The 132,474-nt window shown below is 40.7% G+C and overlaps 11 protein-coding genes, 1 long non-coding RNA gene and 2 pseudogenes across 17 annotated transcripts; 9 read left to right on the forward strand and 5 right to left on the reverse strand.

The window, feature by feature from the left end:
* Positions 1–5,658: 5,658 nt before the first annotated feature.
* Positions 5,659–8,651, forward strand: LOC115682823 (wall-associated receptor kinase-like 1; annotated as a pseudogene).
* Positions 8,652–12,515: 3,864 nt separating this feature from the next.
* Positions 12,516–15,775, forward strand: LOC115682691 (wall-associated receptor kinase-like 8). Its single transcript, XM_056302428.1, has 3 exons — positions 12,516–12,981; positions 15,117–15,521; positions 15,612–15,775. Exons 1-3 carry the CDS (start codon positions 12,516–12,518, stop codon positions 15,773–15,775), a joined length of 1,035 nt encoding a protein of 344 aa, XP_056158403.1.
* A 359-nt stretch (positions 15,776–16,134) lies between these two features.
* LOC130134762 (wall-associated receptor kinase-like 2) lies at positions 16,135–17,247 on the forward strand. Its single transcript, XM_056302429.1, has one exon. The coding sequence runs from the start codon at positions 16,150–16,152 to the stop codon at positions 17,245–17,247; it is 1,098 nt and encodes a 365-aa protein (XP_056158404.1). The 5' UTR covers positions 16,135–16,149.
* Positions 17,248–19,482: 2,235 nt separating this feature from the next.
* On the forward strand, positions 19,483–21,707 carry LOC115682693 (wall-associated receptor kinase-like 1; annotated as a pseudogene).
* A 10,978-nt stretch (positions 21,708–32,685) lies between these two features.
* On the forward strand, positions 32,686–35,769 carry LOC115682804 (protein DETOXIFICATION 41-like). The gene is made up of 8 exons (XM_030607141.2): positions 32,686–33,155; positions 33,738–34,282; positions 34,361–34,447; positions 34,533–34,589; positions 34,752–34,990; positions 35,090–35,208; positions 35,307–35,393; positions 35,476–35,769. The coding sequence occupies exons 1-8, from the start codon at positions 32,847–32,849 to the stop codon at positions 35,545–35,547; spliced, it is 1,515 nt and encodes a 504-aa protein (XP_030463001.1). The 5' UTR covers positions 32,686–32,846; the 3' UTR covers positions 35,548–35,769.
* Positions 35,770–39,624: 3,855 nt separating this feature from the next.
* On the forward strand, positions 39,625–43,936 carry LOC115682802 (protein DETOXIFICATION 41-like). Its single transcript, XM_030607140.2, has 8 exons — positions 39,625–40,023; positions 40,282–40,826; positions 41,439–41,525; positions 41,604–41,660; positions 42,315–42,553; positions 42,874–42,992; positions 43,111–43,197; positions 43,276–43,936. The coding sequence occupies exons 1-8, from the start codon at positions 39,712–39,714 to the stop codon at positions 43,315–43,317; spliced, it is 1,488 nt and encodes a 495-aa protein (XP_030463000.1). The 5' UTR covers positions 39,625–39,711; the 3' UTR covers positions 43,318–43,936.
* Positions 43,937–45,139: 1,203 nt separating this feature from the next.
* LOC115682746 (protein NPG1) lies at positions 45,140–52,383 on the forward strand. The gene is made up of 7 exons (XM_030607063.2): positions 45,140–45,565; positions 46,538–46,798; positions 48,092–48,344; positions 48,467–49,677; positions 50,189–50,336; positions 51,538–51,875; positions 51,955–52,383. The coding sequence occupies exons 2-6, from the start codon at positions 46,622–46,624 to the stop codon at positions 51,855–51,857; spliced, it is 2,109 nt and encodes a 702-aa protein (XP_030462923.2). The 5' UTR covers positions 45,140–45,565; positions 46,538–46,621; the 3' UTR covers positions 51,858–51,875; positions 51,955–52,383.
* A 593-nt stretch (positions 52,384–52,976) lies between these two features.
* On the reverse strand, positions 52,977–58,699 carry LOC115682763 (polyamine oxidase 2). The gene is made up of 10 exons (XM_030607092.2): positions 58,080–58,699; positions 56,753–56,871; positions 55,696–55,784; positions 55,509–55,622; positions 54,896–54,983; positions 54,642–54,727; positions 54,461–54,563; positions 54,213–54,310; positions 53,697–54,126; positions 52,977–53,514 (listed from the first exon to the last, which is right to left on the reverse strand). The coding sequence occupies exons 1-10, from the start codon at positions 58,117–58,119 to the stop codon at positions 53,206–53,208; spliced, it is 1,476 nt and encodes a 491-aa protein (XP_030462952.1). The 5' UTR covers positions 58,120–58,699; the 3' UTR covers positions 52,977–53,205.
* Positions 58,700–75,191: 16,492 nt separating this feature from the next.
* Positions 75,192–76,467, forward strand: LOC130134725 (uncharacterized). Its single transcript, XR_008814255.1, has 2 exons — positions 75,192–75,481; positions 76,177–76,467. It is a non-coding gene; the product is annotated as an uncharacterized LOC130134725 (long non-coding RNA).
* A 3,028-nt stretch (positions 76,468–79,495) lies between these two features.
* Positions 79,496–83,573, reverse strand: LOC115682778 (transcription factor PIF4). 2 transcript variants are annotated; one of them, XM_030607112.2, is made up of 9 exons: positions 83,396–83,573; positions 82,631–82,727; positions 81,625–82,495; positions 81,457–81,555; positions 81,301–81,366; positions 80,936–81,001; positions 80,361–80,660; positions 80,149–80,272; positions 79,496–79,966 (listed from the first exon to the last, which is right to left on the reverse strand). In XM_030607112.2, the coding sequence occupies exons 2-9, from the start codon at positions 82,699–82,701 to the stop codon at positions 79,962–79,964; spliced, it is 1,602 nt and encodes a 533-aa protein (XP_030462972.1). In that variant the 5' UTR covers positions 82,702–82,727; positions 83,396–83,573; the 3' UTR covers positions 79,496–79,961. The 2 variants fall into 2 exon arrangements, with proteins under 2 accessions (XP_030462972.1, XP_030462970.1); XM_030607110.2 differs by having other exon boundaries at positions 83,391–83,571.
* A 2,794-nt stretch (positions 83,574–86,367) lies between these two features.
* LOC115682815 (uncharacterized oxidoreductase At1g06690, chloroplastic) lies at positions 86,368–90,727 on the reverse strand. Its single transcript, XM_030607164.2, has 10 exons — positions 90,275–90,727; positions 88,951–89,042; positions 88,814–88,854; positions 88,566–88,730; positions 88,447–88,469; positions 88,294–88,365; positions 87,956–88,123; positions 87,258–87,340; positions 87,115–87,177; positions 86,368–86,817 (listed from the first exon to the last, which is right to left on the reverse strand). Exons 1-10 carry the CDS (start codon positions 90,504–90,506, stop codon positions 86,632–86,634), a joined length of 1,125 nt encoding a protein of 374 aa, XP_030463024.1. The 5' UTR covers positions 90,507–90,727; the 3' UTR covers positions 86,368–86,631.
* A 20,908-nt stretch (positions 90,728–111,635) lies between these two features.
* LOC115682759 (reticulon-like protein B8) lies at positions 111,636–115,654 on the reverse strand. 2 transcript variants are annotated; one of them, XM_030607088.2, is made up of 6 exons: positions 115,442–115,654; positions 114,115–114,303; positions 113,856–114,036; positions 113,616–113,760; positions 112,626–112,695; positions 111,636–111,992 (listed from the first exon to the last, which is right to left on the reverse strand). In XM_030607088.2, the coding sequence occupies exons 2-6, from the start codon at positions 114,296–114,298 to the stop codon at positions 111,823–111,825; spliced, it is 750 nt and encodes a 249-aa protein (XP_030462948.1). In that variant the 5' UTR covers positions 114,299–114,303; positions 115,442–115,654; the 3' UTR covers positions 111,636–111,822. The 2 variants fall into 2 exon arrangements, with proteins under 2 accessions (XP_030462948.1, XP_030462950.1); XM_030607090.2 differs by having other exon boundaries at positions 113,616–113,757; positions 115,442–115,653.
* A 3,148-nt stretch (positions 115,655–118,802) lies between these two features.
* Positions 118,803–120,850, forward strand: LOC115682758 (oxygen-evolving enhancer protein 2, chloroplastic). Its single transcript, XM_030607087.2, has 4 exons — positions 118,803–119,165; positions 119,727–119,959; positions 120,055–120,105; positions 120,432–120,850. Exons 1-4 carry the CDS (start codon positions 118,907–118,909, stop codon positions 120,690–120,692), a joined length of 804 nt encoding a protein of 267 aa, XP_030462947.1. The 5' UTR covers positions 118,803–118,906; the 3' UTR covers positions 120,693–120,850.
* Positions 120,851–123,448: 2,598 nt separating this feature from the next.
* LOC115682757 (WD repeat-containing protein 26 homolog) lies at positions 123,449–130,366 on the reverse strand. Of its 4 annotated transcripts, none has more exons than XM_056321538.1 (5): positions 130,269–130,366; positions 126,485–127,387; positions 126,235–126,336; positions 124,872–125,501; positions 123,449–123,918 (listed from the first exon to the last, which is right to left on the reverse strand). In XM_056321538.1, exons 2-5 carry the CDS (start codon positions 127,283–127,285, stop codon positions 123,697–123,699), a joined length of 1,755 nt encoding a protein of 584 aa, XP_056177513.1. In that variant the 5' UTR covers positions 127,286–127,387; positions 130,269–130,366; the 3' UTR covers positions 123,449–123,696. The 4 variants fall into 4 exon arrangements, with proteins under 4 accessions (XP_056177513.1, XP_056177512.1, XP_056177511.1 ...); XM_056321537.1 differs by lacking the exon at positions 130,269–130,366 and adding an exon at positions 129,502–129,658; XM_056321536.1 differs by lacking the exon at positions 130,269–130,366 and adding an exon at positions 128,290–129,657.
* Positions 130,367–132,474: the final 2,108 nt, after the last annotated feature.

Here is a 132,474-nt window from a genome sequence, read left to right on the forward strand (position 1 = left end):
TTTTGGGCTACTGTGAGAAAACGGCATGATGTGAGCTACACATTCTTAAAGGAGTGGACCCCATGACGATTTATAATTATCTGTTATTTATTTTTTTATGGTTCAAAGCAGACTATTATTCTCGTAATAAATATTGTAATATGGACTGGGTCAAAGTGTGGGCAAAAAAAGAAAAGAAAGAGATAGTTTGGAGAAAGTGGACATCCCACCTCACGTGAGAAGGCACGCGTGAAAGAGAAAGTGGACGTGCATTTTCTTCTTTTCCTTAAAAAAAAGAGGGATAAAGGTAATTAAATCTTAAAATTTATCATGAAAGTACAATTGAGTCCTAAAATTTATAAAAAGTGCGACAAAATCCTAAAACTTGTTAATTAGGTACAATCGAATCATTTCATTAACTTCATCCATTTAGATTAACGGAAAATGCCGATATTATTTTTTTAAATATTTTATCTCCCCTAAGTGGCTAAAACATGAAATATAAGATTCAAAACGAGGTTATTTTAGTCGAAATTCTAATTTTTTTACCAAAATCTTAATTCAAATAAAAAATAAAAGCCCCTTGCCGCGGCCAGAAAGCGAAAAGTGGACGTACCACCTCAGACGTGCCCTCCCATATTAGCTGAGGTGGGACGTCCACTTTCTCTAAACTTTCTCTTTCTTTCTTTTATTTTTTTTCCCCACACTTTGACCCGGTCAATATTACAGATACTTATCAGGTCCAGTACTTCTACTGTAACATCTATTCTATTGTGGAAAAATTATTCCAAAATAGCTAAATTTATTGCTCTTTTGTCAATTTATTCCTAATCTTTTTAATTTGTCAATTAAATCACGAACTTTTTTACGTTTTACCAATTGACCTATCCGGCTAATTTTGACAGAAATTGACGGTGACTCAAACCGTCCTACATGGCACGATCGTCCTTGACGTGGATAATTTTTAATAAATTTTAATATTTTTTTGTATTTTTTTTAATTAAATTTTGTTATTTTATCTTTTCTTTTCTTCTCTTTTCCTTCTTTACTTGTTTCTTAATGTGGCCAGCGAGGACTGGGATGACCTCGTCGGCTGCGAGCAAGGGTTGCGGCCTTTGCTGCTCTCGCCAGCCACAATAAAAATAAAAAGAAAAGAATGAAAAGAGAAAAAAGGAAAAAGAAAGAAAAAAATTATCCACGTTAGCGCCAGCTGTGCCACGTGGGACGGCCAACTTCCATATTAACAATTCCTGTCAAAATTGGCCAAATAGACTCAATTGACAAAATATGAAATGGTCAAAGACTCAATTGGCAAAATAAAAATATTTATAACTAAATTGGCAAAAGTGTAACAGGTTAAAAGACTTTCTGAATAATTTTCCCATTCTATCTTATGCCTCAAAAACCACCACAACCCCATCCTCAAAAAAGGTAAACTAGACCGAGAGCCCTGTGCATCCATGCGCAAGCATGCCTTTCGTTAGGGAGAGACTCAGGAGAACTTGAAAGGCAGTCTCCTTAGTGATGCGAATAGACATAGAGTTAACTCTTCTGGAACAAGATGTACAAAACCAAACTTGTGTTCCAAATATTGAGATCAGCATACTTGGAGAGAAGAAAGGTAATCATAAGTGTCTCCCTTGTTGATTATTTACAATCCTAGGCCGATGTTAGTAAGAACTTCTACCGTCCATCTTCAAGAATGTCCGTCCTTCCTGAGAGGCATCTGCCTCCGCAGGATTGAAAATGGCCCTTGAGATTCAAGGGCCTGTTTGGTTCAACTTTGAAAATGCTACTTGGGGGAATGCAAATACCTTTGGGTGAAAGCCCATTGGGGAAATGCAAATTGTATTTGCTAAAAATATTTTGTAAAGCTACTTTGGCCAAAATATAGTGTTTGGTGAATTTTTTTTGCAAATGGACTTTGGGAGAAAAAAACCTAACTCTACCCTTCGCCGGGCCGCGCCGGCCTCCCTCACCGGCCACCTCACGAGGAAGAAGATGAACAGTACACATGAGGGGCGAAAGTGGGTTTTTAGACAAATTTTAAGGGCAAAAAAGGCAACTAACATATTTTCATTAAATGGGGTACTAGCATTCCGAGAATGCTGAAAGCTCAAGGCACCAGGGTGCCTTGAGCTTTCAGCCTTGAGAAGGCCAACATTTGGCCAAAGAGCTCCAAAAATAATTTGCCAAACACAAAATAATTCCCCCAATGGGCTTTGGAGGCTCAAAGCTCCTTGGCAAAGCCCAACCTCAGTAGGGGTGAGCATGGTCCGGATTGGGCCGGTCCACCCCCTAACCCTAGGACCAACCCGCACAGTGTTGGTCCTCAATTTTGGGACCAAGGACCGCCCGTCGGTTCCATGGACCCGCCCGGGAACCGGACCGCCGGTCCGGTCCGGTTCCCGGGCGGGTCCATGGAACCGGTCCCACCAAGTTTTCCTGGACAAATAAAAAAAAATATGTGGACCAACATCGGATCAACGGAACAAAAAAAAAAAGAACATAACTTTCCATACAATTCCTATATTATGATCGGTTCTATTAACCACATCATCCATAAATCAAGTGGGTGCCCATCAAATGAGTGTCCAGAGATAAGAGAGCAGAGAGTTATGAGTGTCTAGTTACGTTTTTCTTTTTTTTATAATTTTTTTGTCATATTTTTTAATTAAAATTTTAAAAAATAAATATATTATTATTATATTACCGGTCTTGTCCGGGTGGGGGGTGGGCGGTTCCACGCCGGGAACCGGGAACCAGACCGATACCCACCAGTTCCAAAAAATTGGAACCGGGAACCGGACCGGTCCCCTCGGGAACCACCGGTTTCGGTCCGGTCCCGGGTGGTCCTGGGCGGTCTTGGGTTTTTTGCACACCCCTAAACCTCAGTACCCCTACTGTCAACTGATGCTGAGCCTAGGCTAAAATTCACAAAAGATCTCTATGGCAAGTTTTGTAGCAGCAGTCGATCGGCTTTGAGGAGCAGGCGGTGAGTGTTGAGAATGAGACAGATTGATGAGCATTGCCACGATAAGCTCGTTTCAGGATCTGATATTCAGAGGCTACTCCAACTTTACGTAAAACTGTCACATGGTCCCAGAGAGCATCCGACATACGACATTGAGATAGAGGCGGAGGGAACAAATCATTTTACGGAAACAGGCTGCACAAATGACTAACTTGTACTTGACAAATGTGAGCATGACATTGGATAATGACTCCCGGCGTCCTATACTGGCTTAGCAAGAATTTGAATGGTTCTTACAGGTGCGTGCCTCCTTTTATCACCCACCCTTTTATTTTGTTCTTTATCCATAACCAGTCAAATTACAATGAAATCCGCCGACTAAAATATGTTTGAAATGAATATTATCAAACGGATTTTTGTTCTAAACATATTCCCGGTAACAGAAAAATAGAAAAAGAGAGAAATAGAATAGTTATCATGTGCGCCCTAAATCTAGCCGATGCTTTAATTTCTAGTGAGAACTTTACATAAATATATACCAATACATATATATTTGCTGCTGTGAAAATCTGCGGAAACATTAATCTCACCCGATATCTTTTGGTAAGAATCAGCTAATGCCTAATGGATGTAGAGTATCTACGTGTAACATTCACAATCTCATCATATGTTATTTCCATCAATAAGCAAGCTTTCCACTCCAGTCCTTCTCTATTCTTCACTTTCATTATCAACAAAATGACCGGTGTTTGGCATTAGTGGAGGACAGTTCTTTATGCGTTTCTAAAGTTTCCACTCTTCCGACAGAACAAAAGTTTGCACCTTTCACTGTTCACTTTTCCGACAGAGCGACAACATTTTGGAGGCATCTTCATAGTGGAGTTTCTTTTTTGGGGCATCACTGAACTGATATTGATGAAAAGCACAACCACATGAACGATTTTCACGAGCTTCACAACAGTTGCTGCCAACCCATGCTGGTCCGCAACAAAGCATCTCAGCAAGTTAATGTCTCCATCCCCAGATTGCAGTCGCAATGCAATCCGTCAGCGCAATCAATGAAATCATTGATCTCAAGCTGTCTGGAGATCCCATGAAGCCTAAACGAAGGAGACAAAAAAACTACAAGCTCAAACAAAGCGACCACTGCATATTACTAAGCAAAATTAGCAAGCCTTATCGCTTATTTTCTCACTATTTAAAAAAATATCTTGAGAAGTTTAGGCCACAGTCCTTCGTCTTCTGATCGCGCCTTCAATAATCTGGAAAGAGACTTACAAGGGTCGCCATTCTTTGGTGGGGATAAGTAGAATTAAGAATTCGCGAACGATATCAAAAGTAGTCACTCCAAGATGGAAATGGTTGTTCGAACACCCACGAAAGCATAAAAAATGGTCGCTAGAACGCCTCCAAAGGCATGTTTGCAATGACCTCTAGCTACCAAATAGTCGTTGCAGGTGGACTTCTTGCGACCATTTCAGATTTATCGACCAAATGGTTGCTACTAATGTCGTTACCGACCACATGTGGTCCTTTAACAATCAATATCTTGATCGCAAGAAGCCCCCTTTCATGCTATCAAAATTTTGCACCAGAAGCGACCTACAACTAGTTCATAGTTGCTGTTGAAATAGTTTTCATGAAAAAAAAAAGTGATGATTGGGCATGAAAAGAGATGATTGTTGGATATGAAAAGAAGTGATTGTTGATATGAAAAGAAATTATGATTTTATATTTGGTAAAGTGACCATTAAAAAGCAAACTAATGGATAAGCTCGCACATGAGCGTGCCCCATGGTTCAATCTTGTGTGAGTTTTACCCACTATAATTAACTTTATCTTCATTGTTATCTTTTCACAAAGAAATAGATAGTTGTTGAGTTGATCGGATGAATGGAATAATGTATTTTCTGATCACTATTTTTATGAAAAAAAAAATGTTAAGAACTATTATATAGAGATTTACAAATCCCATATGTAAGGCATGACAAAAGTGCCCGTCACATTTTATTTTTTCTCTTGTAATTACATCCGCTAATATTTTTATGTGGCAAAAATGTATCCTCTATGTCTTTTTTAAGAAGATTTATTAAAAATTTTAGGCTTTCAAAGTTGGGGAAAAACAACATATATGCGTCCTTATGTATTATGAGGTCAATTTAGTTTGGGTTCATTGGCTAATACTCCATGTTAACATTTTAATTTTAATATAACATTTGAAAATAATTACTCAAAGCATGCGAAAATTGCAGCCTAAATTCGAACTTCTAAAAAGTAATTCGATATGGGAAAAGAATCATGATTCAATTCCAAGGCGACTAAGTTGTTCTGCTGAGGGAGGAGGAGAGAGGAGGATAATCGTCATCGTAAACTATATCAATAAGAGATTATTAATATCAAACCATGATCGGTTAGCACTTTTGTTGAAGTGGATAACCACGGATGGGACCTTTCAACAATACGCTCCTCTTGATTAAAGTAAATTGGAAAGTAGTAAAAGAATGATATAAAAAGGAAAAGTTCAAAATAGGAAAGAAAATTGGCATAAAGAGAAATGGATATAAAACTCCACCAATGGTTGCATTGACGGAAAAAAAAGGGCAGTAGCAGAGTCAAGTAAATTAGCAATAGGGAGACCCCAGACTGAGAGGCATCAATCAGAGAGAGATGGATCTTCTCTTTTTCTAGCAGTAGCAGACCGTAGGAGCAGAATGCCAAGGATGAATAGGGAGAAAATGATCCCAGCGATACTGAAACCGGCATCTGAGATATCTTTCGTTATTCTTGTGCTTGCTTATGCAGCTGCAGCAGAAACCCCTCCTCAGAGTATGGCCTTGCCAGGCTGCCCAAGCACATGCGGCAATCTAACAGACATTCCGTATCCTTTTGGAATCGGACCTGACTGCTTCTTAGCTCCCCGGTATGAGATCGATTGCCAGCAAATCCGCAACATCTCTACTCCAGTACTTAAGAATTTAAGCGTGGTGGTGTTAAATATCTCGCTATCGAATAGTTCGGACTCCCCAGGCCTCATTAAGGTCAGCCAGCCGATATTCTACTCCCATCCTAATTGTACAACTAACCAGCAAAATGAACCCCCAGTGGACTTAGTGGATAGCAACGGCGCTTTCTTTTACTCCCGGAGTCAAAACTATTTTGTTGCTGGAGGTTGTGACAGCCCGGCCTTAATGGTCAGCGCTGAGGAGGTTGTAGGATGCAAGTCTTCCTGCAAATCTGAATCATCACGATGCTTTAATGGTACCACTTGCTGTCTTGCTTTGATCCCCGATGGAATCGCCAATTACAGTGTAGAATTCAGGGCACTCAATGGCAAAGCCATAGCGATAGGGGATGCAGAATGCAGCTACGGCTTCTTGGTCGAGAGAGCATGGTGGTCTAACGTTGATTTCCATAGTTTACTGCCACAGGTCTTCCGGTGGTGCTTGAATGGGGGATCGCCTTCGACGAGACTAAGCTGGTTAATAGAAGCCACAATGACAACTCTGGCTCCTGCCTTTCGAACTCGTGGACTCGTATGCATTGTTATTGCAATAAAGGCTACGAAGGGAACTATTATCTTCCTCAGGGATGCCAAGGTGAGATTAGAACGTTCCCTCTTTCTTTATCCAAAGCCAGGTTGGATAACATGCGAGCTTTAAACCTAAGAAAAACCCGCGAATATAGCTCGGACAATTATATTGTTCAAATTAGATGATGGATGCTCACAAATTAGTAATACAAGAGAATTCAAGAGAGAATTTGACTGCTGAATGTTCAGTCTGATGTCATATATAATGAAAATGCTTGTTCTTTTTGCTTCTTTCTATGATCTCATCCATAATTTAATATTGACCAGATGTCGATGAGTGCGAAGAAAATTATTATTATTGCGAAGGAAAGTGTGTGAATCGACCAGGGTCATACCGCTGCAGAGACGACTTGACCATCCAGAGGATAGGTACATCATTGCCTACTCCTTTTTTTTCTTATGTATACACCAATTTCATATGCGTGAAGCCGAAAAACATTACCATTTAATTGTACATTCGTAATCTGTGCATCGAACAATGCTTTTAACTTAATTGTGTTTTCCTAGTCTATGCATTTAACAATTTGATTGTATCTTTGTTTCTCACCCATAAATGACGCATAATATTTTTGAATTATTTTGTTGAGCGAATCATCCGTTTTGTCTTTCTCTCTTCAAAGTATCAAAGCACTTGTTCAAATTAGTGAAGCTAATTTGTTGACGATGAAGGGGAAATTGGTTACATAGAAACAAAGAGTATAGAAAAACTTTCATAAAATTATCTATTAGCAATTCCCATTGATTGTTTTTTACACAGCGGTGGGCACCATTGTCGGAGTCGTAGTATTACTTTTGCTTTCTTGGCGGTTGTACAAACACATCAAAAGAAGGCGCGAGGCAAAGCTCAAACAAAAATTCTTCAAACGTAATGGTGGATTTCTGTTGCAACAACGTCTATCTACTATTGAAGACAATCACGTGAAGAAAGGCAAGTTATTCTCCTCAACGGAATTAGACGCGGCTACGGACCATTTTAACGAGAACCGAATATTGGGTCGAGGTGGTCAAGGAACTGTTTACAAAGGAATGTTGATAGATGGAACAATCATTGCGGTCAAGAAATCAAAAGTTGTCGATGTAGGACAAATCGAACAATTTGTCAATGAGGCCGTTATTCTCTCTGAAATAAATCATAGAAATGTGGTCAAGCTGTTAGGATTCTGTCTAGAGAGTGAAGTCCCTCTTCTGGTATATGAATTTGTCCCCAATGGAACTCTCTACCACTATCTCCATGATCCAGACAAGGAATTTCCAGTCTCATGGGAAATGCGGTTAAGAATTGCCAACGAAGTTGCTGGGGCTCTTTCATATTTGCACTTTGCTGCGGCCATACCGGTTTATCATCGGGATATTAAGTCGTCGAATATACTTTTGGATGAAAACTATCGAGCCAAAGTGGCGGATTTTGGAGCTTCCAAATCGATTACCATCGACCAAACACACTTGACCACAATGGTGCGAGGAACCTTCGGATACTTGGACCCTGAGTACTACCAAACAAGTCAATTTACGGACAAGAGCGATGCCTATAGTTTTGGGGTTGTTCTTGTGGAGCTACTAACCGGAGAAAAGCCAATTTCTCAACTGAGGGCAGAAGAGGGTAGAAATCTAGCCTCGTACTTCGTCTTTTCGATGGAGGAGAACCGCTTGTTCGATGTTCTTGATAAGGAGGTATTAGATCATGGCGAGAAAGAAGAAATTATTGCGGTGTCCAGCTTGGCGAAAAGATGCTTAAGACTTCATGGAAGGTACAGGCCTACAATGAAGGAAGTGGCGATGGAATTGGAGCGAGTACGATCACTACGAAATCCTACTGTCGTCTGGCAAAATGAAGAAGAGATCGATCGCATTAGAACTAAATCTATCTGTGCTTCAGGTGTGATCTCCGCATTGATGCAATCGGAAGCAGAAGTGGAGCTGACTTCAATCGAGGAGGAACATTCACTCTTATGGTCGAGATGAAGATGCATTTGGTTGTCTTTGTCCAAATTTATGTGATATGAGACATCATAATCTCTTTATTTGCTTTTACACGTGAGTTGCAGAATAATGCTGAATATACTAAGAAGTGCCCAGAAACAATATGCAAGGTTCATGAACCCTTTTGATGTATTTTTTGTATCTCTTGTATCAATGATGACTATATTATCTCTCTTTAATTTCTTGTTAGTTTGCAAGGAGAGACAAGGGAAGGAATTCCCCGGTATGGTATATGGATCTCCCCTTATGTTCTCTCCATATTCCCTCTCTCCTAAAAAGACAAAGATAGGAAGAGAATTGGAGACCTCTTGGGTGGAGAAGGAAGACTTCATGTCAATTTGGGCTGACTACAACTGGGTAGGCAAGTATAGAAGAACCCTTTTGATGTACTCTTTGTATCTCTTGCATCAGTGATGACTATATTATCTCTTTTTAATTTCTTGTTAGTTTGCTTTAGCTTTTCACTGGGTTTTACTATCATATCAAGAAAATAGCCCCCTTACCAAAATACGCCTAATTAATTGTTTTGGAAATATTCTAACAATGCTTTATCAGCCATGTACTTCAATCTTGAAATATTGGTCCTCATTCCACGTATATGGGTTTCCCATTTCTTCGTATTGCATCAATAATTATTAATCCAAATATTTTGCAATAAGTCGTATTAACAAAAATTACTTCTGATGTCGATTTCTATATAAACGCGAGGTGTGTGCACTTTTACTGGTCCATGTGAATCAATGTCCATATGGAATATGTTTATATGGCTTTTACAAGAAAAATGTTGATTTGATTATTACGACAATTGTACTTCATACTACTTCAACTGATTTCTTTCGTCTGCTTGTTGTATTTGGCCGCTCCCGAACTCAATTTCATCGGTCTTGTAATATGTCCGCTTATTAATAGCTAAGTTTATTTCTGATTAAAAAAGAGTTAATATAACAAAAAACCTCAAACATGCATACATGTGATAAATTTACCCCAAACTAATTTTTGATCACCAAAGATCCCAAATTGGTACACCAGCGACAAATTTACCCTCCGTTGGTTTTCATTAAATTTTACTGTCAAATTGCTGATTTAGATGACACGTAGCAGTTGACAGGTATACCAGTTTGGGTTTTACTCTCCGTCTGTCACATGTTTACTAATTTGTGATTTTTTGTGATATTAATTTAATTTAACAGAGAGTAAATTTGTTACAAACGTATTAATTTGTGATTTTTCGTGATATTAACCCATAAAAAAACTTATTGTACATTAAAAGTACTTTACATTTGCTTTTTACCTACTCCATCAACAAGCTCAAGTTCCCTAGTGCATGTCCGCCATTAGATTTATGAGTAGATTCACTCATTTTAATGCATCTGTAATGGTTTGCTTAGAATATAACAAACACAAATTTGTCACGTGTGTTTCTTTTATTCTTACGGTGATTATCGTATACTTATAGTGTAAGCTCAATAGATCATTTACTTAAATGCGAATCGAGTTTATAAGTGATGGCCTCATCATGTTTTACCCAAATTTATATTAGGTCAGGAACTATATATAAGTTCAAGAGACATCTTCTACCTGTGCCTGGCGTTCCAATATCCACATTGGACTCATCATGGACATATTGTATTCATTATAAGTTTTTCAAAATCCTCTTTACTTTTGGAAAAGATTGCTCATTTATCTTTACTATTATATCAAGAAAATAGGACCCCTTACTTTTAATAAATCGCAATCCCTTTTTTTGCTCCCCAAAGGTAGATATAAAATTTACGCATTTAATTTATATACTTTTATGACAGTTCTCATACACTTATTTTGTAAACTCAATAGATCAAATGCATAAACACGACTGAGCTTTTAAGTTTATTTATATATTACACTGACCTCATCATAACTTATCTTTCATTATAGTGGGTCATGAACTATATACAAGTCCAAGTGACATATTGCATATGTACCTTGCTTTATGACAGATCAACCCTTAACTGCATTAGACTCATCATGAACAGATTGTATTCCATTTAAGTTATTCAAAATTATCGGACTAATTAAGGTTCATATTAGGTCTCAAACGATGGATACGTGGAAAAAAAAGTCAGCGCAAAATGTGTGCACCTTGCATTACAATGGATGGATCTATCGTCATCCATATTAGACTCGTCATTCGCAGATTGCATTCAAGGAAATATTTTTCAAAATATTTTGACTACGGTGTCATATTCGAGAAAGTATTCGGTGGTCGCTCAGTGCCATGTCATAGGCTGACGTGGCATGTATTTTTTTTAAAACCCAATCATAAATTAACACATGGCAATGACATGGACAAATGTAAAAAAATTAAAAATATGTACAGATTTGTCTCTCTCTTCCTCTCCTCCTCCATTCACGGCGAGCTCTCCTTCAGCCGCAACCGTGCGTTCACACACATCGCCGGCGGCCGTGGACCGCCGACGACCTGCCTCTGCTTTTTTATTTATTTATGCTTTTTGAGCATCCAGTCTCCGGCGGCGATGGACCACTGGCGAGCTGCCTCTATTGTTTTTCTTTTTACTTTTTAAGGCCATGGACGAGCCAATCTCGCAAGCGACGCCGACGCTCGTCCATGGGTGTCGTTCGGCTAGATCTGGAGCAGCGCGCAGATACAGGTCTGGAAATCTAGGCGCTCGCGGCCAAGCTTCCGTCGTCGGCGTCATCTAGATCTGAAACCTTGGCCGTGAACCAAGGTTGGTTTACTCTCCACAGATCTGGAAATCGCCGACGCTCGTCTATTGACGCCGACAACGGAGCCTTGGCCGCAAGCGAAGGCTGCTTTACTCTTCGCGGACGAAGGCCGCTTCATGCAGTGGGAAGCTTTACTGCAACCACCGCCCTTACCACGGAAGGTAAACCGCTTCAAATCCATGAGCCCACAAGAGGTTACAAACAAATTGAAGACCAGCAAAACAGTATCATGCTTTTCAACGAGGACGACGACGAGTTCGAGCGCCCTAGATGGATTCGGCGGTGGGGGGACTGAGCGCGCCATTGTGGATGGAGGAGAGCTCGCCCGTGAACGGAGGAGGAGAGGAAGAGAGAGAAAAAAATCTAGACAAATTTTTATTTTTATTTTACATTTGTCCACGTCGCTGCCACGTGTCAATTTATGATTGGGTTTTCGCCAAAAATGTATGCCACGTCAGCCTATGACGTGGCACTTAGCAACCACCGAATACTTTCTCGGCATATTCGGTCTTTGTGACAGAAATGCACGAATCTTTTAAGTGCAAAATGTAACAAGATCTAAGGGTTAGATCGCCAAAAAAAAAAAAAAGAACGCAACGTTCCCTAAGAAGGCATATCTAGATTGACATATGATGTCGAAAATAAAGATCAGAAACTTGTCGAAAGAACAGACCCTAGCCGAGCCCTCGGCGAGTCAAGGATTCGTCACGCGTCGGTGCGATGGAAATTTCACTAAAACCTATGCTTCACCTGTATCTATCTATCTATACTCTCGTATACGAATGCAAGTGCCGCGGACTGTTATAAGCTGGCTTGACTATGGCTAAGAGTACTAAATTTCAATTCTTCAATATTATTAATCTATTGAGACGCCGGACGTCGAAAGATGTTGACCATAGATACTCCAATTGGGTCTCGTTCAACCTGTCTTAACGTCAAATTTTCCCTTAACTACGAAGGATCAATTTTGTTGTGGAGCATGGAGTTTTCAACATGTTCAAACCTTAACTGATGTTGAAAACTGCAGAGTGTCTGGCCACAACTTATTTCATTTCCTTTGTCAATCTTCGATGAGTCCAGCAAGAAACGTCTGGCTCAAGGTTTGAAAAGTAAGCAACCATTTGATTAGTCCGATCTAGTAATCTAATCTGCCGTCTGCCGCCCGAATCCCGTCTCCGAGCCCCCATCTGCGCAAGTATTATATGGAGTCCCTTCTTTCTACATGATGATGGTGCTGGAGAAGTAACTCATGTATGTGTGCCTTTGGCAATGGTGGTCCCTTGGCTTTTCCACTCCATTCTCTTGCTGGCATTCCTACTGCACAAAGCAGCAGCACAAACGACGGCATCTCTAGCAAAGCCCGGCTGCTCCCAATACTGCGGAAACGTTGTGATTCCTTTCCCGTTTGGAATCGGAGAAAACTGTTACCTTGACAAATGGTTCGAGATCAAATGCGAGTTTGAGCGCCCGTCCCTGGCGAGTGTGGGGTTGGACGTCCTGCAGATAACTCTGGCGACTTATGAAGAAAAACCGGGCATCATTCGCGTCCAATCTCCGATCATATACTCGAACTGCAGCGGTGTGGGAAGTACCAATGCTTCTGTTAGCTTGGAAGGAAGTCCATTCGTGTTCTCTCAAACCAAGAACCGCTTCGGCGCGGTGGGCTGCAATACGCGCGCGTTGCTTAGGGGCGCGGAGTCGACGGTCACTGGGTGCGAGTCAGTTTGCGAAGGAGGTATGTCTGTTCGCATTTTGTCCCTCCTACCTAGGGATATAAGTAATTGTCCGAGGTGAACTCTCAACATAAATCGAGACTCGACTAACTCTCTAGAAACTAGTCAAGAAGCCTCTGCGATGCACTGAGATACCTTTTACTGTGAACGAATAATTTATGCTTCAAGTAAGCGTCTGGAAAATCTCTACAAATCGAATTAATGAAAGGATAATGATTTAGACTTGTTACTTTGGCGGTGATTTAAATGATTTAGCATGAAACGAGGAAGAAATCAAAATCCAGTATGGATTATAATGTTTGTTATGCTTGGTTCATATAAGGGTGTGTTTGTTTCGGAGAAAATTTCGTGATAAAATAAAACGCTTTCCAAGAAATCTTTTTGATGAAAATGTTTTCCCCTTTTTAGGTTAGGAATTCATTTTCCTAACTTTAAGCAAGTATATTTTCTTTGACCCTAGGGTGTGTTTGTTTTTTCTTTTTCGGCAAAAGTACACTATAAGTGCCATAACTTGTGTACGGCGATCATTTTGGTGCTATAACTTTTTTTCGGATCACTTTAATGCCAAGTCGGAGGAAAATAGATCACTTTAGTGACTCCGGCCAAAATTCCGGCCAAAAAGCTGACCTGGCATTTATATTAAAAAAATGGTCCGACTTGTACACGTGGAAATTATGTGGCTTTTTTTCGAATTTTTTAATTTTTAGAAAAATAATAATAATTAAAAAAAAGGTTGCAGGAGCGGTGAGGGAGCCCTTGCCGCTGCTGCAACCTTTTTTTTATTTTTAAATAAATATAATTTAATTTTTTTTTTAAAAGTACACGTTAGCGGGCTAAACGGCGTCGTTTTTTGTTTTTAATGCTGAATGGACCTCTCCGGCGAGCCGTGTCAGCGCCACATCGGATTTCCGGCGAGCCACGTCATCATTGGCACTAAAATGATCATTTTTCAAAAAAGTTGGTACCAAAAGTGATCCGAAAAAAAGTTATGGCACCAAAGTGATCTCCATACACAAGTTGCGGCACTTCTGGTGTACTTTTGCCTTTCTTTTTCTTTTTTTTTGGGTCGGAATGGTGTGTTTGTTTGAGTGAAACAATTTTTCACGAATTGGTTTTCTGGACTTTCACACGTTTGGCTTGCTGGAAACGATTAGCCAACGGGATTTACAGTCAAAGAAAATAGGCATTCTTAAAGTTAGGGAAATGAATTCCACAACCGGAAAAGGAGAAAATATTTTCCTGAAAAATGATTTTTCTGGAAAACACTTTCTTTTATCATGAAATTTTTCCAAAAACAAACACATCCCGACATTGAATTACGTTCCCCTAATTCTTCTTTTGGTTAATTTCACGCTAGCTTTTGGAATAACATAATGTGGATGTATTGTGTTATACTCTTTGATTGCCTGCATTCCAAGGACACAAATCTCACGAAGGGTTAGATAGTTTCAATGTACAAAATTCACCGACAACCGTGATTTGGGAAGACAATCAAATTAGTGGTGAAGGATAATAGAATTCTCTTTTTATTATTTCAAATGAAATTGCATACTTTAATGGCGATTGCGCATGAATTAAAAATATGTTTTGGAGAAACATATGAAAATGCGAATTTCATCTGTCCTATTACATCGCTTGCAGATTTTAAACTCGATTTTAAACACGAGTTGCTTGTCACTGAAAGAGAGGACCACATGTCAATAATTAGGGTGCGTTCGTTTCGCAGAAACTGAGTGATTTGGAGAATAATTTTCGAAAAATAATTGCTTATAATGTTTATAAAAATTAGTCAACGGATATTATTTTCATCATCAATAACAATTTATGCCTAACTATTTTCGTGGGCAATGAAAAAATTTCCATTCATTTATTTTTGTAAACAATACAAGTGATTATTTTTCAGAAAATGTTTTACAAATTATTCATTTTCCGCGAAATAAACACATCCTATATATACTTGGCCTGAATGTATAGCCAAACTCACTCCATTGCTGAAACATGCCTACTCAGGCTCGTGTTCCATCAGCAAATCCATCCTAGGATTTAGCAAGAATCGATCATGTTAACCGCAAGCATGACTATATAATAGTCTTTCCCAGAAAAGATGTATGTTTTCATCGAGCATCAATTCCACCAGGTAGAACAAAAACAAACTTCAGCAGTTGCTCTGGGAAAAACTGCTGCCAGGATAAAATCCCTGTGGATCTCAAGATCTTCAACGTGAGCATAGGTAGCATCGGTCCTGGCAAAGACGAAGAAGGTTCCAAATATGCTTTTCTGGTCGAGAGAGAGTGGTTGGTGTCCAACATGACCGACCCACTGACCTCGCCGTACATGGAAAATGTTCCTGTGGTTCTGGATTGGGGATTGAACAAAGTTTCTCTCGATGCGCTCGGACAGAGAAACGATCGTGCCGACTTTACATCCTACTATTGTGGCCTTACCTCCGACTTGTCATACCTGAAATATGAAAACTCAACCACGCAATGTGCTTGCTACTATGGCTATAACGGAAATCCTTACCTTGCAGATGGATGCAAAGGTAATCTTTCCCAATATTAGTATTTTCTTAATCAAATCCTAAGATATTGGTTTACGTTGCTTGGAAGACATCATCGCGGAGTTATTGCAGATATTTCTATGTCATTATATGTTACCTCTACTCCGAGTAGTCATGATCTACTAGATATAAATGAAAGTGGATACCCTGCTCACTGCCAGGAACATGTGAGAACATTCGTGGGAGCAACACATGCGGATTTCAAGGAAGCATTCAGGCCAGGTTCATCATTATAGGTAATTTTTCGACTCTGTTTCTCATGACTTAAGGAAAATAAATGTCACAGCATTTCACTATATGTTTTCTATGTCGCACAAACACATCTTGCATTGCAATCATTTGTAAAGCTAATTTGCATATGAGCCTGAGATTAAAGAGTTAAAACCTCAGTAGCATATTGTAGGAAATCTTGATTTGCATTAATTTCTTTGATAGAGGAAATACACCCATCATTCTATTGAACATACAAAAAGTTTAACATCTAAAATCTCGTACGGGAATTCTCATTTTACCAAGCAAACGTTCTTCCATCCTCTGTGAATCAGGAGTTGGCATAGCCCTTGGACTACTGTTTCTGCCAATTTACACTTGCAAACTGTACGAAGTTTTCATGAGGAAAAAGAAAATCAAGGAAAAGTTCTTCAAGAAGAACGGTGGGCTTTTATTACAGCAGCAACTATATTCAGGGGAACGCAATGTTGAGAAAACTACGGATAAGTTCAATGAGAAGAGAATACTCGGTCAAGGTGGCCAAGGCACCGTCTATAAAGGAATGTTGGCAGATGGAAGAATCGTGGCAATCAAGAAATCAAAGGTGGTTGATGAAGGAAAGGTTGAGCAATTCATCAATGAAGTCGTCATTCTCTCGCAGATCAACCACAGAAATGTGGTTAAGTTGTTGGGGTGTTGTTTGGAAACAGAAGTTCCTGTGCTTGCTTACGAATTCATCCCCAATGGAACCATTTCCCAATACATTCTTCATCAAAGCGACGAGTTTCCCTTAACAGGGGATATGCGGTTGCAAATTGCTGTTGAAGTTGCAGGTGCCCTTTGTTACTTGCATTCTGCAGCTTCAATTCCCATTTATCACCGAGATATAAAGTCTACAAACATTCTTCTAGACGAGAAGTACAGGGCAAAGATAGCCGATTTCGGGACTTCAAGATCAGTGGCCATTGACCAAACTCACCTGACGACACTAGTACGTGGCACTTTTGGTTATTTAGATCCTGAGTACTTCCGATCTAGCCAGTTCACCGAGAAGAGTGATGTTTATAGCTTCGGAGTAGTTCTTGCAGAATTGTTAACTGGTCAAAAGCCAATCTGCTCGACTAGATCAGAAGAGGATAGGGGTCTAGTTGCATTCTTCATTGCTGCGATGAATGAGAACAGACTTTTCGACACCATTGATCCACAGGTCATTGATGAAGCTAAGAAAGAAGAGATTACTGCAGTTGCTTACCTCATAAAAAGGTGCTTGAACTTGAGCGGAAGAAGGCGACCCACCATGAAAGAAGTCACAGTGGAACTGGAGGGAATAAGAATGTCAAGAATGGGGTCCAATGCTAACTCGTTTCATGATGAAATTGATTCAGATGAGACTGACCTCATCAATGCCTCAGAGAAGTATGCTTTTGATTCAGAGGACTTTGGCCTAGATACTGGAGTGGCTTCGTGTTCCAAAGTCGAACCATTTGCATCTTATTAGGAATAACGAACGGATTTTGCAATGCTGACAGAGCATGGTATTCATTTTGTTTTGTTCCGCTTGTTCATTTATCCAATTCATAGCACGTATCGTGAGATATGTTAGTAATGATGTTTTGAGATTAGAACTTCATTGTTTTACCTTGATATGCTTCTGTAGCCACCACAAAGCGTGCAATTTCTTTCAACACGGCCACCAACTCTTTAAAAGTTAATGATTATGTTTTTGTAGATAACACTTCCATGCCTTTTGACAACACTATTCCAAGGTGCTTTCATTTTCATCCACGACCTAACTATCCATAATCTGCAGACTTCTATTGGTAAAACTCAAGAAAAAGTCATTTAGCTAGACCTCGTGATATCAGGTGAATAACTCAAACTTATGACAACTATCAACAAAAACACGAAAGAACTCTGCGCATACATTTGAAATTTCATTAATCTTCCACAGCAGAAGCAGAAAATCTCCCGGTGTAGCAGTTTTGCATGCTCAACTGAACTACCTTGCAACAATAGCTATGAACTCACAAATAAATGTTAGGTTACTGGCATCTCTGGTTATGAGGCCACAGGTCTCTGTTATTCTACATCATTTGAGACATGAGAGACCAACAAAAAAATGGTTAGTGAATCATTAATTAATGAATGAATGTGATAATAACAGAAACCAAGTATTCTTCTAAACAAGCACTGCCATGGTGTTTTGCTTAATGACATAGATTGAATCTGAAATTCAAGTTTATGGGCTTCTCGCCTCAACTCTTTTAACACTTTATTGTTCAGATGAAGAACGTGATACTATACACAGAACGAGAGTCATTTCTGAAATATTCAGAACATATATTTCGGTATTGTATTAACAACCTCATGTCTTGTCTGATTGAAGTCATCCATTCATGTCTTTTACCTCTAATTATGAAGCATGATGTATTAACATAAAAGAATTAATGGTGGAAGCTCCACAATGTCTGACCACAACTTGCTAATTTCTTTGCGATATCTACAATGAATCCAGCAAAAACATCTGGTTCAAGCTGCCAAAATTAAACAACCCTTGATAAGTCAATCTTGAACATACTTCTCTCCTCTGCCGTCTGATTCGTCTTCAATCTCATAACTTAGTGAGTCTAATATTTAGTGTCTTCTTTCTATATAACAGTGCCAGAAGAACTTTCTCTGTACAAACTATAGTGCCTTGAGCAACGAGCAGATCACATACAACAGAGAGAACTGAGGATGGTCCATTTGCTTTTCTACTTCATGCTCTGCTGACATCCCTACTGAACAATGCAACAGCTAAAGCAACGGTGTCTCTTGCAAAGCCCGGTTGCCAACAATCCAGTAAAATTGCCGCGATTCCTTTTCCGTTTGGAATTGGAGAGAACTGTCATTTCAACAGATGGTTCGAGATCAAATGCAGCAGAATTTTCCGCCAGTTACTGACAAGTGTCAGCTTGGAGGTTCTGGAGATCGCTCTTGCAACTTTCTGGGACAAAGACAGCTTCATTCCTGTCAAATCTCCAATCATATACTCAAACTGCAGTGGCAGGGGAGATGGCAACCTTTCTGTTAGCTTGGAAGGAAGTCCATGTGTTTTCTTAGACCAAGAACAGCTTTGCTGCAGGGCGGTTGTAATAATCTCCCCTTCCTGAGTAACGTGGCACCGATGGTTATCGGTTGAAAGTCCATTTGCAATGAAGGTACATAGAGTCAGGCTTTTTGGTACTTCTTACAGAAATTAATAGATATTCAAGGAAAAGCTCTCAGTACAATGATATCAAGTTATATGAAATGCATGTAGTTTTGACCAATTTAACTTTGCTAGAATTACTTAGCAGGATTCTCAGGATGCGTGATAAATCTGAAGGAATCGAAGTTATTGTGTGCCAATTTAAGTCCTGAAGTATGGCTAGAGGGATGATTGGAAATAATCTAAAGTTGGACAGGAAAATGTGTATAGCTTCGCTCATTTGATTAGGCTGGCAACAAAAAGAAGCGACCCATGCAAGCCGACCTGTTTGCAACTATTTTTTCTGGAAGAGTCTAGCCACAGCGAACTATTTACCCTGAATATTTGGCTAAACTGAATTTAAATTCGTGCACTGTTACCACCTTATTATAAGGTTTTTTTCATCATGTAGAACATGTCAAGCTCATGCATGACTATACCATAATTATTTCAAGCAAACTATGTGTAGCTTGCTCATATAATGGTAATTTAATCAGTACATCCATGTATAACTTCAGCATTTGCTCTGGCATTAACTGCTGCCACACCACAATTCCTTTGGACCTCGAGATCTTCAATGTGAGTATAGGGAGCATCAATCCCAGTAAAAGGTGAAGAAGGTTGCAAATATGTTTTTCTCGTCGACAGACAGTGGTTCGTGGCCAACATGACAGACCCACTGACATTATAACCGGACTTGGAATATGTCCCCGTTGTTCTGGACTAGGGATTGAACACAACTGCTCTCAATTTGCTTGGATTGACGTACTATCCTGGATCGGGTTCTCCTTCCCTGGCTTACCGTTGCAGCTTTCCATCTGACTCCCCATCTTATCTGTTCGATGAATACTTGACCGCTCAATGTGCCTGCTACTATGGCTATAGGGGAAATCCATCCCTTACAGACGGATGCCAAGGTAATCTTTACCGGTACTGGTATATCCTTCACATTAAAAAAAACAAAATTGTTTAAAGGGACGTTTTCGGTGAAACATATGATTTCAGAGTGATAGCAGATGTTTTAAAGTATATAGAGAATCGTGTCAAGCTCTTTTATGGTACATTTAATCAACATAGTCACCATCTTTTAGACATTTGTTGACTTACCTTGTCACTGTCTGTTGGATGTAAATGAATGTGAAGACCATAATTACTGGCCCTCGGACTGCTGTTGCTGTTCGTTTATACTTACAAACTTTGCATAGTAATCAAGAGAAAGAAAATCAAACTCAGGGAAAAGTTCTTCAAGAAGAATGGTCGGCTTTTATTACAGCAGCAACTATATTCAGGAGATCGCAATGTCAAGAAAACCAGGTGGTTCAGTGCAAAGGAGCTGGAGAAAGCCACAGAACATTTCAATGAGAATACAATACTCGGTCAAGTTGGCCAGGGTACAGGGTACAAGGGAATGTTAGCAGATGGAAGAATCGTCGCAGTTAAGAAGTCAAAGTTAGTCTAAGAAGAGAAGGTCGAACAATTCATCAATGAAGCCATCATTCTCTCACAAATCAATTACTGTCGGAAGCGAGTATCGGGAGAATCGACTAACCTGTTCGATGCACTCCAAACACAATTTCCAGGATCACACGTTGAATCACTAGCAAACGATGAACAAATCTACTTAAAGGTGTCTCTCAGACACACCTCTTATTAGAGGAAATGGTGTCCCTTGGACACACACATCATGGGCGGACCGACGAAATATAACAATTACGGAATGTGGTTAAGTTGTTGGGGTAATGTTTGGAAACAGAAGTTCCTTTGCTTGTCTATAAATTCATCCCCAATGGAACCCTTTCTGATGTGGACATCGAACCCTATCGAGGAGGAGGTGCTAGGGACCCGTTGTTACTTTCCCAATTCATTCATAACCAAAGTGAAGAGTTTCCTGTAATGTGGGACATGCAATTGCAAATCGCTATTGAAGTTGCAATTGCGGGTGCTCTTTCTTACTTACATTCTGCAGCTTCAATTCCTGTTTATCACCGAGATAGAAAGTCTACAAACATTTTCTTAGATGAGAAGTACAGGGCAAAAGTAGCCGATTTTGGGACTTCAAAATCAGTGGCCATCAACCATACTCACCTGACGACACTAGTACATGGCACTTTTGGTTATCTAGATCCCGAGTTCTTCTGATCCAGCCAATTCACCAAGAAGAGTGATGTATATAGCTTTGGCATAGTTCTTGCAGAATTGTTAACTGGTTAAAAGCCAATCTGTTTGACAAGGTCAGAAGAGGATAGGAGTCTAGTGACATACTGCATTGCTAAGATGAAGAGAACGGACTTATCGACATCATCGATCCATGGGTTGTTGATGAAGCTAAGAAAGAAGAGATTGGTGCAGTTGCTTACCTCACAAAAAGATGCTTGAACTTGAGTAGAGAAAGGCAACCCACCATGAAGGAAGTCAAGGTGCAACTCGAGGGAATAAGAATGTCAAGGATGGGCTCCAAAGTCAGCTCAATTCTTGAAACCGTTTCAGCGGAGACTGGCCTCTTCGATGCCTCGGAGGAGTACAGTTTTAATTTGAGAGACTTTGGCATAGATACTATAGTAGAATCATGTTTCGAAGTCGAACCATTTGCATCTAATGAGTAACAACTAACAGATTAATACCATATCCTCTGACCTTCATATGCTCTGGTGTTCCCCACGAAGCATTCCATATCTTTGAAGACAGACAAAAAAGAGATTGTCCTAACAAACAGACTTGCAAATGTCTAATCTGGCTAAAAAATAGGCGGAAGAACAGCAGAAGTGCCAAAAGTTGTGTACGGAGCTCACTTTAGTGCCAAAAGTTCCATTTGGATCACTTAAGTGCCAAAAAATTTGAAAAACGATCTTTTAAGTGCCAACTCCGATCTGATTAGTTGGAAATCTGACGTGGCAATTTTTTATTAGTATTTGAAGTCGACGTAGCTCGCTGGAGAGTACAGTCAGCGTGTAAACAATAAAACGACGCCATTTTATTCACGATACCTACACTGTGCCGTTTTATTTAGTTTCTTCTCCCCAAAATAAGAACCCTAATCTCCAAATTGAAAGATGGAGGGCGGAAGCTCAGCAGCGGCTCACATTCGGGATACCTAACCCGCGAAAATCAGAACCTTAAATCCTTAATTATCAGCTCGCACTTGCAGATGGAGGGCGGAAGCTCTAGCAGCGGCTCACATTCGATTAAAAAAAGCAAATTAGATGGTGAGTGTTACTGTTTTTGTGGGTTACCGAGTCCGAGAAGAACATCTTGGACTCAATTAAATCCCGGGAGAAGATTCCATGGATGCGGCAGGTATAGAGAAGGCTCAAAGTGCAAATATTTCAAATGGGTTGATGCCAAATTCTCCGGTCGAGCCACAGAAGTGATCTTGCAGCTACTTGAAGGATGACATCAACCTCCACCTACATTAATGGACGAGTTAGATAATGTCGACTCAATGCAAGCTCAAATGAAGGGTTTAACATCTTTAGTCGACCATTTGAAGAGGGAAGTTTCAAGGCTGAAAATTGAAAGAAACTTTTATCGAGCATTGATTGTGTTGTTGTTCTCTTGTGTAGTATATTCAAATTTGAAGTGAGCAATGAGAAGAAGTTTGTATGTCTACCATAATCGAAGATGTGGAATATTTACTTGTATTGGGTCATTTGTAAGTAAAGTGTGTTACTGGTTTGCTGCAAATTGTATGGAACAAAAGGTTTTGTTCCAATCTATGGTGGAAATGGAAGGTTGAAGTTGGAATTCATTGGTTGTGAACACTTTAATTTTTTTTTGCTTGGTTCTGTATTATATATATTGATTTGCTTGGTTTTTGTATCAGATGTACTGATTTGCTACAACCATTACTGCAAACCATGAAGAAATTAAGGGGTGGTAACAATTCACGAGTGACTATTTCAGTGCCATAAGTTGTAAATAGTGATCGTTTCAGTGCCAAGTTTTTCTGAAAGTGATCATTTTAGTGTCAATCGCGATGAAAAAGTGATCACTCGTGTTGCACGAGTTTAAAAATAAGAACAAGTCAGTTTCAACTATGTTTCCATTGGCTTGCACCAGTCGTGGTGCATGTTGTTGCACCAGTTGAGTTGCTGGTGCATCTTGTTCTTGCACCAGCTCATACAAGTGTTGGTGCAAGAAGACGCACCAGCACCCAGAGTTGCACCGAGAGCTGTGTTGGTGCAACAGGATGCACCAACAGCCACAATTGCACTAGTGCTGTGCTAGTGCATCTTGTTCTTACACCAGTACTTGTATTTGCTAGTGCAGGAAGATGCAGCACCCACAACTTCAACCAGCACGTACATCCAGCACCCACAACTTCAACCAGCAACAATAATCAATCAACCACTTCCAAAAACAACATCAGCCTCATAACAAGGTGTAAGACAAGAAAATAACAAAAACATTGTTGCCGTTGCCATTGACATTGATTGGTTCTTTACAAAAATAAACATGTCCATAAAAAACATCAGTCCTCCAATCAGTCAACGATCCCCTCCCACCTAATATGTCAAAGCGAACACATAAAAACAATGACAGCAATCCCATCAGTGAAGTTACCATGTCCAGCACCCTCCCATTAGTCAATATGCACAACACCCCCGGCTCCTTTTCCTTTTGCACTTTTGAATTGATTCATAATTCGGGCACTCTTTCGAACTGGACACGTAGGTTCGTTAACTGGCATTTCTGTCACATTCTTCTTAGCATCAACATTTTTTTTGTAGCACGTGTCATGTGTGGGGACCTCTCCGTAGGAACATTGGTCCCATGATCAGTCGGTTGAGATGGAACTAGTACCGGTTCTGTTGATTGAGATGGAACTGGTGCAACTTTATTTATTGGTGGCTGTTTTGAAGCTGTACTCTCTGTCTTCTTCTTCTTCTTTGTGCTCTTCTTTGGCTGTGCCCTTGACTCTTGAGTTGGCCCACCTTGAGAGATAAGCACCTCCGAACTTCTTCCAGGCTACAAGAACATAATTATATTGTTAACCAAATGAATTGAAATACCATAAATTAAATACATGAGTCCTACAAATCTTACATTGAAAATAGTCATTCCAGTACGTTCATCTGTGTAAATCCCATAACCATATTGCCTTATTCTTTTTCCAAGAACCCCTCTTGTTCGCTGTGGTGCATCACTTTGAGCAACTTGTGGGGAAGCAATTTGTGCAACTTGTGGGGGAGCAACCTGTGGGGCTCCCTGTCCTTGTGCAACTTGTGCAGTTGGTCGTCTTCTCATTTGAGAAACACATAACAAAATTAAACTCAGCCCATAAAAGACATACACAACAATGTATAGCTTACTGGATATTTTTTCCTCGTTTGTTCAACAGTGGACTCAGTTGTTGTTGTTGCTGTCCTGCCTGTACTTGTCCCTGCACTTGGGCCTAGAACAAGGCCTTTTGTTGGCCCTTCAGTAGGCCCAACAACAACCTCTTCAACAGGTGTTGTTCCTGGCCCACAATCAGCTCTTGCAACAACTTATTGTTCACGGTGCCTTTTCAACTGACAACCTTTCTTATTGTGCCCTTCCTTGTGGCAATAGGAGCATTTCATCTTCACCCCGGTCCTACTCATCCTCTGACTTGATGCCTCTCCCTCCTGTATTCTTCGTTTTTTCTTTGCCTTCCTATTTGCTTCTTTAGTGGCAAAGGTAGAGGGCCTTCACGATTTGTTGGCTCCCAAAATTTGCTACTTCGGATAGGCTGCATCATAAATTGGTACGAATTATGGTATGAGCTTTTTTTGTACTAATCATGTAGGTAATCCTCTAGCCTTTCTTGCTTCATCAAAATGGCACAAATAGAATGGGGACAAGGAATTCCACTTAGTTCCCAAGCTCGGCATGAACACTTTCTTCTATTTAGGTTGACCACATACTTATCATTATTGTGAATGATCTCATATCCATTTTCTCCATTCCAAACCGGATGGCAGAACCTACTAGCAGCAACGTTCGCATCCAATTTCTTTACAATTCTAGGACCGCATTCTCTGCTCCACTTGGTGGCCTCATCTCTTTGCATGTGCAGTATGGTCATGACCATAACGTGAATATCATCAAGCATGCTGATGATTGGCTTGCACCTGGCCTCTAAAATTCTGCCATTGAAAGCTTCACTGAGGTCCCCAACACCCATTTTTCAATTCGACCCCATTCGGTCCCCACAGAAACACTAACTAACTAAATAAAGTCGGGTCCCCACCACTGTCCTCAGCACTCCAACCAGTTTCCCTCTGCGCTGAGCCCTCATTTTCCCCTCCACGCCCTATTTTTCAATTCAGTCACATTCGATCCCCACAATTTTGCCCTCCCCACAAAAGTGATTAAACAAAAGTGAGGCCCCCACCATTTTTCCCTCCCCATAAAAGCAGTCCAAGCCGAGCCCTCATTTTGCCCTCCGTGCCCCAATTTGCCTGTCAGAACCCTAAATTCTCCACCCAATTGACCCACGGCGAGAACATGACAAACTTGAGTGAAGCGGTTGAGCGACGGTGGGCCAGCAAACAATGGCGCAGCTACGACAACGGCCGACCGACAGCGGGTGAGCGACGGTGGGCCAGCAAACAATGGCGCAGCTACGATGACGGCCGAGCGACGGCGGGTGAGCGACGGTGGGCGAGCGACGGAAGGCGATCAAGGGAGCTACAGCGAGCGAGGGAGTAACGTGAGAACTCAAGATCCGAGCCCTAATTTTAGTCCCCCTTCTTCAGCGACGTCGTTTTTTAAACGCAGTCCGCGTAGGAAAATAAAGCGACGTCGTTTCTTGTGGAGGATGGAAAATGACGTCGTTTACGCCATTTCACGTGGACTGCGATTTAAAATATTTGCCACGTCAACTTATTTTTCTTTAATATAAATGCCACATATTAATTTGGCCAGAATCTCTCGCCGTTGGCACCAAAGTGATCATTTTTCCTCCGATTTGGCACTTAAGTGATCCAAATGGAACTTTTGGCATCAAAGTGAGCTCCGTACACAACTTTTGGCACTTCTGCTGTTCTTCCCCCCTAAAAAATAAAAACACTTGCAGATGTACAAGTTAGTAAAGTACTATACATTTTGCCAAGTATGGGATGTTAATAACGATAAGCAACAGAATGATCAATAATCCATTTTCCTGAGTTAAGGAAAATTTGAAGGATTATGCTTTTTATGCCATGCATGTGACGAAACTCTTAGCAGCTAAAGAGTTCGACGTAGATCTCTTGCGGTTTCGGCAGCACTTGATCGGATATAAATATATGAACCTTATTTCCCAATTCAATCCAGCTACAGCCAGCTTGCTTTTCTGCTCCACTCCCCATTACTGATATCCTTGCTTTCACCGCTTCATCCCAATTGCCTACTTCAGCATTTACATCAAATGGGAGTACATAATTCGAGGTTTCATCGGATTCAAGTTCTGTAAGCTTCTCAAATGCTAATTTGGCAAGTGTTAGATTCTGGTGCATCCCACAAGGTCCAAGCAGCGCACCCACAATTCAGCATTTTCTTTAGTCTGTGTCGTTAGCAATTTCAAATGATTCTTCAAATTTTCCTGCTTTAGAGGACAATCCACCATCCAAGAATAGTGTTCAGCTAGAGGTTTGATGGCGTACACTTCCGTCATTTTTCTGAAGTATTTTGTTCTCTGACCAATCGGGCCACCATGACTACAAGCAGACAAAACTCTGATGAAGGTTACCTCATCGAGAGTAAACCCTTTCAGAAGCATCTGTTTGAAGAGCGCAACAGCTTCATTTCCGCGACCATTTGTCCGTAGTGTCGAACGTGGGTTGAGCATACAGCATATGTCCGCATTTAGGCTGCGTTTGGAGTGTGTTTCGTAACCATTCTATTCCCGGAAATAATTTCTGCTCAGAAATAATTTTTTTTTATTCCATTCTCGGAAACAATTTATAAACATTTGAAGGCGTTTGGTAATTGTCCACTTTTCTATTCTTGAAATAGAAAAAGAACATAAATTCGTTTAGTAACTATACAAAATTTCTTTTTATTAATAATATTTTGAATTTTTTAATATTTTTTCTTTTTATTTTTCCTTTTTTTTTCTTTTTTTTTCCTTCTTCTTCCCCTTCCTTGGCCCATGGCCAGGTCGCCGGCGCTGGCGACCGACCACAGGCCAGGGCCGGCGAGGGCGTTGCGACCCTCGCCGCCGCCCTCACTAGATCCGGCAAGGGCGGCTAGCGGCCTGGGTGAGGACCGCCCTCATCGGCCCTAGCCTGTGGCCGATCGCCGGCCCCCGGCCCCTAGCGACCGGCCACAAGCTAGGGCCGGCGAGGGTCCAGCCCTCTTTCATCTCCCTAAATATTAACATGATTCCCGTTTTGTACATGCACAAGAAACTCATCAGAGTATCCAAATATTCAGAGTATCCAAATATTAACAGTTTGAAGGAAGCCTGTTATTAAAGAATTCCATGAAACTATGTTTTTCTCTTTCATCTCCCTAAACATTGCAACTGCACTATCCTTTGTCAAGCTTGAGCATAACCCGCAATCATAGTATTCCATGTTACTGCATCTTTCTTTGACATTTGATTGAACAGGTCTAAGTCTTTGTCCATCCTTCCAACTTGAACATATCTTGCAAACATGGTATTCCAACAAACAACATCACAAATTTCAATCCGATGGACTAGTTGCCTAGCTTCATCCATTCTCTGATTTTCCACACATCCATATGCCATTGCTGTTGCCGCTTATCATTGTTGTTTGGGCTGCAATGTTTTTTAAGAATTTGTTCCAAAAGGTTTCTTGCTTCATCAAGATTACCAATTCGAATATATCCATTTATCACAGTAGTCCATGACACGAAATCCCTTTCTGGCATTTCCATAAACATGCTGATGGCATCGTCCATTTGACAGTTAGTAATATGCCCTGCAATCATTGCGTTCCATGAAACTGCATTCCTACTAGGCATTAAAAGGAAAGAATAAGCAAATTACAGCGATTACACTTTCGTACTTTATCTCTGAGTATCCTTAATTGAATCAATTCAAATCAAGATTAAAGATAAAATCGTATCTTTCTCCAACAGGCATCTCGTCAAAGAGTCTCTTGGCCTCCAGGAAACCTTCCATTTGGCATCAACCCACACAAAATAGTCACCGGGGTCTGGAATCCTTCTAAAGAAGTCCCAAGCAGAGTCTATGTCACCCAGCTGAACAAATTTATCTAGGATTAAATTCCATGACACAATGTCTCGGTCCACCATTTCATCAAAAATTTGTAATGCCAATCGCCCTTTATGATTCTTTGAAAACCCAGCAAGCACTGAATTTCATGTAACAAAATTCTTAGCCGGCATCTCATGAAAAAGTAGCTCAGCTACGGCGATTTTGCCCTTCTTTGCATAACCCGCTATCATGGCATTCCATAAAACTACATCTTACCAAATCAAAAAGCTTCCTTGCGCTCTCAAGCTGCCCACTCTGCATAAAGCACGTTGTAATCAAAGCCCACGAATGACATCTCCTTCTACACATTTTCTCAAACAACCGATAAGCTTCCTCGATCCGATCATTACGCAGGTACCCAGGAATCACAGTGTTCCAAGAAACCAAGTTCCGAAGCAGCATTCCGTCGAGCAGCTTCCGCGCATCGCGGAACCTCCCGTCGTCGGCATAAACAGAGATCCCGGAGTCAAACGTCACAGCGTTCTTCCGGGTCATATCGGAGAAGACGCTAAAATGGCTTCTTCAACCCGGGCTGATCGACCCAACTGGGCGATCTTGGAAATTTGGTCGAAGAGGTGGCTTCCTTGATCCTCCTAAGGCCCCCTGAGTCCCCCTCCTCGTGACACCATACATAAACCGCGCGCAGACTCGTAGAATAACTGCACCGCATGCGAGTGGTCCTCGACTAGCTCTGCTGCAATAGCTTGCTCGTCAAGAATGGTCCTTGAAAACGAGCTCCATGCAATGACTGTTAGCTTTCGTGCTCTGAAGAACAGAGGCATGTTTAAGTAGGCCCGTCAGCGTCGGTGTATATGGGATGAGTCGAGGAAACTTAACAAATTTTTTTTTTTTCAATTTAGGTAAAATACCAACCTTATCAGGAATTTACCGACATTTTCGTGAAATTAGTGAATTACTAACTTCGTTGAAATTTTATGAGTGTGGTCGGTAACCACCGACACTATAGAGGATCTATTGACATTTCAAATAAATTAGCAAAGTATCAAACTCCTTTCAGATTTTACAAGTGCGTAGCCTGCAAAATACAAATTCATGACGAGTTTACCGACGTCTAAATAAATTAGTAAGTTACCAACTCCTTTAACATCTACACTTGTGGTTGGTAAACTACCAATGCTGAGAAGAATTCACCCCGACATCTCAATAAGTTAGTGAGAAACCAGTTTTTTTGAAATTTTGTAACCGTGATTAGCAAATTACCATCCCTATTATTAACGAATTACAAGTTTGTTTAGTATACCATGGTGAATTCACCAACGAGCAAAAGAATTTGTATATTATTAACTTTACAAATGTAGTTTGTGACTTAAACAACATTATGATGAAAATACTAATGTATAATTGTTTATGGATGAACTTCTTATAATATGTAAATAGTTATTGCCAACATCTGTAACTATTATAACTTTATACGAGTGTCACGAATATATCAACATGTCAATCTCTTGGAAATGATATCAGTGTGGTCGATAAATCGCAAACAATATAATGGTTTTACTAATGTACAGATGATTATTTATGAACAGCTATTAATATGTAATATAGTTACTTATGGATTATGTACTTTAGGTTACTATTATATTGTGATAATGATAAAGTATAAGACATACTATATTAACATAAAGTAACCCAAATTATTTAACAATATTTTAATTGCAATGAAAATCAATATTATTTGAAAATATGATGATGTTGAAAAAATACTATTTTGAAATTTGATCAATCTATAATAGTAAGAAGAATCATTGTTCCCTTTATTTACACTTGTATTATGCATGTACCACCTGTGTGCGAAGTTGAATAGGCATGATTAACTAAGTGTTGGCCTAAACGGTTGGAAGTTTGCTTCTTTCCTTATGGTCTTGGGTTCAAATCTTGTTGCAGTACTTTAAATTTAAAATCCTAAAGGGAAAATGACACAAATGGCCCTTGAAGTTTGGTTCAATGTGCAATGCCTTCTCTGCACTTTTAATTTGTTCAATATGATTCATAAAATATTAGTAAATGTTTAATTTAGTCTTTAAATTGTATGAAATTATTTAATGTCGTCATTTCATTAATTCAAGTTAACAGAATCTACTGACGTGACTTTCAATTCGTTATGATTGAATGGTGGACTAAAAAAAAGCTATATATGGATTATCTACGTAACATATTCATCTCAAATGAGGAGAAGAAATTTCCACGTAGGATATTTGAAGTCATTAATTTGTTTTTGTCTTTTTTCAAAATAGATGGATAAAAAGATAGACTTGCTAACTCGTCATTTTTAAAAACCCAACTCAGTATAGAATAATCAACATCATCAAATAACATCTGATTTGTAGTTTGAACAAATATGATGAATACATTACCAATAGTTCTGGGATCATATGGAACAAATTTAAAATAAGGACAAACATTGGACCATCTATGTTAGTTTTCCAATCCTGAATTCCCAACCCAATCGGGGGGGGTGGGGGGTGTGCTCCCTTAAAATTGCTTGGAGAGGTGAACTAATTGAGTGGCAGAAAAACTGATCCAAACACCACTTGATCACTAAATAAAAATAGAAGTTGAATAGATATTTATAAAGATAAAAAAAAATTAAATTCGGAGTACCCTCAAGAGAGAAAGTGAGTAGTGATTTTGGTAGTGGAGGGGAATGGATGAGGATGCATGGAGACTGACCGTCGGTTAGTTTTACTAAGAGGGGTAACTTATTTGTTACATTTTTCTCGGTTCCATAAAGAATAAGTAGTGAGATTACATGGTGTCTGGGCTCGACAAGGCAAAATCCAAAAGTTCAACAAGAAAATGAGAAACAAAATGCAAAATTTTGTAGATACACTCCTATCCCACATCACTTTCAGAAAAAGGATGTAGTGAAATAAACAGATGAAGATGACAAGCGCTGCTCACTGAATTTGCCTTTTGCAAGTATCATCATTTATGTGTTGCGCATGCGCCAATTAGTCATCCATCGTGACTTGAAGAGACCAACAAGATACCATAAATGAGATTTTTCTGTCGTTTACTTGACAAGCAGAAATAATCATGATAAAAAAGAATATGTTTAATCAGCGTTCTTTGGGGGTTCTTTCACAAGATCGAACACGGGTGTCGCGACGGGCGACTTACTCCGGATCCAACTAAAAATAGAAAAAAAAATGATGGTGGTCAAACAAAGGGTTACTCGCATGCTATGAGTTGATGTCTCCCGCCAAGAAGTTGGGTTTCACGTGTAGGTAGATACTAGATAGAGAGAGACGAGACTTCCCATCCATGAGTTTGAAACCAAAGTCCTCTTTCAAATCATAGTTTATCGAACTCTCAAACTTGTGGTGGTGGCATGCATCGACATGTTTGGTTGGACGGGATGCCCTAGAAAGCTACCACTTCATGCCCTAATGCAGATTTTTATCTGCAGCATGGTGGTGGGTCGACGCTAAATCAAGAAAGTGGTACACCAGTGCCAAGATGGAGGTTAGCTTTGCACGTGCTTTGACCTAACCCCCCTTGAAAAACGAACACTCCTGTCCTTCCTCACCTTCAATGGAGTCGGTCGAATTGACAAGAACCATCGACCTCAAAAGTTAAAACCTTGTTTTTCAAATCAAGAAACGGGGCAGAATCTTTGCTAAACTACGTCCTTCCCACGCTAGCAATAGTTGTTGTTAATTCATCGTCTGAAAACATTGTAATTAACAATGGTTGTTGTTAATTCATCGTCAGAAAACTTTTTAAAACCCTAGCTACGTTAGTAGCTCCATGAATGCTATGAAAATGTTGGATTCACTCCTCTTGACTTTGGGTTGCGAGGACCCCGTGAGATTTGCTCCGCACTTCATCCAACAGAAATCGTCTTTCTCTTCTTTTCTTCTATGTTTTTTTTTTTTTTGCGAAGGACCCTTCAATCGTACTAGCAAAAGCGCACACGCTTTGCGTTCGAAAAAAAAATTGAACAAATAAATTGATCCGAAAGTGTAAGGAACGAGGTATGATGGAAATTTTGATATTCTCTGTTCGTACGAATTTATTGAGAATTTCTTTTGACAGATTTTTAGGGTCTTCCATGAGCAAAAACAGTTGAGTACATTAAACCCGTGTGATCACAGACTACCCTAAATTCTAGGAATAGTTTAAAAATTAAGTACATTAATCATATCTGATCTGGACAGCTTACCGGCACGGGCAGGAATCATCTGCCCTGAGAAAGTTCCATCAAGAAACAAATATCAACGTCATAATTCTTTAATGAAACCCATATTAGATAGCAAAAAAATTTCTGTCCTTCAGTAATATTGTATGAATTCAAGGTCCGTTTGAAAATCCCGACCGTGGTGTTAGGTTGACCTCGTGGGGTGTTAGATTTATCTAACACAATCCCCAACATTCTCCTCTCAGACACCCACATGCAAACGCAAATACCGAGTGCAATAAAACCTAACACCCTAAGCTGCTTGGTCTGCTTCTCCAGGAACTGGAATGGTAGTTACAAAGTTAAAACTCTGTTCCTTGATAACTACTACTCTTATCGCTCGCACACTCTCACTCCTTAAACTCGAGCGCTCACATAGGACACTCTAGCTTGAGGCTTGTGTGTGCGCTTGTGGTCCGCTGAATTGTCCATTAGCATCGCCTAAATCGGGTCTAAGGAACACAAAAACAGAGGGACATGGGGTCGGCGGAGTATCAGCCATTGTTGCTCGGGCTCGACTCTCACAGCCGGATACCGGACCTGTCGTCGGTGGCGATCGAGGAGTTCCTCGAGCACCGCCCCGTCGCGCTCCGGTGGTGGCCGCGCCTCGTGGCATGGGAGTCGAGGCTGCTATGGCTGCTCTCGGGCTCGTCCATTGTGACGTCCATCTTCAACTACATGCTCAGCTTTGTGACCCTCATGTTCACTGGGCACTTGGGTGCGCTGGAGCTTGCGGGGGCTTCCATTGCCAGCGTGGGCATTCAAGGCCTTGCCTACGGGATCATGGTAATGTATATGTGTCCTTTCATTCTTTTAACTTGTGGCGGTTTACGTACCGGAGTTACAGTGATGGAAATCCATGTCTGCTCACGATATCGCGATTCGAGTTCCAATTCTTTAGTCGGCGACAATCAGAAGTCAAAATCTTTTTGTTTGTTCTTGGGTTATGTACTAGGATGATGATGCTGGATCAAACTCTTTTTCCTGCACATCTGGCATGTACACCATTTTGTACTGCTCTGCCCCTTCCATGCCTCCTTTGGGAAAGTCGATAGATGGTTATGATTCGACGCCGTAAATATAGTAAACAATTGTGCGTATATCAGGCGGAGAGTTGCCGAGAAGTTATCGAGTTAGACTCGTTCACGGAATGTAGTGACAAAATAGGCCTAGTGCCAAGCCCACTTACGATTGCTTAATTCAGTAAAAATCTTGACCATGGTCTCTCAGCCTCGTCTATGTTCTGTTCATTGGCTTTAGATGAGTCCTAAATGTGATCGGTTAAGTACATATCCAAATGAGTATGGGCAATAAGCTCTCCCATTTACAGAACACTTACCCAGGTTTGTTTGTGATTCCAATGGACAGTTGGGAATGGCTAGTGCCGTGCAAACCGTCTGTGGCCAAGCCTATGGTGCGAAGAAGTACGCCTCGATGGGCATCATTTGCCAAAGAGCCATAGTCCTGCACATCGGAGCGGCTTTCCTGCTCACATTCTTGTACTGGTTCTCTGGTGCGGCACTCACAGCTATTGGCCAATCGGAGAGCATCGCCGAGCAAGGCCAGATTTTCGCGAGGGGCCTAATCCTCCAGCTGTATGCGTTCGCAATCGCGTGTCCAATGCAGAGGTTCCTCCAGGCACAGAACATAGTAAACCCTCTGGCTTACATGTCTGTTGGGGTATTCCTCTTGCACATCCTTCTCACATGGATTGTTGTCTATGTGTTGGACTACGGCCTCCTGGGGGCAGCTCTGACCTTGAGCTTCTCCTGGTGGCTCCTCGTCATTGTAAACGGGCTTTACATCATCCTGAGCCCTTCTTGTAAAGAGACCTGGACCGGCCTGTCAATGAAAGCATTCCAGGGAATCTGGCCTTACTTCAAGCTCACTGTGGCTTCTGCCATCATGCTTTGGTACGTGTGTAGGACTGGTCACCATGTTCATTAAGTCTTGATCCACCATGACCTGACGTTTTTTTCTTCTTCATGTAGCTTGGAAATATGGTACTTCCAAGGTCTTGTGCTCATTTCAGGTCTCCTCCCTGATCCCACCGTATCATTGGACTCCATATCCATTTGGTAATGCTGGCAAAACTGTTTCTTCCTTTGTCGTGGTCATCCAAATTTGCTTTTTTCTTGACTCGATGACGCTTTTCGCTTTCAGTATGAACTACTTGAACTGGGACATGCAATTTATGCTAGGGCTAGCTGCAGCCGCCAGGTTTGTCACTCCAAATAGTAGTAATAATATGGAGATGCACTTGCCACAATTATGACCATCACATTTGCACTCTTTGCAACAATAAGCAATATAACAGTGCATCGTGGTATCAAGTTACGGTAATTATGTCGGCTTGCTAATGAATTCGGCTGTTCACTGCAGTGTCCGTGTAAGCAATGAGCTTGGGGCAGGTCATCCTAGTGTGGCAAAGTTTTCGGTCTTGGTGGTGACTGGAACCAGCATTCTCATTAGTATAGTGTTCTCAGCAATTGTCCTGATATTCAAGGTAGGATTGAGCAAACTCTTCACGAGCGATACTGAAGTTATCGAAGCAGTTTCTGCGATAACTCCTCTGTTGGCCATCTCTGTTTTCCTCAATGGAATTCAGCCCATACTCTCAGGTAACTATTGCTGTGAATGCTGTAATAGCTGTTAGTGAAGCGGTCGATGATCCCTCATTATGTAAATGGTTTTTAACTGCTATTGCACTTGATTTGCAGGTGTGGCAATTGGAAGCGGGTGGCAAGCCGTGGTGGCCTACATCAATCTAGCCACTTACTATATAATTGGTCTCCCCATCGGATGCGTTCTTGGTTTCAAAACTAGCTTAGGAGCGGCGGTAAAATTGACTCTCTCTCTCTCTCTCTCTCTCTCTCTCTCTCTCTCTCTCTCTCTCATATACACACACGTACTCATGACAAGTGCTCTTCATTTCAGGGTATCTGGTGGGGAATGATTGTTGGGGTTCTTCTACAAACAGCAGCCCTCATCATATTGACTGCTAGAACAAATTGGACTGCTGAGGTAGCTGTAGTTCTGAATTGTTCATCTCATCTGGTTTCATGTCAGACATGGACTCTGATACCTAATTCTCTGTTTGTCTCAGGTCGAAAAGGCTGCTACTCGCTTGAAGAGTTCGGCGAATGTGGAGACATTAGACCTGGTTGATGATGTATAACGGTTGCTTATTTAATCTCCATTCGGTTTCCAGCATTTAGATTGCAGGTCCTGCATTTTTCTCACAATGTGAGAGAATAGATAGGTGAAATATCTTGATAGGCTTTTCTTTATCATTTTTCTCTTATCGTGTATATATGAGCCCAGATTTTGAAGAGGGAAGGGAACCATTTTCTTGTAACCGGCAACGTCTGTGATAAAGAGCCTTCACATATTTCAATCATCCGCATTGCGGAAATCAGGATATAGGCCTGAGGAATGCTGATGAATACTCCATTCGCTCGTCACCGTGCTTTCACTAGATGAAACCCAGGAACGCTTGTTCACTACATACTGCATTTGATCTGGACATTTTTATTGTTCACTTGTGCAGAATGGGGAAAAATTCAAAAGCAAATGATTCAGGGCAGGCGGCATGTGCAGACTCCTACTAGATGATGAAAAATCGATGCCATAAGAGAGAAACCAGTCTTTTCGATGCGCTATTTAGAGAGTGTCGAGCACCCGAAACATAATTCCAATCCAATAGGATGAAATTACTCTTACAGAAAGAAATGAATAAGTTTCACAATCATATCTAAAAGTATCCAAACGATGAGATGCTAAAGGATTGACCGCAAATGCGCAAAAAAATCAATAGTCCGGCTAGAAAATTTGGTTAATGCACTTACTGAGCTGGTTCATCCATTGATAAGCAGTCGAATTCCTGCGCACATCCTTTTCACGAGCTGAAGAGATTGTCTGCGTCGAACCTGAACTGTCGCCCACACCCATCTGCAGATTAGAAACCAACACTTCCTTCCTTCGTGCTGTCATCAGTGGGCTCGAATATTCGGTTCGCTTTTCTGCAGTCCCATTGTTACCTTTGCCAAGGAAGCCGATGCTCTGTTGCTTGAAGAAATTACAAGATTGTGAACACAATTAAAGCAACTATGGAATAGATAGTTTCAATAAGAATGACGTAATCAGATTTGTTCGTCGCTTTGACGGCTAATCTCGCAAGGACATTAGCTGATCACGCATGAGTGGAATATCCAACACTGTGTTCCTCAGCTTAAAGCAAGGATGTAATCTAACGAGCTAACAATACAAGATGCAAAGATGAACTTCCTCACCAATTTTAGCACCTTCGTTCCTGAAGCAATTGAAAGGAACATTAGATCGGTAACATCAATGGGAAGTCCACTTGTTGGTGGACGGACGTTGTTAGTTCATGGAAAATTGTCCAAAATGTCATAAATCTATGGTATTTTGATCAATTCAATGTCAAATCTTTCAATTTTTCCAATTAAATCCTAAACATTTTCACGTTTTACCAATTAAGTCCATCCGGCTAATTTTAGCCGGAAATTGCTGACGTGGCCGCTAATCGTCTTACGTGGCACAACCGGCGCTAACATAGATATTTTTTATAATATTTTGAAAATTTTTGAATTTATTATAATTTTTTTCTTTCTTTCTTTTTCCTTTTTACTCCAAGCCCCATGAGGGCTGGGCGACTCTCGCAGGTCATAGGGCAAGGCCCCACTGACCCTCGCCGACCGCAAAGCTCTTGCTAGTCGCGAGTGAGAGTCGTGGCCCTCGCCCGACTTGGTAGGAAAAAAAAAGGAAAAGAAAGAAAGAAAAAGAAAAAAGAAAAGAAATATAAAATTATAAACAAATAATTTTTAAAAAAAATTTGTCAACGTCAGCGTTGGCCTCCTACGTGGCGCTATCGACATCCACATCAGTAGTCTCCAATTAAAATCGGCCGAATGGATTTAATTGACAAAATATGAAAAAGTTTAGGATTCAATTTGCAAGTTTAAGACTAAATTGACAAAAGTGTAATAGGTTTAGAACTTTTTGAACAAGTTTCCCATGAACTAACAACGTCATCCCATCAACAAGTCAACCCCCACATCAAAAAAGTCGATTTACATTGAAAAAATGACTCAAATGGTCTTTTAACTTTAGTCTAATGTTCAACGTCATCCCTGAATTTTTAATTATTCAATGTGGTCCCTTTAACTATTAGTAAATGTTTAATGTAGTCATTCCGTTTGCTCAAATGACAAATTAGACATTATTTAAGGGCATGGATTATTATATGCTAAGTTGAATTTTTAAAATGATGAGTCAACATGTCCATCTTTTTATCCATCTACTTTAAAAAGGCAGAAAAGAAAACTAGGCTGTTAACATGACTATCATTATTTGACGACGTTAATTATTATAGCCCAATTTTATATGAATATCTTACTTGGATGATTCACGTGTAACTTTTTCTTATTGTCTACCATTCAAACTTAATAGATTGTGAGCCATATCAATGAATCTCGTTAACTTGAATTACCTTAAGAATTATATTTAACATTTTCCATGTAGTTTATTGACCAAATTGAACATTTATAAATAGTTCATGGACTACTTTGAACAAATTATAAATTAAGGGACGACATTACACATTAGATTAAAAATTCATGAACCATTCGGCATATAAGGGCGCGAATGTAACCATTTTGTTTCCTATTTTTCTATTATTATGTTCTCGGGAACTACTTTGGAAGATAAATCCGTTTGGCAACGTAATTTCATTTTTTTATTTCCGGGATAAATTTTTAGCCTGGAAATCAGTTTAGAATAGAAATGAGAAGTAAATTTTTTTTTAACTATTTTATTTCTGGAATAAAAAAAAACAACTCTTTTTATCACTCGCCCTCGCTGCTCGCCACTGCCCCCACCACTGTCGGTCGGCCTCCGACCGCTGTGAACAGAAATTTAAAAATAACTCATCAAACGAATTTTTATTTCGGTAATATAAATTTTGTGTGATTATCAAATACTACTTTTTCATTAGAAATTCGTTCGAAGAATAGAAATAAGCAAGAAATTGAGCCGGGAAAGAGAATGATTTTCGTTCACGTTCGAAGAATCCAAAGCTACGAATATGCTAGTTTTCGGGCAAACTGCAGCAGTTTCCTTCTTTTCTCTCTTTGACTCTTTTTCTTGCTCAAAGGCGACGTGCGGCACGTCTTGTCCGAAATGCAGTGGGACCCTAAAGTAACTTTCTTAGGCTCTGGGCCACAGCCAGTTGATGATCGCCTCGTACCTCAATTGACTGACCACGAGATCTTGTACTTCCATTGCTGATCGCCTTGTACTTCCATTGCTCATGAAATCATCTGCACTTTGATGTTTAAGACCAACTTTTCAAGTGACTGACCAAAACTATACCATGGATGAAAATGAAAAATCTTTGAATCCAGATTCACGCAGCATCGTCGTTTTGAACTCGTTCGATTTGATTTGGTATTTTCTCCACCCCGATTACTGTCAAACTGGGTGGCTTGACCTGGTAAAGAGAAGAATCGTAGGCCACCAACTGGCCACTCCACTCCCCAACTTGCCTTTCAAAGAGCACGCCCTCGGAAATTGGTAGTTGGTACGAGATGTCGACTCACGCTCAGTTCATTTACTGAAGGCGGTCCAAGCGACAAGGTCCTCTAATATTTTATCTCTACAGACTCCTCATTAGATCGAAAGGTTCTTTCTGGAACTATCTCCGAGGGTGGGAGTTTATGATATGAAAGACAATTTCTATTTCTAATAACTATGGAAAAAATGTAGAACCTAGAAAAGAAAGGAAAAATTATAGGAATTATTAGTCTTATAATCTAGTTGGACGAAAATAAAGATTTTATTTTCGAGTGATTTGATCGAATATTCTTATTTCTGAAAAACCGTACAGAAGACAAGCCATTTATGATAACAATCTTCTTGCTCGACGCTGCCCACGCGAAATATATCGAACCAGTTTTGACATCATATTAAAATGTCCGAGCAAAAAATTTAAATTGGTAGATGGAGGACGACACGTGTCTTGTATAAAAAGACATTACAGATCCTGTAGGCAAACGTTTTTAACAGTGTAGACATATCATCTGCTTCAGCAGTTTCTTTAGGGCGACACATTTGCGGTGTTAGCTCTATCTAACAAATTTTTTGTCTGTTCCACGAAAGGAGGAACTGCGTCTGTCTTAGGAGAAAAGACGGGTAGTTAACCTTCAACCTCAATTTGCCGCCTATTTAAAGAAGCTTCGGGACACCTCTTTGACCAAACGGGCTCCTGGTCACTCCGACTCGACAGCTTGAGCTATCGAGTTCTCTTCGCCGCGAAGGGAACATGGGATCAGCAGAGCCAGAGCAACAGCCGTTGCTGCTCCGACTGGACCCTCCCGGTCCCATCTCCGACTTGTCGTCTGGCACGATCGAGGAGGTCCTCGAGCATCCGGTCCCCCTCCGATGGTGGGCGCGTCTGGTGGCCTGGGAGTCGAGGCTGCTCTGGCTAGTATCTGGCTCATCCATCATCGTGTCCATCTTCAACTACATGCTCAGTTTCGTGTCGCTCATGTTTGTTGGGCATTTGGGCGCGGAGGAACTTGCGGGAGCCTCCATGGCTAGCGTGTGCATCCAAGGTCTTGCTTATGGCATTATGGTATTTGCCCACCACTCTTAAAAGTTCATTGAATTTATGGCTGCCAGTTCAATGATCACAGTTTTAATGCTCATAATTTGGTTATGCTAATAGTTGCATTCACTTATCTGAATTGTCTAAGATCACAAGCATATTATCCAGTCTCATTGTTGGAAATTTTACTAACGTATCAAGCCATAATGCCGGTGTTATGTTCCGTTGATTCACGAAGCATGTAAAACAATTCATAAACTTTCCTTGCGTTCCGATATCACACAGTTGGGCATGGCCAGCGCGGTGCAAACTGTCTGTGGCCAGGCTTATGGGGCAAAGAGGTACTCGGAAATGGGCATCATTTGCCAAAGAGCTATAGTTCTGCACTTGGGGGCAGCTGTCCTTCTTAGCTTTGTATACTGGTTCTCCGGCGACATACTCCTAGCGATTGGAGAATCTGAGAGCATCACCGAGCCGGGCCAGTTATTCACGCGGGGATTGATCCCTCAGCTATATGCATTCGCCCTCGCCTGCCCGATGCAGAGGTTCCTTCAGGCACAGAACATAGTGAACCCTCTGGCTTACATGTCCGTGGGGGTCTTCCTCTGGCACACCCTCCTCACATGGATTGTGGTCTATGTCTTGGACTACGGCCTCCTAGGGGCGGCCCTGACTCTGAGCCTCTCGTGGTGGATTCTCGTCCTCATCAATGCGCTTTACATTGTCCTGAGCCCCTCTTGCAGAGAAACCTGGACCGGCTTGTCAATTAGGGCTTTAACAGGAGTTTGGCCTTACTTCAAGCTTACGGTTGCTTCTGCTGTAATGCTTTGGTACGTGTTTGTTGCATAACTGCTTAGTGCACTCATTCAGTCTTTTACATTGCCACGGTTGAGCAAGGTTTAGGTGGGCAGGTCTCAAGACGAAAATTTGCAACGTACCCCCATGGAACCATTTCCAAAGCTTGAACGTCGTTACATACACTTCTAGTCTGGGGTCAGTTGTAGGATCTATCAAGAAACCTATTGTTTTTCTAAAGGAATTATTTGTCGATGTTTTCTGATCCTTGTAGGACTTTTGGAAAGGAATTTACCCTAAAGAATGAAAAAGTGAGACCTTTCGATAGTTTAGGACTGATTAGAAGCTCTGAGGTCATGTGTGCTAGCGAGCGTGGTTTACCGCCCCCCCTTGATCCTGTGTTCAATTTGGAAAGAAGTTTCTTCTTTTTATGAAAAAAGTACTATCTGGAAGCTTTGCTTAAATTTGAAAGTGAGATCCTTAAAAAACAGCCGAAAGGACAGCCTTCGGAAAATGAAAGATTGAAAACTCATCTTTTCTTAAAATAGAAAAAGACACTTCAAGGACGGTTCCAGTTGGCTGTGTGGATTGAACGTGCCCAAATGCCTAACTGTCGCAAAAGTGACCTTAGTTCTATCTGAATGCAGCTTGGAAATATGGTACTTCAATGGACTGGTGTTCCTAGCAGGTTTCCTCTCCAATCCTACAATAGAATTGGACACGATGTCCATCTGGTATGTCAGCTAATCATCTTTCTTCTATTGGACATGCTACCTTCATCCTCCTAACTTGATGTTTACCCTCATTTTCAGCATTAATTACTGGAATTGGGATATGCAGTTCATGCTGGGGCTCAGTGCAGGAGCCAGGTCTGTCACTTCAAAAGTTACAGATTGTTGAATGACATTTTAGATAGTTGAATAATGTTCCTTTATAATTTTGGTTGATAATCTCCATAATTTTGGCTAGTATCATTGCCTACTCTTTTTTTGGCCACACAAACTGTGGAAAAGAACACCACAAGTGTCATAACTTTCGTACAGTGCTTACTTGAGTGTCATAACTCTTTTTTTTATCACTTGAGTGTCATAACTATTATATGACGTTTATTGAAGTGCTATAACTTTTTTTCCAATCACTTGAGTACCATATAACTATTTAATTGATCACTTGAGTGTCATATCTATTTGAAAACATTTATCACAAATGCTATGCAACGTCAGATTTACGAAACTTAGGTGAATGTTTTTAAAAAGTTTTGATACTCAAGTGATCGATTGAAAGTTATGGCTCTAAAATGAACGTTTTAAAGAAGTTATAGCATTTAAGTGGTCGAAAAAAAAAGTTATGGCACTCAAGTGAGTATCGTACGAAAGTTATGACACTTGTGGTGTTCTTATCCCCACAAACTGCTATTAAAATGCTGATGACTACCATTATTACGCTTCTCATCCAGTTGGTGGTTTAGTATGATCCCTGTTGTACCTTTGTCAGCTTACAGATGATTTGGTGACTGATTGCAGTATCCGGGTCGGTAACGAGTTAGGGGCAGGTCATCCAAGAGTTGCGAAATTTGCAGTTGTGGTAGTGAATGCGACCAGTATTCTCCTTAGTATAGTGTTCACTGCGATTGTTCTCATATTCCGGGTTGGTTTGAGCAAACTCTTCACAAGTGATGAAGAAGTCATTAATGCTGTTTCTGAAATAACTCCTCTGCTGGCCATCTCTGTCTTCCTGAATGGCATTCAACCCATACTGTCAGGTAACTGATGTTGTATCCGGCATGATATATAATTGTAATTGCTAGCATGCCTTGTCGATTCATGTCCCACGTTTTTTATGGTTCCAATTCATTCAAATAATAAACCAGTACATTCTTAAGAAGTACAGCAATCTGTGTCCAAATTTTTCGGTTAAACAAGCAATGTCATATCAAAGTTTTCTCTGTCCTAACGTTTTTCTAGACTGTTTTATGTTTGTGCTGTCTAATTCGGTCATGGGAAACATTGTGAGGCCTGACATTTGTTGTGTTAACTACTCGAATCAATGCCAGATTACAATTCATGCTTCATGAATCTGCAGGTGTGGCAATTGGAAGCGGGTGGCAAGCCGTGGTGGCATACGTAAACTTGACCGCTTACTACATCATCGGTCTCCCCATCGGATGTGTTCTCGGTTTCAAAACTAGTTTAGAAGTGGCGGTAAATCAACAATCTCTCTCTCTCTCTCTCTCTCTCTCTCTCTCTCTCTCTCTCTCTCTCTCTCTCTCTCTCTCTCTCTCTCTCTCTCTCTCTCTCTCAAACGCTTTTCGATCTTCAGGGAATCTGGTGGGGAATGATCATTGGGGTTATCCTGCAAACAGCAACCTTGATCATATTGACTGCAAGAACAAATTGGACCAAGGAGGTGATTCCAGCTTTGCCTTACCTCACATTTCCATCATTTCCCGAATATTGCATATACTGAATGAATTTGCTTTCTCAGGTCGAAAATGCCGCGGATCGTGTGAACACAACAGCAGAGTGAGACGGACAAGACTTGGTTGGGAAACAGAGAGGCGCATTGCGATCTAACTAACTCTCATCCCGCCATTTCACATTTCTACCATCCCTAAACATAACAAGGGGAAAACTAGCCCGTCTGAAGGAACCGATCCTTTCAACCAAAAAAAAAGGAGGAGGAACCGATCCTGACAGCCATTAATATTCCAAATCACTAACTGATCAGAATGTTAGAATAGTATCAAATTGATTGTTGAAGATTTGAGCATTCTTCAAAGAATTCATCGATTTACGGTGGGTGTTGGAAGAAGAATGAAAACGAATCGGTGAAGCATGATTCATGGTTGGTGCTTGAAGAAGATCGAAGACAGAGAAGTTACAAGCATTTAATGAAGGAGAGCTGCTGAAGCATGGAGACTGGTCATCGAAGAGTTCTCCACGTATTGTTGTTACGCATGTCTTCAGATGCGTTTATTGTATTGACTTTGTTTGTGTGCTTTTTGTTAACTTTGCGGACTTTCGTGTTGCTTCATTTACGATTGTCAGTTGTGTGCCTCCAACCAAGGTTGCGAAGTTCATATCTGTAGACACACCCGAAGCAAAAGCATTTGCATTTCAATAAGAAGTTCCCCATCCGGTCTTTATTCGTGAGTTCCAAATTTCCAAAATTATCATTTTTTTTCTTTTGGTTCCAACACAGAAAGCACAAGGATTCCCAATCCCAGGCCAAGATGTATCTGTTTGACGACCCAATCATTGTACATGGTATTGCTCAAGACTGGAGGACAACAACTAACTGGATGTCTTCATCATGTAGATGACAACGTGCGGCGTCAACTTACTCCAGTCCATATATCTTTTCAAAAGTTTTCTGCAGGTTCGTCTAGTACGCCTCTTTTCGAATGTTTTCTACCGAACCACAGGGCCGAACTGTTGCGCCATGAGTGATAATCAGATATCGTTCCGTTCTGCTCAGTATCTCCTAGAACATCAGATGCGCTCGAGTCTGCTGATAACATAGGAAAGCACGAGTAGAAAGAGTACTTTCTGCTGGCTTCATCTTTCTACGATTAACCAATATGTTACAGAACGATCGAACATTGGAACTGATTATCCGCTCCACTTAGGTACGGTGCGGTTACAAATGCCCGTGTCCGATGAATTACGACCCCTCAGCCTGTGGACTTAAAGAAGGGCACACGATCGGTTACCGCCGATCCGGAACAATCCGCGGAATTCCTCCTCCCATCCATCCCTGTTGCGATAAGAAACTTGAAAGAACAGCAAAAAGGGAAGACAAAGGATGAGAGACCAAGTCACAGGGGATCATTCTTCATGCTGGCCCCTGTTCAGTTCGAAATGCCGTCATTTTAGTGAACTGGGGGATATCATGTCTGGCCATTTAAGGACACCTATCTGCGTTGCGTAACTGCAAACATGACAGCAATAATCATAACCATTAATGACAGATTCATTGATGGACAAAGCTGGCTGACCGCTCATTTATTTGCGTGCCATCATGCTGCTTCGGCGGAACACCAGACCACCAGCGACTCGTGCTCTTCGGTCACGAGACATTCTACGTGGATCCCCTGTCCCGTACGGCGGGTGAATCTCAACCGTCAATTTACGAGCACGGATACTTCATCGACATCCGAGACTTGCCGAGAGACTTAAAGGAACGCGACGCGGATTAAAGATCTCTCCTTTCTACGTCCCTTACAATGACCCACGAAATGAATTGAAGGCGACGGCCGGCCGAACGGTGTGCCCACATTTGAGAGAACGGGGTACATGCGAAATTACATTTTTGACCCCTGTTTGCCCTTCGAACGACGTGGCTCCGGAGGACGGGACAGCAGAGCCCACGAGAGGAGGCAAGTGTACAGGATCACCACCCCTCCCCTCTCTCTCTCTCTCTCGCTCTCTCACCTCGTTCCCCCCTCCCTCGTCGCCATTAACGATCTGTGCACATTCAAGATCGAACCTTTACGCCCACCCGCCTCTCCATTCTCAGATCCATCGCTCCCTCTCTCTCTGTCTCTTCCGCCTGCGGTTTCTCCCGCACAATTGAAGGGGAAAGGTCGCTCCTTTTTCGCCCACGAAGGGCGGCCTCCCTGCCTCGTTCCTGGGCCTGGCTGCTGCGGAATCGGACGGAGGGCCGCCGTCGCGTTTCGTTGATCCTTGGTTCGCTCGGCGGCGCTCGGCGGGCTCGCGATCGCCTGCTTTTCACCCCCCCCCCCCCCCCCCCTCGGGGGGATTCGCTCGTTCAGGTCAGAGAATGCTTTGGTTGAAAGTCGCCCCCGAGCGGGTGGCCTTAATTGCGATCTGTCGGGGTCGTTCCTGATGACTTTGTGGGATTTGTAATTTAGAATTTCGCGAGGAGGAGCGAGCGATTTGACTTTCTGGGTGCCACATTATTTAACGATTCTAGCTCTGGGGAGGAAAAAAAATCCGAAATTTTTTTGTGTTTTTGTGTTCATGACGTGATTGGATCTTAAGAGACGATTTCCCGTTCATGTGTCGGGTGCATTGTCAATGTAGCTGGAAAAGAACAGGAAATGGGGTTGGATTCGTGTTTTAGTTGGAAGCAATGGCTGATTCGGCTTGCTATTCCGGTTGAGTGGTGAATTTCCCGATGGTTTTGGCTGAACAGAAGTTGAACGTCCTCGGGTTTGACTTATTCTTTGAGGGTTTTGTTAGCCAGCCCTCGAGACACTAGATGAGTATGGATAGTTATAGAAATTGAGATTTTTTTAGACACTGTAGATGAGTCAATTGCTAGAGTACGAGCGTTTCGCATCACTGGAAACTAGAGCATGCAAAAATTTTACCTTTTTGCCTTTGGAACGCGTATCAGATGAAGCTGAATTAGTCCCTTGGGGACACTCTTATAACAATTCAAGCCAATTTCACTCTATTTTGTCATGGAAGCCATGCTAGATGTTCATGGATTTAAATTGGAAGTTTAGTGCATGTGAGCAAATTTAAATCTTGTATGTTACTGACAATGCCTGTCTGCCTGGCCTGGCCTGGCGTGGCCTTTAACTATGTGCCTTATGATAACTGTCGCATTACTGTTCATACCTTTCTGTTTTTAGACTCAGTAATCATGGTGCCATTATGGAAATGTGTGTCTAGTTCGTTTGCAAGTCAGGCTAATTGAGCTTGCTGCATCATTAGCTATTATCTTAGGTTATTGAGTATACTTGAGCTGAAATTCCTTATTCTTTATATGTGAAAAGAGAAGAAGCTTCATCGAAGCTGAAGTATTAGGGAAACAAAGGAGTGGAAGAGAGTGAAATGTGTAGAGGTTGTTGAAAGTACAGATGCCACGGAGCCACCAATCCACAGAGTTCAGTGGGCATGGGGATGATTCATCAGTTCGTGAAGTCCGTGCCAATGGGCTTTGCATGAAAACTACAGAAGTTGAAGCAAAACTTGATGAGGGAAATATTCAAGAGGCAGAATCGTCGTTACGTGAGGGCTTGTCGCTTAATTTTGAGGTGAGTCTCTAAAAATTTTCATTAGTTTTGCTGGCTGATCAGGGATTGCTCGCATCAAGGTCTATTTTCTCTTTTTTGACGATAAATAACTTGAGAGCTTTCTTACACTGCAACCCAATACGACTAGTTTGTTGGCAATGTTAGAAACAATAGTTTGGGCATAATTTTCTATAAGGATGTCTTCCCTGCTGAAGCCATTTTACATAGGGGCAGGCAATACACCCATTGGCATCATTTTAATGGAATTTGGCTTATCACTAAAACAAAATTTATTGAGCTAACTGATAAAATGTGTACATGCAGTATGATGGTAATAGCTAAAAAAAATCCTCTCGACAATTTGAACTTCAATCAGAGCGTTTCACAGTCATTCATCTCTCTCTCTCTCTCTCTCTCTCTCTCTCTCTCTCTCTCTCTCTCTCTCTCTCTCTCTCAAATGCCGATTTTTCGATACAAACATGCTTGTTTGCTCATAACTGTCTACCTAGAAAATTCTCTTTCACTTTTGGCATTGATTTACCTACAAACTACTTTTTTGATATAAACATGGTATTAAGGTGTTGACTGCACTGAAAACCATCCTGCTCTGGCAGAGATAAGTGATTGCTTGAGTGTATGGTGTGCGTGTAATCGGTTGCTACAGGAAATCTCTTCCGGTAGTTTAAAATCTTCCTTTGTTTATCAAATTGTTCAGTTTTATGGAATAATTTGAAATGTAAGTTTTGTAATTATAAATAAAGTGACTCTTGCTTGCTTGGTAGAGGTTATTCTACTTGTGCTGTCATATACCTTGAAGGTAATATCCTCTCTCGTAATTCTTGTAACACTAACCTTAGAACATCTCCCTAGTGAGTTTTCTGAAGGAAAAGTGTGTCACAGTGTTCATGGATGTCAATCATGAATGGATTAATGGTATGGCTAGGGACGTAACAGCTGACCTTTTGCAATTTGTTGTTAATAGAATTTGAGTTCAATCAAAAGCCCATCACTCCTTGAATAAGTACTAATGTACTAGTCCTTTTGTAGCCTCCGTTGATTACAGATTTTCAATAGGAATGAGCTTGGAATGTAATAATCCTTCCATAAGAATGCATTATTTATCTATATCTTCAGTTTCTAGATTTTTTTTTTATATGAATTGATTTTTTTTTTCTGGACAAGAGCTTTGCGTGTCATAATTGTATTTGCTGCATGTACAGGTAAGCGAAACCGTAGTTGTCCTTTTGAGCTGTTTTCAGTATTTGACGTCATGTTAGACTGTTGCTACATGGTTTTTCTCCCTAAATTTTTCAGGAAGCTAGGGCTCTTCTTGGGAGGTTGGAATATCAAAGGGGAAATGTAGAGGGTGCTCTTCGTGTGTTTGAAGGCATTGATCTCCAGGCAGCTATACAGCGGCTGCAACCTTTTGCTGCTGAGAAACAAACTTCCAGAAAGAGCCGCTGTCGAACAGAATCACCACATGTGGTTTCACAGCATGCTGCTAGCTTGGTCCTTGAAGCCATATATTTGAAAGCAAAGTCTTTACAAAAGCTTGGCAGATTGAGTGGTAAAGTCCTTTGTCAGCAGTTTTTGCCTTGCGGGCATCCAGAATTATAATTGTCTTGCTTCTTCCTGATCTTTTTGTAACCATGAGGTAAAACGGCCTTTTTTCCCCTTTCTATTTCACAGAGGCTGCAAATGAATGTAAAAGTGTTCTTGATGCTGTTGAGAGGATCTTCCATCAGGGAATACCTGATGTGCAGGTGGACATTAAATTACAGGAGACAGTAAGCCATGCTGTGGAGCTTCTCCCGGAGCTGTGGAAACAGGCTGGGTGCTATCCTGAAGCAATGTTAGCTTATAGACGTGCCCTTCTTAGCCAGTGGAACCTTGACAATGACCGTTGTGCAAGAATTCAGAAAGCATTTGCAGTCTTTCTGCTGTACAGTGGAGTGGAGGCTGGCCCACCTAGTCTAGCTGTTCAAATTGATGGATCCTATGTCCCTAAGAATAATTTGGAAGAGGCCATTCTACTCTTGATGATTCTGATGAGAAAGTTCTACCTAGGTATTGTCCAGTGGGATCCTTCAGTTATGGAGCACCTCACTTTTGCACTGTCTCTATGCAGCCAGACTTCTGTCTTGGCTAAGCAAGTTGAAGAAATCATGCCTGGAGTATACCATCGCATAGATCGTTGGAATACTCTGGCTCTTTGTTACAGTGGGGCAGGACAGAACAGAGTTGCCTTGAATCTGTTGAGGAAATCACTACACAAACATGAACAACCGGATGACCTAACAGCATTATTGTTGGCTGCCAAAATCTGCTCTGATGATTCCTTGCTTGCTGCTGAGGGAGTTGGATATGCACAAAGGGCAGTTACTGCTTCTAAGGGAGAGGAAGAGCATTTGAAAGGTGTGGGCCTGCGGGTTCTAGGTCTTTGTTTGGGAAGGCAAGCCAAAGTGTCTTCCTCTGATTTTGAGAGATCTCGTCTTCAATCTGAAGCTCTAAAATCTTTAGAGGCTGCTTTAGTGTTGGAGCCTAAGAATACAGATTTGATTTTTGAGTTAGGAGTTCAATATGCAGAGCATCGTAATCTGGATACAGCATTGCGCTTTGCCAAGCTGTTTGTTGATGCAACTGGAGGTTCATTATTGAAGGGTTGGAGATTACTTGCTCTAGTTTTAACCGCTCAACAGAGGTTTTCTGAGGCTGAAGTGGTCACTGATGCTGCTTTGGATGAGACTGCAAAATGGGAACAGGGGCCCTTGCTTCGATTGAAGGCAAAGCTTAGAATCTCCCAATCACTACCATTGGATGCTATTGAAACATACAAATACCTTCTTGCCTTGGTTCAAGCCCAAAGGAAATCTTTTGGGCCTGTAAGAAGTATTTCTCAGGTAAAATTTTGTATTTCGCAAATACCCGGCCTCTTTTTTCAGAATAGACAGTTATTTACCGCCTGAAACAGACATCCTGGTTTTGACCAAAAAAAAAAGAGAAGAAAACAGATATCTTGGCAGAAGTAAAACAGTGTCATTGGATATGATCTGTTTGTATTTGATAGGTATTGGGAAGTGAATGATCCTTCCGCCTAGGTGTATCTGCTATAGTGTGCATTGTGCAGTGTGTTAGAGGCTTGAGTCAAGTTATTAATCTCACTGGGACAGACACCAAATCATCTTTTCTTTATCTAACTTATGTTCTAAATTATAATGGTAGTTTGAGGGTTAGAGTGATTGATTTGCTTTTGCATTTCTTGATTCAGCAGGTAAAGTTGCCTTTTCCAGATTAGTGTGCCAATTCTCTCTCTTTTTTTCCTGCATTTAGATTAATGGAAGAGTAGGATGGGTGCACATTTCGTTTTTTTTCTTTTAATATTCTTATTCTGTAATTCATCTTGCTTGGTAGGCAGAGGATGACAGGGATAATGAGTTTGAAGTTTGGCATGGTCTTGCGAATTTGTATTCTAGCCTTTCACATTGGAAGGATGCAGAGATATGCTTGGCAAAAGCCAGAGTGTCAAAAGCATATTCAACTGAAGCTCTACAGACTGAAGGTATACAGATCCTTCTGCAGGTTCAATCTATTTTATTTTGACGTCTTATGTATTGAATGTGCTAGCAGCACCATTATGTTCTAATTTGCACATAATGGCAGCATTATCTAACTTTGCTTGCAAGAATCCCTTAGGGATGATGAAAACATCCATCTTGTATAACAAAACAAAAGATCAGTTGGAATGTTAAATTAATTTTGCATTAGCTGGCACAAGATATCATTGCTCATAGAGCGTTTTCTGGAAGTGGACAATGAATTATTCCATTGCACCTCAGACATGCTACATTTGACATCAGCTCGAAAACCCGCTGCTATGTTGCTATATGTTCATTCACTTTGCTAATATATATTGAATACATTGTGATGAGATTCACGCCCAAATGGATACTGAATCGATTCTTTTCCAGCTTTATTTTGAGCTTTTCTTTGTTTCCGAGAAGCATAAAGATTATTTAGCAAAAAGAGAAGCACAAAGATTATTAGACATGGTTTATACAGCATCTAAGGCAACGGTGAAAAATCAGGTCACAGCTTTGTCTCTTTTATGAAATGTTAGTTCCACAAGATCAGGGAAGCAAGTTACTTCGAATATAGCTTCTCAAATAATTCTGAAGTTTCGCTCTTGGAGAATTGTTTTATAATTAGGCCCTGACTGGTTTGCATGCTTTTGAAAAAAAAACCCCTAGGTAACATATACCATGAGATTCAGCTCATGCTATTGTGACAGAATATTTTGCTGCCTTCTCAAATAGGCAGCAGCTTACGCCACGGAAATGGCCAGAGCATGCTCTATTTTCACAATGTCATTGGTTTCATTCCTGAGTGCTGCTTCTTTATTTATGAGCCCCGGTGGAACATTCTGTTAGGGTTAATTGGGGACAGTTTCAGACTATTTCTGGAAAAATACCGTGGGTTACTAATTCTACTGGATTGTTCCTGGCCTTAGTAGTTGAAACTCAGTTTGAGGGAAAATTATAATCTTGTAAACCGATCGCTGAAGTGTGGATTAGCTTGGTGTTTATACTTACGATAAATGATAGGTGGTGCTTTTCTATAATCTATCTGAAAGGTGTCTAATAACTTATGTCATGAAGGGAAGACTGAAGTTCTTATGGGGATTTTTCTTATGGATGATCTTGCAATGCTAGAAAGTAGGACTTTGATTCTCCATAATGGTTTTGTCTGGGGTTTTGTACCAGGTATAATGTATGAGAAACGAGGACAAATTCATGAAGCTTTGTCTGCCTACATCAGCGCTCTTTTATTGGAACCGTGCTATGTCCCTTGTAAGATCTTGATCAGCGGCCTCTTATTGAAGATGGGCCCAGTGGCATTGCCTGTTGCAAGAGGTTTACTTGCAGATGCATTAAGGATAGAACCTACCAACCGACTGGCTTGGTATTACTTGGGTCTGGTTCACAAGGATGATGGTCGCATGGCTGATGCTACAGATTGCTTTCAGGCAGCCTCTATGCTGGAAGAATCCGACCCAGTGGAAACCTTCAACTCTGTGGTGTGATCAATGTTTCCATCACAGGTTGGATATTTTTTTTATCTTCAATGTACTGCTGACACATTTGATGAATTGACCATAATGAATCATCTCTAAAATGCAGCCTATGCGATATTTATCAATGTAGCGGTTACCTCTTCAGATTTGGAGTGGGATTAACTTAAGGAGACATTTTGGCTGGCTACTCATTTAAAGGTCATTGATCTTCCGCGGCCCCACTCCACGAGGAAGAGAGCAAGAAATGGAAAGGGAAACGTGGGCGCAAAATACTATGAAGGAGAAAAAAGAAGAAAAGAAACGGCATGAGTCGACTATACAGGATCATAGAAGACTTAGTCTGGAGGATATTTTTGTTACTCTTGATTGATTTTTGCCATTGTTGCTCAGATATGTAAATTATTGTGCTGTTTTCACTGGGCAATTGGGCTTGGAGGCGAATTAAGATTATTCATTTTCATTATGAGGGTTCCTGATGTATCAATTGTATTTTTTTTCTTCATTACATAATCCAAATTGTGGCATTTATAGTGAATCCCCTGCATCCTTGGTCTCCTGAGTCTCAAGTTTGACAAATAGATGTTCTATCTAGATTCTTGTCAGCCATCACTATAAAGACTGAAAATAACCCTGGCAATATCACTGTTGTTTCCCTTTTAATGATTTGGTTATCCGGAATTTAGAACATTGGAATAGAATGAGGATGATAGTTTAGAACTATTTCAAATCGACATTAGCTGCTATTGGATGCGTTTTCTGCTCGGACTTTTTTCATCTGATCAATCATATTGAGAAGGAGAATTTGTACGATGTTAATATTTTGTCAATAGTACAAGGAAAACCTGAAAAACTATAGTCACTGATAAACAACTTCAGAATGACTTGATTGCACTATCGAAATTTAACAGGCAAAAAGTTATCGGATTCTTATGATATATTGACTTCCTTCCGTGACATCACAAGTTAAACGTCGTTTCCTGTAATAGAAAAGAGCATCGATTCTTGAGGGCAAAATTATCATTCCAAGTACATCTACACGAACAAGCGCCACTGGTTTGATCTCTCGAATTTGAAATCCTAAAAGCATGCACATACGATAAACAAGTTCGACAATGTACGATATTCCAATTACTAAATGCCGTCCTTTATTCATTATATCTCCAGAGTCAATACTACATAAAAGAAGCCACTACACCTTAGCGACGAGTGGGATTGATCAAAGTAATGGAAAACGCTGATTTTCCTCGACATTTCCCACTAGGCCAATCAAATTGGCAACAATGCGTTAGCCATATCCCACAGACACAAATAGAGACACGACACGCTCATAGTTAAGAAAAGAGAGGTAGCCCTGGAATTACATACGGGAGATCAAGAGAGGGACAGAGATGGAAGCCTCCTCACCCATTACTGGGTGGAAGAGATCCAGTTCCCCATACCGCTCCAAAACCCGCATTCGGCAATCTTCCGCAGCCATCAGACCGGTAGAGAATGCACCATGCACAGATCCTTGGTAGCTCATACTTGTTGCCTCTCCAGCAAAGAATAGGTTATCCACCGGGATTCTTAGCTTTTCATAGAGATCATTGGGCTTCCCCGCTTCACAATAGGTATATGACCCGAGTGAGTTAATATCTGTACCCCAATGAGACACGAGATAACGGATCTGCACCATTCAAACATACTTGTTAGGATCCTCTAACAACCAGGTATGCATTGCTGCCCCAACAATGGGCCAACCTTAACCAATCGAAAGAAGATTGGAGGGGAGAAAGAAAGGCTATTGTAAAAAACTGAAGAGTATATAGCCTAGGTTTTAAAAGACAATATAAGGCCTGCAGAAGATACCGGGGAAGAAGCATCAGGAAGGATCTTCTTTAGTTGCATGAAAGCAAAATTAGCAGCGGCTTCATCAGACATCTTCTCGATGTCTTTAGCCAGCTGCCCAGCGGGCATATAAACAAGAACAGAATGACCCGTTGCCTTGTGAAGATTTAGAAAGTAGCTGCACCCATAAGATGAATCAGCAACCACTCCCAGAAATTCCACATTGGGCCAAAACACCTTTTCAAAATGCAACACAATCTTGTTCTCAATCCCAACTCCGAGATCCGCAATTGCTGCTTCCTTCCAATCAGGCAACTTAGGCTCAAACCTAATGCTTTGTGATTTCAGTACACCAAGAGGCACAGCGACAATTGCAGCATCCGCAGCAAATGTTCTCCCATCTTCTACAGTTACCTTCACTCCATTGTAACGCCTCACAATGTTGGTAACTCTACAGTACGAATCAATAATTAGAGGGTAAGAATGTTACAGCAGACACCTAATCTGAACTTCTAAATTTCCAGGACAAATATAGACCTGTGGCCCAAGCGGACATCAAGACCTTTAGCGAGGGTGTTTATAACAGGGAGATAACCCCTAACCATCAATCCATGTCCACCAGGCAGCAATTCTTCCTGTATGCAGTACCACGTGTCAACAAATGGAATCACTATTACAACATGGCATATACAGTCTAAAAACAAACTGATAAACCCTTCCAAGAAACTCATCATGTAGCAACAGTATCACAAGCAATGAATTAATAAGCTAGACAGTAACCTAACCTGATCCCAGCATTTCAGCGAGATGTTGTCAGCATCTGTAGCAAACCAGCCTTCCATTCTGCAAAGATACCACTGTAGTACCTTGAAGTCAAGCCCTTCCAACCTGTAAGCCATGTTACAGATCAAATAAACGTAAAGAAACAAAATCGAAACACCGCTAATAAAGGATTCTGCAGCAAACCTTAAATCTGGCCTCCGTTCAAAAACTAGAGAGAAAGCCCGTTGTATGGACATGTCTTCACTGTACTCTTGCCTTACTTTGTTCGCCTGCAGTCAATTAAAAGTAAAGGAGAACATAAAGAAACAGCACAATATCGTTTACGGGCTGATCTTCAAATTTCACAGCCTATCAGTCATACATATTTGCAGAACTTGCAATGAAGAAATTGCAACCTATAATGGAAAATGGGAAACGAGATCCTCAAGAAGCTATACCTCTTTCAAGATACTCTCAAATGTTTTGCCAACTTCAATGACTAATTCTGGAGGAACTTGCTTGCCATCCGTGTCAAAGAGTGCATAACTGCAAGAAATATAAGTTTTGGTCAATAAATGATTTCTCGTAAGGTAAAATAGTAAATTCAACCTTTGCAAAACGAAGCCCTTTAACTTGACTGAACAGAAACATGTCAATGATTGATGGAAACTCAATATATTAAAACACAAACTGCCAGTAGAGTATTTCTAGGCCTATAACTGCAAAAACCTACTTCTTATAATCATTACTTTGCCATAGGAACATAACAAGAGGGGAATTCCTATCTAGAGCAAACATGACTATAGAGCAGCTGCAAACAGAAGAGTCGAATGCCTAATTTCCACAACTGCGATAGAGAGAGCTAAGATTAAATCAATGATTCTGAAATCAATAAGCATTAGAAAGATTCCACTAACCATGATATTAGAACTCACACCAGAAACTTATTCTATTTGGAAACACTTCACACATGATAGGAAAGGGAAAGATATATGAAAAGATGTAAAAAGCAAAGAGACAGCAAAAGCGCACAAACCAACACGAAAGATAGCACACTATCAACAGATGTACCTCTCCAAGTCATGGTCATACAAGACAGAGTTATCACCGCTGGTTCGGTACAGAGGTAATCCCAATCTCCCAATCAACGGGGCCAAAGGATTCTCTTCGCACACTCCATGCAACCTGAAAGATCAAGATAACATCAGACTCATCATACTCTCACGTTATACTTGTGCGAGAAGCACAAATAATTTACCATGAGGCCCCAAGATCCACAGGAAAGCCGCAAGAGTAGTCAGTATGAACTCGACCACCAAGTCTGTCACGTGATTCCAGCAAAAGGACCTAATCAAAAAGAGAACTCAGTTCAGAGGGGAGGAAAGACTTACTGTCAAAATCAATACATCTAAATTAGTTACTTTCAGAAAAATACAGGAAGGGGTATATTAGAAAAGATTATCAACATGCAAACACCGTGGGAGCTCGTAAAAGTTATGGGAAACTTGTTGAGTGAAACAGAAAAAAAAATCGCTTTCTAAAAGTCAAAGTTCAGACTAAAGCGGGATCATTTATTCCCTTTCATGTGACTTCCCTGGCGGCAAATGCTATCATGACCAGAGAACTCATGAGGCCAAACCATAAGCTCCATTACAAATAAACTGCTTGTTGTCTGGAATTGGAAAAGGAGACTTGACTATTATAAGAACCAGAAATTTGGTGTTATTGCACCACTTGCAAAACAGTCACGTATCATAATCAAGTCTAATGCAATAATCTCAACATGCTTGTAATCAGAAAAGTTAACCATCAAGCAGCGACATAACTAGTGACAAGGCATGGAGATACTTCTGGTTAGATGAATAAGAAGGAATTAGCAAGAGCAGATCTAACAGTCTCACATGTAGTTGTGGAAGATATTTACTTTACAATATCTGAACAAAGTCACGCAGCTCTAAGCACCAAAAGTGGTGTAGCTAACTCCAGAAGAACCTATTTGGCCATAATTACAAAATAACCAGACACAAGCAAATGATAAGACTAGTTTGCAATGCTATGTTATCTATATTACATAACAAAAATGGTACTTTTATCAACAATATTTAAGGCCATATTTAAGACCATTGGTCCTAATTTTAATTGCATAAACCTACAAACTCTCTCATTAGGCTTTGATATTGGGCATGATTGGCAAATTATCAGGAAACATAGTAATATTACACCTGTAGAGAGAGAGAGAGAGAGAGAGACTTCCATGTTCAGAATCGTAGGTAGAACTAGAAATACTCTTCGACTGTATTCTCATCTTTCGTTACCTGAAATGAGGCGTCAGAAAGGGCACGAGCGGCGGCTAGTCCAGCAATGCCACCTCCTATTACAATAACTGACGGTGACCTAGCCTGTCTTCCATTTGTACTAGATGAATAGCACAAAGCTACATAACAACATATTGAACTCCAATTAGTAATCTGGGTGAATAATCTCCAATCTAGATAATTTGTCCGGATTAGAAATTAACACGTGAAATCACAAAATGCAAGTAAAACCCATCTCGACGATGCACTTTGACTATTCTCAGATTTGCAAATTCTGCATGACGTATCCTCTCAAAATGGTAGTTGATCTTCAAACAATCATTTACAGAATGAAAGAAAGCAAATATATAACGTATTCGCATATGACGTTACAAATTTCGCCTATTCATCACTCATCAGTACAAGCAATAAGCAACATTGGAAGTTCCTCTGATCAACTCACTTCCTGATATCATGTATTGATGCAAAAACAAAACTAACATGAATACCAGCGCCAAATAGTACGGAATCAGCAAACTGAGAACTTAACTGTTGCATAAATTAAGAGCTACCCTACTTGAATCGCTAAACTGTTGCTATAGTGAATCTGAATAAAAAGAAATCCCATAAATTACCCAATTAAAAAAAAACAAGTTTACATTTTATACCTACACCAGAGAAAAATGACAGCAACCAAAAGCCTTTGCACCTAAGTTAAGCCTCGAGTATTCGTACGACATTCTAACATCAAGAATGCAATCTCCAAACTAAAGCATCGACCCCCATGTATTGCCATTCTAAGCATTAGGCTAAAGAAGAATTTTTTTAAGTATTTGAATCAGAGTTGAAGCTGCGCTCACAAGTTATAAGCACGTGATCGACATGGCTCATAACCATTTCGGGCAACGCAAGCCTGATCGTCGCAAAAGCGAATGGGTCAAAATAATTTATTCAAGTTATTCACATAAAAAGGAAGACTTGCAGCTGCCAGTTTCAGCATTCAATCACTAGAAAACAATACAGCAAATAATAATAATAAAAAACAGTAGCTTTCAGGCGAAAAAACTGCCTCAAAACGTTCCCCATCCAAAGTCTAAGCACTCTGTTTCTAAGAAAGAGTAAATAAAATCAAGCGAAAAAAAAAAAACCGTAGCTTTGGCATAAAGGCTGTCCTTTTCCTCAAATGAAGCTCAAATAAAGCTCAAAAATCGGGGCCAAAAAACGGAACTAAATTGAAAACAACAAAAGAAAAAAGCATCCACCGACGAACTGATTAAACACCATAAACATCATAACCCAACGAGGAAATCGACTCAGAATGTCCGTAAATTCAACCCCGGGCACCAACCTGAGCTCAATCGGCGATTACTCCTGTTCCCAGACTCCATACCGACACGATCCCCGACAACGACAATGATCGCCGCTTCTACTACTGCTGCTGCCGCTACAACTACCGGAGCGAATCGAACTCGACGGCCTTAATAAAGGGTCCAGCAGCGACTTGTTCTCGAATTTGAAGAGGCAAGGAGGCAATTGGGGCGAGAAATGGAGGATGAAGATCAGGAGGCAGGTGATGAAGTGGTTCGAGTTCGAATTCAGGATACCCAGCTTCCCCAACCAGCTCATGCGCTTCGAATTTTTCCCCACCGAATTCAATCTCTCTCCCTCTGTATCTCTCTCTCTCTCTCTGTCTCTCTCTCTCTCTCTCTCTCAATCAATATGAAATTTCCCGAGGTTCGATCGAGACGGATTCTCGCAACTTGAACCGATTGATTGGCGATCGGCGGAGGAACTTTGCCCCCTCCCCCGCGGACTCCGAGGTCCCGATCAAGTCCAAATCGCAGGCGATCGCCGCGGATTCGTTCGATCGACCGACCGATCGAAGGCGGAAGGGTGGCGAGACGCAGTAGAGAGAGGAGGGGAGAAGGTTCTAGAGAGAGATCGGCGAGCGCGTTCTCGCTAAATTCGCGTTCGCAACTTGCCTTTATAGAATTTCTCTCTCTCTCTCTCTCTGTTAGCCCCTGCCGGGACGACAGGGTGTGGTGGGGGGAAAGCGCGTGGGCGCGTCCGCACGGGACCAAATTGGGCCGGCCTCTAGGAACCCGACACGTGGAGCGGGGGGACGGCGGACGGGGGCGCGTTTCGGTAATTTCGGTCCCCCCGGTCGGTTGATATTTTCCGCGGATTTACGGCAGGCTAAGCTATGTACGAGCGGTAAAAAATCTTCGAACAGGTTTAAAGGCCAAAGATTTGATTGATTAACGTTAAAAGTTACGACAAATATTCGTGACAATTGTTGGAATCCACGGGAATCACAGGGTCGATTTCGCGTCCCAAAAACGAAATCGCACGGCGATTAATTAAGCCACGATTTCCTTGCCAAGTATAAAAAATTTGATTTGGCACCTAATTTTCTACGCGTAATTAGTAGTGTTATTAATTTTATTTTATTTTTGCTGTGAATGCCTAAAGGTGGAAATCAATACATTGATGACTTGATCCCCTGTTGACTTGACTTGTCTCAAAAAGAAATATCTAGAAAGTGATTCTATCGTATCTTATCCGCACAAGTACACCGTGTTATATGCGCTCGTTTGGGTAAGTATCGGGATAAGGTATTCATGAGTCATCGATAGACTAATCGGGTAATTTGCGATCTTTACTGAAAACATATTATCTCGATAGGTCGAGCGAAATCCTAGTAGATGGACACATGGCTTTGATTTTGTATTAACTTCTAGCGTGCTAATCTTGCTTGAAAGGCGGTGATTTCTCGCGATGCTCTCATCAACAATCGAGTTCTCTTTGCGTTTTAGCAGTCAGGTCATGTTCGAATCAGTTTTTGCACACCTCGATTAAGCCATCTCTCCATACGATCTTAAGGGCGCGGCCCGCCCAGATCGATCGACTTGCTTTTGTCTTGGCTACATGAAAAACATGGCTTGAGAAGGTCAGCTAAGCTAAGATAACTTTGGGGGCAAAGGCAGTTTGTCACCTTTTTCATGCTATGTGACTGAAAGGATTGATTTACCAAATTTGAAGACTTTCGTGAAGAGAAAAAACCATAGGCACAAGCAACCTTCTAAGTAGAGTTCCTCTTTGATTTTTCATGCCTAATCGTCAGCTTGAATTTTTTTTTAAATATTATTTTTTCATGGCCAAAAAGATTAAGCAATTGCCAATGCGCATAGAATATAATTTTAATTCCTCCGCTCTAGGAACAAACCTACCTAACCTCAACGCTTCACGGACGTATGTATTAAGGGTGTGCAAAATGAACCTCCAAAACCAGGAACCATCCGGACCAGACCGAATTGGCCGGTTAGGTCCAGTTCTCTAAAGTGTCGGTCCAATTCCCAGTTCCTAAAAGTGGAACCGGTGTCTGTGATTATGTGTAGTCGGCATGGGGAACACAATTATAAGTAATGGGAAAAAAAAAAGTGGCCGGTTCCATTAGATCCAATCCCCGGTTTCAATTTTGGGAACCGGAAATCGATCACCCCTAATTTGCCCGAAATTCGTCGGTCAAATAAAATCGCGTAAAAAAATTCGATTACTCATTGCATAGAAACCCCAAATTACATTCGTAATTCCACAAGCATTTATTCAAATTGACACGCGTGCGCGCACAGTCAAAGATAACATAAAAAAATATATAAAATTCAGACCGACCTATGGAGTGCTTAGCGCGGCTATGGGAGACACCTAATCACCCACATTTCAATAGTTTTGCTTGTTGTGGGTCTTAATCAGTGACCGCAATGCGTCTAACGTTACAAGGAGAGGACTAATCAATTGCTGATTAGCTTTTTTTTAATCTTAGTGTATTGACCCTATAAGCTTATGGATGGAGCTGCTTCTCCAACCAAACGAAAAGAGCACAATCTAAAACTGATTTTTCTTCTTTTTTTTTTATATATTAGTTATGCTCCTCGTTGGACTTGCATTCTCTCTCGCACTTCCACTAGTTTTTTCCAAAAAAATATTAGTAAATACATCATGGAATGACGGGATCGATTCTTTAAGATGTGTTGATGAGTCTATGATATTTAATTTAAGGCAGCTTATATCTAAGTATAGTGTCACTAATTATAGGGAATCGACATCGCTTTCGCTAATCGCTAGCCGCAAATGGGGAATACAAGGCTTTCGCGTAGGCGGGATTTACATGTCTACTAGAATGAAACCCCGCGCGGTGCACAAGAACATCACTCCATTTACGTTTGCTGAAATGAAATTTTTGTTTTTAGATGAAGACTGCGACCACGTTTACATATTATTCAATGAACTTGATTAGGTTTTACAGGATAAAGATGAATAGAGAATATAATTATTCTCGTCATTCAAAAAAATTGATGCTCTAATTTAAATGTAATATGGAATTGGATGACCATTACGTATCTACTAGAATATAATTATATTCTCGGATTTGCATATCTACGAGAATATAATTATTCTCGGATTTACATATCTACTAGAATGAGCCCCTTGCGGTGTATGGGAATATCCTATGTGCATACTGCAGCTTGAGAGCAAGACAAATTTCACAAATTGGTTACTAGTGAAATTCGTTGCGCCCGAATGTATAGACTATACTCAAATACTCTCTAACTTGCATAAGACGTGCGGTCCTACTTGCTTTGCGAAATAGGAGTGCACGTACCCATGCTACTAGCGCGACGGTATGCCTATGCTATACTTGTGCCGATCTTACTAGTAACACGGCACGCCTGTGCAAAACTATCCCTCAATTCGTTGTTCCTGTCTTTTCGCCTTATAAAATGAACGCTAACGGACAATTATAAGTCGCGCGTGACAATGCATGGACTATATAGGAATGCAATTTTCCGATCGGGCCTAATAAGTCGTGTAAATTTGATATCACAAATTTTACATGTCCCAAAAACCAGGAAATTGGACATGAGTAAGTCCTAAAACTGTTTTGTCTTAATTATGTGATGTTAAAAATTGAGGGTATCCTATGGGGTGAGAGAAGAAAAACTTTCTTCCAACTTGGAAATCGGATTGCGGGCGCCAACACGTTAAAATAAGAAACGCAGACCTGTCAACTCGCCAGGTGTATACATCAGTATAGGTGGGATAGCCCCAATCAGAAACTTCTGCATCCCCCACTTTTATGAGATAACTCTGTAATCACCATCAAGGATTTATACATGCCCGATTATAGATTTTACATGTCCCGAAAGTCAGGAAATTAGTGAATTATACCCGTGAAGATGACTTAGTGGACAACCCCATGAATTTATTTTATTTTATTTTTTTTTTGGTCGAAGATTAAAACCCATGACTTGGCGATTCCCCAATTGTTATATTATTGAAAAAATTACATTTCAAGGGCGCGTGGATTGTTTTAAGCATGTATAAGGGATTATCACTAATGATGGAGGGAATGGAACTGCTGAGCCACAACGTTACGTTGGACTTTGGACAATAATGACGTCATCGGTCACTTTTTATTAATAATATTTTTATTTTAAGTTTACTACACTAAACCGAAAAATAAAATATTAAAAATTTGTCTTTTTTCTTTTGGCCGGGAATAAAAATTTTTATTAAAATATTTTAAAAAATATATATATTTTATTTTTTTATATTAGTCCAAGCGTAAAATATTTTTATTAATAATATTTTTATTAAAATATTTTTATTAAAAATATATTTTTTGTCATGGCTGTAAAATATTTTTTTATTAATATTTTTTATTAAAAATATACATTTTATTTTTGGCCATGGCCAGTCGCTGCCATGGCGGTAAAATATTTTTTATTAATAATATTTTTATTAAAATATTTTATTAAAAATATATATTTTCTTTTTTCCTGGCACAGTCGGACCCGGTAAATATTTTTTATTAATAATATTTTTATTAAAATATTTTATTAAAAATATATTTTCTTTTTTATGGACATGGGATGGCGGTAAAATATTTTTATTAATAATATTTTTATTAATAATATTTTTATTAAAATATTTTATTTCGATAGGCGGTCCTATTGAAATAAAAAATTACATTTCAAGGGGGCGCGTGGATTGTTTTAAGTATGTATAATGGATAAGCGCATTTAAAATTTTAAAATTTATCATGATAGTGTGATTTAGTCCTAAATCTTATCATAAAAATGTAACTTAGTCCTAAAACTTTCAAAAACTAAAACTTTCAAAAATGTTTAAAAAGGTCCTAAAACTTGTCAAATTTGTATAATCAAGTCATTTTCTTGATTGCACTTTTTAAAAAAAAAATTGGACTAGATTACATTTTTGTGATGAGTTTCAGGACTTAATTGCACTTTTTGAAACTTTTAAGACTCAATTACACTTTGATGATAAGTTTAAGGATTTATAATGCACTTATCCTTATAAATAAAGACCTATGTAATTAATAAACTTTCATCGAATATTTAATCATGTTTTTGTATTTTTTATTCTTTCACAAAATCAAGCCCTAACTATGGTCTTCTTTCTTTTTTTTTAATCGGTAGTGGTCCTTAAGATTTCAATACACATAAGAATATGTTGACTTACATTGCCGTGTATGCACAGGCTAGATCCAAAATAGCGAAACGAAACAGAAAATACAAAAAAAAAATTTAAAAAGAAACATAGGTAAGAGAGAGGAGGAGAGAGAGAGAGAGAGTAAGAAAGGAGGAGGGCTTAGGCCACCGACGGTTGTCCACCGGCGATGGCCGTTGGCCCTCACAGAGCTTAGCCTCGAGTCCACGGCTATTATTGCGCTTAGGCGAGGGAGGCCACTGCCTACGTCGAGAGGGAGAGGGAGCATGGCCATCACTCCATGCTTCAAGCACTACGACTTCGCCTTTTAATGGTGCTCGTAGTGGCGAGTCACATGGCCAATCAGAGGTGGGGGCTCGGCTCTTCGGCATCGCGAGTAGACTCTCTCTCTGTCTCTCTCTCTTTCTAAAAGGCAGTGGACGCCCTCAACATGAGCACGGTGAGGATCGCCAAATGCTGGCTAAGCTCACTAAAATAGCTTAGAAAGAGTACTTATTTCACGAAAAAGTATTGACTCTACGCTCATAACAATTCATAATTTCACGCAAAATGAAATCGATGTTACTTCAAATTCGAAGATATAGACCACTCCAGATACAAAAAAATATGAAGAAAGTTAATAAGAAATAATTGGGTTTCGATACGATTCTGTTTTGGTTTCGAAAAAAGTTAAACCAAACTATACCATACCTTACCATGAAATATAATTTGGTTCAGTTTGGTTTGATCCGATAGTTTAAACATTTTTTTGCTCACCCTTGGTAAGTAAAACACGGAACTTTGAAATTCACATAAGATGATGATAGAGGAATAAGATAACAATTAATGGAAATTTCAACATGTGACCCAACTTAAATTCAACGATGGGACATTGTCAATGGAAAAATAGAATAGGCTAATCAATTTTCCATAGGCGTGCATGTTTGAATAAAGAAAGCTAATTATTCTTCCCCTACTGATGCACACATGTAAATTAGATAGTCATCCCCCCTTGTGAGTCTACAGTAGCACTGTTTTAAAAGTCCTTTTTTTTTCTAACACGTGAAAATCAAAATCAAAATCACAATCCGGACATCGATTAGATATAGAAATCAGATGCAATCGAAGACTAATTATCTCGTTCACTAGGAGCCTGCTTTGAATATTCGGTGGTGGTTACCGAAGGTATCTCACCAAAGCAGAGGAAGCCTAAACTTCCGATTGGGATCGCCCCGCTTGTCTAGGTGAATACACCTAATGAGCTGTCAGGATTGCGTTCCTTATCTTAACGTGCCAGTGTCCGCACGCCTAGCCCCCAAATTGATGAGAAACCCCGAGTTGTACGAAACAGTTTAAGGAATTACTCTGGTCCATACATTAACCAGATGTAGAAATAGGATGCAATCGAAGACTAAGGGTGCGTTTGGTAACTATTCTGTTCCCGGAAATAATTTCTAAGCATTTGAAGGCATTTGGTAACTACCCAAAATTTATATTCCTGGAATAGAAAAAGAACATAAATGCGTCTGGTAACTGCATAAAATTTCTTTTTATTAATAATATTTTGAATTTTTTAATATTTCTTTCTTTTTTTCTTCTTCTCTTTTCTTGATCGATGGCCAGGTCGCTAACGCCAACGATCGTCCACAGGCCAGGGCCGACGAGGGCGTCGCGACCCTCGCCCGCCACAGGCGAGGGCCACCCTTGCTGGCGAGGGTGAGGGCGAAGGAAACACCCTCGCAGTGTCCTCGTCAGATCCGGCAAGGGTGGCCCTTGCCCAAGTTGTGAGGGTCCAACCCTCGCCCTCGCCGACCACCGACCACATGCCAAGAAAGAAGAATAAGAAAAAAAAAATTTCTTTTCTATTTCTGGTTCTTGTTCCCAGCATTCTTGATTCTAATTGTGTTCCAAAACTGATTCTAAAAATAAATTTGTGTCCGGAAACAAAATATTTACCAAACGGATTTTTGTTCTGTTTTTTGTTTTTGAGAATAAAAGAATAAAATCAGGCACTATTTGACCGGTTATCGAACAGGCCCGACTATCCCCCCGATGAAAGTAGAACTCCGATGGGGACCGAAACGCAACAACACACGTGGGCTTTTCCATGGTGAAAACGGCAAGATCGCTGCCCCGCTTGTGACCGGTCACGCCGACCGACCACGTTTTGTGGACCACCACGAAACGGGGGCCCCTTCGAGAAAAAGCTATAATCAGACAAAGAAAAAAGGGGAAAGAGAAAAATCTAGAACGTCCATTTGGTGCGTCACATGGAAAACGTCTCCAGAGTAACTAACTCCCCACTTTCCAGTCCACGTGTCCACAGCGAATTGGAAGCAGAAAATAAAAGACTAATTCAAATTTTGTAACCACGTGACTCTCCATCCAATTCAATTATTATTCGAGAAAAACCCACAAATAACTAAAATTATATCTACCGTGACATATTTATTCTAAATTTTTTCTCGTGATATAAAAAATCTCAAATTTATACCTATGTGACACATTTACCCTCCGTCAAGGATCCGTTAAATAACTATTCAATCAAACAACGTCGTTTTTTATTATTTCTAATGTCCATGTAGGCAGATTTTCAACGGTTCTCATTGATAGAACTTTGATGGAGGAGCGTAAATATGTCGCACACGTACAAGTTTAGGATTTTTGGTGTCACGGGAAAAGAGTTTTGTGGCTTTTAGCCTTATTATTCCGGTAAAACTGCTAATTCATAAGAAGAGTTTCGAAAAACATCCTTATATTTCATCTTCTCATGAATTTGCATCTCGCGTATTGAAAACTCGCCATCAGACATCCTCGATTTTGCCGTTCCATTTCAAATTGCATCTGACCTTCGCTCCTATTTACAGATTTGCAGCGGGGGGGAAATTATTAGTCTCCCAAAATGCGTTTCCGTCGAGCAATAATTAAAAAAAAAAAACTCGCCGATCGAGAAAGCAAAAAAAGGAGGAAAATGAGGATCGATGCTGGCGGGAAAAGATAGACAATGACTTTGATGATATCGGTTGGGCCTTCGCTTTCGACTGAAAGGACGTTATGATTGGGTCAACCTCAGCCAGGCATGGCCCCGAAGCTTTGATGTCGTGTTCGTTCGTTCGTACGTACCACATGTAAAATGGACTCCCTCACGTGTTGCTCGCCCAATCTCTGGGGCTTGCGTTTCTTTGTCCATATATGAAAAATTAACTCCCGACTCGAGCTCATTAAAGTAAGCAAAAAACAGGGAGACACAAAAGAGCAAAAGGATATGTGATGATTCTCTATTCTCCCGAGCCCGAACCATCACGATACCTGTTTTTCTTGACAGGTCATCCGAACCGGGAGTAGGCTAAGGACTCGCATTTTTCGGTCCGAGTCCGTCGACATCCAAAATTGTCCAAAGTGTCCAATCGACGCTTTCAGATTCAGCTAACAGAGAGGTAACTGTCAAGGAAGCGGAGGCAATATAACCGTCGAGTAGTGGAGTCGATAATCATGATTGTAGCCGTTTGTGTAATCGTCAGTTATGGATTATAAATACCTCAAGTATACTTTTTGCAAAGCCTAACCCCCAATGCATCACAGTACTCAACATTCTTCTGCAAATTTTTGTTTCTCTTTTTTTTTTTTTGTAATTTATACGGCCGTACATGATTATCTCTAGTCTCCATACACTTAAATTTCCTGTCATTTATTTTCCTGTCCAAAATCAACAGCAGACTATTCACGCCCTTTGTCAATTTCCACGTTTGAAAGGATTTTCGTCAATAACTTTTTGGTGAAACATCTCTTTGGGGGGACACGTTCCGTTGATTCAAGGCGACTACAATTGCAACAGCAAGAAATCAACAAGAGTCCGTCAAGGGTGTTAGCAAGAACAACCCCAGCTGCCGCGCAATGTGAGTCCTCGGCACCTTAGTGAAGATCCGTTGGGGGAATCTGCACCAACTCCCAGTAAAATGTCAACCACGAGAGAATTGCTCGAAGAGCAGCGAAATGATATGGCTAATTACATTGTCGGTAACTTTTCGGTGAAACAGGATTGGCTCGGATCTTTTTGACGCCACTAACTTTGTATGGTTAGGATTGTGCCTTGTAAGCTCAGATAAATTACTATGTGGTACGATATGTGAATTGTTAGCTCGTGTTGCTTTCATTAGAGGGGACGCAACTATGGTCTACGGGTCATGTCTTTCAGGGTCGTACATGTACAAGAGGACCCGCGTTTTCTCCTACACGCATAAACTAAAACTCAAGGTGAAATTGTGGATTCGATGGTTTCCACCTGGCTAATTAACATTTGCATTGATCTATAATCTAGGGATAAAAGTAACTATACAAAAGAGATTTTAAAGGTTTTATATGAGTATGATTGGAGATTTATAACTTTTTCATTACCAAACTAAGCTTCCAATTCCATAGGGTCATAAATGATATTTCTCTCCTTTGGAATCATGAGAAAACATATCATATAACACTTTATCATGTGACGCGCTAACTTGATATTGCTAATCAATTGAATGTTTCTTGCAAATGGCACATATGGCACGCTGACCAATGAACAAATCCCGAAAATAAGAACACTCGATAGAATTGGCGATACCGCATCAGCAAGGTACGAGTTGTTAATGTCACGTGCATACAATCTCATTGATTAAGTACCAATTCATAAGAAAAGTTTCGAAAAAAAGCATCCATTTATTTCATCTTCATATGGATTCGCATCCTGAGTTTTGAAAACTTACCATTGACTTTCTTAATTTTGCCATTCCATTTCAAATTGCATCTAACATTCGCTCCTATTTATAGATTTGCGTTGGGAGAATTAGGGTGCGTTTGGTTCAGCTTTCTTATGGAGCTTTCGGCCTCTAAAGGCCCTTGGGAAAATGCTAGGGGTGTTTGGCAAATTTTCCCAATGGGCTTTCGACCAAATATTGGACTTGGGAAAGCAGAAAGTCTAATGCTGATTGGGTTTCAGCATCTGGCTAAATGTTGAAACTAGCTTATTCTTTTTTCTCCAAAATTACCCTACCAATTCTATAATTTTTCGGTTTTGCTCTTCGTTATTACTGTTCATCTTCTTTTGCACGAGGGCGGCCAATGAGGGCCGATGGGGCTAGATCGGACCAGCAAAAGGCTTGCGAGGGGCCGGTGAGGTCGCACGCACAACCCTAGGCCCCGTCGCCTGGGGTCGAGCGACCCTGGCTAGGGTTTTCAATTCACGTGTTGAGCAATAAAAAGCAGACTCGCCGATCGAGGAAAATAAAAAATAGGGAGATAGAAAAAAGAGGAAAACGAGAATCGATGCTGGCCGGAAAAGATAGAAAATGACTTGACGATTTCCGTTGGGACTTCGCTTTCGGCTGAGAGGACGTTGAGATTGGGTCACAGCAGCCAGCCATGGCCCGAAGCTTTGCTGTCGTGTTCGTACTCGCAAATAAAATCGAATCCCTTATTAGCTCGCCCAATCTCTGGGCCTTGCGTTTCCCATCTTTTCCTGTAGCTGTAGGACCAACAGGAACCTCTTTCTTTGTCCACATATGGAACATCTACCCCCGACAGCTCTCCCTAGAAAAAATCATGACAAAAGCATCTATCCACACTCGATCTTCTTATAGTCATATGATTTTAGCATGCCAAAAAAAAAAAAGGGATACATAATAGAGAAACTGGATATATGATGATTCTCTATTGGCTCCCGAACCCGAACCTGAACCTGAACCCGTCACAATACCTGTCTTTCTTAGCCTGTCATCCGAACTGAGAGTAGGCTCGATCCCAGAAAAGACTCGAAATTTTCGGTTTGAGCCTGTCGACACCAAAAATTGTCCCGAGCGTCCAGTTGACACTTTTGGATGCAATTGACAGAAAGAGGTAACTGTCAAGGAAGTAGAGGTGACGTAATCATCGAGTAATGGAGTCGATAATCTTGGTTGTATACGATTGAGTAATCGTCAATTGTGGATTATAAATACCCCCGAGCGACTTTTTGTAAAGCCTAGCCTCCAATTAATCACAGAACTCAACATTCTTCTATAAATTTATATTTCTCTTTACTTTTCTGAAATCTACACTACAGTGAACACAATAACTTTCGTTGGTTAGGCGCTTTTGGGATTGTGTGGGGCGAGCCTTGTGATTTAACCTGGGGAATATGGGGGTTGTTGTTTTGTTTTCTTAAAAAGAGGAAAAAAAAAACGCGATTATCTCCGATTTCCATACCTTTAAATTTTCTGTCATTTATTTTCCTATCCAAAATCAACAACGGACTATTCACATCCTTTGTCGATTTCCATATTGATCCATTTTTTGAAAAAAATTTGGTCGGAAACATTTTGTGAAACATCTTTTTGGTGGGACATAATTTGTTGATTCAAGGCGATTAAAATGGCAAGAACGAAAAATTAACAAGAGTCCGACAGCAACAACAACCCATTTCCATAAACTGGCAATGAGGATGCCGCACATTGTGAGTCCTCGGCTGCTGGAAGAGTGATTGGGGCTAATTGACAAAAAGATGTCGATCTTCCAAGGCACCTTAGTGAAGATCCGTTGTGGGAATTTGCACCAACTCCCAATATGATGTTGACGATGAAAAGATTGCTTAAAGAGTAGCGAATGATGTGGCTAATTATATCTTGAGCCACATGTTGGATACATGCGATCAAGCCAATAATCATTAATACTGTGAATGACGCTCTATCGAGGCTAAGATCATCCAATCAACTAGCAACATTCAAAGCCAATATGATGGTATCAAGGTATGTTCTTAGTTCCTTTACTTTTAATAATGGAAACAATGTTCGTTAAAATAATCTAGTTGGTAAGAACAAATCGGTAAATCAGGTTGGTCGACAGATTAGTCAAATGCCGAAAGTTGAAAATGTCAAGTCAATGGTTGTTATGGCACCGCCAAATGCCAACATCTCCTTTAGGTCGAACTTACCGATCAATGTCGATATAAATAACCGAACAATGCCAACATCACCGCTCAGGAGCAAGATGACCAACCAAATCCTCAATTAAATCCATCACAATTTGCCACAGATATGTCGAGCAATAAAAAGAAAACTCGCCGGTCGAGGAAAAAAAGATTAAAAAAAAAGGAAAATGGGAAGCGATAGTGGCCGGAAAAGATAGAAAATGACTTTGATTTCGGTTGGGCCTTTGCTTTTGTCTGAAAGGACGTTGAGGTTGGGTCACCCATTGGCCTGAAGCTACAGTGTTGTATTCGCACTACATTTAAATGGGAAAATGACATAAAGAGTCTCTGAACTTTGACCCAACGTGCAATCGGATTCTTAAACTTTTAATTTATTCAATTTAGTCCATGAACTTTAACCCAATGTACAATGTGGTCCCTAAACTTTTAATTTGTTCAATGTCATCCCTGAACTTTTGGTACATATTCAATTTAGTCCCTAAACTATATGAAAATGTTCAATGTAGTCTTTCCATTAATTCAAGTTCAGGGACTACATTGAACATTTTCATATAGTTTAGGGACTGAATTGAACATGTACCAAAAATTCAAGGACCACATTGAACAAATTAAAAGTTCATGGATTATTTTGAACCTTAAGATAAAGTTCAGGGACTACATTTTGGGTCAAAGTTCAGGGACTATTTGTGTCATTATCCCATTTAGAATCGAATCCCTCACATGTTGCTATCCCAATCTCTCGGGCTTGCGTTTCACATCTTACCCACGGGACTAAAAACCTCCATCCACACTCGACCCTTATAGTCATATTCTTTAGTAAGTATAAAAAGGGAGACAAATAGAGAGACAGGACATATGATAATTCTCTATTCGATCCCGAACCCGAACCAGTCACAATACCTATTTTTCTCAATCTGTCATTCGAATCGGAAGTAGGCTCGGCCCCAAAAAAGACTCGGAATTTTCGGTTCGAGCCTGTTGACACCAAAAATTGTCCCAAGTGTTCAATCAACACTTTTGGATGCAATCGACAAAAAGAGGTAACCTTCAAGGAAGTAGAGACGACATAACTGCCGAGTAACGAAGTCGATAATCATGGTTGTAGCCGATTGGGTAATCGTTGATTGTGGATTATAAATACTTCAAGCACACTTTTTGTGAAGCCTAATCCCTAATCAATCACAGAACTCAACATTCTTCTATAAATTTATAGTTTCTCTTTACTTTTCTATAATTTACATGACTGGACACGATTATTTCCAATCTCCATACCTTTAATTTCCCGTCATTTATTTTTCTGTCCAAAATCAACAACGGGTTATTCACATCCTTTGTCGATTTCCACATCGATTTGCATTTTGAAAAGTTTTTCGTCGGTAACATTTTGTGAAACATCATTTTGGTGGACACAATTTGTTGATTTAAGGCGACTAAAATGACAAGAACGAGAAATCAACAAGAGTGCGAAAAATGCTATTGGCAACAACCCATTTCCATAAATTGGTAATGGGGATGCCGCACATTATGAGTCCTCAGCTGCTGGAAGAGTGGCAGAGGGTAATTGACAGGAAGATGTCCTAGGGCACCTCAGTGAAGATCCGCTGGGGGAATTTGCACCAACTCTCAGTATGATGTCAACCATGAGAAGATTGCTCAATGAGCAGCGAAATGATATGGCTAATTACATCATGAGCCACACGTCGCATGCGATCAAGTCAATGGTCATCAATACTGTTAATGATGCTCTGTCAAGGTCAAGATCATCTAATCAACTACCAACATTCAAAGCCAATCCGATGGTATCAAGGTATGTTCTTAGTTGCTTTGCTTTTAACAATGGAAACAATGTTGATTAAAATAATCTAGTCGGTAATAACAAATCGGCAAACTAGATTGGCCGACAGATCAGTTAAACGCCAAAAGTTGAAAATATCAAGCCCTTGTTGTTATGGCACCACCAAATGCCAACATCCTTGTTAGGCCGAACTTACTAATCAATGTCAATATAAATAATCCAGCGATACCAGCGTCACCGCTTAAGAGGCAAGATGACCAACTAAATCCTCAATTAAATCCAACACAATTTGCCAAAGAAGTTAGATAAGAATTGGGTTTAAATAGGAAAATTGTTAGGCTTGTTTATAGGAAATCTTATTAAGAATGGGTTGATAATTAACATTTTCGTAGAGGTTTTAAAATTCCCAACTTTACCATCTTCATTGGCAAAGATGAATAATTGACCATTGAACATGTCAATCAATTTTTAGCGCAATGCAGTGAAGAAGAATCGAATGAATTTTCAAGACTTATGTTATTTCCTTTGTCTTTGTCAAAATCTTATTTCACTTGGTATACTAATTTATTACTTAATTCGATGTGTAATTGGGCAGAGATGAAAAGACCATTTCATTCTCAAATTTATTAAACAATACCTGAGGTATCAATTGCTGAATTGGCTAGACTTTATCAACATAGCAATGGGTTAGTCAACTAGTTTATTGCTCGGTTTAAGAAGGCTAAGAATAATATGCCTCACTTCACTCTCTGAAAAAGAATTTATATATTTGGCATTTAATGGATTGAATTTAATTTAAGAGAAAGATTTAAAGGCCGAGACTTTGCCGATTTATTTTAATCGATAATGAGAGTGTCTAAGTATGAGCAATTGTTTAAAGACATAGATAAAAGGGACACATGAAGGGTTTCTATGAAACATGGCTTTAGTGGAAAGATATGAGTCAGATGATGAATGTGACCAAGATGAAATTAATTATCTTTTTTTTTTTGGTCGAAGATTATCTAATTCAAAACAATTGAATGATCGATAAATCATTCAATTCTTTTAAAAGTGGGCATATGTTGACACAAAAAAATGTTCAAGCGTTATGTTGACATTCTTGAATGCAATCGGCATAGAGGTAACCATCAAGGAAGTGGAGGCAACATAATTGTCGAGTAGTTGAGTCAATAACGGTGGTTTAGTAGAGTCGATAACCGTCAAATAGTGGAGTCAACAATCATGGTTGTAGTTGTTTGTGTAACTGTCGATTATGGATTATGTATACCCCAAGTGTACTTTTTGTAAAGCAGAACCCCCAATCAATAACAGAATTTAACGTTTTTCTGCAAATTTATTTTTATCTTTACTTTCTTGCAATTTACATGATTGCACGCGATTGTCTCCGGTCTCCGTACATTTAAATTTATTGTCAATTATTTTATCGTCCAAAATCGACAGGGGACTTTTCACATCCTTTTATCGAATTCCACATCGTTCCACATTTTGAAAAAGGTTTTTGTCGATAACTTTTCGGCGAAATGGATTGGCTCGGATCTTTTTGACGCCCCTAATTTTGTATGGCTAGATTGTGTCTTATAAGCTCAGATAAATTACTATGCGATACGACATGTGAATAGTCAGCTCATGTTGCTTTCATTAGAGGGGACCCAACTATGATCTACAGGTCATGTCTTTCAGGGTCGTACATGCACAAGAGGACCCGCGTTTTCTCCTACACGCATAAACTAAAAGTCAAAGTGAAATTGCGGATTAGATGGTTTCCACCAGGCTAATTTACATTTGCATTGGTTCCATAATCCAGGGATAAAAATAACTACACAATAGAGATTTTAATGGTTTTATAAGAACAAGATAGGAGATTTATTACTTTTCATTACCAAACTAAGTTTGCATTTCCATAGGGCGATAAATGATATTTCTCCTTTCAGGTCGTGAGAAAATATATTACATGACACTTTATCAAGTGATATGCTAATTTGATACCACTAATCACTCGAATGTTTCTTGCAAATTGCAAATATGGCACGCTGACCAACGAACATATCCTGAAAATAAGAACACCCAATTGAATTGGCGATACCGCATTAGCCAGGTACGAGTTGTCAATGTCACATACGTACGATCTCATTAATTGAGTTGCTTTTGTGGGGGACGTTAATAATTCATGACTGCTATGAATGCATGGCGGAAAAGATCCTACGGGGGTGAGGTGATTCTTGATTGGAGTTTTTCTGGGCCAACGTGCTTGGCGAGACAAGTCCATTTATTTCGCGAAAAATTGATGATTTGAAAAAAAATAATCACTTGAAATAATTAGCCAATGAAAAGTGCTTTTATTATCGACAACAATTTATATCTAAATATTTTCGTGGCGAGACAGGGATGAATGCTATGAATGCATGGGGGAAAAGATCCTATAGGGGTGAGGTGATTCTTGGCTGGAGTTTTTTTGGGCCAGACATGCTTGGCGAGACAGGTCCATTTGTTTCGCAAAAAATTAATAATTTGACAAAAAATATATCGCTTGAAATAATTAGCCAATGGAAAATATTTTCATTATTGACAACAATTTATGTCTAAATATTTTCGTGGTGAGACAGGAATAAATGCTATGAATGCATGGTGGAAAAGATCCTACAGGGGTGAGGTGATTCTTGGTTGGAGTTTTCTTGGCCAACATGCTTGTCGAGACAAGTCTGTTTGTTTCGCGAAAAATTAATGATTTAAAAAAAATAACACTTGAAATAATTAGCCAATGAAAAATATTTTCATTATCGACAATAATTTATATATAAATATTTCATGGACGGTGAATATATTTTTCGTTTATCCATTTTTGTAAATGATACACGCGACTACTTTTAAGAAAATTTTTTTTCAAATTTCCGCAAAATAAATGGAACCTAGACAGGTCCTATATAGTTAGTGGAATCAGCCCGACAAGTGACAGTAACTCAATATAATTAGCAAATTGTTACTGATTAGTGATGGGTTTGTGTACATACCACTAATCTAATCTCTCACACGATCAAAGTTGAAACAATCTCGTATTCGGGACAACTCCCTTGTCCATGATTCAGCTCTAATCTTACACAGTCTCTAGCGAATCTGTTGGGCCAAAAATGGGCTTTTGCCTTTGATGGGCCTCAATGTGCCCTCTTCTTTTGAACATCTTCCCCTCATTCTTCTCCCCAAATTTCATCCCTACATCTACGTGCTTGGCAGCACGTAGGCTCGACGCCCTTGAGACACGGTACACAATCGGGTGTGCTGGCGACACGCATCATGCACGCATTGCCGCCCGCATCCGCTGAATTCGGAGATGTCCATGTCTTTTAAATGTTCGATTCCTGTTGCGTGAAGTTCTTGTTGTGAAGAAAGATTGTAGGAACAAAGAGAAGAGAAGATGTCACAAGAGCAACCGAGACGGAATGAAGCAGAAGCTTGCAGGCAAGAAGAACGTGGTGCCACCAAAGACAACCCTGCAATTCTCAATCAGGTGATTTCAGCTCACTAGTTGTTTTGGTATGATCGTCTCTGTAGGTAAAGTTCATTTTAGATGACGACGGTAGGATTTCCGACCATAATATTAGGATGAGAAATGGCTGCGCTCGATTTTCGGCTAATCTAATTACGTGTATCTACTGATATAGCACACGAGTATCGTATTATGTAGCAGGCAAAATACCATTTCGGATAGGTATGGAAGATGGGTCTCCTCTAGAGGTCTCTTTCTGGAATGTGCGTTTAGTACATTGGACCTTGTTGATGCATCCAGTTTTGTAGCTAATCATTGGTCTATTCATCTTAGAGCATACATATGAATCATCAATTGTGTAGGTATAAATGGAGTCTATACCTTGCATATCTGAAGAGATTCAATTGTTCCACCAGCTAGGCGGTGACAATTTAAGCTAGAACAACCCTGTTGGAGGAAGGACAGATCCAATAGACAATCGATCATCTCAATTGATCATAGATAATCATGATCGACGATAGCGTACGCATATTTTTAAATTTGTGCCTATATTGTTATCTGCGAGTCAAAACGGTAGATACGCGAAATTTTTTAACTACGGTACTTAGAACAATCACGCTTCATTCTTTTCCCTCAAATTCTCGAGGCAAATAAACTTTGTGTTATTATTCCCCCTTTTTGTTCTTCACAGATCTTATTTCATGTTTTTCTCACAGGTAGTTGGTAAATGTAACCACGACAAGTTATGCGATATCGTGACCGAACGGATGCAGCTCCACGATGAATTGAAGGATAACCTCGTGTCCCTCTCCGTCGCAGCAGCTAAAGATAACAAATGCAAACGTAGTTAACTGAAACTCGTCTTCTCATCGCCACCACGAACGTGTATTACGCATATGTTTACCGTGTGATTGATAGAGTAGGTCCCCTGTTGTCCTTTCTAGGTCTTTCAAGACCCTCCAATGTTCTCTTCAACGTTGTAATTCACACTATGTTTGTACTTTTTACTCGACCCACGACAACAACAAAAGCTATGCCATGTTCCGATCGTGGGAATGATTGAAGAAACATCATAATAATGCAGAGAGATGTGCAACTGCATAATGATGCATTGTCCCATCGACTGCTAACAACACTAAACAAAACCCTAGATTTAGATTACAAAACTGAACAAAACCCTAGATTAGAGAGTCTGTGAAAGTGAAACTTTTCCCCCTAGATTTCACATCAACATGGGGGATTGATGTGAAGTGGTGGGTTAGTGGGCATTTAAGAGGATGTGTAAGTTGGTGTTGTGCTGGATGGTGCGATGCTGATGGGGCATCAATCTTCTCCAAAACGAAGTCCCAGCTTGTGGACATGAAACATGGGCAAATAGATTGGGACAAAGAGGGTGGGGGGGTCCCCATAAATTTGGGGACATCTCTCGCTTTCGAGTTTCCAACGTCAAAAAGAAAGAGAGATGCGAAGGGATATGTGGGAACAAGCCAGAGCTATCTGCACCACTATCTTCTAAGTGGCTCCACTTGAATATATTCTCTTTGCATACATACAAAATATACCCCACGCCCCGCCCCCCCTAAATATATAGGTCGACAAATATCAAATATCGTTGTATTCGCGTGGGTGACTCGAACTTTTCAAACTAAAGTCTAAATTTATGAGTCAAATTGTATTAGTTTCAATTCGGCTTACTTAGATTTGAATTTCTCTCGATATTTTCTCGATGCTGGCAATTCGTGTTCACGTGTCATATTCTGATCTCGTAACTGTGCGGAGTTATGTCATCCATATTTTTCTGTTAACTATGCTATGAAACTTATGTACGTTAAATTCGTGTGGTGGTCGTTTTGTCCGATGATTGTATTTTTTTTTTGGTCAAAGTCCAATTATCGTATTAACATATGTTGTCGGAAACTGCCAGCCTTATATTTTTTATTTGGCATGGTATTGTCTCACATGTTTACAGTCAAAGACAATCTTATATGTATAGAATCAGTGGATACTTTCCTAATAATAGCCAACTTTCGTATCATAACGTTGATTTAATATCACCTAGTTTTACTCATGTTATAGCTATCCTCTCAGAAAGATTATTTCCAAAAACTAACTCTCTCTCTCTCTCTCTCTCTCTCTCTCTGTCTCTCTCCAACATGCAACTATGTGAGGAAAAGATAGAGCCAGGATCTTTTGCAACTCAGAGAAGAGAGAGAGAGAGAGAATGGACACATTAAAGTAGAAGAGAGCACTATGATGCTTACTGAGAATATCACAGCTGAGATGATGGTGATGACGACGATGAAGGCATTTTTGCACCGCTCCACTTGTGCTAAGAAAAGTTGCCAAACAAAAATCTTCCTGTGACCACACAGGGGATGTCTTGGCTTGGAATATGTCGTGTGTGGCATAACAGTCTGCGTCCTAGATCAAATTTCAAGAAACAAAGTTCTATCTCCCCCCCTGCAGTAGGACGTCCCCGCTTTATCGAAAAATGATTTTGCTTGTTTCATCACGTCAGCCATGTAAAAAACACGCCGGATAGTTTCTTGCGCTTTGCACTGATCATAGGATAAATTTAAACAAATGGTTTGCCTCCTAAATGACTGGAATGGTGACCCTTCTTGTATGGCATCAAGATCCCTTCGAAGATTTGTAGGGCAACGACGACCATGCTGTCTTAGGGTCCAGTCAGTAGTACCTGATCGGTGAATTAATGCTGATATTGACTTCCACAAAGCAACAAGAAGACTCCTAGGACATCTCGTCTATCCCGCAATTGTGCCAAAGTCTATTAGCTCATCCTTAGTGGCATCCTATGTAGGTCGAGATGGACTAACATTTCAAAAGCTTCGACATTTGCGTAGCGACATCGTTGAGGTTTCTAGCAGGCGAGTTGAGTCGATGTCATGTTTTTATTTCCTATTTGATGCTACTTCATCGGAATATATGATAGAAAAGATGTCTTGGTCGATTTTCCCAGACTTCATGTGACCAAAACTGAAGTTTAACATCGCGTGTTTTTTCATGTAAGCATCATTGAATGGCAGTGCTCTTTCACTCTTGTTTAGGGTATGATTTATTAGTTGACATGTGCAAAACAAGCACAACTTGCACACAGAGAATGAGCATTAGCACACCCTAGTGAAGTACTACTCATCAGCACTTCCCCACCAATCCCGACTGAAGAATTCGATGAGACTTGACAGAACCACTGCCATTTCCGTGCTATTTTGCATCAGTGACGCCATGAACAGTGTCAATGAGCATCTTGTCTTTGCTTTAGTGCTGGAAAGTCGTTGCAAGAGAGGAAGTTGCTTTCACTCAGTGCTTGATAGAATATGGAGCAGATAATGAGCAACAAAGCTCGCTCTTGGCGTAGGCATTGACAACCTAGGATGCAAGGGGTGCGACGCACTTATAGACCGAATCATGGGTCCTTTTAGTTCAAGTAGCAGGGACTACAATTCAGTCGGCTCGACATGTTTCTGCTATTGGAAGTAGGAATAAGCAGCCATTAACATAGGACTGTGGACTATAAGAGCTTCAGGATGTTGTAAAGCAATTTCTATTTGCATAGAGGAACTCAGTGGATGGAGAACGATCAACTCGATCTTGCGCAGAATTCTTGGGGAAGGTACTTGAAGATATGTCATCAACACTCGGCATTTGAATTGATTCTGTTGTAGATTATGAACATCAACCAAGAATTTCAAATTTTCTTCACTCTCTTCTCAAAGGAAAGACCGCCATCCTGAAAAACACCGAAAATTATGCGAGTTTATTTCAATGGTGGGAGATCAAATGGAGCAGTTCGAAATTGTCTATTCTAGAGAAGTCCAATGGAAGGCGAATTTCAGATACACTGCGATGACTACTAACTTCAATTAGATGCCAACAATAAACCGGAGTGTGTAAACGAAAAGCTCGAATTCATCGGTGAATTTGGTAGAGCGAATGGTTAATAAGAAAATACGGACCATTTCCTGAGACATAATTGAAGAATTTAAATTAACAGGACTAAAAGAACAGAAAGTCTAAAGAAACAAAATATGTATAATTGTAGTCCCACTATCAACCCTTTCCCATTACAAATCTCACCTCCATCAATACCATCAATTCTGCGCTTCTAATGGTGTTAGCTCCGGTTCTTCCACTTATAATACGCAATGTACAGAAATTTACAAGCGTACTTGGGAAGAATAGTAAATTGACCATGTAACTACTGAAAATTGCAAACAAAAAATCTCAAGGACCGAGAGGGTGGTCTTCTTATCAGGCCAATTACGGCAGATTCAACATAAGTAATGGAGCCAGCTTCATCCATACTCGTTAAACCCTCATAGTAGTTGTAGTAGTAAACTCATCAATGAGATGAGTACATAAATCACCAATTAGCCAGATACGGATCAAGCAGCCATTCAATGTCTTCCCACTGAAGAGTATGACCCCTTACCATCTGATATTAGTGGAAATACAAGCTTCCAAAGAGCATGGCCACTTGTTAACCTGCCATTATTTTAACAAGACAGGATTAGATTTACCCATGTATCTTTTACAGCATTTCTTATAGGATTTTCGCAACCCTAAAGTACACATCATGTCCTAACTCCTAAACTGTTGCAAAGTAATAATCAAGGGATTTCCTAGTTCATTACATATCTGGGAGGACAAATGACAAAGTGACTAACCCATTTTGCCACTTAAAGCATCATTTGCAGCTCCTCCACTATATTGCCCATTGTTATTGCCAGGCAGTGTATTTGTTTGAATCTGTTGTACAGTCTGAGGGCTGAACTTGAACATATTCATGGGCTACAAGAAAAGTTCGATACATGATCAAGGGACCATAATCAACCTCAAAGCGCCACAAAATATTTCTATTGCGTAAGGACCTTCAAACCTGTGATGCGGCTTGCATGTGGTGGACGCCCATGTAACGCGCGAATTGCTCGGGAAATGAGGGATTTTGCATCTGATTCTGAAAATTGATGGGATTCAGAACTGGAGTATGGCAAATTACTGACTGATTCGGGTTTGGAGCCATTGGGATTGATTGATCAACTACCGGGACTTGAGGCAAATGCATATTGTTGGATACAGTGGGCAAAGGCGGTGGGCACATCGTCATACCCATTGAGGACATATAATGCTGTACTCCAGGAAACATCATTGGAGCCATCCCACCTCCCATCCACATTATCTAAAACACCGAGAACCCAAGGGTTTTTAGATATCCATGAAATGATTAGGTGCTGCTTTTTCCCGAGTTTTATGGTCAAAATGTAACTTCAACCACAACGAATATGAGGCTAACCACTTAATTCTCCAAACAGCAAGTGCTTTTTCTAAAAGCAGCCATAGAAGGAAGAAGATTTCACTCGACAATGAAAGGGAAGACATATGACCTCCCTCATATTGAGCTGGACTGCTTATCTAAATGTTTTCTGTTCCATGGCTCCAGAAAGTACCACATACCTGTAGCTGCAGCTGAAGAGACTTCAAGTATTCAATAGCTTCATCAAGCATTGATGCTTTGTCCGTCTGCCAAAACAAATCAACCCACTTATGAGCATCTCAAGTACAATTTTTGCTGCTACCTTCTCTTATAATACAGAATGAGCCATTTTTGTATCTAGAAATACGTTTGTGGGCCGATTTATCGTCACTTAGCTGGTTACTCATGGAAATTATGTGTCTTGGCATGCAAAAGACTATCAATCCCAGCACAAATTGAAAGTGCAACAAAGAAAATGGAATTTATTATCCAACAGAAGCAATGATTTACAAATTCCGTGAGAATCAAAAAATTATCAAATTGTGTTAATAGAACAAAGGAAGACCTTGTTACAGTGAGGTATAAGCTCTTGCAATGCCTTCATCTTCTTATTGATCCTATCCCTCCTCCTCTGCATTAACGTCCCAACAGTTATGCCCAATAAAATTGCAGAGTAATTTGGTTTAACAGACAAGGAATGTTCATGGAATTGCGTCCACACCCTTTCAGAGAGGTTATGCACTTCGGCAGCACGGCTCCTGCGAGTTGATCCCGACCTCGTTGCTGGCTTCTTTCCACTAGCAGCTTCTGGTTCAGCAGCCTGAATAATTCCGATGTTAGGTTCAACAAAATGAAATTTGATTGAAAAAGAAGAAAGAGGGATCGTTACTTCGCTTTGGCACTCAGATTCCTCATTATCTCTGCCCTTCCTCTTGTGGCTGCTCGCACCAGCGGATTCCTTGAGGGTTCCACCAAAACTACTATCTGATCCACCGGAAGATGAAGTAAGAGTCGGCTCAAGTGTCTCTGTTTTCCTCCCCTCACTCTGAGAAACTACGCTTTTATGGACATCTTCCTTAAAAGTCCCGGCAGAAAAGCCAGCTGTGCCAGCAGCATTGCTTGATGCCCTACTAAAATCTGGGTCATTGACAATTTGGTTGCTTCCACAGTGGCTAGACCCAACTGTCATAACCGAACACTCTCGAGCATCGCCTCCAAAGTGAAGACTAGAAGGTCTCGGATCACCCTTGACAGGAACTGCGAATTGAGAAAAGTTCACAACCTTTCCCAGGTTTCCAGAGACATTGTTTTGTTGAGCGGATTTGGCGAACTGAACTCGTGGAGGTGGCATTTGGTTCCCAGAAATTTCAGGAACAAGTGTACCCTTAATGGTGGATTGCTGGTTACTTGTATTTAGGGCATCATCTGAACTGCCTAATTTCACGATCTTCTCTGCTTCGACTTGCCTGACTGCCTTATCGATCTCCATTGGATGAGGCACCGGTAATTCATTGAAGAAGTTCAAACAGAATTCCTTTTCAAAAGAATCTTCAACAGGATAATGGATCCATGAGACTGTCTCGTCATCTTGAATCAAATTGCTAGAATTCCCATAAGACCCACCGCCTCTCATAATCGGCTGATCATGTTTCTGCAATTGACTGTTCTCATGCTGGTTTGAGCTCGGCTTTCGATGGTTTTGACTGTGCATAACAACCTGGCCATTCTGCCATAGTAGCTCCACCAGCTCCGGGTCAGACCTGACCAATTCATCAATGAAACTGAATCAATCCAAACTGACATAGAAATAGAGGGTGTCCTTTGTGTGTGTGTGTGTGTGTGTGTGTGTGTGTGTGTGTGTGAGAGAGAGAGAGAGAGAGAGAGAGAGAGAGTACCCAATGTTTTTCTTCTGGTTGGTTAAAGGGAGATCATACTCAAAGTTCCAATCAGGAAGGCAAGGATTCATAGCTGACCACCAGATACAAAAAGTTTCTGCACAGACACATAAAAAAGGAGAATGAACAAAAGGAGCTTTAAACAAAACTGAGCAGAGCATTTAATTTATAGATTATGCCGTTTAGGGACCTTAATTAATTTAATTAACTGATTCTTAAATGGTTGACTGGGACACGAAACCGAAACAGCAAAAAAGGATCACCGCCATTTTGGGAAGTACAGCAATCAACGCATGAGAAAAAGCAAGAGGGGAACAATTACTTAATCGGCAACCCACTTAACTGAAGTTTAAGACAATGATATTATTCTTAATTCAGCAACAGTACCTTTTACTCAATTGTTAATTTGACAACGAAAGACAAAAAGATAATCAAACATCCCCAATCTACCCGTTTCTTCAAACAGAGAAAAGAACGATTAAAGAAACAAAAATTTCTAGAAAGAGAAAGAAAGAGCCATGAAACACAGGAGCTGAAGCTCTCGAACACCCACTGTGCTGCAATTAAGAAATTGATTAAATATTTGGAAAAGATATGATCCATCCTGTCCTAAACCAACAAGACGTGAGACGCCCATGAACCAGTTGAAAACTTCAAACCAGAAAACAAAGAGAAATTCGAGGGAACAAACTAGACTTCAGAAAGGAGGAATTTTGTCAGACACCCAAAATGGAAAACTGGGAATGGAAATCAAACGAACCTGACCAGAGCCAATCTTTGACTTGTTCTCAGCAGGGTAAAAAGAAAGAACAACCTACGAGTCTTGCAAGTTCCAATACTGTCTCTCTCTCTCTCTCTCTCTCTCTCTCAGAGAGACCAAGAACAGCAGTTACAAAATGATTAAGTAGTGAGAAAAATGAGAGAACAAAGAAGACCAGAGACTTTTAACTCCAGTTAGAAAGAAAAGGACAGCGTAGAGAGAATCAAGAGGGGATGGAGGGTTAGGATTATGCAATAAATTGTGTACTGTAGCGCACAATGACCTTCCACACAGCATTGAATTTAGTCACCCCCCAAAATGCCAAAAGAATAACCGAAAAAAACAAGGAAAACTGTGCACAAGGGACCACAGTGGTTTAGTATTTCTTGTTTTTCTTTTTTTGGCTTTTTTTGGGGCTGATCTGGCTTGGGAAATCTACTTCTTCTCACCCATTGGAGGTGCAATCTGAAGATGCACAAGGGTGGTGCCACGTGTGCAGTTGCCATTGTTATTTTATTGGTAATGATAGGGGAAAGGATTGTCAGAGGAAAAAAGATTTCTGAGAAACTTGCGACTACTCATGATTCATGGTTAATACAGAAAAAACTTGGCCCAAATCTAGGGAGACTTGTTCATCTGGACAAGCCATGTTGGACAAATGGAGAGGGTAATTGCAGATTCAAGAAAATGAATTTCTGATGCTCACATGCATAAATAACGCATATAAAGATGGATTATTTTAACCCTTTTATATTAGCTTATTTTAAGGTTTTCAGAGCCAGGTTTCATCGTGTGTACACACGTAAGGGGACATTGGGTGGCAATGTTCGTTTGTTCTTATCAGGAAGACGATAAGGGTGGCTGAGCAGCAATTGGGGGAACAAAGATGATGAGGATTTCATTCTCTTTTGGGGGGGGGCAAAACAAATTAGTTGTATAGCATCAAGGCAACTTGGTATAAAGCTTAGGTCTTGATATTACTTTGCGGAAAGAAAGGGATCGGTGACTGAAAATGAAGAGGAAAACATTGTGAAGTGAACAGAAGTTGAGAAGATTTTGATCATGAAGATTCTTATATAGGCTTGACATGTGTACGAGTTTTTACATAGAAAGTAAGATTATTGTTCATTTAATGATTTGTAACGACATGAAATTCACAAGATATATTGTGAAAGTATCATAATCAGATGTATTTGTCATGCTAGTTTATAGTCGAATTCGTTACTTTGGAATCTTCATTACCTCTGCTGGCCTATCTAGGGTCAACTCAACGTCCAAGCCACCGGGTATTTCCATAACTTTCTGGTCCCTGCAAAATCAGAGAGATTCTCTATTATTTCATGTATAATAATGCGGCAAAACATCATGAATTATGGAGTCTTGGAGCAAAATATATCGGGTGTGGTCCATACACCAGGGAAGGGACCAGCTTCAGGAAAGAAGAGATTCATGAACTTCGTCATCTCTAGAACTTGAGGGGGAAAAAAACACATGGAAAACAAATGATTTGGACCCCGTTGGTCCATTTTTCATATGAAAGTAGGGGATCACACTGCTTTGCCCAAAGATGCCACCGCTTTTAGATGGGGATGCATTTCTGAGCTATAAATATTTTGTTTTTCTTGAGAAGGAGTTGTTGGGGATAGGAGAGGTCATTAAATATCCCAATCATCTTCATGGTTTACATCTTGCACCAGAAGGGAATAATCACTCGGCAAGATCATTGTATCCACCCATTTCGCAGCCTTACTCTGATGTTTTATTTCACGTCATATGGCCGGGCCAACTCTGCGTCTATGTCCATCCCCCTCATTTATGATTTCCAGTTAAAGACAGGCCATCCATGCTATAACCTCGGAGATCCTAGAGAATTCACTTCGTCTTAACCTAGTCTCGAGAGTTTACGCCGGGTTGAAACCCAACATAATTCGATCCATTCCTGCAATGGAATCCAAGTCGACGTCGAGCAAATCTCTGGGAATCACTATCTCGGCATCTTTGATTGGAGCATTGCCTTTTATATTATGCTGAAGACCTTTCTCAGAGAAGCTCTAAGCTCTCATATGGCCAAGAAGATGGAAGAGAAGCAAAAAGCATATGAGAGTGAAGGGAAACAGAAAGGAATAAAAAAGAAGAGATGTTCAGATTCAGACGCATCTGATTAAATGTGGATAAGGAAGGGAAAGAGGATGGCCCCATAAGATTGCCAGATTCTTTGTCAAGGAATTTGACTCTGTGTCCCAAGAAAGATGGACCCAACCATTTGAAAGATGGACCGATTTGATTGACACGAACATATCAATCTCGTGATTAACTTAATTGCTCAATGATTTGATTATATCACGCGACAAGTTGACGTGATTGCGAATTTCGCGGAGTCGCTTGGTAATGAGCGACGATAGTAGACGATTTCGGGGAATGGAGAATGCCAGTAAGGTCATTAAGATCCTTAATCTCCCTTCAGATCACCTTATTTGAGACTCAGCCCTTTAAAAGACAGAAATTTGATCCTCAAAACAGTTCGAGAGAGAAGTTCTTTTCTCTGTTCACGCACAGCTGATTAAGAAGTCCTTTAAACTCGTTTTGGGATGCACAGACTTCGTTATCAAACGTGACAGGAACAACATAAGATGTCTCACTGATCATTCCACATCTCATGTGCAATAATAAGTTTCTAATGACAACGTATTCGCTTCTCTAATTTTGCATAGCTACTTTAACCATATGCACCCCCTATCGCGGCTGATACGACAATTAAATCACACTTGTTTTAATTTATTTGCTTACTCCTGGCTAGAGGATTTTTCTTTTCAAATAAGTCCCCATCACGGTATGAAACTCAAGGTTGTGCAAAAGGCCGCCTATTCATAGCCATGGTAGTGCTCTCCAGGCGACACTAATATGGGAATCGCAAATTTTATCTCCTCTTACAAAATAAATGATTCGACAGCTACTGTGACTCGGCGAAAGCGGTAGGTTTTCAGTAAGATAGCAATGCCATATTGATGCCCTTTCAAGGAATTTTATATTGTAATGTTCGTGAACAGAGAATTTTCCAATGACTTCCTATGTCAAAAGATGTGATGAAAGAGACCGCCTCTTTGCTTCCTCAGGATCATAACGCCCACTTCTGATTGCTGGGGACTTGCAGTAAATTACTATACCGGTATTTTGATATCGATTGGTAATGAGAAATCTGTAGTTATATAATGGCAGGGACTCACAGTAAATGACACCGGCTTCACAAGTTCTCAACCGGGAAGCCTACAACAGGTCTTATGTCTGAGGCCAGTGACCGCAGCTCATCGACCTCTTCACCAGTGAGTCTCCACCCAAGTGCACCCCCGAATTCACTTGCCTGTTCAGCATTTTTGGCTCCGGGAATGGGGACTACGTTACCTTGTGCTATGAGCCAATTCAGGACAACCTACCAAGACAGAAGGCACGTATTAACTAGTCTTTTCCATGAGGAGCTCGTTATAAGACACATACATGGAATGCCAAACAAAAACATGAAGGGGCCGTACACGTGGTATGATGCAGTGATGCTGTGTATGGTTTGACGAGTGTCTTGGTGCAATTTGAGTACAAGAATAACGCAAGACGACACTGATGCAATGCAAATATATGCAAACTGCTTTGTCTACTGCTCATTTTCTGCACTCTTAACATGTGGTGATTGCTTAGTTTGCGGTTCCTTTTTAGAAGAAAGGAGTATAGTTACCTGTGTTGGGGTTTTCTTGTAGCTGTCTCCTATTTCATTTATTCTATTCAGCAAAGGTTGTAGCTGCAAGCATTGAGAAATCTTCAAGAATGAATCTCAGGAATTGAGGGATGAAAGTAATTTATATATAGCGAATGGTTTACCCTAGTGAGAAAGTCAGGGGTGTAGATCTGACCACGGGGGCCACTTGGTGGATTTTCTGGGGTATATTTTCCAGTAAGAGCACCTGCATAAGTTGAACCACCATGTCAATCTTCAAAGCCCGTTTAAGAACAGAGGAAACTAGAGATGAATAATCAACAAACTATAGTACACGCCTAATTATGTGTTTGACAATAACGAAATGGAAAGTTGAAATACGAATCAAGGTTCCCAGTCTTTTTAATTCCCAACTTGACTCACACTAACTAGGCCAAGCAGTTTACATAATGAAAGCATTATAAATTAGCTCCCTCCTAAGCACTTCTCATTGTCACTAAAGACCATAAATCTTTTTCCAAAGTAATGAAACATTGCTTGCTTTACCAATAACATGTTCAGGGTGGGCCAATTCAATCTTTCTTTTCAAGTTAAAGCATAACCAAAGAACCTAAAAAAGTGCAGAAAGCTACTTTATGCAGTTTCCATTTACTCATTGTGTATTATTGTCCGGAAAATAATAAGTTATTAAGATGTTATGATGACTAGCCTAAAAATTCCAAATTATTAAATTCAAATGAATGCAAAACTGGAGAGGCAGCTTCTCCACGACTGCCAATGCGGAACAGATCCTTACCCTACCATCGTCCTTAACAATAGCTTCATTGACTTTCCCCGGTAGACAAAAGCAATTGGCACTTACCTTGAGCTATTGGTGAATATGCAATCAAAGTGATCCCAAGTTCATCGCTGGTAGCCTTCACACCATTCTCCTCAGGTGATCTGTATATAAGGCTGTAGTTTACTTGGTTTGAAGCTAGTGGTATCCCTCTCTGCTTAAGCTTCTCATAGGCATCACGAAGTCTCCTTTCTGGGCATTAGTGAACATATCAGAATATGCTTATTTATGAAGTAATAGTGGACAGAGGATTTAAACCTCATAATAAGATACCTTATCTCTCTAAAAATGGGAAAAAAAAGAGGGTAGCAAGTTGCCGTGAAACAGTATCTATAAGCATGCTTTGGAAACAAGGAATATACCGCTGTAGTTGGAAACTCCAACTGCTTTCACAAGACCTTGCTCAACTGCATCTCCAAGACCATCAATGTACCCTGACAATAATTTTTCAGCAAACTTGTCTTAGCTATCTCGAAGAGTGCCCAATGGAACAAAATGTGTTACACATAGACAACCTTCATTTCCCCATACTCCCGGCCTGAGAAACAACAGATTTCTTTCATTAGTCACTTTTCTTAATATTTATAATAGGATGAACGTAGGCAAGTATTACACAAGGCCCAAAGGTGCAGACCAGTGCAATTGGTATAGGTCCACTGAATCAAGTCCTAGGCGACAAAGAGAATCTTTGAGGGCAGTAATGACACTCTGACGGCCCAGTCTCCATGGCAATGCTGCAAACTTCGTCGCAACAGCAACCTCAGTTTCTGGATCCTTTTCTTTCCTTTCCTTTATGAATCTTCAAGAATTCAAACAGCAACAATCACAACTCATGTCAGAATGACTAGATGAAACTCTACACGACCCAGAATATGGTTATACCTGCCCAGTAGAGTTTCTGAGTTTATAGCACCAAATGACATCTGCAAAAACAAGACTACAGTGATGTACATTCTCTTGGATTACAGAATTTCCATAAATTTATCGAACAAACAGAGCAGTCTGGATTCACTTCTCACCCTCGACCCATAAACCTCAGCAGTATCAAACAGGGTTATTCCACTATCAATACTGCTGTCAAAAGCGCCCTTTGCAGCCTTCATCTTCCTATCTGACATCAAATCACAAGATAAAGTTTCAACATGAATTATCTCAAGGGATAATCTGAAAACAAGAGTGAAACTACGACATGATTGTGAAGAAGCGGAAAAGTTATCTTAGTAAGTGCTCTCAGTGAAGCGGAGGACTTCCTTTAAATGAGGAGCCGCTAACTTGCTACAAACTTACATTTGCCAAAAAAGGTTAACAATGACCACTTTATTTTTTGTTCACTTTCAGTTTCATCCTTCGAGAGAGACTAGGCAAAGAAGAACCTAACAGTACTAAAAGATGATCCCCCAAAAAGGAATTAGAGAGGTATGAGTCAAAGTTTAAGGCACAGTATCATGGCTTTCGCTTCAGATTGTATTTCAGAAAAAGATGCAGAAATAGAAAACCAAAAATAGGGTAGCTGAAATTTGGGCATCTCTGCAGTTCCGAAAAATCATAAAGCCCAATCATTGTTTGTAAAGCTTGAAGTTCGTGGATAGGGTCCTCGGACCACGTACCTTAGGCACACGCACAGTTCAGGGATTGTGTCTCACAATTTACATAGTTAGTGGTGCAACTAATTACAGGGTGAGTGTACTTGGAGATACATGATTCAAGGATAGAGCAATAAAATGGCCTTGTTCAAGCAAGAGTCAACATTTTACAACACAATGAAAATCGGGATGACGGACCACAAATCTTCATGTTAGAAAACAAAAAGCTAGAATTGAAGCAGCAAATCAATCACATCCACCGAATTTAACATTCATGTGGAGATTCCCGACCAAATGAGCTGCAATGTACATACCACTCTAAGACCCAACAGCTTCAACAAACATTGTCAACACTCACTTCTTTCACTTAACAGGCAAGGCCTCACTCAAGTAGCATTTCAATAGCAACCCAGATCATCAGCATTATCATAACAACTAAGGATGATACTGCTGCGTCATATTACTCGCAACTTAACAACAATATCATACCAACTTTATGAAAGAAAAAAATTTTGCTTCAAAAGAACTCTTGAAAAAAAGAAAGAGAAAATAAAGAGCGCTCCACTAACTTGTAAACAAGTTGAATATAATTTAGAGCTCTTAACCAGGCTTGTAATGTATCGTGATCAAAGAGTCAGCAAGAATGGAATTGTTCGACATAATTAAGCACCAAACATTAAGGAATGAATTCATCAATATTCAGAAAAAAAAGAAGAAAAAAAAGAAACCCATCATGGCCATGTACGGCGAGCTCAATTACCATCCCATTGGAAGTTGTTCCAGTAGCTGGTGTCCCCCCAAGACCAGGCCCCGATCCCGAGCCTCGTCACCTTCAGATCGGAACCCCCCAGTTTCACCTTCTCCTCCCCCTCCTCCTCCGCCGCCTTCAAGGTGGCGAAGTCCCCCGGCGCGACGGCCCTCACCTTGCGGCTCCTCGCGCGGTCGGCGGCGGCGAAGCACGCCGGCGCGGCGCTGCTCAGGTGCAGAGCCATGGCAATCCCCCTCCTTCAACTCCAACCGACCGACCCTCCACGGCCGAGACTCTGCCGAAGCGAAAGATGCCTCCTTTCTCTCTTCCTGTCGCGAGCGGAGGCGAGAAAACCAATGGGGTCTCGGAATCTTGATAGCCGAACTCGACCAGACACAGAAAGATAAACGGAGAATGCAAAGAGAGGGAGAGAGAGAGAGAGACGAAACAGAGCAGAGTGTTCAGACAAGTGTCGTGAAGAAGAGAGAGGGAAGAAACGTGGTCTTCGCGCGGTCCACGTCGGACTCACTTTTTGCTTTGCTTGATTTATAAATTTTGAGATTATTTTTAACGGTCGAGATTTGTTGAGACGTCGAGGGCGTGACCTTCACCGTGCATAAAAGATTTCGTTCCTCCGAATGATGGCTTTTTTAAAATGGGAAAATGGCACCAATGATTCTTGATTTGGCCCGAGATCCATAAAATTTTACTTTATTCGATATAACCCCTGAATTTTAGCTCATGCGCAATTTATTTAAATATTTAATTTATTCAATGTGGCATCTGAATTTTTAGTACATATTCAATTTAATGTTCAATATTGTCTTTGAACTTGAATTAATGAAAAGACGATATTGAACATCAAAGTCCAAGAACTAAATTGAACATGTACTGAAAATCCAGAGACTATATTGAATAAATTAAAAATTCAAAGACCACATAATATATTAAGCTAAAGTTCATGGATCACATTGCACATCGAATCAAATTTCAAAGACCATTTGTGTCATTACCCCTTTCAAAATTGATTAGGATGATTGCTTAAATCCCCACGAACGTTGGCCCAATAGCCTCATAATTTTGAAAGCTTACAAATTTACCCTGAACTTCAGCATCATTTTACAGTAGGTCGCAAATTTTGAAAAGTTATAGATTACCCCCTTAAATTTTAATTTTTTATTGCAGAAGTAAGTCATTTCAAATGTGTAATCACAACGTAATACTTAAAAATAGGCTAATTTATTTTCTTGGTCTAAATAAACCTCAAATTTTAAGTTAATAAAGGATGCATTTATTTCGCGAAAAATAAATTAATTGGAAAATATTTCCCTACAAATGATTACTTGAGTCACCTATGAAAATGAGAGGGTGAAAAATATTTTTTCTCATTCATAAAAATATTTAAACCTAAATTGTTGATGACGATGAGATATTTTTTATTGACTATTTATTTCAAGTGATATAAACAATTGTTTTTAGGAAAATGTTATCTAAATAATTAATTTTTCGCAAAATAGATGGAGTTGTATTTTTTGTTCACAGAAAATGAATGATTTTGAAAATATTTTTCTAAAACCGATCGCTCGTATCACTTATAAAAATGTATGAAATAAAAATATTTTCATCGTTCACGAAGATATTTACACATAAATTGTTATAGGGCATGAAAACATTTTACATAGGCTAATTATATCAAGCAATTCTTTTTAGGAAAATGTTTCCAAAATCATTCACTTTTTGCAAAACAAACGGAGCCTAATTTAAGAAAAGGGGATAATGATACAAACAGTTCCTGAACTTTAATCCAATGTGCAATGTTGTTCTTAAACTTTCGATTTGCTCAATGTCATCCCTGAACTTTTGGTACATGTTCAATTCAATCCCTGAATTATATAAAAATGTTCAATGTAGTCATTCCAGATGACTACATTGGACATTTTTGTATAATTCAGGGACCATATTGAACAAATTGAAAGTTTAGGGACCACGTTGCACTTTGAGCCAAAGTTCATGGACTATATTGAATAAATTAAAAGTTCATGGACCAAATTGCACATTGAGCCAAAGTTCAAGGACCAAATTACAGTGGTGAAAGAACTAGGGGTGAGCAAAAGGATCCACCTAAATCAAGAATCGCCCGGATCGGACTGAACCGGCCGATTCCTGGAGATACCCACAAGAGCCAGTTCGGTTCCATAAAATTGGAACCAATGAATATCAGTCTGGTTCCTGACTCCCGACCCATCCACCCGAGTCACCCAGATCGGATCAATTTTTTTTAAAATTCTTACAAACCCTAATCAAATAGATTTTCCCTTTCTCGTTAACAAACTGCCTCTCTTGTTCACAACTTCACAAACCCAAACAGATAAATTTTCCCTCTGGTTCACAAACTCTCTCGGTCACAGAACGCCTCTCTTGTTCACGACTCATGCCCTTTCGTGGCCTCGCCTTGACGCCACCGCTCCACCGTTGACGCCTCCCTTTCGCCTCTCTCAGTCACAATTCTGTTATATCTTCCGAGAGTTTCCGAATTTGTAAATTTCAATAGCTCAACAGTAAGCATGTCGTTTTCACTTTTCATCACAATTGGGATCTATAGAGTTGAAATTGCCATGTTGTTTCCGAGTTGGCTAGCGATGCTCTACAAACTGTGGTTGTTACTTGGTCGGTCAAGTTTGCTTTCAGAATTCATCAAGGAAAACAAAAAGTAGAAGGAGCCGTTTCCATTGACCCACCTGGGAACCAGACCGGTCAGTTCGATCCAATCTGGTTCCAAAATCAGGTGGGCCGGTTTTTGGTCCCACAAATTGGGAATCAGAAAACTTGGAACCGGCCCCCTCTGACTGGAACTAGCCTATCTTAGAACCGATCACCTCCGAAAGAGTAATGAATTCAAGGAAAATATATTGCCGATTGGACATTATGGTTAATGGCCTGTTAGAGACACGCTGGGATTCCTTAAACCGGTTTTCGACTCAGCGACATTGTTGGCTCCAGGCCCAAATTCCGTAATCCGTAATCCACTTGATTTTAGGAATGTACTCTAAAGTTTCCTTAAAAAAATAAAATTCAAAAGATTTACTGAAATGTCGGCACCGCGTTGTCAGAAACTATAACTGAATCCAACCATCTGGATTCTCGTCTTGCTGTAAAATAAATATTGCCAATAAATAATTAAGAAAAACAGGGAACTACGGGCTCGTGAAATATATATATATTTATTTATTTATTTATTTTTATTTTTATATCGTGATTGCGTCAAGTTAGGAAATGACTTGGACAGTTCATCGAAGCACGCAATCAAATATAAATCATATAATATAAAATAGGGAGTATCATTAAGGGGATATCGACCTAATTACCCGTGACGAGGCCCCCATGATTTAAGCAAATAATTGCACCAATAAATAAATTCTTCTTATAATATTTCTTTTGGCAAAGTGGGAAGTTTTGACTAGGATTTTTTTTTTGGTAAATAAAAATAAACTGAATACTAATTTAACATCTAGAATCTACTGTTCTTACTTTATCACCTAATAAAGCATGAAACAACTCTCTAGGAGGCAATGAGAGCGCTTTTTTCTTCTAAGATTAGCAAGTTAATCGACATGACGATTTTCGTTCTCAAAAGTTATGGTGTACTTTAAACTCGAAATGAGAGATCGACATTCTTCTAATGTCCTTTAGCAGAGCATGCCCAATGTTACCACCATGATCTCTTTGTTGATAAGCCGAATAATAACTTTTGAGTCCATCTCAATGATGAGCTTGTGAAAATCATGTTTCCTGGTGAAGTTGAGTCCTAACCACAGTACCCAAAGTTCAGCTTACAACGGTGAACATATTCCAAGAAAAGAGGCAAAACCTCCAAGCCTATCACTCCCTTTATTTCTGAATAATCCTCCTGCGCGTGCGAATTCGGGGTTACCTTTAGAAGCCCCATCCGTATTCATGTTAATACATCATGTAGGTGGAGGATCCCAATTGACCAAAATGGGAGAAGAATGTGGTCCACTTAACAAGAAGTTGTCCACAAATGAGGCGTCAGTGATTTCCTTCATGTGTGATCGAATGACCTGTGCAGAATTCAAAAGAAACACAAAATTGTCTTGGAAAAGCGACTTGTTCCGCCTTTGCCAAAAAAAGCCACATAGTTACTCCAAAAGTCATGTTCCAGTCGTGATGAAAACTTGATCGCCCTTTGGCAGTAAGATTTACTTTGAACCATTACGACAAATTCATTGAGAAGAATTCTTCCAAGGAATGTTGCGAGACAATCTCAAGCCATTATTCTATAAGCAATTGGACAATCCCGTAAAACATGTAAGTTGCTTCTACATGAGATTCACATTTCAAGCAACACTTCCTAAATTACGAGACGTATTCAATTCATTGATCAATGGTCGCTTATGAGCGGTTAGCCAGAGAAACGTTATGAACCCGTGCCTAGAGACTATTAGGCTTCTTATGAGCCCCCATGCTAGTTTCATCATGAACCTCTTGATTAGTCAGTTCCGGGGCTCTAAAATCAAGGCCACCATTTCTTAGGATAGGCATGTCACTTACTTTGCAAACTTAGCAAATTTAGTTTTTGCATTTTGCGTTCCCTTTTTGTTTTTAGCTATTTTAAACAAAACATTATTTACTAGTTTTGTAGTCCAAATGTCGACTTTTTTGAAAGATTAATCTCCATGTCAATATTTGTATAATTTGAAAGGTTTAAGGTGTTCCGCGTTGAATAGAGATCGAAGCACCAGCCGGAAGGTTTTGAAAAAAAATATATTAAAGGAGAAAACCATACTTGCGAAAAAGAAGATAAAAGGATTGCCATCTATTCAAATTTTAGCCCCTTGTCCCAGTTTATCTCGCAAAATCCTACCATCACAAATCCTAGCCTCTTCACCCGCCGTTACTAACAATCGTCCCGCCACCTCCGACCGCCGTCTTTATCGTCGCCGCTCTCGACCCTCCCTCACCTCTACAGACATTCCGCACTCTCTCCCACTCGATATCTCACTTTGAGCTCGGACGACCTCGTGGCTCATATTTCCCGTGAAAAGAATTTAGACGGCCTTAATGCTTTATGCTAGTTGGTTCCATCCGTCACATTTAATATCCATCCGATTCGAAGCTACAACGGACCGGGATCCACTCTTTTGGTTGTTCGAATCATTTCACCCTATCGAGGGCTAGAGATTTCCTTTGCCCGAAATGATCTTCTTACGTCGAAGAATTAGCTCGCAACCTCGACCTAATAAGGTCAAAACCGAAACAATTAATTAGCGAGAGAAGAGCTGTACCAAGCGACCTCTAATTCGTCTCTCAGAATTAATTCCATGTCTACTTTCGTTCGTCAACGTCGTGCTGCAACCCATCCATTAATCCTTAAACTAATCCCAGTTGCAAAAAACAGTAATCCCATCAATGACTTTAAATAATCACCTTCCATCACCTCCGCATTATACCTCGCGTGAATGAAAGCCAAGCCTCGAAAGCTCTCTCTCTCTCTCTCTCTCTCTCTCTCTCTGAGATCTGATGGTGGAGCTCGGCGGAAGCTTCAGGCTGCAAGGAGGGCGGTCCTTCTCCAAGCTGGGCAGGCCCAACAGCTCCCTCCTCCTGTCGGAGTCCATCACCGCCGAGTGCGCCAGGGTCGCCGGCTACGAGCGGCTGTTGGAGTCCACGAGGCTCAGCACCGACCCCGCCGGCTTCGGGCTCCGCCACGGCGGCGGCGGCGGCGGCGGGAGGGCGCGGGGCAGGGTGGCGTCGTTCCTCACCAGGGTCTTCAGCTTCGTGAGAGCCCCCGCCGCCGGCCACGACGGGCGGCGGGAGGCGGAGGAGTGCGGGGCGGCGAAGGCGATCAAGAAGCGCTCGTCGTGGCTGCCGGATCCCGATCGGAGATGGCCGGTCCAGGGCTGGTGATGGTCGGGCGGGCGACGAGGGTGTTCCGGGAATTTCACGCGTCAAGTCAATCTTGTGGAATCGACGCGGATTGCTTTGTTGTTAGATTGACAAAAAATTTTGACCGGGGAAGTCGGAAACTCCGTAAGTAGATGGAGTTCGAAGGTTATAATTGTCAAATCACTGGAAAAGTCCATTTCTTTATTTTTTTTTCCTTCCTTTTCTTTTTCCCCAAAAATCTCCCTATTCTTTTATTTTATATATCTTTTCGTGACATAATGATGTAAATTTTTATTTTTTTGGGGGTCGATACATAATGATGTAAATTGATGCGTTTGTTCTTACTAATTTATATCAATCGGGCGAGTTGTGCTAGAAGTAAACGAAAGTGATGGTTTTAGTTATGTCTTATTTCGGTTCCAAGTGTCCACTTCGACGATCTCATCGATTTTGAGCTGTCAACTATATGATGACTCCCCCGCATTTCATGGTTACGCAATGCGTGCATTCCAAGCATTTCCTAACTTAATTTATAAAAATTATTGGATTAGAAATGTACGGATTGTTATCAATGCGACAAGAAAAATCCAAGGTACTGAAAAATTATGGTCAATTTTTTGTGGGTTTGGGTAACGAGCGTCTCTTGGAGAAGGACATTGCGTTGAGAGCGGCAAAGTTATTTTTAATTAGGTGTTTAGCAAGTGCCCTTAATTTAATTTATTATTTTTTTAATTTCTCAACAAGACATAGTACAGCCGATTTATACGATCTTTTTTTCCAAATTTTTTGAATTTTCCTTTTCTTTTTTTTTCCTTTTCATCTTCAACCTTTGGATTAGAAATGGTGGGAATCGCCTCCATCGCGAGGCCTTCTCCAATAACTCTACGCTCGATGATAACTCTTAAATTCCTTTTCCTCGATCGTGTTCTATTCTAGCTCCGATCTCTCAATCTACAAAGCTTGCTTCTTCTTCTTCTTTTGTTTCTCTCTCTAAGTCATCGATGTTGTACGATAGGCTTAGGATTGAATTGGTCAAATTAAAAAGTTCAGGACTGAATTGGTCGTTATACAATAGGCTTAGGATTGTTTGGACAATTTCCCCCTAGAAAAGTACTTATTAAGAGGGTAAGTGACTTTGACCCTCAAAATTGATCAAATTACTAAACGGTTTCTAAAATTAAAATGTTATGTACATTGAGAGCGTAGGGCAACTCTTTTTACAATATGGTTAAAAACTGGGAAAATTGTCAATAAAGTCCTAAACCTATTGTCACTTTTGCCAAATAAGTCTTAAACCTTTCAATTTTGCTAATTCAATCCTAAACATTTTCAATTCTTGCTAATTCATCCCATGCCGGCCAATTTTGGCCGACCGGCCGGCGCTGACGTGGCGGCCGGCCGTCCGACCAACGCTGACATGGCAATTTTAAAATATTTTTGTTTGAATTTTTTAAATATTTTTTACTTTTTTTTTCTGCACTTCTTCCTCTCTAGCCGGTTCGGCGACTGGCCAGAGTCGCCAGCCGGCAAGGTCGGCCTCGCTGGCCTTTGGCGAAGCTTGCCCCCGCCGACCATTGGCGAGGGTGAGCTCGCCCACCGCTTCCCGGGCGAGATCGAGGCCAAGCTCGCCGTTGTTGGGCGAGGTTGGCCTCGCCCAGCCAAGGCGAGGCCAGCCAGCGCCGTCGCAAGTCGACCAGCCATGGTGAGGTAGACCTCGCCGTCATTGGGTTCCACCTCGCCCAGCGACGGCAAGTCAGCCTCGCCCAGCCAAGGTGAGATCGGCTAGCACTGTCGCAAGTCGGCCTCGCTCGCCCAGCAACGGCGAGATCGGCGTCGATCTTGCCCAGGTAGTGGTGGGCGAGCTTTGCCAAAGGCCAACGAAGCCTAGTCGGCCCGCGCCTTTGGCCGATTCGGCGACCGGCCAAAGAGGAAGAAGTGTAGAAGAAAAAAAAGAAAAAAATATTTAAAAATTGCCACGTCAGTGCCGGCCGGTAAAAATTGGCCAGATGGACTGAATTGGCAAAAAGTGAAAAGGTTTAGGGCTAAATTGGCAAAATTGAAAGGGTTAGAACTGAATTGGTAAAAGTACAATAGGTTTAGAAATTTTTTGACAATTTTCCCGTTAAAAACTGCGATGAAAATACTAATCTTTGTGAAAATATCACGATTGATCTTCGTGTCGATCTCTCAATTTTCAATACTATATAACATCGATGTTTTTTTTTTTTGGTAAGGTTATATAACATCGATGTTTATCGTATCTAAGTTGGAAAATAGACTTATGGCGAGACAAAGCATAAAACACTAATGTGAATTATCAAGGATATGGGTAACGATGTTATTATAGATTCTTAAACGCGATGCTAATCGAGCTTGTCCCTAAAAAAACATTATGTGCCTTTAACCATATGATGCGATGTTATATTACACTCAAATTTAGGTAATACATAGATGATTGTCTCTTCTTTTTGTTCATTTTGCAATATAATAGCTTTTTTATTTTTTTTTGGAAGCATTTCATATTATTAGAATTTTGGATAGGGAAAAAGTCACCAATAACGCCAAACTATGCCTATTGTGACACATTTATCTCAATTTTTTTATGACACAAAAAATCCCAAACTTGTACCTATGTGACGCATTTATTATCCGTTAACGAGCACCGTTAAAAATCTTATATAGCTACCTACATGAACGACGAAAGGCAAACCGTGCTAACGTGGCAAAAAATTGTTGACTCATCGTATGTTTTTAATTTTCTTGTTTCTTTTTGTCCTTCGTCCTTTTTCCATTTCTACGTGGCAAACTCATTGGCATTGACAATGACAAGGGTGGTGGCGGTGGATACGCTCGCCAGGTGTAAACTAGAGGTGAGCATAATCCGGGTGGGCGGTTCCCATCCTGGACCAAAAACCGCCCACTAAGGACCGGTTCCAAAAAATTGGAACCGGAAACCACCAGGGAACAGGACCACCAGTCCTGTTCCGTTCTCGGGTGGGTCCATGTAACCGATTCTCAATCCCTACAAAATTACATTCATCAATCTATACCATAGTGAACTTAGTTTCTATGTGGGTACTTCTTTGTAAAGGAAAGGTAAGAATAATAAAGAAATCTACATGAGGGTCTTACTTATCAAACACGAAATGATACTTTTATTTTAGGATGAATGCTTTCATTTGAACATTTGGTTCCATCTCTTGCTTATCATTTGACAGAAAGCCAAATAGACTTTGAAGAACCATTTGTTTCAGTTTAAATCTATCATCACAGTCTCAAGTGATGTGCATATTCTAGCTTCAAATATCAGATTGAGTCAACCAAAATAAGATGTACACATTAATGCTCAGTAGCTGTGACTGGATGTTCGAAGAGATGCATTTGTGAGTAAGTGGCAGGGGAGAGAAACAAAGAGAGGCTCACATCGAGAAAAGTGGCATCCAAGTAGGAGACGTTAATCTTGATGGAGACACCAGTGAGGGGAACAAGAAAGACCGTAGGGTAAATGGCAGCATCTTGTGCGTTCTATTTTGAGGATCACGAGACGCGAGTAGAACTGTAGAGTAAATGGCAAAAGGCAGGCGAGAAAGACTCACTTTCATAGAAAGTGAGCTGGAATTTTTTTAAAAATATATATATACAAGTCTGATCTGGGTGGGCGGGTGGGCTGTTCCACGCTTGAAACCGAGGACCAAACCGGTACTCATTGATTATTGGAACCGGAAACTAGATTGGTCCCCATGAAAATCGTCGGTTCCGGGTTGGTTCGGTCCAGTTCCAGGCAATTCCTGGTTCCTTTATACACCCTTAGTGTAAATCAAGGAAGAAGAGGCGGGATGAAGGGAAAAAAACAAAGAAAGAAGAGAAAGAAAAAGAGAAAAGAAAAACATATAATGAGTTTGCATATTTTTGCCACGTAGATGCCACTCAGCATCTTTTGCCTTCTACTGTTCATGTAGATAGCCACATAAAATTTACAACGGTGCCCGTTGACAAAATTTGAAAAAGGGTAAATGTGCCATACAGATAAAAGCTTGTGACTTTTTATGTCACAAAAAATAGTTTAGGGCAATTGTTTTACACAAGTACAAGTTAAAAAGAAAGTTTGAACAGATGTGTCACATAAGTACAAGTTTATAATTTTGTATTACAAAAAAAAATTAAATAAATGTATCACAATGCGGATCATATAATTTGGGGTTTTTTTATGACTTTTTCCCTTTTGGAGATTAGTATTTAAAATCATCATTAATGTTTCTGTACTTTTGAAACGAAAGACTACTTCTTTTCACATTCCCTTATGCAAATTACTTTCGGGTTGTTGCTCGTTGAATAGCATCGCCGATCTGCATTAGACACTGTTAATAGTATAGTACAATTCCATATGCACGATCATGTTGCGCAACATTTTCGAATTTAATGCCGACACTAAAAAGAATTTCACCGGGAGAAATCATCAATCTAATCATATTTATGATACGTAAGTTTATGCTATAGTGTTTAAAAAAATTCAAAATAAAATGCCTAGATGCTCAAATAAACGTGGCATCTAATAAGAAAATGCACAAAATTGAGTTGATAAAGACTCAAAATCAACTCGGATTTTTGGAAAAAATTGTCCAAAAAATCCCAAATTTATTGCACTTTGGTCAATTCAGTCATAAACATTTTCACGTTTTGCCAATTGAGTCCATTAGGCCAATTTTGGCTAGAAGTTGATGACGTGGTTGTCGGTAGTCTCATGTGGTACGGTCGATGCTAACGTGGATATTTTTGTATAATTTTTTAAAAAGTTTAATAATTATTTTGGTTTTTTTTCTTTTCTTTTCTTATTGGCTTGAGGGCCAACAAGGGTCGCCGACCACAAGCGAGGGCCACAATGCCCTTGCGACCCTTGCCCAGGCCAAAGCGAGGGCACGCAGCCTCACGCGGATCTGGCGAGGGTGTCGCAGCCCTAGCGGGTTTGGGCAGGGCGCGACGCCTAGATCAAGTGAGGGCGTCGCAGCCCTCGCTCAGTGCCAGCGACCCTTGCTGGTCCTCAGGCCAAAAAGAAAATAAAATAAAAAAGAAAAGAAAAAACCAAAAAATTATTTAAAAAATATTTTAAAATGTCCACATCAACGCTAGCGTATCACGTAGTATCGCCAGCGACCATGTCATCAATTTCCAACTGAAATTGGCCGAATGGACTCAATTGGCAAATTGTGAAAATATTTAAGACTCAATTGGCATGTTAAGTTTTATTAAGATCAACTTTGTCATTTAACGTAATTACTACATATTAATATATGTTTGAAGAGTAAATTTTGTAAAACTGAGTGCGATGAATGATGCGTCCACTCAATCAATAGAGAGAGGCCAAACTGCTGCTCTCAGGTCTGATGAATATAAGGGTTCATTAAACCAGTAAAACCCTATACCAGGGGAAATCAGATGATCGAATGCTCGCCTCAGTTGGCAATTTCATGACAACGTGCATCTGATGGAGTTCATCGGATCGCAATTTGATTTAGGCATCTCTACATGCTCCATTCCGAGTCGGTCGCGATTCACGAACCTGCGAAAGGACTAGATAAGACTGAGGACACATTCCATGGTTGGAACGATGAATTTGTTTCCTGCCGCTCTTTTGCGAGAATCTATGGCCTCAGCCAAATATACACATTGTGTCCAAACCCAAGTACTTCTCGAGTGTAACATATTGGTATGAATGCAAGGACGAGCTTCACAGAATAATAAGCTGTCCAAAAGTTAGGCTTTCATGTACAGCATCGACAGTTTCATATAGGATTACAAGCTAGTTCTCGCTCCCGTGACATTCTGTCGGTCCGGTCAGTGTGATTATTCATAAAAAGATGTTGACTTGCCATGCCAGCGACTATCAACTATCTGGTAGTTTCCCAGCGGCCGCCCTTTTTGATTAGCAGTACCGTCAACATGACTTGTAGCTCATGCCAAATCATCTCATGGAGAGAATTAACATCTGGCTAGGGCTGAAGTCATGAGAAAGATTTCCATAACAGAATAGTGCTGAATACCAGCCAAGTTTCACAAGGAAGAAACCGAATCATATTAATCATTTCGTACACACATTTTGGAAGACAATGTTCTTTGCATCTCCCCGAGTCTCATTCGCAATTTACATAGTTAGGATGGTGTTATGTAGCAAAATCAAATGCGCATATGCACATTGTGTATTGAGCATGTTGTTTGTGGAAAACAGTTTCATAGAGGTGATTTTCATAATGAACAGAAATTCTTTTCTCCTCTCTCTCTCTCTCTCTCTCTCTCTCTCTCTCTCTCTCTCTCTCTCTCTCTCTCTCTCTCAAGCCAAAGAGTTCGGTACACCCAACAACATCAAAAAGTACCGGCCTTCAAACTCCTTTCAGGGTGTTTCTCTGTAATTTAATCCGTAAGGAAACAAACACCAAAAATGGATCTTCGGCTTTTAATTGAAGGACGGGTTCTGTGGTGATTTGACGGAAATATCCAAGCGATCATAAAAATCAACGTGGAATTGTACAAACCTAAACCAAACCGGAGTTTGACTCGACGGAAAAGTTTAGGAATCGTTGAAACAAACTTCGACGGAATTTGACTCGAGGACGAAGCTTGAAAGAGCGGCGGTACTACGCGGGATTTGACTCGACGACAAAGCACCAAGGATGAAGATTCATATCGAGGACGACTCGGCGACGTGAATCGAGCATTAGAACTACTCCTAAAGAATTAAAGCTTGTAAATTGCAGGAAAATAATGGCCTTGGCCAAATGTAAAGATACGAGTGCAGGAAATGTAAAGATAAAAGAAAAATAAACTGATAAAGAACGTGAGTTCTGTTGTTGATTTTGGCGGATCTTTAAAATACAACTTGGGATATTTATAATCTCGTACAAGCGTTTACAACTTTTAAATTTTAAATAAAAAGTAACTTCCTAACGGTGGTTATTATCTTCCTATTTTCTAGGCACTCTCCACGTTCAAATAACCACCCTTATCCATAAGCAGTTTTGTTATTGACATCTAACTATCGGTAAGTTGCTGATGCCGATCCTCGCTCACCCACTATCGGTAAGTTGCGAACTATCGGTAAGTTACCGATGCCAAAGCTCCCGATGCCTATTTCCATGATTTTTTTGCACTTTTTGGTGTAAACACAGGGTCAACGAGTTCTACAGTACACAAGTTAATAATAATTACAGTGTTTAATTAATAGGGGCATCGATGATGGCACTTCAAAAGAATCAACTAGAAGTTATTTGGGCTTCCAGATAAATATTTTTTATTAACTTCAAAGATCAAATGTCAATAACTTCTTTATTTTGTGAACACTGGCTACTTAGTTTCTTAGTGCCTTCTTGGATGTGCTATTGTTAACAAAATTGATCAGGATTTCTTCTTTTTGCAGTGGGGAAAAGCATTCGCCAGAAGCATTGAGTCTAGGAGCATGAAATCGCCAAGCATTGGTTACTTTATATTTTACCGATCCATTTGATATGACATTCATATGCAATAAGATGGAGACTTTTCTTGTATCTATTGGTAAAGCTTTCAACTGATATACATATTTATCCATCTATTATTAACTACAAATGCATTCAAGTCGAAGCTACAATTACAGCAACCACTATTATTATTGGACAGCCTCGAGTGAACCAGTTCCTGCAAATTTAATCGGGAGTTGAAGCTTGCAAAATTAATCTTATATTTCCCTTTCTTTCAGCCTGCATGTGATGGTATAATTAAAATGCAAACTTCATCTGAAAAGCATCCAGTCACAGACGAGCACGAAATTGTGAACTCCAATTCCCTTCGAATACCTCAAGATAAGAGAGAGAGAGAGAGAGAGAGAGGTAACCCTAACTCCCAAATCAACTAGGCCTGCTAAATTATGCAAGTTTTATTGGTATCACGACTAACAGGTACACCAATATTGGCAACTACTAACTAATTAAATAGGATTACCATAGATGAACTCAACAGTAACCAAAAACCTTACATGACTAGAATTATATCAGGTGGCTGTCCCAGCTTCATGTTGCCAAGCAGCTGCTGGTGCGCATCAAACTGTTTTTTTTTTTTTGTGGTCAGAGTGAGCATCAAACTTATGAGGCCTCAATCAGCAATTTCCCCTGGCATACATATTATGGGTGTAGCTGATTCTTCTCTGAGCAGCGGTGCAATATCTAAGCTGCTGGTGCAACCCCGCCATCGTCGTCATCGTCATCATCATCATCACCATCATTTTCTCTGAAGTGAATGATGTAGGACACAATAACCGAAACCGGGAAGCAGTTGACGACCAACATATTGCAGGCCAAACCAGGTTGTTTGCTGTTGACAACCACCATAACGTAAATGAAGGTTGTGTTGTGTGTGAGCACTTTCCTTAAACAAGTCTAAACCAAGCAATGTGCAGTGAACAAAATGAAGCCACAAAGCCTTGTATTTATATAGCTGAATATGAAATACACAGTGGCATTTTCAGTGCATTCAAAAATCTCCTCAGACACACACATGGGTCAATTCTCATGTTGCCGTCCTTTTCTCTCTCCTTCTCTCTCCCCCACTCTCTTTTCACTTTAAGAGAAAAAAATACTAATATGGGAAATATGGTGAGAATTTAGAACGCAAATCTGTGGGTGAAAGGGCGTGAGAGGTGACATGGTCAAGCAACTTTCCACACACTTTGCCCCCAAATGCATGTGGGGCACTCATACATGAGCTGAGCTCATGGAAGGTGCCTGTTGTGCACATTCCACACATGGAGGCGTCAATCCATGCACACTCCTTGGCTACGTTTTCACGTGCAGGTGCATTGACAGCATGGAACCTGTACGGTCTCATAGAGGTTTCTAGCTTTGGGTCAAAGAGCTCTCCCATGGGAGAGGGTATGTTGTGATTCGGATACTATCTGACTTGTTCCGTCATTGACACGTGGCATGGTCAAATGATCAAAGAGATATTTCGTGGTTCAAACAATTAGGCGTTTTCCACTTATAATATCGATCACTCATTTCAATTCTAGCGCGCCAGATATGATGTGAACTGATAAGATAGTTATTGCTTGAAAGATATTTTATGCAAGTCATGACAGCTCTGTAATTATAGACACATTAGTGCGTTTTTTAAGAATATTTGTTTAAGTGGATAACATTCGCTTAGATGCGTCTGATTTTATATAAATTCACTAATAATCACATGGAGGGAGGAGAAAATCTCCTCCTTCATTCCTTTAAGTTTCATTTTGTAGTTAAAAAAAAACAACAATGATTAAGATTAAATATGACTATCCCAGCGGTTCCAAAGTGATGATTATCTCTCTTATGGGCGGTTTCATACAAGTCAGTAGTGTCCTTGGCTAAATATCAGGCTCATGAAGAGAAGACGCAACGTCTTGACCATGTGACTCGGGAACATGTCGAGTTGATGTCATGCTAGAAAATTCTTGGTGCCCAGAATATCTCTCTAGCTTCTAGGGTTATTTCCATTGTCAGAATCATGAGCCTAATCTTCACGAAATCGCTCGACTCCGGGCTATATGAAATTAGTAATTCGCCAACAATATTAGGTTGAAGATTTGGCAGTTGCCTGAGTTGATCTCACTTTGTTTGTGCTGCAACATGAAGGGTCTGCAATTAGAGGCTACAAATGGTTTTAGTGCCTACAGTTTTGGAATGAGAATGGCAAGGGGATCGTGTCGAGAACGACATGCCCCCGCGTCATGCACGGCAAAGCACAAGAATGAGGGAGGCTCACACGAGCCCCCTGGTTCGGCCGTGGGCCAAGCCTCGCACATGGAAGGATGATGGCCATGCCTTTTAGGTCCTAACGAGGCCTCGCTTAGCTTAATTATAGCTTGAGAATTGATCAGCGTGAGAAAGGTGCAATTTCGATACGAATTGAAGGACTCACGAGCTTCGACCAATTTGACGATAGTCATTTTATATGTATGGTCAATGATCATAAACCTACAATGTTTCTTATTGGTAAATGTGAGAAAATGCAATGAAAATTCCAATACCATGAGAGGTCTTTGGTATAAACTAATATTTATCTGAGACAGTTATGTCGTTCCATGACACACGTCCCTCTCTCTATCTTTCAAAGGGACTACCTTTAAGTCTCTATGAATCATTAATTTATACCATAAGGCTCTCAGGTCTCAGAAATTTTCTGACTCACAAGATTCATAGAATGGTAAGTGGAGACCATACTTGCATAATCAACTCATTTTATTGAACTAAGAGTACAACCCTAACCTTTTTATGACATCAAACTTCGAGGAAGAGAAGAAAGTATTTAGAAAACCATAGAGAATGTCTATGAACTCCAAAATTTCTTAAACTCTGATCTCATCCATTTTTATTTTTTATTTTTTTGAGAAATTACCCTTATATAGGCGGAGCCAAGGGTAATTTAGACTTTTTAGACCCCAATAATGCAACCATAGTACAATAAGTCAAGACACTGTTATACTCACATGCATCTGCAAGGTTCTTTACAGAATTGACGGACAATTATATATAGGATCGATCTTGAGAAGATTGCGTTGGTTGGGATGCTCTGAAATCTGCTGGAGCTTACTGGACGACTTCCCTAGTCGATTCCATTATCTTGGGAGTAATCCGTAATCCCACAGGACTTCTTATAAGCACAGGGCTAAATAGACTTTGGAATTATATGATTTCTTTCGCTGAGAACTCTCTGCATTTCCTTGAATTCACGTGGAACGTCTGCAATGCTGCATTCAAATGTCCTACAAACCCTTGCACTAGGATATGCACATTTAAGCTCCGAGACTCCAGCGTCACTAGGATAGATATGGATTCTTCCGTCAGAGAGAAAGAGAAAACAGGGTCTATGGAGAAGAATGGGGGCATGAACTTTTGGTTCTGGATTGCAATTTGCTTGCTCTATATACTCTCTTTTCCAATATGCTAAGTGATGAAACCAACCAAGGATTTCTCAAGTGCTTGAACAGATGGCTTGTTGGTTGACAGAGGATTCCTTCTATTAAACCCTGTTGGTTGCAGTGGGAAATTCAATTGATATAGTATCTTGTGAAGAACATACTGGTAAAACCACTTGAGCTCTTTAGGAAATTCCATGTAATCAGAAAATGTGAACACGAGAATGAATTGGTGTGCAGGATGCATACCGTTCGGTCTTAAATTTAAACCTCCATATTGTCTAAAAATCTCGAGCTGATATTCCCACGTCATTTCCTTAGGTCCTTCACAGAAACTTCCTGCAGCAACAAGTTCAAGAACTTTTGGGAGATAGGTACTAGCATTTGATGGGCGTATATCTCTAGTATTGTAGCCGCCAAATGGTCTTTTAGAGACATGCATAGGTGATGGAGGAGCTTCTTTGAGTCTTGAAAGGAGATTTGTAAGAACATTTTTCTCTCCTTTGATGTGCTTGGTATCGAAGGAGTACTTTGAAAACCATTCGGTCCAACGTAAGAGCTGCAGAATTTGGGATTGTTTCCTGCTTCAAATTCATCATTTGAGGGAAAGAAGAAATGTCCATTTCTACAAGGAAGTGAGGCCTGATAAGATGGAACTCAAATTTATTTATTTCATACTTAACTGCCAAACTTTCCTTATATCTAAAATGGTAATGGATTTCTGCTTGAAAATCTTCCAACTTTGTGTTCACAGATTTTCTGCTTACCATTTACTTTCTTAAAGAGGACTGCTACCCAATATTTTTCACTGGCATCAATCTTGAGAATTTTGTTGCTGTTCGAAGGAATTTCTAATGGCGATGAATTTTGAAGTTTTTCCTTCAAAAGCTTTGATGGCTTCAGTCTGCTCTTCTCCTCATGGAGGTGGATCCTTCTATTAGCATTTTTTGTGGTGGATGTATGAACTTTGAAATCTTTGGAACAAAGTCCCTAAGGTAATTCACAATGCTAAGGAATTGCTGAACTTGCTTGTGAGAAAGATTTTCATTAGGGAATTTGAGTAGTTCATTTGCAATGTGTCCACAGGGTTGGTATGCACCATTTTTCAAATGCAAACCAAGAAACTCGATCTCATTTTGCACAACCAACATCTTCTTTTGTGATGAAATGATGTCATATAGGGGTGAACGATTATAGGTTCCACCTGAAACCTACCCGTTGGAATAGGTTCCTTATTTTTTTGAACTTGAAACCTACCCTACATACCTTAGAACTTGGAACTTATCTTGTCACGAGTTCCAGATCGGTTTCAAGGCCTATCTAGGTTCCATCTGTATTATTAATTAAATGATTGCAGTCAATCATCGCCTTTTATGACTACCACTTGCCGCTACAATCCACTGATCACAACTAATATTTAAACACACAAATAATATGAAATATTAACAAAGTAAAAATCTCAATCATAAAATGGAAGCTCAGACTAGTGGTTCCATATTATACACTCATCATCAGACTCCATGGAATACCGCAAGATTGGGCGAAGACATAGATCAAGAAAAACACAAAAACTTATTTTAGGTTCTAGGTTCTAAACCTATAACTTAGAATCTACTCGTCGAAAAAAGTTCCCCAATTTTTGAAACCCGGAACCTACCTTACATACCTTGGAACCTGAAACTGGATAGGTTCACACCTGTCCGGTTCCCCGGTTCGAGGTTCTAAATTGGAATCATGCTCACCCTTAATGCCATAATGCTTTGACGAGATCAACAAACTAAATGAGTAGCTTGCAACAATGCTCCTCATTAGGGTTGTAGAGGAGAATATTAGCAATTTATATTCGGGAACTGGCAGCAATAGGTTTAACTATCTTGCACATGGCCTTATGGAATAGTGATGGCGCAATTGTGAGACCAAATGGAAGGACTATCCACTAGAAATGCTGATTTGGGATGTAGAAGGTCGTTTTGTATCTATCTTTAGGGTGAATACTAAGTTGCTAAAATCCTGTCTTTAAATCGAATCCGGAATATATATTGGCATTGGAAATACCAAAACACAAAGTCTTTTGGTTTTGTGAAGGGAAGTTTGTTAGAGAATATCCCAACCAATAATGACATCTCTGTGCGGGGATGGTGAACCAATGATTTTGGTAGTAATGGAGTATTGAGAAAAAGAGTTGAATCTCAAAGGGTTTGCTACTTACTTTTGTGGCAAATGCTTTCCCAGAGGCTGAGGTAAAATACCTTGGGTATGCCTCCGTAAATTCTTGGGGAAGGATTTTAGGACCAAGAACGAAAGCGCTGGCTCGTGTGTCTATGAGAGTAATTGCTGAGATGGGCTTGTCATATTTAGAAGGGAAGATATGAATGGGAATATAAGGCTCAGGACCACGGGAGATTTTACAAATGTTTTGGATATCTAAGGTTTTTGGGTCTTGTGAGAAGAAGTACAAACCATCATCTGGATTTGGTTCACCGGACCGTCGGTATCACTAATTTTTGCGAATATTTGAATGGCACAGATAGTTTTATCTAAAAGCTCATCTTAAAAAGAGAAGACTGATTCAATATCATCTTCTTGGAAGGACGCTCTTGTCTTCTTTTCAATTTTTTACAGCATATGCATGCCTTTCTTTTTAGGCCGAGAACGGTTTTCGGCGAAGTGTCATTTGCGTCCACAGATGAAACAACCTGTCCTTTTTCTTCTTGCCTGGGGATCTCCTTTTGCGAAGAAATCTCCATTTTCCCTTTTCGTCGTTTGGAGGATTTTGAATTGATATTTCCTAAAACGCCTCTTCTTCTTCCTGGAGCATGTGCAAGAAGGATCGTTAATTGCTTTCCTTCGAAGGCATATTTCTTCCATGGCAATACAAATTGCTTGCTGGATTTCTTTGATTGTAGCATCTACAACTCTTTTGTTCTAGAAAGATCTTTTGACTAATGTAGCAATCTGCTTTGGAATCGATGTGAGACTTGTTGGTTGTTTGTTTGTAAAACAAACAAAATAGTGCTTTTTCCTTTGTCCCACATAGGAAAGTTTTGAGAAAGTGGGCCACTTTATAACTGTGAATATCTTCTTGCTCTTTAGAGTGAAGTCAATGGGGTGTGTGCTAGTCCACACAATACCCGCGTGCGGGTGCGCGAATAATTGCGCGATTATTAGGCGCACTTAGCACTAATCCCTTTATATTTTTATCTTATTTCGTAAGGTTATCTTATTAATTTTTTATTTGAAAGGTTGTTTTTTGTTTATTAAGTAATTTTCGAAATTATGAAAATTCGGAATTATATATATATTTATTTATTTATTTTATTCCGAATTTTACATGTGTCTTTCCAAGACAACTTTTGAAGATTATACTTGTTCAGTTTTCAATCTTTTCCGAAGGATTGCATCTATTCAGTTTGCAACTTCTTCCGAAGGACTATCTTTGTTAGCTTTGCAACCTTTCGTGAAGAGTTGCCAATGTTCTTTAAGACCGATTTCTATATATGTCAGTTTTTGGCAAGAAAGAAAACAGAGATCAATTTCTTCAAGACTTCTTTCGAAAACTACAGTCATCATTTCTTTGTTTCCTAGAGAGACCCTGGAGAAATACTAGAATTGCTATCTAGTATTCTCATTTTGAGACTTAGTTGTATCCTGGAGGGTTTTTGCCGGTGACCATTAGCAACAATTGTGGGGCAAATAAATCCTTAAGGAAAGTGATATCACGCCTCAAAGTCCGACTTGATTGCTCTTTGATTCGAAGCCATTCATATTTACAACAAGACTTGGGTCTGCTCCTACGGCATAGAACAGCTTTAGCATCTCCTTGAAATGCTCGTCCGGATCTTTTCTTTAATAAGAGCAACATTTTTCTCTGGAAGAACTCTGTTCTTTCGAGTTCTTCCAAATCTTCTAGACTGCCAATGAAAAACTGATGGAGAACCCAGACCACTCGATTGAAGTCCCGGTAAGAACAAGAAAAGGCAGTCTGGTCTTGTTCAGAAAGAGACGTTCACCAATCTTGGAAGATTTCTAGTGAATCTGCCATAACAGAAAGAATATCATAGTGGCCTAAATTCCGGTGCTAAGGCCTTGGCGGTTAGCCAACCATGGAAGTCTTACAATCTTTCTGTTCATACGTGATATGGCAGGTCATCATGGGTAATATATTTGAATTCTAACATTATTGGCACATACAAACCCCAAATTTCTTGAATGCAAATGAAACCTTTGAGGAGCAGAAGTTAGATGCCAATAATAGGTATTCAGGTAGTATTCAGTGAGATCTTCTCCGTGTTATTAGCAACGACTGCTCAAATTATGAGAGGTAGAAGTTTTTTCAGGGAAGCAGCACTAGCACTTCCTTCCTGAAGAAAGACGCCTCGCTATCATCGTGTCTCGATCAAATCGCCTTTGAAATCTCAACCATGAATTTCCGGTCTTACCATGAGCAACTTACCAGAGGAAACGAATCAGCAGAAAGAAAACACCGACCAGTGAACGAACAAATGCCTGCTTTTGAACCCTTTTTCTTCTAGTTCTCGCACTCCATTGTCAGCTAGCGCGTATCAGAATGGGGAATACTCATTAACATAAGCCATAGTTCAGGGGACGAGAATGACTTTGTGCAGCCTTAACATGACCATGTTCGAAACTATTCATATAACTACATCTGCTCGAGGCCCATGTATGGCAGGCATGAGAAATGATAAGGAGATGTATTAATCAATCTCATGCATTTTCTTAGGAGAATCTATTCGAACTTCTTGACCCTGATCTTCCCTTTGGGGATCTTGCTGAGAAAACCAGTATCCAATTTCCGATAGTGATGCTGAAGCTGGTCCAGGACCTGGTGGCCGAAGCTGTCAACTTGATCTTCGTGTCGCTCGTACAGAACAGGTAATGTGTGAGCAGCAACAAAACCTTCAGCAAGAAGGAACTTTTTAGCCATATAGTTCACTGAAAAGAAGTATGAACCATGAGAAGATACGAGTGACATGATCCTGCAACAGTGTTTTACTATTTACTGCAATGAATTAGCTTACGCACTAAAAACTCAGTCTATGGCCGTGGAAGAAGGAAACAGCTCTCTTCCATTAATTACGGGTTATAATCCTATAAATATCTCTAAAGCAGCAGAATATTGTGCTTGAGTGAAGGTCCTGATTGTGATTGATTTTATCCCTGAGATTATTCTATCTTTATCAATTCTTTGAAGTTCCTGAAAATTACATAAACCCCCACCATCAATCTGCTTTCTAGAAAATAGTGTATAACGGCATAAATGGTGCACTCCCGCGGAAAGTTGAAAATTTCCAGGATTTTATGATGGAAGGAACCATGTAAGTGTTGATCATTCTTCCTCCCCGATCATTAACTTGAAACACATTGTGCGTTCCAAGATCTAGCTCATTGTCAGGATCAGTGATGCTGATTTCATATGAAATTAAGGAAGCCATCAAGATAGACACAGGCACCATGCTATCGGACTCCAGACTACTAGCTAAAATAATACCACTGGTGGAGGAATATATTTTCATGTAAAAATCTTCTCACCGATGTACAGCACTGTTATAAAATTGCACCAGCTCCCTATTATAGCTGCTGCCCATAGGCACCCCACGACCTGCAAAGCATATTATCATCAGAGCAAACATTGCCAAGACAAGCTGACTACTAAGCTTGTTGTGACTTGCAAACAGAATTGAGTTTCTTACATCAGAAAAGCATTAGAAGCCGAGCACGAAATATCCTGTATTGCTTAACTAAGGACTAACTGTTGAATTAAAAACTATCAGTGTGCTATCAGCAGAAATTTAAATGTCGCAAAACATTTGAAATGGCAGCATCAACTCGCTGATGTCCAAATTAGGCTTGTAAAAACATCGCACAACAAACAAGGAAATTAAAAACTCACATCTAAGAAGAGAAGAGATTTTAAATGTGGCAAAGGCTGTTGTGGGTGGATAAGCTATGCTGCTTCTGCTAATGCAATGTCATATCATATGCACATTAGAGAAAGTTCTCTCATACTATAATTTGATTTTTGCACTCATGGCATATGATAGTTTATTCATCCACAGTCAGTGACCTGAGAATTTCCATGTAGTCACGGTGCAATTAGTGGTGATTTGATATATATGACGTGAAACACCCTTGATCAAAAATTAACAACAAGATACTTCCCATCTACCCAAATTATCCAGCAGAGACATCACCCACCATCAAGAGATTCTCATGATACCTAAAAACTTGTATACAAGTACACCAATTTTAGAATGTTGATACAGTGTAGTCCAATTCAATATCTTAAACAAAGTCAATCACATATCACAGCCACAGAAATAATCATGATGTTAATGCCATATTCTTTCGCCCATCAGCTCCATGCTCCAAATATGATATATACAAACATGAGATGTTTGACAACCAACTGCCCTGCTGCACGCAACAATAAAAGAAGAAAAGGACTACTTTCAAAGGACATTATATCGTACACATTCAATGACAACACCCAAAAAAAGAAAGAGGAAAAACTGAACTCACAATGAGGAATTGTTTCAAGTTTCCTCCGAGAGCAACATCCTGGATGAATTCCAAAGCTTGGTTAACCTCAACTCCTACTGTTTTCCCGATGTTAACAAACAGATCATTAGGCACCACAAGACGAGGGGGTTTGGATGCTGACCTGCTACAGAAGAAAAAATTCATCTAGAACCTAGCGGTATTAAAATATATCTATTGAATCAAGAAAAAAGGAAAGAACATATGTACGAATTTGTTAACCTGCTCAATAAGCCAGAAGCATTTGACCACAGAAACTGAGCTAGCATGGCAAGGATCACAGCGAAACATACAAGCGTCAGAAAGTGGTAGTCAAGCCATTCAAAAAGCACCCATATAACAGTTGCACCAGCTAAGACACTTGCTGAGATCTTCTTGTTCCTCCACAGTAACACATCAGCAGCTGCACAATTTGGTCAGGTATATGTTCAAAAAGCATCACGACTTCACCAAATTAACAAAACTAATCAGGATATCGTACACTTTCCACCCCCAAAGAGACGGTGAAGCGGCTTCTGGCGTCCAAAGAGCCTATTAAATTGAGAAGTAACTGTGTCGGACTTGTCCCCCTCAAGGAATGAAACAGACTTCTGCTTAGGAACATTTTCAGCAATTGTTTCCATGATCTCGCTGACCAAATTCTCAGCTGTTATTTTCTCAGGCATTTTTCCTGGAATTCAATGAAGAAAACCTTTCGGACATTCAGATCATGCAAGAGAATGCGTAAGTCCTAATCCTCATGAGACGGTAGGAAGCAATATCATGCCAAAATCACGCACAACTTTGTTAACTTATTCCTGAAGTTAATTCTATATGCAGAGGCAACCCTGTTCACATTATAAACCAGCCAAAGTTTTAGCTCCAACGGCAAAAGATTCAACAGTTCAAATTCTTGACCATCAGCTGCACCACATCAATTCTGAAGCACCGTGGTGCCGCATTATTTTTCAATTTCTGGAATTCCACAGAATTGGACCTATAAACCTAAACATCGGATTCACCAATTGTATAATTTTGAGAAAAAAAAATTAAAAATCACGGCCATGAGCCGACATCAGAGCAGCTTTAGATGGTCCCGGACTCACAGCGGTTAATCAAATCCCGCCGCCATGCACAGCAGATATCGGCATCAACAAACCGTAGAAGCCAGCCATCAATAACAAGAATCAACGATACTCTCGACAAAATGCTCACGGAAGATGATATGCCATTGCCGTGCCCCAGGTCTGAATAGCAAGCTCCCACACAAGCCCATTATAACACACGCTCCCCCTCGTCTTAGCCGAGCTACTGCTCCGAGGGCCCCTTCCAAACGGGGGGGCCAAAAAACGCGCATGACCACCGCCGATCGGTGTCCGAGTACAACAAGCAGCATTTCGCGCGAAGACCACCTCATCTCTACGGTCAAATCCCGTCCCCCGAAAACCAGCACTTTCGTCACGCGCGCGCATGACGAAACGCCACGGCGTACATTCACTCAAGACGCCGGAAAAGAAAGAAAACGTCAGCCGAAGCAAAACACACGGACTAGGAAATCGTGCCGCCGCTAGCTCAGATCACAAAAAAGGAAACAAAAAAGAAGAAAACGATGTACGGCAAAGGGAACGATCGCATAAATAGGCCTAGCGAATTTCACTTAGCGAGCGGAAGGGGAACGCGGGCGCAATCAATGCGACACCGATCGAGCGGTGCATACCGGCGAACCGAATCGGGAAATCACGGGACACAAAGGGGGCCGGGCGGGGTGGAGCGCGGAGAAAACGAAAGAGCAAAGACGGCGAATCGGAAGAGCTGGAAAGGTCACAAACCGGATGACGAAAGGAGCCGCTGCTACTCTTCTTCTTCTGCTTCTGCTTCTTCTGCTTCTTCTGCTTCTGCTTCTGCTTCGTCTACTTCGTCGTCTTCTTCGTGTTGTTGCTGCTGCTGTGTGGTTGAAGATCAGTAGCAGTTGGTGAGGGAAACGCAGCTCGTGAGCATCGAAGGGAGCAATGGAGGTTTCGGGATTCTGGTAAGTGATAGGACAGGTTGATTCGTCGTGACCAGTTTCGTCATTATCGTCCTCCCTCTGGAGTTTTTCTCGCCAAAAAAAAAAAAGAAACGAAGATATTTTTTTTGCCTGCGGGGGCCGCTTGACTCGATTTGACTCCTTTTGAAAATTATTTTTATTTGCCGGTTTTTTTTTTCTCTCTCTCCGGGGAAAATTAAAAACGAGCTTACCGAATTCTGATTTTCCTTTTCGCTTTTTTTTTTCCCTCCTCGGATATTGAATTAGGATAATAACACGAACGGTACCAAAATTTCATTTGTTCGATATGGTCCCTCAACTTTAACCAGATATGCAATATCATCTCTGATCTTTTTAATTTGTTTAATGTTGTCCTTCAATATTAAATATTGCCCTACGTTCCGGGGACTATATTGAACGTATTCTAAAAGCCCGTGTATCACGTTAAACAAAACTAAATGTTCATAGACGACATTGCACATTGAATCAAGATCCAGGGACCGCATAGAACAAATTAAAAGTTCTTGGACGATATTGTACATTGGGTTGAAATCCAGGGTATATTCGTGTCATTTACCCAATATGACTACCTGAGATCTCTTAAAACATGCATTTAAAGTGTTCTTCGTAATTTTTTTTTCCAAGCTTAGAAACAATATTTTTTTTTCATTAACTGTCCGTCCGCCCTCGCCTGCCACTGCTCGCCGCCCGCCCGCCCTCCCACCCGTCGGCCGCCGAATACGGAAATTTAAGAATAACCTATCAAACGAATTTCAATTCCAATAACATAAATTTTGTATCGTTATCGAACGCTACCTTTTACTCAAAAATTCGTGCAGGAAATAGAGCCTGAAATAGGGCTGCGAAAGAGAATGGTTATCATTCGCGCCCTTATTCTTCGTTATGTTTCCTTATATTTACTGTGACTAACAAATTATAAGGGTGAGCTACACTCACACACAAGCGCAAAAGGCACAAAGATGTATGTACTGTACCAAGGAATTCCTTGCATTTTGTACTGATTTTTCTATTTATTTATCAAGTGAAATGGCAAGCTAATTAGAGTTCCGGTCCCGATCGCCGATAGCCGATAGCCCACAATTGTGCCGCAATGCTATGCCAATGGTGTGGCCTATCGACGCTTCTCATGGTAGCATGGTTTGGTTAGTAGCTAGTATAGTCAAAGTAATCGACTCTCCATTAGCCTTGCCATAAGTAGTAGTTGCAAAACATATGGGGACGGGCCACATTAAGCAAACACACGCGCCCGAACACCAATACCACCCCGGTCCGAACCGGGGATCGGCTCGTGTCTCGTTAATCGGCCCGGTGAAGAAGCCGTTCCCAGCGGGGCGAGTGGACCGCGTCGTGTCGAGCCGTGCCGTGTCGGAGTTGTTCTCGATAGAATATGGTCGAATTACTCAAAAAGATACTCAGCAAACACATTCGACCCTTTTCTTTATAATTTTAGCACATAAGAGCATGTCAGGAATAACGTTTTTTTCGGAGAAAGGCGTGTTTTCGCATTACGATAATGGGAGAATCTTTTTGTCCATTATGTCGTAAATCCTGTCGAGGCACGTGACCATGTAAAGGGGAAGAAGAGCTTTGTGTTCTTCCTCATCTCATCTGGCTCGTGCACCTACCATTCTTGAACCAGATTGAGGGCATTGTTCACTACTTCACAAGCCTGGATCATGAATTCTGTGGATTGTTGAGGGATCTGTCCACTGCTCAGCTTTAGAAATCGATCTTCTTGACATCTTGCCTCCCTAGGCTCGGATTTCCCCGAATTTCCCTCGCCGGCATCGCCCCGAGTTTAAAACGCAGCTGCTGCCGAGTCTGCACGGCTACGTATCGGGGAAAAAAGAAACCATGCTCGGCATTTGAAAACTGTAAAATGAACAATTAAAAGAAGAAGCTTATTCGAAATTAGCTTATTGTTAAAACCAAGGACCCTCCTTAGATTCTTGGTGTTCGATTAAGAGTTAACCTCATCGAAGAAATTGAACTTTCGCTCTAGCCAGGGCCTCCGTAGCTCATCCTAATTCTGTGGAACGGACTTTACGAATGTGTTACTTATTTTAACGTACTGGTGCCGCACACCTCGCACCCCCAATTCCTCCTCCTCCTTCTCTAGTAAGAGGAAATGCCTTCTTGAAGTTTTATATTATGGTAATGTCGAAATCCGAACGTGGATCGAGATGAAGCCTTTTAAGGATTTGTTCAGATCCAAAAGGAAGAAGCTTATCTCATCACGCGTCCAGGTCAAAGACGCCTATATTGTTCGGCAGATCGATCGAGCTAACAAGACCCTGTTGCACAAAACGGATGCGACTATAAGTGACGTGTAATGCACCGTCTTCCGAAGCTTCAATTAAGTAAAAAAAAAATGCAATTGGATTCCGGCCATCCTTAGGCTTAGCTGGAGTGACTTCTAAAGTTCCGTTCCCCGAGAGATTTGACTTCTAAACAATGAACTTCCCCTTGCGTCAAGTTATGCTTAACAAGACTAAGTGAAGGACTGGCCACGCTTTGACATCACGTTGGACGTAACATTCCGACAATAAAAAGAAATCACGTCGTACCCAACTTCAAGATGACATTCGAGCCTCGAAAACATTCATAATTACATACTTTAACCTTGTCGAGATCGAGTCAAGGATAAATAATCTTCTTTAAATATCGCCGTAGATTATCTACCCTCTACTGAAAATCAGGTGGCACGGAATTTGATCGAGATATCGAATTTCCATCTCGAAACAAGCATCGCAAAAGAGATAGGTAACCCAAAAAAAAAAAAAAAAAAAAAAAAAAAAGTAGAGTCATCGAAAAGTAAGCGGGCTATTTCCGTCGGTGCAAATTGAAATGAGAGCCCAATTTCACCAATTGGGCCTCCTCCCACACGTGCCGAGTGCGCTTTCGACCCGTCTTGTGCGCGCGCGTGTTCGTTTCAACCTTATGGAGAGGAGAGAGAGAGAGCCCCATCACGCCTCCGCGCAGCTGGCGTGGCGGTCTTCGGAGCCACGTGGCACCAATGAGAGCCGCCGCAGCCTTATCCCGCATCCAATAATGAAATCTCCTCGTCATCCAGTTCTCCCCCCATATCCGAACTCGGCCATTTCCCTTCACATGTTCCCTCCCCACGCTAAATCCGAACGCACTTCTTTAGCACATCATTCGTCGTCGCGTTCCATACAAAAGAAACCGAAACAAGTGTTCGGAAGCGAGCGAGAGAGAGAGAGAGAGATAGCGGAGGAGGAGAACGATGGCGTCCACCACATGCTTCTTCCACCACAATGCGCTCACCACTCCCGCCAGGACCCCGTCCCAGCGCTTCGCCCCGAGCTTCAAGCCCCCCCCCGCCCAGGTAGCCTGCCGGGCCCAGAAGCAGGCCGCCGGCGAGGAAGAGAGCCAGAGCGGCGCCGCCGCCGCCGTGTCGCGCCGCCTGGCCCTGACCGTGCTCATCGGCGCCGCGGCCGTCGGGTCCAAGGTGTCCCCTGCCGATGCCGCCTACGGTGAAGCCGGTACAGATGCGATTTTCCCCCCTTGCCTTTTCTGCTGATCGGGTTCTTACTAGATTGTCATTGCTTGGTGCATCCGTTCTTCACAAGCTTATATATATATTTAAGAGTAGCTGCTTGCTGTTCGAGGGTAGAATTATATCCGACAGGTTGGTTACTAGATGTCAAGATATCCATGGTTAGTCTCGAACTGAGTGCGTGCTTGATCGTTTACTTACTCCATGGTCAAGCTGTTAGAAATCGGCACTGATCAAAGATGATGAAAGCTGAAGTTGTGTAGTTTTCATGCGTGGATGAAAGGAGTGTTTCGTACGCTCGATGCGTTGGGTGGAGTTCGACTCGAGGGGGGGCGCCCTCGAAGCTCAGATACCATTTGAAGTCTTGAGTAACGATGATAATTTTTGTGTCTTAGCACTCGCTCATTTAAGTGAAAAGAATCACGCGAACCACCCCGCGCAAACTTGCCTGCGGTGTTAACAAACCGGCACCGTTTTGAGTTTCGGAATTGCGCATTGGCATTCGCAAAGAGTCTGATTCGGATCTTTGGGTGTGAAACATTTGCAGCCAATGTGTTTGGGAAGCCAAAAGGCAACACGGACTTCTCGCCGTACACCGGGAACGGGTTCAAGCTGTTGATCCCGTCCAAGTGGAACCCGAGCAAAGAGGTGGAGTACGCCGGCCAGGTCCTCCGGTATGAGGACAACTTCGACTCCACCATCTATGTCGCTGTCATTGTCACTCCCACCGAGAAGAAATCCATCACCGACTACGGCTCTCCCGAAGACTTCCTCAGCGAAGTAAAGCTCTAAAATCTTCCCTCTCGAGAGTCATCTGAAATTGTCTTCGATGAGCACAGGAGGAGCTAATAACAACGCCTCTCATCTCTTTGCAGGTCAACTATTTGCTGGGCAAGCAGGCTTACTCTGGCAAGACTGACTCTGAGGTAATCTTCAGTTCCACATTACCATTTCAATCACTACTCAAACCTTAGAAACAAGTCCTATGTATCATACGAATTGCGAGTCTTCCGAAGCTCCAAAGAAGATGATTAAGGGGTGGATACCTCGCTTATAGTCAAGACATCGGGAAAATTCGTTGCGACTTATAAATAAGAATCCCGCTCGCACTCGCCTTTAAAGGTCGTGATGTCGATTCTCATCCATCCATCTTTTGTTGTTGCGCTGTTAGCATGACCTCCTCCTCAACTCAAGCGGGTCGCGTTGAATGACATGTTTTTCCCGATGCAAACCTAAAATATTTGGTGTGCAGGGCGGTTTTGAGAGAGATGCCGTGGCAACAGCTAATATCTTAGAGACGTCGACCCCCGAGGTCGGCGGGAAGAAATACTACTTCGTGTCGGTGTTGACGAGGACCGCCGACGGGGACGAGGGAGGGAAGCACCAGCTGATTACCGCCACCGTCAAGGACGGGAAGCTGTACATCTGCAAGGCTCAAGCGGGCGACAAGAGATGGTTCAAGGGAGCCAGAAAGTACGTCGAGAGCGCCGCGAGCTCATTCAGCGTGGCTTAAAGATCGTCCGCGACGAGGGCTTTAGCTTGTAAATCAATCAGTCTCCAATGTATGAATCCCACCTTGGATTTGCCCCCATCTTGTTTTTGCTTATGGAGTTCCAGAGATTAGTAATCATATTGAGGAAGTTGAATCAAGAAAACCTTGTTGATATTAAACATTTTCAAGGCATAAAATCTTCTTCTTGCGAGAAAAAAAGCGTGCGGCCGCGTGAATCATCCATATCCATTGAAATCTTGGACAAGCTTTTCATGTTCTTACCACTTCAAGAAACATTTCGTGACATGAGGGTAGAATCCTCATGAACAAGCTTTTCGTATCTTTTTCCCATGAGGTTTGGAACAGCCGAACCCGAGCACTTCCATCGTTAGAAAAGCGGTTTCGAAAACTCGCGTCGCCGACGACTGAGATTGGAAGGTTGAAGGCCTATCAGGATGGTGACGATCGATCGGATAGCCTCCACGCTTCGCCATCCTCGTCTCGAACCTGATGGACTCTCTCTTATGTGCTGGTCCTCAGCCTTCGCGCCAAAGGTGAAAACGTACTAGAGTTTGGTAATTGTTGGGAAGGTTGGCTAAAAAAGGGAGGAGTTGCTAACCTACAATTAGTCGGTATTTTTATTATAGAAAAAGTTTGTAAGCAATCGGTAACTCCATACAGGAATTAGTATGTTAAGAAAAGTTGGGTAAGTTGTTAAACAAGTGATAGTTAGCTCAAATAAGAGCTTGTATCCTATAATTAGTTAGCAATTTCATTAGAAAAAAGTCGTTACGTAATTTGATACGAAAATCGATAACTTCAATAAAAGTTCATAAGTTACTAGAAAAAATTGACAATTCGAAAATGACCTCATCAAATGCTGGTAATTGGTTCAAATAACAGTTAGTAACCTAAAACTGTTAGTAATCATGCGAAAAGGTGATTCGACAAATCATAAAAACGTTAGAGTGACATGATAAAAGCGGTCCAAATATCAAGTTGAGAATTTTTTTTTCTTTTTTTCTATTTTTCTTTTTTATCTTTTGAGTGACATCGAGGGTGCCCATGGCAATGATTGTGTGCCCGAGAACTGATTCTGCTCAGAAATGGTTCTTTTTTATTCTGTGTCCGAGAATAATTTCTAAGCATTTGGAAGGCGTTTGGTAACTGCCCAAAATTTCTATTCTTAAAATAGAAAAAGAACAAAAATGCGTTTGGTAATTACACAAATTTCTTTTTATTAATAATATTTTAATAATATATTGAATTTTTTAATATTTCTTTCTCTTTTTTTCTTTTTTTTTTCTTTCTTTCCCTTCCCTTCTTTGGCCATGGCCAGTCGCCAGTGACGGTGACCGGCCACAGGCCAAGGCCGGCGAGGGCGTCGCGGCCCTCACCGCCGCCCTCGTCGTCGCGACCCATCTCCTTTGCTCGGGTCACGACGGCGAGGTTGGCCTCGTCTTGACTGGGCGAGGCTCGACCTCACCCAGATCTAGCGAGGCCGACCTCGCTGTCACGACCCATCTCCCTCGCCTGGGTCGCGATAGCGAGATCGACCTTGCCATGGCTGGGCGAGACCTCGCCGTCGCAGCCGCGAGCCACCCTCGCCTAGGCAGCGAGGGCCGCAATGCCCTCACCAGCCCTGGCCTATGGCCGGCCGGCAGCAGGCCAGGAAGAAAAAGAACAAACCAAGAAGGAAGAAGAAAACCAAGAAGAATAAGAAATGGAAAAATTAATTCCAAAATCAAGAATCTACTTTTTTTTTGCTTCTTGATTCTGTTCCAAAACTGATTCTGGAAATAATTTTTTGCAAATTTATGCCCGGAAACAAAAAAGTAAACAAATCGATATCTGTTCCCAAAATGATTCTGGGAATAAAATAACAGAAATTTTCACTATTTGGCAAGTTGCCAAACGACCCCTACTTCTCCCCCTGAAGCATTATATTGCTACCCTATTTTCTCGATTTCAGTCTTCTTTTTTGGTTATTTCAGTTTACCCATCATAACCCTTTTCTTGTACTTTGCTCTAACCTGTACACTACAAGAAAAGTGATCCATAGACAACACAATACAGAACAAAACATCTGTTGCCGTAGATAACATCCTAAAGCAACAATTTCATATGCTCGTTGCTGAAAATTACGAGCTAGATAGATCTTTTCGCAACAAATTTGTTCCTTCAGTGCCCGACTTTCAAATTGGTCTTTCATGAAGAAATTTAAGGCAACAACATTCCGCTCTTGTCGTTGTTACAAGTGACTTCGGCGACGAAAAAGATCACTTGGCTATAGCGAAGATACAAAATGTCATCCTACATTTCTTCCGAAAGAAAACGTTCACTCCTCGTCCAGAAGGAAACTACAATGGCATAACAAGTGTACCAGAAGCCAATGCCGAAATGCATGCGGAAAAGGCCACTAGGTCCAGCACTAGACAGCTCAGATCCTGAACAATGATCTAAACCATAGCAAGAAGACAGGCCTTAAAAGGAACACGATCTCACAATGAGATGGAAGAATGAGAAAGTAGTTCCCGGTCGAAGTGAAAGGCCTTTTTCCGTACTTCTTGTTTCTTACTTTCAACCCCGGCTACCAGAAGTATCAAACTTACAATAGAAAACCGACCAATGCACTACTTTAGCCCACAAAAGAATTGATGTAAAAGAAAGGCTGCAGATTTTTTTACATTTGGAACTTGCAATAACCGGATAATGGTAAGCCTACAGACAAGTACCAGTTCAATATCTGCCTGAGCAAGCAGCATGTTAATCTGATATGAAAACAAAATCAAGAAATGGATTATAATGTGTACGATCAGAATACAGCCTGAGAGATCGATGCTCTATCACCCGATGCCCACAAGTTATGATGAAACAGTAAAAATTTATTACCAGGAAGTTGGCTGAAGATTCACATGCTTGTTCTGTCTGCTTTTTAGATGAACATACGAGTATTTACACCAAAGCAACGGCTAAGAAAGCAGTATCAGCGACTGATGTGGCCATGCATCTTTCTTCTTCTTCTTCAGCTGGTGCCATTGCCATTACAGTAGTGGACACCGTTGGAGCGTGCACCCTTGTGCCTCGTTTTTAGCTCATTCAAGCCCCATATCCGGATGGTACGGTCGTCACTGGCCGACGCCAACATGTGGTGGTTTGCTGGGTTCCAGCTCACACAATTTACAGCTCCTGAGTGACCCGGCAATGGCTCGATCAGCTCCGACGAGCCTTTGTGCCAAATGTAAACCTAAACACATGACAACAGGAAACTTCATCATTACTAGAGAGTACCACAGATAAGGATTCGAAAAAACACCTTCAACACACAAAATTAATTATTTCAACCTCCATAATATCCTCTGTCATACCAAACTGGTGACTATAAGAAATAAAAGGGAAAAGAATCCAACCCACAATAAAGTATCACTATCGGACTTTCAATTGAAAAGTTTCTAAAACTCCCTACCAAACCTTCTCTCGCTGTTGCATGCACATGCACACAGTGCATATGATTAGAGAAAACATCACGAGCGTTCTGAAGGGAAAAGACTTGACTCACAATCTTGCCACTGATAATGGACAGCAATTATTGAACATTTGCAGTGGCCTAAACTGTGTAACAAGCCAATTACAGGAACTCCAAAATAAGGCAAGTTATAATCAATAAAAGATATAAACAGCATAACATAGTGCTGCTACAGGAAGTTGATATTCAAGTCATGACTCGAGACTGCATTCTCTATTAAACTTGAACAACATGAATCGATGATTGAGCCAATAATGTCCCAAACAGAGAGAGAGAGAGCAAAAACCCACAAGACTCCTCATCAACAGCATTGCCGATACAGATCTACTGAAGTGAACAGTAAGCACAAGACCTCTTAAGTAGGATTTACAATGACATGCTGTCATTGCTTAATTTATGCAAATGTACAAGGCAATGCTGTTAAAAACTTAACCGCTTTTGAGAAAGAAAAACTGAGGTAATGCACCCACGTAGTCTGCTATTTCCCAAACTCTAAAAGCACAATTGTCTATTGAGTCAGACCAAAATACTCAGATATGAAAGAGTCACCTAATGAGCTCCAGGCATAAGTAGTTTCATGGAAGCAAGAGACATGAATATGTGCTTTGTGTGCTACCAAGAGCAAGCGTATGCCTTGTATCTTTACAACTAAAGATCAAATGGAAAATACACACCTGTGAGTCTTCACTACCACTGGCAACAAAGGCCTGATTGAGTCCACCAAAGCAAGACCTGATTACAAACCGACTGCGCTTAAGACCTTTGTACTTTGCAACCAGCTTGAGATCCTCTTGTATATCCCAAAGATGGATCTCTTGGTTCAAGAGATTAACAAGCAAGTATCTATTATCCTTCGACAATGAGAAAGAAGTTATCGTTTGTTGTTCTTCTATCAATCTTTCATATTTCGCTTCCCGGTCAAGTAAAAGTATTGCAGTTTCTCTACAAATACTTATGATCTGCTTTCCATCGCTAGTAATTTCCAAATCAGAAATACTAAGAGTTCTCTGCCCTTTCCAGCATTCAATCTCTTTTCCCTCCAAGTCGCACATGCATATGCTCCGATCACTAACACCATAACATATCCATTTTCCATCTGGAAACCACGCACATGATATGAGGCCATGGCCAGCTTTCTCGTAAACATGGAGGCATTCACCAGAAGAGACATCCCAGCGTCTCACTGTCTCCCCAACTCCACAAGTGAGAAGCTGTCGGTCATCTGGACTCCAACAGACAGAAGAAACCGGCTTCTGGTGGCCAGTCAATTTATGCTTCAATGAGACGATGCCATTCTCATCAACCTACAATAATAACACCATTCACAATCACAAAGGAGTTCATAGTGACAAAGGAGCTGGAGACTGAAAATTTAGCCAAAAAACACAATGTCAGTCGCTTACCAAAAGAAACCAGATATCCTCAGTCATGCTTGCTCTTCAGAGAATAAACATGCTCGAATTTTCATAAAAATCATTAATTCGAATGTTTCATGATAATCATTTCATGAAATATCATTCCAGATTCCAGTCTCTTGAGATGAGACCCATATTCTTTTCCAATACAGTGGGAGTTTTTTTTAAGTTAAAGAGCCCTTCCTCCACTCATGAATGTGAAGAAAGCACTATATTCAAAGAAATACAATCTTCTATAAGCCCAATACTACAAAACATCGGCCTGCCAGATGAGGTTGGGTGCTAAGCAAGAATTCTAAATTTACCACATCAGATAAGCAAAAATTATCAGCACAAGAAATGAGAAAAAGATCAGAAATTTTGACATGGTAAAAAGATTACCCAAAATGATAGCTTCACATCAGTAGATGAAAATTTTACATCAAGAATGTAACTGAATGTGGTTACAAATGACAAACGCTTAGCAACTAGACAGAACTTAATTCGATCCAATCGATTATCAGATTGCATGATGATGAGCCAAATTAGGTAAAGGTGGATGGATAGAAATTTGACTTCAAGCACGGTTATTAAAAAGCACTCTTCCCCAAAAAAAAAATGAACTCAAAGCATGCAATATTACCTCCCAAATGATTGCCGATCGATCATTGGATGCAGAAGCTAAATATTTCCCATTATGTGAAAATTGCACAAGCCAAACTTCGTCATTATGTGATTGTAAAATCTGTTCCAAAAAAAAAATAGTTATATATAGTAAGCTCTCAGTAAAAATTCCCGACAAATAATAGGAAACAAACACTATTTTAAGCTTTCAACAAGAAGTCAATTAAATTAAAATACAACCATTGCATAAAATGTTCTGATGCACTAACCTGCAAAGTTCGACAGGGGATTTGATCTTTACCACATTGATGATCAGTGTACAGTGACATTTCCTTATCAATAGAGTTATGAAACATACATGCATCTCTTTGCAGGACAAGGGCCTGCTCCACTAAATGTTCCAACCTTCTTTCTGGGATCATAACCGTTGGAGGAAGTAATTTTTGCAATTCCTCCAGAAGATCTGAACGGGACCTTGCTCTTGCACTATTTGCTTTACTCTGATTTAGGGGCCCACGTGATGATGGAGAGACAATGCACGACGAGAGCTCACGTACCCTGCTATTTTTTATGCAAAGAGGTGTGATCTCCGTCCTTAATGTCTTCAGAGCATCCATGACTTTTTCCTGATCCAGAAGTTCTAAGAATTTCTGCTCCAATATCAAGAAAGAGGCTGACTTCACTAAAGTTTCATCTGAGAGACCAATTTTATGTAATGTCACCACGCTTTCATCCCAAAGCCCACCATGTATCTGTTGCGTGAACGTGTTTACCACAGAGGAATGCAACGGTATCCCAGACTCTTCCTCCAAGCGAGCACCACTCTTTTCATAACCAAGGGAATATAATGCCTTCGCTATAATTCGTACAAATTCAACTCTTTTGATCACACCCTTTGAACCAATAACTTCTTCGCCCCCTTCGATTGGTAGGGGCCGAGCCATTAAATCTAGCGAAGAGCCAGCTACAGGCTCTGTATGAGATGAACCGTTTGCAAGACCTCTCAAAACTCTGGATGATAGCTTCATGCGTTTTGAGGCTGGTTCACTCTCATCCTCAACACCTCCCATGAAAAGTGCACCTCAGCCCATATATTTTTGAGCTTGTAAAAGGCCAGATCTCAGGAGAAGTTTATGATCCAAAGTAATGGACAAGTTGCTTTTGGCTTCTCCCTGCACAAAAAAAGCAAAAGAAAGCATTGCATAATCTAAGATTTGGCATCCATAGGAGAAAAAAGAACCTTTCCAGATATGTCTTCACTATGACAATGCAAAGCTAAACAAATAAATGATTGGTGCAGCGAAGAAATTTGAATTCAACAACAATCTCGTCAGCTGATCATCTGTATTAATGTATGCAGCATTTTCCCCGAGTTCTTTTTCAAGGATACAACAAAATTCTTCCCAGGCTCACTGTATAAGGGATGGATCTGAAGATAGCATCCATCACAGAGTCACCTTCAGCACTTCCCTTGACTGGATAACATCATGGTCACTTTTTAAAGATTTGTGAATTCTATTTAATGATCTGCATCTAAAACAATTGTTCCTTAGCCAAAGTAAAAAGTTCTGAACTTTCTGAAGAAGTATGATAAGCTTCATAAGCTTGGCACTAAAAACTTTTGATTGGCAGTGAAATGCAGATACCAACTCCAACATTATTAGCAGCCACTGGAACTGATCTTCAGATTATGCTCGAAACAGATATTTATTTTAGTTTAAGCCGGATAAGAACCGGGTTCACCAGTCTACCCTTAGACGCTTAAAGAGAGAACATTTAGACCTTGATATCATAGGTAAACATACAGCACAAACTATAACACTGATAACACCAAGAACAAGCGTCTTTTGTTGAGTGGTCTGAACTTGGAACCTAAGAACAAGCCAGGTTATTAGTATGCCATCCCTTGTCATTGGCAAAATGAATATAGTCGTGTCATATAAGGAATACTAGAATGCATAGTTGAAGCAAAATAGCCAAATTAACTTGACATCATCATGGACTCAAGGAGATAGAGTAAGGAGAATGTTGACTGCTGTAGAATGGGCAGGGTTTCGGGTTATGAACTCTTCACCTACTATCCACCAGAGCCATTTGATAATACAGCCCTAAACAACAAGAAGAGTCGAGCCAAGGTCAGATGAAATGCTCCATTTTGCTTTCACAAGAATTGAACAATCCTCTGGCCTTAACAAGAAAATGTAAATCATCATTGCCATCTGTCTAGGGAAAATCACCAATCTAAGAAGTCCGAGGGAATTAAAAGACCTCACAGAACATTCTTGAAGTGATATAAGAGACTAATTTACAGTAGAACACACAACGTAAGAATAGCCAGTTCACGTCGAAGTTGCATCACCACAAAAGCTCAGCAAAAACAAACCATGGATAATGAAAAGCAGCCTATTTTTCACCCACAAAGAAAATCAAAGAAGAATCCAACCTATGCTTCCACTTCAGTTCCATTGGTTAAGTATAATTATTCTCAACTCAAATGGTCAAGCTTCTTTCCTTCTGACTCGTACCATTACCAATTCCACCACCACCCATAAACATGAGTCAGCAATATCCTCACTTTAAGAAACTTTTACAAAATGGAACCACCTACTGTGAATAGATCCTACAAAAGGAAAATTTCCATACAAGAAGGCATCACGGGTATATAACGAAACTACGCTTGTGAAACTTTCTCAGTTTGTATTTCGTAGTTGTGCTGGGTTTTAAGGTTGGCCTTGTGAACAAATTTAATACCATTTGGGACTTCAAAGTTCAAGAAACGACATTTATTGGGAACAGGCATGTTCAGGAACATAAAACTTTCAATTACGAAAGTTCTCAAGAATCTCAACAAATCTGCACATTAAAAGCATAAGGCAAATTACCTACTGATAACACCCACAGAGGAACTGCCGGTGTTATAGTAAATAAAACAATGTGAACCTCAACCATCCCCTCAGATTAGTAAAGTAGTTTTGCACTTCCTAAATGTCGAGTGTCGGATTGCAGGATAAATCTCAAGTCATATGGCAGTATGCTAGTACATTCTTTCCCATTTACTCGAATCCAAATCGTCTGCCCCCTGGATGGCTTAGATCCTCCTAAAGAAACATTGAGTCATCAAGCTACAATTTTGTACAAGCAACCCGACATTGATGGATGCCGTCCGGACAAGGAGCGAGAAATGAGAATAAAAAACCGCGCACCGCAGATTTCCGGTCTATATTCACTTTTTTAACTCGAAACAAGCATCATAACAGCTAGGAACAAATGAAGAATCTGGCAATACCAACCACTGGATTGAACAAATCGCCAAACTCAGACTCACTACCGCATCAAAACGACGACGACAAACCATGTCCGGTCCAACTAAACCCAGGGCTCACCGAAAAATACCACGCAGCTAGACAAGAAAACCACCATCATCGCAGGCAAAAAAAAACACGATCGACCCACAAGCCCAAAACAAATATAAGGAATCAAGAAACCGAAGGCAGAAAAATCTCGAATACCCAAGAAGCGACCGACCACGCAAGGCACAGAACCCGATTCAGATCAGGGGAAACAACGGGAACCCAGAAACGTGGGCAGATGGCGAATCAACCAAGCAAACCGTCAAGCATCGTTGGGGAGGGGAGGGAGGGGGAGGGCAAGGCAAGATGCGCGCAGGGCCTCAAACGAGGAGCGCACACCACCGCCCCCCACCACCACCACCACCACCACCACCACCATTTTTTTTTTTAATCAAACTCGTCGGCACACGCGAGCACCGGATTAAATTAAACGGTGGCGTCGATGGAGGTGGGAGGAGGACTTTCGCTCCCCAGATAAAACACAGCAGGTAAATACTAATGGGGATGACGATGGTGGGGCATTCAATTTAAAGCCGAGAGAGGAACTTCCACAAATCACACAAATTTGGGCACCAGAAGTTTAAGAGAAGCGGCCGACGACGGGGGGTCTAAACATACGATCCTCCCCCCTTGCTCTCGTACGGGGGCAATGAAGGATGGAAAAAAGGAGAGAGAGAGAGAGAAGGAACTCGATGATAGGTACCTTTGCTAAAGGTGAGAGAGAGAGAGAGAGAGAGAGAGAGAGAGAGAGATGGGAGCAGAAGTTTTCTTAGAGCTGTGGTGCTATCTTGGCGTGCAGGGAACCAACTCAGTAGTTATAGGTTTTTTTTTACATGTGTGGAGCGTTTTGCCAAAGGGTGTGGGAGAGTAGTAAGCGGCTTCTTCTTGATGATGGTGTGATGGACGAGGACGAGGAGAGGCGGTCGGGGAGTGGGCTTTGGGCTCTGGGCCCTTGGCACTTGGGCAGGCGCTATTCGTCTTTGGGCTGGGCCTTCTTGCGTGGGTGCGGAAAAAGTGATCTGGGCCGGGTTTGGGAAAAAGTGTTCGGATTCGAGTATCTTGGAAATGCGATCCCGGTGGTTTTATATGTTTTTTCCCCCTTTTGAGTCGGACGTCGTCGTGTCTTTGTCATCCACTTAATTTAAGTTCTAATCGAGTTTTGGAATGTGACGGCATCGATTCGTCGAATTTGGGATTATTTTTGGCCCCGAGTAGCGTTCGCACGACGTGGTAATTAGGCGCGTCAGACGGGTAGGTCGAGACGGATTTTTCGGGTCGGGCTTGAAATTGTCCGACCCGCTCTCTACCCGATCCATTTAACCCGTATTGACCCGTTTTTACGCCATACGATTTTATCGCCCATGCCCGACCCAATCCGGACTCCGGTTTTTAGGACTTCACGAGGCACGCGAGCTACGTGGAGACGTGGATGACCGGCGTGCGCCGACGGATAAGAACACCCGCCGGATGGGTTCCCTGATTGGGTTGTGGGATGGGGCATGGCGGTGGGGGCGAGGCAAAAAATGGTGGATCTTGCCCAATTACCGATAATGCTCTCGTTCACGTGAACCGGTTCGCTTTCATCCCGATGTCAAATAGGCCCCGTTCGGTCTAATTCTCAAGTCGAACTAGACCCGGTGCTCGCCCCTAGCTATCGTCATCACCCCATTCTATTGCCGCTCTCTCGGTGTCGGGTGACAAATTAGCAAATGTAAAAATTAATATATGAAAAAATAAAATCAAGAAAAATTCAAAGGTGTATATTTTTTTGCCTAAAAAATCTCGAAAGCTTAACAAATAGTCAAACAAAACAAAAAGAGTAACATTGTCGATGTGGAAATTCCCAAAGATCTGCAACGTTGCGATCATTGCAAATTTGGACCACTCAGTGACGTCGCCGGCGATGGATTAGCAGCAGCAATCACGTTGGTCACTACCAGATATTTTCGCGCGTTGAGCACAAATCTTCTTTTCTGGACCTAAGTATGTACTTCAAAAGGTTTTATCTCGATTTTATCCGACTCGATCACCATGACGTAAAACTTCAAAAGCATTTCTTTCCAAAGAGCATTTCTTCTATTTTCGTAAGTCTTTTTCGTCACGATCATAGTTTTCTCTTCCAAAAATTGGAGATGGAAAAAAAAAAAAAAAGAAGGAAAATCAGAAGTTGTCATGGTCATGGTGCGCAAGCAGAGCCCAATGGGCCCAAAAATTAAAGACCATTTGACCTAAGTATGTACTTCAAAAGGTTTTATCTCGATTTTTAAGCCATTGAATATGAGTTGAAATAGGGGTCCGCGACCCATTTTGTCACCCTTAATGTTGACATAGGTCCGTACCGGAAAGATTTAGTTCTCTAATATTACTCAACGTTATGAAGATTACATTTTTATTTATGTGAGTCTTCCAAGTAAGGTATACTTGTGATGAGTTTATCCTGCTAGTATTAAGAATTTTTTTTCCCTCCTAAGCATGAGGTAAAACTGCTTCGTCCGAGGTTTCATGCGGACCTCGGCATCTTAAGACGTAAAGCACCTAGAGGATATTCCCTCATCTTAAGAAAGACGGGAGAGAGAGAGAGGATTACGAGGAGCAGAGGGTACATTAAATTAAGAGTGGACAGACGCAGATACCACATGTTGATTGGAAATAACCCATGATTTGTTGAGATAATCGATGTAACCACTAATCAAGAATCCAAAACAGATCTCCTGATTACACCGGTTAAAAAATGTTTTGGCCAAAGTTACGTTTTACATCATGGATTTTACTTTTCGAAGACCACCTTTAGCTGACCCTTTGGCATTCTTTCCAACCAAAAAGAGTCAACAACTTGGGCCTTAAGTTAGCTGGTAGTACCTTAGATGATGTGGAAAGGCAATGAATGGTCTTTGCGCCGTCCGATACAG

This window comes from Syzygium oleosum, unplaced genomic scaffold (genome assembly GCF_021117445.2).
Source record: "Syzygium oleosum isolate NSW1041296 unplaced genomic scaffold, Sole_v2.1 Sole_v2.23, whole genome shotgun sequence".
NCBI classification, from domain to species: domain Eukaryota; kingdom Viridiplantae; phylum Streptophyta; class Magnoliopsida; order Myrtales; family Myrtaceae; genus Syzygium; species Syzygium oleosum.

Excerpts from the sequence above, each read along its gene's own strand:
- LOC115682691 (XM_056302428.1), top strand. The coding sequence starts at position 12,516 with ATGGTGGTCCCTTGGCTTTTCCACTCCATTCTCTTGCTGGCATTCCTA. Across the intron at positions 12,982-15,116 it reads CGAGTCAGTTTGCGAAGGAG|GTAGAACAAAAACAAACTTC; the intron begins GTATGTCTGTTC and ends CAATTCCACCAG. Across the intron at positions 15,522-15,611 it reads CCTTGCAGATGGATGCAAAG|ATATTTCTATGTCATTATAT; the intron begins GTAATCTTTCCC and ends GAGTTATTGCAG.
- LOC130134762 (XM_056302429.1), top strand. The coding sequence starts at position 16,150 with ATGAGGAAAAAGAAAATCAAGGAAAAGTTCTTCAAGAAGAACGGTGGG.
- LOC115682804 (XM_030607141.2), top strand. The coding sequence starts at position 32,847 with ATGGGGTCGGCGGAGTATCAGCCATTGTTGCTCGGGCTCGACTCTCAC. Across the intron at positions 34,448-34,532 it reads TTGGACTCCATATCCATTTG|TATGAACTACTTGAACTGGG; the intron begins GTAATGCTGGCA and ends TTTCGCTTTCAG. Across the intron at positions 35,209-35,306 it reads AAACTAGCTTAGGAGCGGCG|GGTATCTGGTGGGGAATGAT; the intron begins GTAAAATTGACT and ends TCTTCATTTCAG.
- LOC115682802 (XM_030607140.2), top strand. The coding sequence starts at position 39,712 with ATGGGATCAGCAGAGCCAGAGCAACAGCCGTTGCTGCTCCGACTGGAC. Across the intron at positions 40,024-40,281 it reads GTCTTGCTTATGGCATTATG|TTGGGCATGGCCAGCGCGGT; the intron begins GTATTTGCCCAC and ends GATATCACACAG. Across the intron at positions 42,993-43,110 it reads AAACTAGTTTAGAAGTGGCG|GGAATCTGGTGGGGAATGAT; the intron begins GTAAATCAACAA and ends TTCGATCTTCAG.
- LOC115682746 (XM_030607063.2), top strand. The coding sequence starts at position 46,622 with ATGCCACGGAGCCACCAATCCACAGAGTTCAGTGGGCATGGGGATGAT. Across the intron at positions 48,345-48,466 it reads AAAGCTTGGCAGATTGAGTG|AGGCTGCAAATGAATGTAAA; the intron begins GTAAAGTCCTTT and ends TCTATTTCACAG. Across the intron at positions 49,678-50,188 it reads CTGTAAGAAGTATTTCTCAG|GCAGAGGATGACAGGGATAA; the intron begins GTAAAATTTTGT and ends CTTGCTTGGTAG.
- LOC115682763 (XM_030607092.2), bottom strand. The coding sequence starts at position 58,119 with ATGGAGTCTGGGAACAGGAGTAATCGCCGATTGAGCTCAG. Across the intron at positions 56,872-58,079 it reads TAATCGCCGATTGAGCTCAG|CTTTGTGCTATTCATCTAGT; the intron begins GTTGGTGCCCGG and ends GTTGTTATGTAG. Across the intron at positions 54,728-54,895 it reads TTGAGAGTATCTTGAAAGAG|GCGAACAAAGTAAGGCAAGA; the intron begins GTATAGCTTCTT and ends AATTGACTGCAG.
- LOC115682778 (XM_030607112.2), bottom strand. The coding sequence starts at position 82,701 with ATGAATCCTTGCCTTCCTGATTGGAACTTTGAGTATGATCTCCCTTTA. Across the intron at positions 81,367-81,456 it reads TGCATAACCTCTCTGAAAGG|AGGAGGAGGGATAGGATCAA; the intron begins GTGTGGACGCAA and ends ACGTTAATGCAG. Across the intron at positions 80,273-80,360 it reads ACATGCAAGCCGCATCACAG|CCCATGAATATGTTCAAGTT; the intron begins GTTTGAAGGTCC and ends CTTTTCTTGTAG.
- LOC115682815 (XM_030607164.2), bottom strand. The coding sequence starts at position 90,506 with ATGGCTCTGCACCTGAGCAGCGCCGCGCCGGCGTGCTTCGCCGCCGCC. Across the intron at positions 88,470-88,565 it reads GACCTATACCAATTGCACTG|GCCGGGAGTATGGGGAAATG; the intron begins GTCTGCACCTTT and ends GTTGTTTCTCAG. Across the intron at positions 86,818-87,114 it reads ACAAGAAAACCCCAACACAG|GTTGTCCTGAATTGGCTCAT; the intron begins GTAACTATACTC and ends CTGTCTTGGTAG.
- LOC115682759 (XM_030607088.2), bottom strand. The coding sequence starts at position 114,298 with ATGCCTGAGAAAATAACAGCTGAGAATTTGGTCAGCGAGATCATGGAA. Across the intron at positions 113,761-113,855 it reads GCTTCTGGCTTATTGAGCAG|CAGGTCAGCATCCAAACCCC; the intron begins GTTAACAAATTC and ends TTTCTTCTGTAG. Across the intron at positions 112,696-113,615 it reads ACTTGAAACAATTCCTCATT|GTCGTGGGGTGCCTATGGGC; the intron begins GTGAGTTCAGTT and ends TATGCTTTGCAG.
- LOC115682758 (XM_030607087.2), top strand. The coding sequence starts at position 118,907 with ATGGCGTCCACCACATGCTTCTTCCACCACAATGCGCTCACCACTCCC. Across the intron at positions 119,166-119,726 it reads TGCCGCCTACGGTGAAGCCG|CCAATGTGTTTGGGAAGCCA; the intron begins GTACAGATGCGA and ends AAACATTTGCAG. Across the intron at positions 119,960-120,054 it reads CCGAAGACTTCCTCAGCGAA|GTCAACTATTTGCTGGGCAA; the intron begins GTAAAGCTCTAA and ends ATCTCTTTGCAG.
- LOC115682757 (XM_056321538.1), bottom strand. The coding sequence starts at position 127,285 with ATGGGAGGTGTTGAGGATGAGAGTGAACCAGCCTCAAAACGCATGAAG. Across the intron at positions 125,502-126,234 it reads GATCGGCAATCATTTGGGAG|GTTGATGAGAATGGCATCGT; the intron begins GTAATATTGCAT and ends TTATTATTGTAG. Across the intron at positions 123,919-124,871 it reads GTGGTAGTGAAGACTCACAG|GTTTACATTTGGCACAAAGG; the intron begins GTGTGTATTTTC and ends TCATGTGTTTAG.